The sequence below is a fragment of the Martes martes genome (genome assembly GCF_963455335.1).
Source record: "Martes martes genome assembly, chromosome: 4".
Taxonomy (NCBI): domain Eukaryota; kingdom Metazoa; phylum Chordata; class Mammalia; order Carnivora; family Mustelidae; genus Martes; species Martes martes.
The window spans coordinates 106,579,049-106,723,227 of record NC_137891.1 but is presented as its reverse complement, the minus strand read 5'-3'; the positions used below and the strand labels follow the sequence as shown (position 1 = coordinate 106,723,227).

General features: G+C 37.6%; 2 protein-coding genes and 1 pseudogene across 5 annotated transcripts; 2 read left to right on the top strand and 1 right to left on the bottom strand.

Annotated features, from left to right (window-relative positions):
• Nucleotides 1–27,939: 27,939 nt before the first annotated feature.
• Nucleotides 27,940–48,162, bottom strand: EXTL2 (exostosin like glycosyltransferase 2). Of its 2 annotated transcripts, XM_080803048.1 has the most exons (6): nt 47,889–48,091; nt 45,568–45,646; nt 39,654–39,792; nt 33,016–33,443; nt 32,313–32,383; nt 27,940–30,002 (listed from the first exon to the last, which is right to left on the bottom strand). In XM_080803048.1, exons 4-6 carry the CDS (start codon nt 33,407–33,409, stop codon nt 29,514–29,516), a joined length of 954 nt encoding a protein of 317 aa, XP_080659174.1. In that variant the 5' UTR covers nt 33,410–33,443; nt 39,654–39,792; nt 45,568–45,646; nt 47,889–48,091; the 3' UTR covers nt 27,940–29,513. The 2 variants fall into 2 exon arrangements, with proteins under 2 accessions (XP_080659174.1, XP_080659173.1); XM_080803047.1 differs by lacking the exon at nt 39,654–39,792 and having other exon boundaries at nt 47,889–48,162.
• Nucleotides 48,163–49,169: 1,007 nt separating this feature from the next.
• Nucleotides 49,170–134,063, top strand: SLC30A7 (solute carrier family 30 member 7). Of its 2 annotated transcripts, XM_080800312.1 has the most exons (12): nt 49,175–49,431; nt 49,650–49,751; nt 65,208–65,321; nt 69,436–69,523; nt 70,225–70,351; nt 78,477–78,620; nt 82,488–82,538; nt 86,180–86,315; nt 115,100–115,190; nt 121,205–121,354; nt 129,592–129,682; nt 132,869–134,063. In XM_080800312.1, exons 1-11 carry the CDS (start codon nt 49,352–49,354, stop codon nt 129,637–129,639), a joined length of 1,131 nt encoding a protein of 376 aa, XP_080656438.1. In that variant the 5' UTR covers nt 49,175–49,351; the 3' UTR covers nt 129,640–129,682; nt 132,869–134,063. The 2 variants fall into 2 exon arrangements, with proteins under 2 accessions (XP_080656437.1, XP_080656438.1); XM_080800311.1 differs by lacking the exon at nt 132,869–134,063 and having other exon boundaries at nt 49,170–49,431; nt 129,592–131,075.
• Nucleotides 96,272–97,341, top strand: LOC308340713 (small ribosomal subunit protein RACK1-like; annotated as a pseudogene). Its single transcript has 2 exons — nt 96,272–96,292; nt 96,545–97,341. The product of its transcript is annotated as a small ribosomal subunit protein RACK1-like (transcript).
• Nucleotides 134,064–144,179: the final 10,116 nt, after the last annotated feature.

Here is a 144,179-nt window from a genome sequence, read left to right as displayed (position 1 = left end):
GATCGAGCCCCGCATCGGGCTCTCTGCTCAGCGGGGAGCCTGCTTCCTTTCCTCTCTCTCTGCCTGCCTCTCTGCCTACTTGTGATCTCTGTCTGTCAAATAAATAAATAAAATCTTTGAAAAAAAAAAAAGGAAAGCTAGAGAAAAGAGAGAAAAGAATGGAGAAACGAAAATTATAAGGAAGAGAAAATACATTTACAGTACTGTATTGTTAAAAAATTCATGTACAAGTGGACCCATGCAGTTCAAACGCATGTTATTCAAGGGTCAACTGTATATAGCGGTTCCCCAAGAACAAAAACTAGTACTGTTCTCTCTTACCATTTTTAGAAGTAATCTGGAAAAGAGAACACAGAGAATTTTTCTGGGTTTTGGAATATTTGGAACACATGTAGCTCTTCCTAAGAAATTGAGAACCAATGGAAATAAATAGTATGAAAATTTTAATACTGCATATGTAAGAAAATCAACACTATTTTTGCATATGGATAAATGCCAGATAGTACAATAGAGAAAAACAGTGCAAACATAAAGGATCACTGGCCCTTAAAGAGGGAACGAACGTTGGTATAGACTCACCAAACAAGACATCATTCTAGTGTATTGTCCCAGAAATGCAAACTAAATGCTAAACTTGGTTAGGAAGGAAGTGGGAAACCATAATGGTGGTGGTGGGCTACTTGAATTTTCTTGCTTTCTCTTCAGAACTAAAGCTTAGTCACAGAGTAGTGGGCTGCTTGGCATTATTCTCCAGACTTTGTGGTATGTCCAGCAGAGAAGTATGCTTGACCAGAGGATATGTCTTCAGATATGGACAGACTTGATTATTCCAGTCTCCCATGTGAATGCTGGCTCACCCTCTCTCGATGATGGTGCATATACGGTACCTCATTTATAATGTATTCAAAGCAACTTTTCATTGAATTATGGTTACCTGGGAATAGCCTTACAGTTTTCTGTGTCAGATGTGAGTTTGGTGTTTGGGCATAGGCATGGCCACTGCTTAGAATTTCCTAGGTGATGAAGGAGAAGGAAGAGAAAGGAGGAGGATGAGGAGGAAGATAAGGAAGAAGTTGAGGAGGAGGAGAGGTGGAGGAGGAGAAATTTTACATTTACTGTGCTCTTTCTAGGCATCAGGGACTATGCTTAAAATGTAACACTTATTATTTTGTAATGTTCTCTATAAGGCATGTATGCAATTATATCCAGTTTACAGATGAGTAGGCAGAGCTTAGAGAGCTAAAGAAACCTGCTGAAGGTGACACACGAATAATTACGGAACAGACTCAAACACAAGTAGCCGGATTCCAAAACCTGTTCTCTTGGACATTAATCTTTTCAATATTGAGAGTTAAAAAGTTAAGTAAAAATGTAGGTTGATATAACAAATATCTATATGCCAGCCACCTAAAATGAACATGCATTACTTAATTGCTTTTGGAAAATCTTAGACCACTCCTTCCTCAAACATGTTTGTGTGTCCCCTTGGCTTTGTCCTTCCCTCTCTGGGTCTCCAGTTGCATGTATGTTATACCACAATTCCTTAGGCTTTGTTCATTTCCTAAAATCATTTTTGTCTGTCTTCCTTGGTTTAGATAATATTTCTACCAACTTATTCTCGCACAAAGTTATTTCACATCCAGTTGCATCCTAACTGCAAGTGAAGATCTCCTCAGAAAGTTTCCTCACACCACACTCTTCAACAGCCACTCCCGATTCTCTTGGTTGGAATTTGAGATTAAATCCATTTGTCATCTCAGACACTTGTCTGCTAATTGTGACTACAGCTCAGAACATTTCCGAGATGCTGACGTCAATAGGTACCGAAAACTTCTCAAATTATGTGATATCAGAGAACCTGATTGTTTATTTGCATATGCCCGATCTTGTTGAAAGAATGTAAGCTATTAATAGAGTAGTAGCAAAAGCTCCTATTTATCAAAATTATGGATCAGGCACTATACAAGCTTCTTTACTTATCTTAAAATTTATATAATCCTTATAATAATCTTGTTTTAGCATCATTACAACCACTTTTTACAGATATCAGCTAACTTTTTTAAAGTCACCCAGACCTCAAATTTTAACTCAGTCCATTTTAACTATCATGATGTTCTAGCTTCTGAAAACTTAGGATACGTGGTGGTGATTTTCTAAATTATTTCTTTAGGGCTTACACACTCTTCTTCCAGCTGCCAGAACAATCAGCCACTGATGGCTCCTAACTGTCTCTTTCTCTGGTACTGTCTTGCTCAGGGTTCTGCCCTTCAGGGAGTGGCCAAAGGCCAATGACTACCCCCTCGCCTTAATTTACTACATTTCTGGAGGGTTATCCCAGCTGCATAGCTCCTCATAAGTTTGGCTGAGGCCTCTGTTCAACTGCATTCCTGGTCAGTTTTTTCCTTCTGAGTCCTGACTCTTCTCTGCCTTGTCAGTGTATCTCCTGCGGGCACTCCCCAGAAGACCCTCTGCACATGTCTGTTATGGACTGAATGTTTGTGTACCTCCAAAATTCATGTGTTAAGGTCTAACCCCCAATATGATGGTATCTGAAGATGGGACCTGGGAGAGAATTAGAATTAGATGAGGTCATAACGGGCAGGACCCTCATGATGGGATTAGTGCCCTTATAAAGTGAGACCCAAAAAGCGTGCGTGTTCTCTCTCTCTCTCTCCTTCTCTTTCACTTTCTTTTACTCTCTTTCCCCATGGGAGGACATAGTGGGAAGGCAGCCATCTGAAAGCCAGGGTGAAAGCTCCCACCAGAACCCAATTATGCTGTCACCCTGATCTCAAACTTCCAGCCTCCAGAACTGTGAGAAAATTAATTTATGTTGCTTAAACCACCAAGTCCATGGTATTTTGGTATGGCAGCCCAAGATGACTAATAAAGGGTCTGTTTCCAGACAGTGCTGTCTAGGATATAGCCACTTGGTATTATAAGTCTTGCTTTTCTAAATAGAATAAACTATTAAAAATAGTAACAAAAATAATTATACCTTATACAAAGTAAAATAGCAATTTAAAGGAACAATAAAAGTCTTTCTTAGCCATTTTATAATTACATGGGTTAACTTTCTTGTCCCACACCCTGCCCTCTTGCTCTTTTTTTAAATATATATATATATATTTAAGTGTATATGTATAGATACACACATATATACATACACACACATATACATATACATATATATGTGTGTGTGTGTGTGTGTGTGTGTGTATATATATATATTTGAAATTCATTAAAGTGGCATATCACACTGTACAAGTCATTATCACCAGAATGTAGCTCCACGAGAGCAAGGACATTGGTCCGTTTTGCTCACTGGTATATCACAAGTAGCCACAACAGGGCCTGGCACAAGGTAGAAGCTCAACAAGTATTTATTGACTGAACAAACAAACAACTGACTCTTCTGAATCATGTCTGTCCTTCTCTTCCTATCTGAAGCTTGACAGTTTAGTTGTTGAACGGATTGGGTGCTGCTTGTCAGATGCCAAGTTTAGTAGCTTACTGTCCTCCCTCATATAGATATTTCAGTGGCCGGTGCATGACGTTAGCTGTTGTAAAGAAACCCATTTCAATAAATGTGATTTTCTTCCTGCTTATCTCTCCCGTTTCATTATAATTAGCCTGAGCCAGAAATAATTCTTCAGTGCAATGAATTTTGCCCTAGTCACTGAAGTTTTCAGGATAAGACAAAAATACAGGTTTCCTTCCTTCTGCTGCTAAATCTCAGATTCTCCTATGCAGGAAGACCTTTTTAACCCAATAGCTCCGTGCTTCAGAAAGGTGACCAAATTTTAAAATTAAAAGCATCTTGTAATATATATGCTGTATTTTGATGTGCCATCATTGGCATACTTTGTGCATCTTTTATGTAATTTACACTGCATAATTTCCTTGAGTCTCATTTTTACTTACACAGATATCTCTTTTTTGTTGTTGTTTATATGTATTTCCTATGTTTACTTTTCTTTATTTGTTTATTATATATTTAACTTTTCTTCCCTTTTACTGGCATGAAGCCTTTCCTGGAAGTTCTGTGTGATGAAACTTTCCACATAAGGAATGTTACCAACATTTGCTACAGCATTTAACTCTAAAGACATTTGGATACCATGGAAAGTTGTTTCCTGAGAGAATTGTGCAGTGGAAGAGAAAGGCTGTTTTGTGATTATAGCAGGGTTTTTAGTTTTGTTGTTGTTTTGTTTTTTTTTTAACTGAAATAAGGGAAAGACTCTCTGGTGTTTTTGTAGTGTTGTCATGGACTTCTATTCACTGGTAAGGTATTTTAGTACACTGTGCTTTGCAAAACTGGAAATTCCCTGAGGAATCTCCAGGAAAGCTAAATGCCATCGAAAGGGGGGGCGGGGGGAAGCCCCTAAAACCAGGGGGCATAATACATCAGAAAGGAACTTAGCAGAATAGAACTGTGCCATTTTCTAAAGGTCACATGAATTTGAAATGTATAACAATGTTAGTTCTTGGACATAAACATACATATTGTTTGTTCTCAGTGTTGCTTTTTCTTAGTCTATAATCAATGAGCCAGTATCTGTTGAATACTCATATTCTCTTAACACTGCTTGAGACACTGGGGTGTTATTCTAAAGAATAGTCAGTATAGGCACTGCCCTTCGAGAGCCTACAACTGAGTAGGAGGAATAAAATCAATACACTGAAGCCATAAAGGAAAGCAAGAGAGTACTTAATTACTGTAAGTGCTAAATTATGAGGTACTGACTATTAGTACTGTCAAATTGGGTGGGCAGAGACACATGGGAGCAAGGGGCAGGCTCTCAGTATATTCCAGTATTTTCCAGTAGTAGTCTCTTTCCCATCTGAGTGGTGATCTCCTGGGTGTTCTCTTTACAACCATTTGCTAAACTGTACACATAAGTTTTATTTACTTTTGCTAGCCATTCACGGTAAAAATGATAAAGGAGAGAAAGGGAAGGAGATGAATAATGCCTGGAATCACTGGAACAAAAATTTGTGAAAGAAATAGGACTTAGGGGGCGCCTGGGTGGCTCAGTGGGTTAAGCCGCTGCCTTCGGCTCAGGTCATGATCTCAGGGTCCTGGGATCGAGTCCCGCATCGGGGTCTCTGCTCAGCGGGGAGCCTGCTTCCCCCTCTCTCTCTCTGCCTGCCTCTCTGTCTACTTGTGATCTCTCTCTGTCAAATAAATAAATAAAATCTTTAAAAAAAAAAAAAAAAAAAAAAAAAAAAGAAATAGGACTTAGGGTGGGCTTAAGAACAGAGGCCCACAAGAGAGAGAAGATCATACAAATGCAAATGTAGCATGGTCGTGGGTGGGTGGGTGCAGGTACATGGCAGGAAGGGAGGGTGCCCACTGGAGAGGACCTGGAGTCTGGGGTGGGGAGTGGTTGGGAGACGCAGTGGCTAAAATAAAGCTGCGCAGTGTGAGAGTCGGGGGGGTAGAGGGTTAGAGAAAAGGAGGAGGCAAAGGAGGCTAGCCTCTGGGGCAGCAGGACATCCATATGTTGTGGGTTTTAAATTAGGTGACAGACCGATGACAGAAGAATTTAAGACACACCTAGTATGGCTGTGGCCTGCCTTTTGGATGAAAATGGGCTGGAAGCTAGAGTGAGGAAGGGAAGCAGAAGTTGAATCACACCAATGGTGAGGGCCACCGGTCAGTCTCACTGGAGAGGCGGAAGTGGATGTGAGAAGCACAGTGGGGGAGGCATGGCCACGATTGGGCAGCTGACAGGATGAGGGGACGGACAGGATAAGCGGACTTCATATTTTACAAAGCCAGGGAAATGACGGTGCCAATGATAGGGTAGTTGGTAGAAGTAGCTGGTTAAGAAGAGAAGGTCAGGGGCGCCTGGGTGGCTCAGTGGGTTAAGCCTCTGCCTTTGGCTCAGGTCATGATTTCAGGGTCCCGGGATCGAGCCCCGCATCGGGCTCTCTGCTGGGCAGGGAATCTGCTTCCCCCTCTCTCTCTGCCTGCCTCTCTGCCTACTTGTGATCTCTGTCTGTCAAATAAAAAATCTTAAAAAAAAAAAAAGAAGGTCATTTTAGACTTTCATCAAACATGGAATCTGAGGTGAGAATGACAGCTAGGCAGTACGGATCTGGGGAGTATCTAGAGAAATTCTGGTGAGCGTTTTCTAGTATAAGATACCACAACAACCAGGAATGAATCCACATCTTGTGTTATATAATCTATCACAAAGCACCTAAGCAATGCTTCTCTCGCATCGAAGCTGATTTCCCCTCCTTGACTATGATAGCCATGCCCACCAGTATTTCTGTCCTTTTCCATTTCTGACATTTCTATGACTAGTCCAAAAGCAAGACTTGCATATTTTATTGGAGGAAAAAAAGTAGCTATTCCAGCTGATGGTTATTTCTGTTATCAAAGAGGAACTGTCGTTACCACCTTCTGAATGTTTTTGATTATGTGTGTTTTGAACAAATTTGGAGAATTATACTATAGAAGTTCAAATCTACAAAACTCCAAAGGGCAGCTAGAAACAGAGGCAGATTTTGATTCAATTAAAAAAAAGCACTTTCTAAAAATGTGAACTACCCATAAAAGGAAAAAGCTAATTATATTCCCTCTTCTGGAAATATTTTAGTAAAAGCCTGACTCTCTGTAGAGATTCTATATATAGGATTCTTACTTTGAGTAAGATGATTGGACTAAAAGACCTCTACAACACTTCTTATACTTATTCCTTTCCTCTCATATATTGAGGATAGATGAGAAAAGGTTTAAATAATACCAATGAATTTGTTCATTTATTCATCTAAGCAGTTTCTGTACTCTTCATATGAGCCAGGCACTAGGCTAGGCCCTAGGTATGCAACAGTGAAATAGACACTGATCAGGGCTTCAGTGAGTCGTCTATTAAGGGATATGGCAAACAGAGTGTTAAATGCTACCATAGAAGTAATACTTGAAACTCTGGAAGTATAAAGTTTCCTCTTGATGGGTCAAAGAAGACTTTAGGAGTAAATAACTAAAAAATTGAAAATATCAAATATTACACTGAACCAGATTGTTGAAGATGGAAGAGTCTTAAGTTACTTTCCATGAGTATACTTGTTCAGTATGCACTATCTGGACACAAAAATTCTGCAGCTAAGTCTATTGTCAGAAATCAAAGCCTACTAGAAGATCTTTTCATATGAAAATGTAAACTGCAGTCTCACACGTGTGTTTTGGGTTCGCAGAAAACCTAAATCCAATTGAGACTGAAATACTTAAAAATCTAGATAGAATCCTTATTTGGGGGATGATATTGTGTAGTATTAATTGTTTTTCCTCCATGTTACCTTTACCCTTCATCTCTTCTATCCAGGCTGCTAGACCAGATTGTTCTACTGCCCCCAAAGAGAGGGGCAAGGAAGAAGGAAGGGGGAGGGAGTTGTGGCACAACCACAAAATAAGGACATCAAATTCTTGGCAGGCTAAGTAGCAGAGGTGGTTGTATAAATGGAGAAGAGCAGTTACAGCCTGAGATCGTCCTCCTAAGGGAATTTTTGCAACAGAAACTAAGTTGCTACAGGAAAATAAAATTATTTTCTTAAAATTTCAGATTTGTAATCTGAGAACTTCACACTTAGCACTCAATATGTATGAGAAATTTGATGGTTAATGCCCCAAATAATAATTTAAGTGAAAATTACAACCACCAATAAATTGCAGGTTTATTTTATTATAAAGTTCTGTATTTCATATAGGCCCTCACCCACTCCTTAAAAGAGGTTGGAGGATTCAAAACTACTTCAGTTCTTGTGGAAAATGAAAATTTGAAATCCTGTGAAAAAGATGTGGGATAACATCAATTAAGAATTTTATCTCCATCCCTTAGAGAAATAAATTACTGCAGAAAAATACGAAATGAGGGAAATCAGTTTATGGAGGGAAAGAACTAATAGATTTTGATCACCCACTATGTGCCAAGCATCCTAATAGGAACACAACATATAATCACCCTAACCCTCTCAACAACCCTGTAAAATAGATTGAATTATCCTCTTGTTGCCAATGAGCAAAAAAAGACTGAGATTCAGTAGCAGAGCCAAGATTTAAATTCAGGCGTATCTGATGACAGAGCCAAGATTTTCTTGTAAATGAAGATGAAAGATCCAAAGAATAATAGACATCTTGAGATCAAAGTTGCAGGATTACCAATGCCAAAAAGTTATTCACAATACGATAATAGTAAGAGCGGCTGTCAGAAACAGACATGAAGCAAAGGACATGAAAGATGAGGGAGAAAAGAGAGAAAGCAAGCTGGTATTTATTGATGTCTACTATGTGTCAGGAACTGATCTAGAGCCATAATATTCATCTAGCCCTCACAGCAGGAAGAATCTCATTGACCAGTTGCTCTGTGCAGATCATTCTGGAGTAACAGTTTTAGAAAATATGTATATGCAAAGTATTAAAAGGGAAGTGCTCCGCTTTGGCATATCTATTCTGAGTGATAACAGCTAAGACTAACTGAAAGCTTATTATGTGTTGGGTACTATCTTGAATACTTACACGTATGAATTCATTTAAATGAATCACAAAAATCCACAGTGAGGGGGATCTAATTATTATGCACCGTGAATGACTGAGAATCTGGGGCTCAGAGAGTTTTATCATTTGCTCAAAGTCACACAGCTAAGAATGGAGTTAGGATGTGACCGCAAGCAACTGGTTTCAGAGTCATAGGAACATTACTGATACCCACAGCCCCTCTTACTATTCATCCAAGCATAATGTGACTACCGTGTTCATTTGTCTGCATTATGCCCTCTGAGGCCCAGAGAAAAGCACAAGATGTAGTCTCTACCCCAGCTTACAAATTAAACCATCTGGTTTAATCTGCCTTTGAAATGTGTGTGTGTGTGTGTGTGTGTGTGTGTGTGTGTGTGTGTGTAATTATTCTGATGCCTCAAAATACCATTACTGTGATTACCTAAGACCATCTTAGTGGTGTTCATGAAATAAGACCAGTGAAGTTTCCAGCACAAGACTGAATAGATCAGTTATAGCAATAGAGATCCATTAAATTTATTTTGGAGCTATTTAATATAAAAGAATTGTGTCAATCATAATAAATAGTTAAATTTATTTACCTATACTCAACCAAACATGTTAGCAAAAAAAAAGACACTTGAAAAATAATAAATATTTTCCAAATATTATAAAATAATAGTAAGTAAAATAATTGGAATGTAGCCAGATTCACCAGTCTAGCTGCTCTTAATTATAATATATTAAGGGACTTTGTGTACCTGTTTTCTAATCCATTTAAAATGGGTTTTGAAGATTCACCGAGAACTGGGGATTATCCAGATGACTAAAAACACTAGGATAGCTTCCTAAAAGAGAAAGAAACACCTTTAGTAACTACTTTTCTTCTATGGATGATACTGTATTGGGGATATGTCATTTGAAACAACAACAAATACATGCAACTAACTGGGAATGAAAACAAACAATGTAAGAAACATCTTTTTTTCTTTTTTTTTTTTAAGATTATTTATTTATTTATTTACGAGAGACAGAGAGAGGGGAGCAGAGGGAGAGGGAGAAATAGGACCCTCTGCCTCCCCAAGTAGGGAACCAGGCTCAGTGCAGGACTCTATCCCAGGACTCCAGCATCATGACCTGAGCTAAAGGCAGATGCCTAACAGACTGAGCCGCCCAGGTGCCCCAGAAGGGGCACAGCTCTAATGATGGTCTAATGGCTTCAGTATTTTCCACAAAGAAGAAAGAGAATTTCTTAACTGTTAGTGAGTGGAGAAGAAATAAACTAAAGGCTTGAGCAGAAAAAAATGAAGCTACTAAACAGTAGCTGAAGAAGAAAGAGAAATACAGCTAACCTTAGTTCCAAGAAGGAATAGTTTGGTAAGGAGTATGGAATGCCCAGCAAATTTTGAAAAACTAAAATTACAGAGGGATAATTGTATGATTGGGAAACTTTTTTTCTTTAGAATTTAGCTGACTGAATAGAATAGCAGCAAAAGTATTTTTTAGGGTTTCCAGCGTTGGGGCTTTCTCAGGTAGGGTGGGTCCCTGGCAAAGAGGCAGAAGAGTTGCATAAGTTATTAAGATAAGTTATAAATCATTAATGATAAAATCTAGGCTGAGTATGAAAGGTCAAGCGGTAATAGAATACAATGCAGGGAGTCTTAAAGACCTGGAAGATTCCATAAAGTCAAACACAAATTCTCTTCCCTTTCATCCTTCCCACAGTTCAATCATAGAGGTCATGGAAGTTCCCTCTTGTACAAAAACCCACCAATGACTTTTGATATAGAACCAAATTCCTACCACAAATTACTATAATTTGTAAAGGATGCTAAGTGAGCTTATCCAAATGAGAATTTATTTATATAAAATTATTTATTTATATATTTATTTATATAAAATTCAATGAAAAAACTTTGGTATATCGATAGAGTGTCCAGCAAAATTGAAAAAATCATCTGGCTAAGGTCCCAATACAAAAATATGTAACTGAGAAAAATGAAACTATACGTAAGAAAGGAAGTAACTATTTTGTACTATCTGTACTGAATTTCTGTAACTATCAAGAAAAATGTCTCAGTCTGCTACTTTTTCCAAATCTGGCAGAAAAAGGCTGATCTTTAAAGTCAGATATTTTGGGAACAGTGACCGTGGGCCAGTTTCTTTAATTCTCTAAGAGACAGGTTCATGCTTGTAAGGCACTTTGCCCAGTGCCTGCCCTATGTTAAGGCTCAATAAATATTTCACTAAATTCCTACATAAATCTGGCAAAAGAAACTTGATCATAGACTATTCTAATGATTTTTTAAAAAACACAGTCATGTTCCAGAAGTAACAATTTCTTTTTAAATTTTAAAATTATAAATTACAAAATAAAAGAATGGGGCAGATGTTGATTACCAAACTTAGTAATAAAATAATGCCTTTCAAAAGTTTCTTATAGGGGTGCCTGGGTGGCTCAGTGGGTTAAAAGCCTCTGCCTTCGGCTCAGGTCATGATCTCAGGGTCCTGGGTTCGAGCCCCACATTAGGCTCTCTGCTCAGAAGGGAGCCTGCTTCCCTTCCTCTCTCTCCGCCTGCCTCTCTGCCTACTTGTGATCTCTTTCTGTCAAATGAATAAATAAAATCTTAAAAAAAAAAAGGTTCTTATAAAGTTTGTGTGAATTTGGATAGAAATCTCACAATAAGAGAAAATAAAACTATATCCAAGGGCACACTTATGATATGAAACATGATGTTTTGAAGGACAAAACTCAGATGTGGGAGACTAATTTGCTTTCATTTTAACTCCCTCATTCTGCCAGGTGTTTTTAAAAAAACAAAAACAAAAAACAGTTTAGCCAGAGCCAGGCAAATTTAGGAACTTTGGGTTTAAATTCAAACAACTTATTTTTTTTCTTTCCCTAATGTTCCTTGGGATAACTTCAAATTTCCAAGAGAGAATTTACAGGATATACCTGCTTTAATTAATTCTTCTGATGAATAACATCTAGAATTTTTCTAAAGTTATATCAGCCTTGCATTTCTTGAGATACTCTAACTTGATCATGATGTATCACGATTCTTTACGTTGTATATTTCCAGTTTTAGTTTACTAATTTTGTGTAGGATTCTTCAATCTACATTAAGTAGAATTAGCCTGTAATTTTCTTTTCTCATGCAGTCCTTGTCTGGTTGTTATCAAGGTTATATGGAACTCACAGAATACAGTAGGGAATGTTCCTTCTTTTTTTATTTTCTCAAAGAGTTTGCAAAAGATAGAATAAATTTTGCCTTGAAAATCTGGTAGAACATTCCAGTAAAATCATCTGAGATTGCTGTTTCCTTTAGGGAGATGCACAATTATTTTGTTAATGTTTTTAATGGTTATTGAACTATTGATAAAGGGTTATATATTTTTCTAAATTTTCAGCTTATTAGCATAAATCAACTGAAGTATCATTATCTTTAAAAAATTTTCCTGGTATGAACTTACCTTCATTTTCTGTTGCAAACCTTATTATGTATTTGTGCCAACTTTAGTTTCCTTTATCAATCTTTCTAGAGGTTTGTCTATTTTAATAGTTTCTTTAAAGAACCAACATTGACTTTGTAGATCCTAGTTACTATATCTTATGTTTTCTAAACCGTAAATTTTTTCCCTAGCTTTATTATATTCTTTCTTCAAATGTTTGTTTTTCTTCTGTTCTTCTTCTTTTTAGGTTGTATGTACAGCTTGTTTATTCTTTCTTAATGGGAGCATTTAAAGTTGTATCTTTTTTTCTAAAAATTACTTTTCCTGGCCTCTTATGTTTTGATATGGAATATTTTTATTATTTTTAGTTATGAATACTTATAATACACATCTTAATTTCTCCTTTCCAAGTATATAAGAATTTTTTTGCTTGTCTTTTATGATTGACTTTTTTTCCCATTTTATTTTATTTTATTTTCAGAGTTCCAAAATTCATTGTTATGGCTGACTTTTAATTTAGTTAAGTTGTATCCAGTAAACATGTTTTGAAAATAATTTGAAATATGTCAACTTTTGCTTCAAGGCCTAGATAATAGTCAATTTTTGAAACTGATCATTGATAGATATTTAAATAGATATGTCTAGCAAATCAAAATTACAGAAGTTACCTTACCTTCTATAGAGTGAAGGAAGACAAGAGCTAGATAAAGAGATAGGTAAAACAGAGGGTATATCACATAACAGTGTCCTAAGAAGAACCATGAAGCAGAATAAGGGGATAGCAGGAAGAGGATGGCCTCACTGGAAAGGAAACATGTTAGCAGAGCCCTGAGCAGCTGGAAGATGCCCGCCACACCAGTACCTGAGGGAAGAAGAGCCTTCCTGGGAGAAGCAACAGCCTAAGTGGGAGATGGCAGTCGGCTTTGTGTGTTCAAGGAACAGCCCAGAACCCATGTGGCTGAGGCAGGGTTAGTGGGACATAGAATGGTAGGTTATGAGGTGAGGCAGGGAGGGCAGGACCAGATCATTGAGGGACTTATAAGACACCCAGAGGATTTTGCCTTTAATTCTTGAGTGAGTCAGAAAAACTTCTGGAAACTGTAAGAAGAATTGTGATATAACTGATTTTAACATTTTAAAAAAGATTTTATTTATTGGAGAAAGAGAGAGCAAGAGAGTGTGGGCATACATAGAGGTAGAGGGAGAAGCAGGCACCTCGCTGAGCAGGGAGCCCAGTGCAGGACTCCCACCCTGGGATCATGACCTGAGCTGAAGGCAGACATTTAACCGACTGAACTACCCAGGCATCCCCATCTGACTTAACATTTTAAACTCCCTCTGTTGGGGCACCTGGGAGGCTCAGTCAGTTAAGTGTCAGACTCTTAATTTTGGCTCAGATCATGGTCTGAGGGTCATAAGGCCATGTCGGGCTCCATGTGCTAGTCATGGAACCTGCTTAAATTTCTCTCTCTCCAGTAAGGAGGGCATGTGAAATGATGAACACTGGGGTATTATATAAGACTGATGAATCACAGGCCTGTACCTCTGAAACCAAAATACATATATGTTAATTAAAAAAAAAAAAATACTCTCCCTCTACCCCTGCCCCTACCTCTGCTTGTGCTCTCTTTCTAAAAAATAAGTAAATAAAGAAATAAAAATAAAATAGAAGCTCCCTCTGTTGAGATCATGGCTAGAGGCTTGATGAGAGAAAGGTGAGAATGCGGCATTTTGTTCAATTAGTTTTATTTATCTCATTTAGTACATAATTAGTGGGTGTTAGGAACTATGCTAGTTACTTTGCTTTCATTATTTCATTTAATTTTCAATTACAATTGAAGGAGATAATAATAATAATAACCCTAATAGTAATAGCTAACATTTATTGACCAGTTATAATATGCCTGCCACTGTTCTAGGCACTTTAATCATTTAGTCCACCGCAGAACCAATGACATAGGTAAAATTATTGTCCCCTACCACGCATTTGGAGAGCTGAGGAGTGGAGAGATGAAATCACTCGCCTGGGGTCAGCTGGCTGTGAGTCCAGGCAGGCTAGCAGCAGAGCTTTACCTCGCAGACACTACACAATATTGCCTCCCTTGTGATAAGATTTACTTTGAAAATACAGGAATTTGGGCTCACTGAGGTTAACAAACTTGCCACCTTCACATCCTGCTGAGTAATGGATACGTAACTTTAACCTGGGTCTATCTGACTCCTGAACCCAGGTTCCCTGATGGTAAATGGTACCAGCCCATTGCCTCTCTGCAAAGCCCTGTTGGTCGTGAAGCATCAGAGTGAGAAATGGTCAGTGGCATCACCTTAGGACAGAAAGGTTAGAACATTATGTAGGTTGTGTGTTTTTTCTTTTTGTTTCCTTCTATCCCTCCGGTAAAGCTCCCTGTACTCTGTCACACTTGATATTGTTGTCTTTTCCCATTCCTTAAGAACAGTGTACATTTCTTCTCCTCTTTTGTATCTCAAACATCTGACACAGTGCTAGGCAGAAGGGGGTTAACAAATTTTGTGGAATGCTACATGATTTCTTAAACTCTTTCCTGGAGAAGAAGAACCAAATACACAGGGGCTTAACCTGCTGTGTGTAAAAGAGAGATGTTCTCTCACCAGTTTCAAGTACAGTGCCTGTCCTAGTCAACATATTTCATAATCACTGTGGTGAAAATAGACAAATTACTCAAAACGAGGCTCAAAGAAAAAAACAAGTAAGTAGCTCTAAAATGCTGAGAATTACTGAACTTCATAATTGTTTTTTAAAGATTTACTTATTTATTTGAGAGAGAGAGAAAGAGTGTGGACCCACACAAGTGTGGGAGGGGCAGAGGGAGAGAATCTTCAAGCAGACCCCCCCCCCCCACTGGGTGTGAAGTCCCACACGGGGAGACCATGACCTAGGCTGAAATCAAGAGTCAGATGTTTAACCAACTGAGCCATCCAGGAGCCTCGATCTTTCGTAAGTATTTATACAAAGGTGTCAGGAAAGTTGGAAGGTGTTTTTTTTTTAAATAGCTTTTTAATAGTAGAGCAGCATTAGGGTGGTTAATGGCAAGTGGTAGGTAAATATTACTGAAGATCCAGAACAAACACAACTTTCCACGTGATAGACAATTGTATCAGCAATGTTGTATGGAAATTAATCAGATCTGGAGGTTGTCCAGTCCTTGTTCTCTTCTACCCAGTATCCTCACACAAAAAGAAGGAGAAGAAGAAAATCAACAGACCCTAAATTTTTTTTAATTGTTGGAGGGAGGACAGTCAAGAATATGGCTGACAGCTCTTTTACATGACGGACACTCAATGGAACGTTTTGCTGCAGTGGGTCTGACTCGAAGGAACTGTCATATTTGCATGTAGTCTGTAACTGCAGTCCTGTTGTGAACCGCACTGCTGCCAGGAATGGTAGTGAGCGGCATGTGCGGTCAGGGTCAAATTACAAAGGGAAATCTGCATTCTTTTCAGATAATCTCTTGAGGTCTTCAATAAACTCTCAACCCTCACATCTCCATTGCGACCAGAGTGGGAGGTGGGGGAAGTAGAATGTTTCCTTGTTAAAAGTAATTTCGTCCCTTTTCAGAACTCCAGACTGTCCCACTGGGGGTTGGAGGCTGAGGCCAAATCACATGCTATACCCCGTTCCCTTTCCAGTATGTTTATCCCTCTGCATGCCCTCCCTCGACCATTTGGATGAACAGGTAAAACTGGATTTAAGTAAGCCTCAAGGAGGATCTTGAAAGAGAAAAATCACAAACGAACAAATTATACCAGTCAATCTTACGCATTTTTAATGAACCTCAGGTGATTTTTTTTCCCCCTAACATTATCTCCATTTATCCCACAACTCTTCCGGGAATTGCTGACATCTTCGGCCTACTGAAAAGAATAGGGAAATTACAGAGCCCTGCACAGGACAGTGTTTTTCTGAGTAGGATAGAAAACACTCGTTAAGAATATGAGCTTTGGGGGAAAAAAAAAAAAAAAAAGAACATGAGCTTTGGAGTCATTATTATTAAGGATAATAATGCCTATCATGTAAGGTTGTTTGAGAATAATAAAATATATAGAGAGTGTTCTGTAAAAGATGATGCATGCTCTATTGTAAGTGGTCAGGAAATGGTAGTTGTTAATATTATTGTTACTGTGACATTCATTCAAGAGAGGTTATTAATTTTTAATCTAGAAGTTGTACCGACTGTACTCACTTTAAATTTGTTACTGTGAATCTCAAGTGGTTCAAAACACTATTAGGCCATTCTAACTCATTTCCATGCTGACTTCTTAACCCCCTCCAAGTTAGCTGTTTCATAATATCCTCTCTTCTCACATCTCTAGTATGTATCTCTCTCTCTCTCTCTCTCTCACACACACACACACACACACGCACAAACTCACACTCACACCCAACTGGTACTCATACTCTGACCTCAGTTCATAGAGATAACAGAGCAATCAGGTGGGAACTGCTCTCCTTTCCACTACGAAATCCACTTGCTTGCCTACATCTCTGTTCATGGACTTTGCCTTCTCTCCTTTTTCAGTAGAAGAAATGCTCCTGCTCCTCAGGAACCCCTCCCCTGAACTTGGCACACAACCTCTCCGGCCTTCCTAAGGACCTCATACTTCCCTGTGTGTTGGCTCTGTCTCCTCTCACAGGATTCTAATCCCACTGTGACCCATGGTTCCACCAGGCCCTTCTCCCTTCTCTGTTTACATTATCCCCCTGGGTGATATCACCCAGCCTCATAGCTTTAAATATCACCTATGCTTTAATGACTCATCCCCAGTGTTCCTCATCACACTTCCTCGTCACTCCCAAACCTGGGAGTTCACAAGTCCTGTACAGCTTACAGCAATCTCCAGATGCATCTTAAGGCTAACTAACTTCTCACAACCTCAATTGCTGTCACCCAATCAAACCACCATCATTTCTCTCTTTACCAGGGTTTCTTAACCTTGACACTATCAGCACGTTGACCAGATAATTCTTTGTCATGAGGGGATGTCCTGTGCGTGGTAGGATGTTTAATAGCATCCCCGACCTCTAGCCACTATATGCCCACTCCAAAGTTGTAACAACCAAAAATCTCTATTGACTGTGCCAGATGTCCTCCAGGGGCCCAGGGGTGCAAAAGCACTCTTGATTGAGAACCACTGATCTAGATCATTGCCAGCAATTTCTCCACTGGTCTCCCTTCTAAAACTTGCACCCCAGAGCAATATTATTAAGGATATAGATCATAACGTCTCCAGCCCCAGCCTGAATTTTCAGTGGCTTCCTCTGCTCTTAGAACACAGTTCAAGCTTCTGACCTTCTGTCCTTCTACTCTCACCATCTGTCACTGCCCTCTACTCGCTCTGGCATTCTTCTTGTCTCTCAGACTTGCCAGGCTCATTCCCATTTCACAGCCTGTGCCTCTGATGTTTCCCTCTGCTTGAAATTCTTCTCTTCCCACAGATCACACATAGTTACATTTCCTCATTTAAGTAGCATCTCAAATGTCTCCTTCCAGCTTTCCCTGGACCCCCAGTCAAAGAAGTCCCCTAAAGCTGCTCTCCATCACTTACCTATTTTATTTTCTTCATCAGTACTAAATTTCTACTGTTATATTTTTGTTTGTTTGTTTGTTTTTACCTACTTATTATTTGTCTGCTAAAATGCCAACTCCATGAGAGGAGAGGAATTACCTCTTCTTGTTCACCACCATATCCTTCATTTGTTGAAAAGTCCCTGACCAGAATAAGCTTTTGGAAATTATTAACTAACAAATTGTGAACTGACTAATTGGCTGGTTAAACGCTTATGTGATCCTCCTACCGGGTTTTGGGCTGCAGCTAGAAAAATGAATACTGAGGTGTGTTCTGCCCTCAAGGTGCTTGGTGGGGGTTGGGGGGGCTTCAAGAAGTGAAAAAGTAATCACAATACAGAATGGTAAATGCTATAATAGAGAAGCCTAGGGGCAGTAACAGGATTAATGGCAGAGGCCCTTAAATCAGACTTGGGGTAGCCAGAGAAGACTTCCCAGAGTGGGTGGTACAAACGAATGAGTCAAGAGACGTAAGTTGGAGTTAGCTGGGTGAGTGGGTGTTAGGGGCCGAATTGTGTCTTCTCCTTAGTTTATGGGGTGAAGCCCTAACCTCCAGGACCTCAGAATGTGACTCTATTTGGAATTAGGGCCTTTCAAGAGGTGTTTAAGTTAGAATGAAGCCTTTAGGGTGGCCCTAATCCATTCTGTCTGGTGTTATAAGAAAGAAGTTTGGACACACAGAGAGATAGCCGGGATGCATTGCGCACAGAGAGACCGTGTGAGGACTCACAGAGGAGGCGGCCATCTGCAAGACAAGGAGAGAAGCCTCAGAAGAAACAACCCTGCTACACCTTGAATTTCAGACTTCTGGCCTCCAGAAGTGTGAGAAAATCAGTTTATGTTGTTTAAGACACCTAGTGTGTGGTACTTGGTTGAGGCAGCCTGAGCAGACCGGTAGAGTTGGGTAGAAGAAGGAAGTGTGCTGAAGGAATGAAAAGCAGCCAGGTGTGGAGTGCAAGCTGGGTGGTGGCAAGAGAGGAAGCTGGAGAGGTAAGCAGGGGTGAATTCATGAAGCCCAGCGGAGGAGTCTCAGGAACACTGCAAAAGTACAGGCAGTCAGATTTGCCCGTGATTGAAAGAACTTTAGTGGTACCATAATGAATGGATTTCAGGAAGGCAACCCCAGAGACCGCGAGGGCAACAAGGAGGCTTACAGCTTTTGGAGTCTGATGGACCAACACTCTGATCCTCACTCTGCTATTTAAAAGCCCTATAACCTTGGGCAATTCTTTCCCTCCCTTTGCTTCTATCTCCCCATTTGTTATTTTAGGCATAGTAGCTTTTACCCCAGGGGGTGATTTGAGGATTAAATAAAACAGTGTATGTAAAACACTTGGCATAGTATTTGACACATCATAAGCAACCATTGGTAGCTATTAAAATGTCTAAGGATGTTATGGTAGACCTAGAAAAAAAATGAACTAGCTTGAGAGATCTTAAAGTAGATTATCTGGAAAATTTGGCAGTTAATTTTGTATCTGGGAGTAAGGGAAAAGATGAAATCAAAAAGTTTCCAGACTTTTGACCAGCTTTGCATTACAGTGTCAATTCACCCAAACAGGGAACATAGGGAAGAAGCAGGGAGGAGATGAGGGTGAGTTTAATTTTGAATATATAGTGTTTGAGGGGTTTCCTGGTACATTTAAGAAGAGTTGTGTCATAGATAGATAGATATAGCGTCAGGTTCAAGAACGAGGTTTGTCCTAAAGATGTAGTCTAGATCGATGAGACTATCCAGAGGGAGTATGCAGAGTAAGAAGAGGAGCAGAAGGTAGATAGAACCCCCAGGACATAGCCACAGGCCAGAGAGGAGATGGGTAGGAGGGTTGAAAAAAAAACCAAAGAGGTACAAGAAAAACAAGAGTCAAGACAAAAGAGGAAAGAAGTTTTATAAGACATTAGTCAACAGTACAAAAGCCAAAGAGAAATCAAACAAGGTGAGGATCAAGACGTACCCGTGGGACTGTGTTATGTCTAGACATCAGGCAAGAAGCGGGAAAGGTTGGTTTCATGAAAAGACAGAGATATAACCCTGCTGCGATGGGACAAAGAGTAAATGAGAGGTGAGGAAGTGAGTACTGTGAACTTCATGAAAGAAAAGAGAGAGAGAAGACTACTAGTAGAAGGAAAATCCTTTTGCTCCTTCAGATTTCACAACTCTGAAATGTCTGCCATTTTAACTTCCTTTGATCCAGGGGTTCTTAACTTTTGGTTCATAGGCCCCCTCAAGTGGTTCATGAATAGAATTTAAGGGGCCTGTGCATTTAGAAGGGAGGAAGAAGTACAACTTTAATTTTGCTAGCCTGAAATTTAGCATTTTTATCAATCATGAGTGTAGGCAAAACTACAAAGGATTAGCAGTACCTGTGACTGTCAAAAACATATTTTCATATCATATTACAGTTGTCACAGATTTCTCAAAATATCATTTACACTCATCACTTTTATGAAATTATGGTAGTTATCAAACCTACTGCTAGATCTCATTAACAAATCATTTAAAACATATTTTGAAAACTGTATTTAAATGTAATTAGTTTTCTTTGTAATCTTAGGTATTTTACTTTGTCTTTTAAAAGCATGTCTTCTAAAAAACATCAAGAAGGGTGCCTGGGTGGCTCAGTGGATTAAAGCCTCTGCCTTCGGCTCAGGTCATGATCCCAGGGTCCTGGGATCGAGCCTCACATCAGGCTCTCTGCTCAGCAGGGAGCCTGCGTCCTCCTCTCTCTCTCTCTCTCTCTCTCTCTGCCTACTTGTGATCTCTATCTGTCAAATAAATAAATAAAATCTTAAAAAAAAAAAATCAAGAAGGTATCCTTAGGCTTCCCCAGATGTTAAAAGGGTCTTTGGCACAAAAAGGTTAAGACTTCCTGCTGGTCCATTACATAGCCATGTACCAACTTCATTATCCCAAATTTTTCGTTTCTATATGGCACTGCTCTTATTTTGTTTGATAAGCTACAATTGTCCCAAATACTTCTCCAGGGAAAACAGCCATGTGTCTCTCAACACATTTCTGTTGATCTGACCACCTGTTGGTCCTCTCTTTTTTCACCTGGTCATCAAAAAACCACTCGTTTGGGAGAAGGTAGAATTGGTTCAAGTGTTGGTTCACGTCTTCACTTACATTGACAAACATTACTGAGCACAAGCTACTATGCTACGTACAGCACAGGAACCTCCTAGGAATTTATAGTTTGGGGAGTGGCCAACAAAGAAGAGACAGACCTATGCATAAAGAGTTACTAGACAATGTAGCAGTTGCTTTATTTGGATATACAGAGGTTGATGGTATGTGAGTTGCCAGGGGAAGGCTTCATGCTGGAGATGACACTGAAAGTAAAGGAAATACCATTAAAGGACTGAGTGTGCCAAGACTGGATAAGCAATGTTCAAGAGCCATTACTCTGTTTCCTAAAAATCTTGGAACGTTAAACATAATGGAGTAAGAGATTTCCATCTTGGTATATAGATTCAATTGCCATATTTTATTAGAACAGAGAAAAAGATTGAATCTTTAGGACATTTTCCTTCCTCTACGCATTTGTACAGAGAAACAACATTCATAATCACCCCAGAAAAAAATATTAGGGAAACATTAATCTGAAAAGCATCTTGATATGAAGACTTGTCAGTTTTTCCTAGATGAGTGCATGACACCTGCTGGCCAAATTATAAAATTTCCCTCTCCAAAGGAATGGTGAGTAATAAAACTAATTTTATTAATTCTGTTTCTCTACCAAAGGAATTACATAATAGACCTGGGTTTTCCTTTAATGACCAGCAAGGGAGAGATTTTTTTTCCAAATGGCAAATATGATCCTTGTTTTATTTTTCTAGCTTGAGAAGTTCAAGAAGGTCAAAGAGTTCAGATATTTATTGCAATTTCTTTACCAGTGAGTTACCTAAAATTTGGAGAGAAGTCATGCTTCACTCAAGGTCACAAGCGAGTGGGCTGGCCATTTGATATGAGAATCCTGGTTTCTGTTCTCCTGTGTTCCCAGATTAGGCAAGATCTTCCAGGACAAATGTTTAAGTTGTTAACTTCTCTTCTGTCTCTTGTTATTGGACTCAGTTTTTCATAAGTTTTCCTGCTAATGACATTGCTAATGTTTTATATGAGTCTTTTATTTCTTCTTCTTGACTGGTTGCTGTGGTTAGGACTTCCAATATTATGTTGAATAAAAGTGGGGAGAGTGGGCATCCTTTTCTTATTTCTCATCTTAGAGGAAAAGCTTTAAACTTTTCACCACTGAGTATGATGTTAGCTGTGGCCTTGTCATCCATGGCCTTTATTATGCTGAGGTACATTTCCTCTATGTACACTTTGTTGAATTTTTATCATAAATGGTTGTTCAATTTTGTCAAATGTCGTTTACTTAAAAAAAAAAGCTTCGTTTATTGAGGCAAAATTTACATGAAGTAAAATTCACCAATTTTAAGGATATAGTTTTATGAGGGTTTTTTTCATAAAGAGTTTTATCCATTTATTTGACACAGAGAGAGAAAGCACAAACAGGGGGAGCAGCAGCCAGAGGGAGAGGGAGAAGCAGGCTCTCAGCAAAGCAGGGAGCCAGATGCGGGGCTTGATCCTAGGACCCTGGGACCATGACCTGAACCAGAGGCTTAACCATCTGAGCCACCCAGGCGCCCCAAGGTTTTATGAGTTTTGATAAATATATTTAGTAACACCACCACCACCACAAAAATATCTAAAATGTTCCTATCAGCCCCCGGATTTTCTTTATGCCCTTTGTACAGTCAATTCCCCCCTCCAAAGCCCTGGCCCTGGCAACCACTGATCTATTTCCTGCTTCTATAGTTTTGCCTTTTCCAGAAGATCGTATACACGGAATCTTCTGTGTCTGTCTTCTTTCAGTTGGCTTAACTGATTTGAGATTCAGTCCTATTGCTGCGTGTATCAGTAGTCTGTTCCTTTTCATTGCTGAAAAGCATTCTAATGTATGGATAAACCAAATTATGTTTATTCTTTAACTAGTTATTGGAAATTTGAGTTCTTTTCTGCTTTTGATGGCAATGAATAAAGTTTCAGTAGACATTTGTCTACAGGCCTTTGTGTGGATATAAATTTTCATATCTCTCGGGTAAATACCCAGGCATGGGATTGCTAGGTTATATGGAAAATACATATTTAACTTTACAAGAAACTGGCTCTTCCTTTTTAATAGTAATTTTACACATACTTCTTTATTCTATCCATATTTTAGACTAATTCTAATTGTGTCCCATATCATTGTTGTAGAAGTCTTTTGGGCAAAATAAAGCTTTAACTCCAAGTGTGATGAGAAAGCAACAATAAAAGGCTATTTCACGAGCCTCTTTAAAATAGGCCCAATACTCCTACCTTCTGAGAGGTAAGAGTATTGCATTAAGAGAAGAGGATAGCCTTGGAATCAACTGCAGTCTGTCATTTTGACTTGCTGTGCCACCTTATTTATTAGGCAAATTACCTAACTTCCCTGAATGTCAGTTACTAAATCCTCAAATGTGGGTGATCCTGGTATCTGCACTGCAGGCTTGTTACAAAAATCCCATGGGATCATGTCAGTGCGTGTTCCTCACATAATAGGTACTGCTGGTCCTGCATTAGATTAACAACTTTTGCTAAAAGCTAAAGTCTACATTCTCCAAAACAAATGCTATCACACTAGAGATATTTCAGGATTCATTAGGAATTAATGTGTTTCTTCAAGGGATGTAAATACGCCTCATAGAGACAAATGAGTTTTGTTTGGCGCTAGTGTCTATGATGTATGGGTTTTAAAAATACTGTTATTCTTACACTTTATCACAGATTAGCTTTTGTACTTAATTAAGATCATGTTTTTTATAGGTCACGGAGAAATGCTGTTGTCACATAAATTATGATGATAATAATACCAATGTGTTACAATTTATGTAATACAATGTACCTAGACCAGGGCCCACTTAGCTAAGTAACTTCTGAAAGACCAGTATTATCCTATAGTTCCCCTGAAGAAGATATTCTTAATCAAAAACATTGACAGTCGGTTTTTTACTTTGCTATTTTAAGACTCTTTTTCACTCAGTTTACTGGCAGGTAGTTGAGCTGCTAAAAATGTTAATTAGGTTGCACTGACATCTGCTGGCAACACAGTAAATTCCATAAAAGTAGTGTTTTATAAATTTCTATAGAATCACACAGTTCAGTCTTTCAAAAAAAATTTTTTTTTTGTTTTCAAAACTTGCATTTGCATTCTGGTTTTATCAAATTAAGGGCTGTACCCGATTATTTCTGATTCAGAGTTCAATTTGATTCAAGTGGCTTGTTACCCTGTTGCTGTTGTATCCCTTTGGGATCTTCACAAAGGCCAGGGCAACAGAAGCTTGGTTGAGAAGTAACACGCCTTTTAAATAAATCATAATCTCTTCTAGTCGGCGTTTACCAATAACTGATGGCATCATCTTCTTCCTCGTCGTTGTCACGTCATAATCATTATGTCTTTTGGTTCAAAAACAGTACAACAGTAACGATGTGTATTAATTGAATTCATATTAATTGAATTATTACTGAATTTGTATTCACTTTGAGAAAGGATTCCTGGGGACATAGGCAGAGGGTGTAGGGAAGAAACTAAGCTCCAACAGAGCTTAACTCTAAGGGATTATTTTTTCTTGTCAGAAAGTGTAACGTGGTTCTTTTATTTATTTATTCATTAAAGATTTATTTATTTGAGAGAGAGAGAGAGTACATGAGCATGTGAGCTGGGGCAGGGGCAGAGGGAGAGAGTGGATCTCAAGCCGACTCCATGCTTAGCATGGAGGCCAGCTCAGAGCTTGATCCCACCACCCTGAGGCCATGACCCTGAGATGGTGACCTGAATGGAAACCAAGAGTTGGATGCTTAACTGACTGAGCCACTCAATGCCCCTAACCTCTTCCCTTTAAAACCCACCAATTCAACACTGATTTAGGGTCACGAAATTTTACAGCTGTTAAGAATTTTACTAATCATTTAGTTCATTACCCTCTTTTGTAGATGTGAAAACTGAGACCCAGCTAAATTTACATAACCTAAATCATTACCTAGCTGATAGGAGAAAAATGTTTCCTAATTCTCCCGTTGCAGTGTTCTTTCCTGTATAAATTGTCTTCCCCAGCTGTTTATTAAGTTTATTGCTTAAACCAAAAATACTTAACACTCAAATATGATAATTTGAGAATTTATATTTAGCTTACATTAAGTCAGTCATCCCGACTTTCTCTAAATAGAGATGTGTTATTAAAATATACACTGTATTATGTAATATTGCTCAGTAGTGATTCAGAAATAGGTATCTATCCTAGGTCTTTCCCAGAAACTGAAGCTCTATTTCTTCAGATGTGAAAATAAAGACATATAGACTTGGGGGTTGGGGAGAGAAAGAAAAAAAAAAGATAGGAATAAACCTTAACTAGAAACATTTCTGGCTCTTTGATCAGATTTGGGGTAACAGAATTATGTACCAGAATTCTTATCAGTAATATGTATACATTCCCTGCCCCTTTAGTTTTCTGTCCCATATAATAAGCGCTATTATATGGGATAAAACTTCAGCAGTGCAACTTGCATTGCGGTAAAGTATGTGCTATATAGATAAATTACCAATCATATATTCTATAATATAATGTCAAGCATGTTTTTCCTCAACTTCAGCGCTACTGACATTTTGGGATGCTTAATTCTTTGTGTTGGGGGGTTGCTCTATTCTAAGCCAGTAGCATGCCCCCAACTGTAATAACCAAAATGTCTCCAGACCTTGCCATGTGAACCCTGAGGGTAGAATCAGCCCATTTAAAAACCACTGCTGTAAATTAAAGCTCTTTCCTTCAGGTTTATTTTTGTAAACTACTTAAAATATTCTGACCGAGAATTTTATTCTTTTTCTTTTTAAATAAAATATTGACATATAAAAAGAGAAGCCTTGAGTCATCTCTAGTTTAGATAAACACTTAATTTGAATATTCCATTCTGAGCCAGAGTTAATAAGGTGGGTTTCTTAAATTGTTTTTAGTACTTGCATATTCATTCTTGCTTCTTTATGCTCCAAGGTATAATTTTGGCACAGCTCCTAACTCACGACCAAGTTTCTTTAACTCTTGGCCAAGCTGCTCTTTCTTTATCTGTAATGGCTTTGAAAAAAATTGTGTGCTTTCCTGATGCTACAAAGTTCTCTCTACACATTATGCTCTTTGAAACGAAAAGCAACCAGGGAAGTTTTCAGGCAGGTATTTTCATCCCCATTCTCCAGAGAAAGAAATTAAGTGGAGCCAGGACTCAGTGCATGTCTCCAATGTATGAAATGTTCTTTTTATTTCATCTACAGTAAGTGTATTTTGGGGTCTTATATTGAGAGAACCTTCATGAAAGAAGGAGGAATGGGAAGTGAGGAGGAAGGGAGTAGAGAGAGAGAGAGAGAGAGCACGCGTGCAAAGTTGGGAGATCCCTAGCAGGATACTCAACACTGGTTTATGACAGCATGGGGTGAGGGATGATCACATCTCACCACTGAAGCCCTAGCAGCCAGTGTGACTTGGCACCTCCCCAACCCTCCTCCATCATAGCATAGCCCTCCACTCCAACTCCTCCTCCTGACTTCTTCTACCTCCTGCCCTCCCCTGCATCCCATAGAGCATGTAAGCGCACAAAAAGAAGCAGGCACACCCATCTTTGAGTCAAGGTCTTGGGTCTTTCCAAGAGGAATGAATATGAGCATTTTTTCCTCAGATCTATTTATTTATTGGGGGGCGGGGGTGCAGGGCAGAGGGAGAGAAGAAAGAATCCCAAGCAGGCTCCATGCTGAGCATGGAGCCCCACAGGGGACTCAGTCCCACGACCCATGAGATCATGACCTGAGTGGAAACCAGGAGTTGAACGCTTAACCGACTGAGCTAGCCAGGCGCCCCCTGCCCCCCAATTTTGTTATTGCTGGGACAAGCAAAGGGTCAGCAGTTCATTGCCTATATTTCAAGCCTGGGAACAAAGAGTTTCTAGAAGCACTTCAAAAGCTTCCTGAAGCTTACACTGCCTTTGAATCTTTTGACAGTTGGGCTTCCTGTTTTTCAGCCTTCTTAACAGAGTTCTCGACACAACCAAAGTCCTTCCAGATCCTGCCACCTTTGCGAATTTTATACATGGAAGAAGGAAAGAAAACTTTAAATATACAATGTTGGGAAGTCCAATGGGAAACAGGTGCCCTCAGATGTGATACTAACAGTGCAGCTAAGGAATGCTTCTGGAGGCATATAGCAATATGTATCAAAAACTCTAAAAACACACATACTACTACACAGGTCCAGTTATTGAAGTTCTTGGTCTTACTATAAAGGAATCATTATAGATGTGCTCAAAGGCACGGAAGGGCACTTACCCAAATGTTGTCCTGATAGTAAGAAATCAAATAAAATGGTAGTAGGATTGATTATATAAATCAGAGTTTATCTATCCAATGAAATACCAAATAAATCATTCTATTAAAATAATATGCCTTGGAAAGTCAGGAGGAATAGATACAGATGTGCTTAGCTATTATTAGTGTGGTGGGGCGCTTCTCATTTCTTCTTTATGCTGTTCTGAATAAGCCAAAATTGCTAGTTTTAAGAATAAGAAGAGGAGCATTTGAAATAAAGAAAATGACCTGAAAATTGCCGTGGTTCTCTGCCCATTGTTATACAGGAATAATTTCTTGAATATCTCACCTGGTGGGCCTACGGGCTTTCTAATACCTAGGTGCTGAGTTGTAGAATTAACTGCACTTATTAGCAAAACTTACCCCAAAGGCTTTCATTTATTGGCCATTAAAATGGGCAAGGCATTGTGCTTCGTTGAAATAAGTTATCCCCTTTACTTCTTAAAGCAAACCCCTACATAGATAGGACTCGCATTTTTGCAGATGAGAAAACCAGTGCTCCAAGAAGTTAAGTAAATGTGAGATCTAGGAAGGATTTGAGTCCAGATACCCCCGTGGCACACCTAGCCTCTAAGCTACATTGCTTTCCTCGTGCAGTTTTAAACCTGAGCATCATCTCTTCTCCCGATCACTTGGAGCAAGAATAAGAGGCATGCAGAGGAAGAGTTTCAGTAGAATCAAAGCCACAATGCAAAGTCCTCTGTATCAGACTGAACTTCACTTTGTGATCATATTTGCTCTATGTCTGAAAACATGATACGACTAACTTATGTGGTGCTTAAGACAAGTTTGAGAATACAAAATGGGAAATAAAATCTGGGAATATTTTCCCACTGGAGAATTTCCCCCTGGGGAATGTAGCCAATGCCTCTGCTTTACCCTGAGCAATATATTAGAGTATTTAGAAATTTGTAAAAATACGGACCACAAAAATGTGAGTCTGCTTAATCAAGAGAACATCTGCATGGTAGAAGTTTATTTTATTTATCTCCCAGGTGAATTCCAAGAGGCAAAAAATCACTACCAAGGTTGGCCAAAGCAGATAGTGAACATTATAGGTTTTTAGTGAGGTTCTGGGTTCTACTGGCTTTATCTGACTGCATTAAGACACATACACATGCCAACGTAAAGAAACAACATATGCTACACTAACTGCACAGAGACCTCGAGACCTCATTGTTGGAACATTAACCATGATTATTATAATATTTTCACAGCTTTGCAAATGTGAGAATATAATGACATTATAGGAGGAGGAGAGGGAAAAGGAAGAGAAGGTAGAAGATGGGCTTAATTAAGTATTCCTTGCTACTGGTGTGAACAAGGACGAAACACAGACACCATGTGGAACACAAATACTAATTCACAGAGTGAGCGAGTTAATTTACTGACGCAGACTCCCTATAAAATTCCTCTGTTACGATTCAGTTATTTTTTTCCTGTATGTAATCAAAATATCATCATGATGAATGCCTTGAGTCTTTTTTGGGGGGGAAAAAAAAGCAGCAGTAGCTCTGAATACGAGAGATTACCTTTGTGTATAATACACATAACTCTTTAGTATCCATGAGGTAACCTATGCCTAACAATAAAGATCTTTTGATACTATGGGTTGTAACTTTCGCCAGTTCCTAATAACCATTCTTTGGGAAGATTTTAAGTTTCTTAAACAACACACGGTTTATGTGAAATATAAGAATTAACGTACACTCTCATGGTCAAATTCAGGGACAAAATGCACTACCTGAATCTAGTAACACATTTGCTCCTTGCTGCATAGAAGTTGCACATAAGAAACACAGGCTGCACTTTTTTGTGATCCATGCGGTAAATATTCACAAATATCAAGCAAACAGCTAGACATCCTTCAGCTACTAAAATGAACTCTCCCAGTCACAATGGACTTATCAACGAAATCAAAGCCCTGATGGTTGCATCAAAACCATGCCGGCAGAGTTAGTGCTGAAAAGGGCTGCTTGCAAAGACCACAATGAAAGCACTGGGAGTCATGAGTTTTCCACTTGTTTTTATAAGGGATTGAGACTATTCTCCCTTCACATGGCTTTTCTCTACACCGATGCATCTCAGGCTTCAAATGAAAACAATCATCGTTCAGGGGAAAGTGGAGAAATGCTTTTCTGGAGTTTCTGATCCTGGAGACAACTTGCTATGGGTCCTTAAGGCAAATGCCAGGAGTCAAAGAAATTGGAGAACAGTCTCAGAATGTAAACAATAAAATTGCTGACCAAGGAGTTCTATCCAGGGATGAAAATTCCTTGCAAAAAGATCTATCTTGAGAGTACCAGCTTCTGGTTTTTTGAAGTTCCTGGGAATTTTATGTCCTAGAAGCACAGTACATTTTTTTCCTTTGCAGAGACTTTCTGTAGTGGATAAAATTTCATGATGTTGCTTAAAAAAAAAAAAAAAAACCAAAACCCCCCAAACGAAACAAAACACCAATCCAGCAGAGAGAAGCTACTCAAACACTAAGCAGTTTGGAGGTTTGTTTTTGTTTGAGTTTCATATTTTACTTTTGTGGTTGGCATAGGGAAAACCAAACTGAGAAATCATGATGTTGGAGTATTTTAAGGGCATGCTATCATAGATACTAACAAGCTTATTTATACAGTAAGACCTCTGCAGAAAGTGCTCAGCTCGATGCCACATTCCAGGATAGCCACCGTTAGACTCTTTTTCTAAATTGCCCATGTTTACAGGTTTCACAAATACCCCTGAAGTCTTCCCGGTGTTCTTGGCAATGATAAAATTCATGGCAATATCATCACAGTTCTGGATTTCATCTATCAAGGCATGGACAGCAGCTGGTTGCCTCTGAAACAGGTCAAGGTATTTGCTATTGAAGAAGGAGGCTCCAATCAGCACCATAGAGTACTGGTCACCATTTCCAAACCCTGGTGTTTGCAGTTCAAACCCTCCATAACTGTAGACACCTGATGATGTAGAGACATGCTTTCTAGGAACAAATCCTACAATTTGATCAGGAAATTGCTGAAAAGGTGGAAAAAGAACAATTAAGGGAGGCATTTCTTGAGAGCAGACATGGTGAGAAAGGCAATGATTTATTACAGAGAGAATTAAACTGATATACCAACTTTATTTTAATCTTGACTTCTACATCTCAATTTCATCTAATTCTGGGCAACTTCATAAACCTATGCCCTGATACATTTGCAGGTCAAAATTCCATCACAACCCAAATTGCTACCAAAATTTCTAACCTTACAAATGTTCTCTGAATTCAAACGTTCTCTGATATTAATAAAATCTAGTCACCAAAGAGTCTGGTTCTTCTAAGTTTGCTTCAAAAGAAGCTGACTGTATGAATGCTATTTATTATGGGAGATAAGAAGATAAATTATTTTGAAAACCTGTTTCAATCTCTTAGGAGCATATAAAATTGTGAATCTACAGGTAGGATTCTACTGTTTTTCCATGTTGATTTCAATATTCCTGAAAGTCACTGTTGATCTTAAACAATGTTATATTTTTCTCCCTTCTCAGCTTGGGTGTTTCCTTTTTAAAGATACCAGTAAAAAAAATTATGAGACGTTGTCAGAATCTTTGAAGAAAGGATAGCAGTAAAACCATAAAATTAAGATGAGAGTAACTAAAACTGAAACAAAAACCAGCAAAAAAGAGAAAACCAGTGAATCACAGAAAAGAAGAATTTATAGAGTTAAAAGGTTTAGTTCAATCTCATAAGTAATTTGTGTTTCACTCATTTACTGAACAGACATTAAACTAGGGCCACACACACACACACACACACACACACATCAGGCTGGGTTAAATCCCTTTCCAAAAAAGTCATCATCTGGGGAGGGTATGCTCCAGCTGTGTGGATAAGGAATTCCCATAGGGTGAGATGGTTGTATGCACAGTTGAGTGAGCGTACTGGAAGCACTGAGGACAGGGTGACAGCTGTGTTGCTGGGAGGCAAAGGGAATGGGCAGGGAGTGAAGGATAAAGCCTGGAGGGCTTCAGAGAGGAAGTGCCATTGACATCATCTAGGAGGGTGAACCTTGTTCCACAGGTTCACAGGTTCAAAGGAGGAAAAGTCATAGCATGAATTAGTGGTAATCGGTGAGCGCAAAGGCACGCTAGATGTCCACTCCAGCCTTGCCCGCCTCTATTCCCCGAATCATTCCACTATGCCGGGTACTGATGGGACTGAACTTTAGGAATCAGGTTACCTTGGGCAATGGATTGAAACTGTTCTTGTTTATTCTTCTATGAATAAAACCCAAAATCATATTTATCCATATTACTTGGATTTTCTAATTAAACACAGTTCTTTTATTCCCCCACCCCGCCCAGCCCTTACATTTAAGGTAAATTGATTTTTTTACCTGAAATAGAAATTTCACAGCTGGAATGTTACATGAGAATTTTTTTGCCTAAGAAGCTTTATTTAGAGGGCTGGAAAAACTGCTGTCGGGGGAAAAAACTTTTTGATCTTGGCATAAAGTTAGAAACTGAAGTTTTGAGAGTGCTGATACCTGCTGAGTACTATGACCACTTACCATTAATATCTAATGTTCTTATATCGCATGTAACTAATTAAGGAGGGTTACTGTAGCGCAAATTAGACCATTTATTGGGTAGCACAGTGTTTAATTATTTGACATATCTTCAGAAAACTGGTGTGTAGTCCTGGTTTCTGCAACTTGTAAAAGCCAACTACTATTAATTAACACATACTCAGTAGCAAAGAATTGTATTCATAGAATAGCAAACAATTTATGCCTGTTTATTCCAGCTAGGATTTAGTGGGGAAAAAACAAAATAACTAACTAAATAAATAAACAAAACTACCACCACAATGATGCATGTGGAATTATTACTATTACTAATTCCTAAAAAGCTGTCCCAGCATTAGGATTAAATTTTGTGGGTGTAATAAATGCTTTCTTTTAAAGGAAATTATATACAATATTAATACTTCTGTATAGAAATATACTTCTCATTTGAGACACAGATCTGTAGCCTTAAAGAAAAATATCTCTAGACTCTAGTCTTTGCTATACCAGATCATTTCCTCATTGTTCTCTGGAAGGTAGCTCTAGCTCTTCTCCCCCATATCAAATATAAATCGAATATAGATAAAAGATACCATAACTTGCAGGCTGGCTTGAAGGAACACGAGACATGTTGATTACCATGCAACAAATGTATCTGTCTCTAAGGTAAATCCTGTCTACACTGTTTGAGATGACTCCCACAATAAACCACGCTGCCCAACTAAACCCTAGGGAAAACTTTATACTGCTAAAGTCATAAAGGACAGAGCAACATTACCTGCCAAACTGAGAAAGCAAAGACAAGGTCTTGGGCGCTAATTAGCGTGTCATCGTCTACCATTAACACCGCTGCAACGAAAGGAAAAAAATTTTATATCCAACAGTTTGGAACTGAAAACAAAACTAGTAATGAACAATGGTGCCTAGATAGATCATTCAAATGAATAATTTCCTGAACAAAATTAGTAAACAAGAAATGTATTCCTGGAGAGATTTGTCTAGCAGAAAAAGTGCTTATTTGAATTGTAATTGATATTTATAATTGCCTGAGGAGAAAACTATCATGCATTACCCTAGAAACAAATGAACCTATAAACAAATAAAACTGAGCGTCTTTTAAGCAAATTACCATGCTCCTGAAACTGCTCTGGATGGAAGGAAAAGGGAGGTCGCAAAAAAAATAACATTAAGTGTAAGCTGAATGGCATTTTACTACTTTCTGTGAAACAGTAATATGTAATTAGATCTCATTCACGTTAACCTCTTTGTCACCCTTGCAAGACGTCTGATTTCTTCCCTATGAAACTGCTGCTTGGCACCTTGAAAACTGTCCCTTAAGTTTTCCAGAGTGCTTTCTTTTGATTCCCTCTCTCTTCTTTCTCCACATGGTCAGGACAAGCAGAAGGCTGGAAAGCCACACACCCGCACCCCTGCTCTGGGGAGCGCAGCCCAGGCCAGCTAGGACCCCAGCAGCAACTCACCATTGGTTTCCAGTTCAGGAAAGACCTGGAGTCGATTTCTCATCCTGTTTGTTGTCTGCAGTTTGAAGATCACAGGGACAGGGTGAGGCCCTAGAGAGTTCCATAACTCATCTGGTCCCTTCTCCCCAACGTTGTTCCACACCACAATCACTTTATGCAGATACGGCACAGCCTGATAGTGATTTAAGAGTCTCAGCAAGAGATCTGTTCTGTTGTACGTCTGCATTATTAGAGTAAAGGAATCCGGGGCGGACTTGCCCTGGGATTTCATTTCCCTGCGCAATGTGAGCATCTTGTCTTCCTTGATATTTGGAAGTAAACTGGTCAAAGCCCCAGCTACAAGCAGCAGCACGAGGATGACGACCAAAGAGAAGCGAAGCACGCGAATGCCCATCACTCGCCCGGGAAGTTTGCAGATGTGGCAACACCTGGAATAGGAACGGCAATAAAATGCAGTATTAGCACTCTTCCTAGTTACCACATTTTTGGTTTTGCTTTTTCAAGGAGCACGGAGGCAAATCTTATTTGAGTTGATTTGAATTCGGTTCTCCTTGCCTCTTTGGTAGGGCGACTTGGCCTAAAGAACAATGAAAAGTGGCAGTGACTCGACCTGCCCTTCTGGGCCAGCTTGCTTTCGCAGTTGTGGACTGAAGCTCATCTACACACATGCCAGAACAATTAGCAGTGTATTTCTAAAATCTACCCTCATTTTAACATGAAGAATTTGGACTGAGGACAATCTTTTCAAATGGGGTTACCTTTCTCTTAGTACTGCACTAATCCTTTAAACAGCTTTACTATCAGTGACGTAAGAATGGTGTCTATTTAAAGTGTACAACCTGATGTTCTGATACATGTATACAGCAGGACTTTGAACAGCACAGGTTTGAACTGCATGGGCCCACTTAATATGTGGATTTTTTTCAGTAAATCAAGCCCAGGACCGTCAGTGAATTTTTCTCTGATGATTTTCTTAACAACATTTCCACTTTTCTGACTTACTTTATTTTAAGAATACAGTATATAATACACATACAAAATAAGTGTTTGTCGACTATGTTATAGGTAAGGGTTCTGGTCAATAGTAGGCTAATAGTTGTTAAGTTTTGGGAGAGTCAAAAGTTATATGTGGATTTTCGACTCTGTGGGGCATTGGCCTCACATTGTTCAAAGGTCAGTTACACTCTGATGTGCAAAATTTAAAAGTACTTTTTGGTAGCAAACTTTTTTCCAAATGAAATCATAGGCAGAAACCTAATAAAAGAAACAGATAATAATGGTAGCAGCAGCGGCAACAAACAATTGTTGTGGGTTTACTACTTATCAGGCCGTGTACTATGTGCTTCGCATATCATGGTATGTACTTATTCACTCAGTATAAGAAACAAATAGTTATGAGTGCTTACTGTACCAAGCACTGTTCTAGGACCTGTGCATACAGCAATGAATAAGATAATGTCTCTGCTATTAGACGCAGAGGAAATAGTAGAGAGAGGCAGATGAAAAGTAAGCTCAAAGATAAGTTAGTGTAGTGGTAACAGAGAACACAGCAGAGCAAGGGCCAGATGACCAGGGATCTTGTCAGCCAAATAAGGAGTATCAATGTTATTCTAATTGAGATGGGAAGCCATTAGAAGGTTTTAATCAGGGCAGGGACAGGATCTAGTTTATCTTTTACTATAGTCTGGATACTTAGGTTAACTATCTTTCTCAAGATTATGAAGCCACTAAGAAATGGATCTGGACTCTATATACCCAAGAAAATCTGCTGCCAGAGCCAGGCTGTTCCTCATTATGGGCTAAGGAATGTACTGCCGGATGTAAATTCAGGCTGAATGGAGGGAGGACTCTGGAGCTTCCGAATCATCCTCAAAGTCCAGGAGGCTCAGAAGGTACTGTAAGCAGCTACATACTCTCCTATTCCTCACTAGACCTAAAAGATCCGCCTGCGAAGGTCACAGAACAGTAGGTGAACACCTGATGAATGTAGTCTGGACATTCACTGGTCACACGTTCCTGGCTGATCAGACCTCTCAGACACGTATGTAAGAAAAGACAGAATCGAATAGGCAGTTTTACAGAGACCCAGAGCTCTGATTTCCTAGCCTCCGACACAGTTCACTATCATCCTTGCTGCCTTCTTCTGAGCACTGTCAACTTTCCATTGTTGCTCGGGTTTACACTATCATTACTATTCTGCTAGTTCTGCTTCTGATTCGACTTTACTTGCTCCTCCACAGGCCTCCATAAGCCTTCTAGGTAAGTCCTTATTTTGTATTTTGGCAGCTGAGACTTTATACACATCTCAGCATATATATCCTAGAGCTATTCAAGTGTTCTGTTCAAGTACAAAAGCCAGAAATGAGGAACAAGAATATTCAAAGATATTTACCCATAAAAAGACAGAAAACAAAAATCATTTGGAAAACACCTTTAAGGGCACCTGGGTGGCTCAGTGGGTTAAAGCCTCTGCCTTCGGTTCAGGTCTTGATCCCAGGGTCCTGGAATCGAGCCTGGCATCGGGCTCTCTGCTCAGCAGGGAGCCTACTTCCTCCTCTCTCTCTCTGCCTGCTGCTCTGCTTACTTGTGATCTCTGTCAAATAAATAAAATCTTAAAAAAAAAAAAAAACCTTTAAGAAAAAAATAGATCTTAGAAGTGGAAAGAATGAGATATTATTCTTGATGACTTTAATGGATCCATCATCTACCCTCTCTTATTATTTTTAATACAATTTCTCTTCTTAGGGAGGCCTGGGTTAAGCAATTTAAGTCGGTTAAGCAACTGCCTTAGGCTCAGATCAGGATCCCAGGGTCCTGGGATCAAGCCCCCCTTTGGGCTTCCTGCTCAGTGGGGTGTCTGCCTGTCCCTCTCCCTCTGCCTCTTCCCCAGCTTGTGCTCTCTCTCAAATAAATAAATTCTAAAAATCTTCTTAAAAATTTCTCTTCTTGGGGAGCCTGGGTGGCTCAGTGGGTTAAAGCCTCTGCCTTCGCCTCAGGTCGTGATCCCAGGGTCCTGGGATCTAGCCCCGCATAGGGCTCTCTGCTCCGCAGGGAGCCTGCTTCCTCCTCTCTCTCTGCCTGCCTCTCTGCCTACTTATGATCTCTGTCTGTCAAATAAATAAATAAAATCTTAAAAAAAAATTTCTCTTCTTAGATGATACAATAAAAGAATACTCTCATTTATTCCACAATATAGACAAATGTGATAAAGCTGAGGAAACTACTTACTGCTCCCTCCCAGCAGTGGTATGCCAACGGCACCGAGCCACCCTCGCTGTTCTGTGTACCACTGCCTCTGTACAGTTTAGTTTTGGTTGTCGCCATCTCCTTAGAAAAGTTCACTGTGTGTAGATGCCTATGCTCTTGACTCCACACTCTGTCGTTTAACTGGGCGTGTGCAGCCAGACCACTGTACCGCAGCCAACCCTAAGACTGTAATCTAAATCTTCCCATCTCCAGATTAGATTCCCAGTGAAATCTCACTTTAATTTCCAAATGATGTTCAGTCAACCTTTTGTTTTTCATGGAGGAGATTTAGCAGTGGTGGAATTCAAGTGACAATCCCACTCCCGTGATCTTGTTCATGTGGTAAGGAGTGTTTTGCGATTGTAGAAACGGTTTCTCCATATACAGTTCAGCAAGGACATAAAGAGACCATATGGACCATGCCTTTAACATCTCCCTTTGAAGTGTATGAGAATGGGGAATGGAGAATTCTGTCTGACAGGGCTAGGGGCATCGGCTCCATGATTGGAGAGTGCATTGAGGCCTGTGCATGCAAAGAAAAGCTTATGTATAAGATCAAGGGGATGGTCATTGTCATTCAGCAGCTCTCACTTTGCAATAGTCCAGATTTGGAAAGCAATGTTACCTTGTAGTAACCTTTTCAGAGAGTTTTCAAAGAATATTCTCTCCTGGACTTTCTCTGCAGCATGTTCTGTTAAGAAAAGCAATTTTGTGTTTCTCCTTTTATCACGGCCTCACTCAAGATATGAATAAAATGAATTATATTTGAAGTAACCTCAGCTTACTATGATTATTTTTCAAGGACAGTAATTTAACGCTGTAGAATACTGTATTTTTCATTGCATACACCCTCTTACTAAAACAACACATACTGTTAATGTAATCAACCAAGGAAAAACCATTATGAATTAATAATCTTGGTTCAAAGGCCTTGAAAATTCTTCTAATATATTGAATCAAAAGCAGGTCTCAAAAAACATATTTTCAGTTCTGCATAAAAATGGCTAGCTATAGGGGCACCTAGGTGGCTCAGTGGGTTAAAGCCTCTGCCTTCGGCTCGGGTCGTGATCCCGGGGTCCTAAGATCGAGCCCCGCATCGGGTCTGCTCAGCAGAGAGCCTGCTTCCTCCTCTCTCTCTGCCTGCCTCTCTGCCTACTTGAGATCTGTCTGTCAAATAAATAAATAAAATCTTAAAAAAAAAAAAAGGCTAGCTATAAACAGTCAGAGCAAAGAATCATCCAAAAACTGCATTAAAGTATACCCTGATTAAGATCTTTGTGTTCATTTTCTACAGCCAAGTAGGAATAGCATATTGCAAAACTTACACAAAGGTGTTTCTAGTTTCTAAAGCAGACATGGGTAACTATCTGGCAATATTAGTGCAGAAAAAGTAATGAAATTAATTACTATAGCCTACTATCAATATAATTATGTAATTCTATTTATATACAATTATGTAATTATATACCCTACTATAAATATTGTCAAAGACACACACAAGTATTTTACTTTAACCTATACTTTTAAGTAGGATTTAGCCCCATGACCATCACAGAAATTTCCTCTTTCAGATAACTCCTAATCCCTGTTTTACCTATGTCAAAAAATGTGTTGGGAGATGTGAGTAATTTATCTTTAGAAACACAGCATATGGGGCGTTGTGTGGCTCAGTGGGTTAAAGCCTCTGCCTTCGGCTCAGGTCATGATCTCAGGGTCCTGGGATCGAGCCCCGCATCAGGCTCTCCGCTATGCAGGGAGCCTGCTTCCTCCTCTCTCTCCCTGCCTGCCTCTCTGCCTACTTGCCAAATAAATAAAATCTTAAAAAAAAAAAAAAAAAGAAAGAAACACAGCATAAATATTTCATATGGTATTTACTAAATAATGCAACCCAATACGATCATGTAAAATTTTTAGTCTGTACAGAAAAGCAAGAAGAGCAAGAACTCCAGAGATCGCAGGGCAAGCAGCAAGTCTACACTTTGAGAACAGGTGAAGTTCGGGACTCCACGGTTGGCCCACTAGAAACAGTTTCAGATCAGTCTGGAGAATAACGATGACTTCACTGGGTGTCTGGATTTCAGTTTCTAGCTTTCTTCTATCCTTTCTCCAGAGAAAGAACTTACCACCAAATTCACAGCTTTGAGCTTTGAACAGGAGATATGAGGAAGAACACATCTAGGATAGTCTACATCTTATGTGGAAAGAACCAAGAAGTAAATGGAGGCTCCTCCCAGTTCTCTTGCCCTCAACTCCTACACCCTCTTCTTAGACTTTTTTTCTTATTTTCTTGAGATTTTATTTATTTATTCATGAGAGACAGAGAGAGAGGGAGAAGCAGGCTCTCCACTGAGCAGGAAGCCCGATGCGGGACTCAATCCAGGACCCTGGGATCATGACCTGAGCAGAAGGCAGACGCTTAACCATCTAAGCCACCCAGGCATTCTTCTTGGTTTTGTTTTTTTTTTTAAATGTCTGTATATATTTACTGACACCCTGTCTCAGTCTAAAAAGGATCTGACAGCTTAACTAATACTTCTCTGCCTTTCTCCAATCCATGACTACCATAGATTAAATGTGACTTTAATAAACACAGTAAATGTCAGCAAAACAAAACAAAAGGTCTTCCTTTCTCTTCTCCTGATCATCTGAAAAATCAAAGACCTCCCCAAATGATATTTTTCACATATACATTAACTTACTAGTTCTTCATAGGTAGAGAGCATATCCTTTTATTTTCATATTGTTATTCTAGCATCTTCTTTTTTTTTTTTTTTAAGATTTTTATTTAACAGAGAGAGAGATCACAAGTATGCAGAGAGGCAGGCAAAGAGAGAGGGGGAAACAGGCTCCCTGCTGAGCAGAGAGTCCGATGTGGGGCTTGATCCCAGGACCCTGAGATCATGACCTGAGCTGAAGGCAGAGGCTTAACCCGCTGAGCCACCCAGGCACCCCTTATTCTAGCATCTTCTACACCAGGAGTTTTCAATGGGGGGATGACTCTATCCTCTGGGTGACACGTAGCAAAAACTGGAGCCAATTTCGATTGTCAGGACTGAGGAAGAGATGCTACTGAGTGGGGAGATGTCAGAGTTGCTGCTAAAATCCTGCAATTGACAGGACACCCCTCCAAAGGGAAGAATTATCCAGCTTCACATGCCAATAACGTTGAGGTTGAAAACCCTGCTCTACATCTACTTTACGTAACACGATGTACCTGAACATGATCAGGGAAGGACTGCTAGCCAGGTTGCCTCTGAACACCTTATCACCCTGGTTCTACTCGAACAGTAAGGGGTAAAGCCACGGATCCAAAACTGCCCCAGTATTTATACGCTTTACTGTACAAATACATAAGCCAAAAGACAGCTCAGAGCTCTAAGTCACTTCCTTACTTCAGAAAGAACTCAAGGTCCGGGCGTGAGGAACTAGCCTTGGCTCATGCACCCAGCACACCAGCGGCAGATCCAGCACAAGAATCCAGATCTCCTGATGGCATCATCCAGAACTCTTCCCCCTGTGTTAAGGTAAATTCTGCAAGGGTATAGCAAAGTATCACCACACAAGACTGTCACTATCTGTACAATAATATAAATATTTATGCTTGGTATGCTGGGGTGTTTTTTACAACTCTATTAAGATTTATTTAATATACCCTAAATTTCACCCACTTAAAGTACAGTTGACTCTTCAATAACATAGGTATTAGGGACACCAGCTACTCCACTCTGCACAATCAAACCCCATGTATAACTTTTAACTCCCCCAAGACTTAACTACTAGTAGCCTACTGTTGACCAGAAGCCTTAGTGTAACACGAACATTGGATTAACACAATTTGTACGTTATACGTATTATAGACTGCATTCTTACAATAAAGTAAGCGAGAGAAAAGGCAATGTTATTAAGAAAATCATAAGGAAAAGAAAATCCATTGATAGCACTGTACTGTATTTATTTAAAAATACCTGCATGTAAGGGACATGCGCAGTTCAAACCCATGTTGTTTGAGGGTCAACTAAACACTTCGGTGGCTTTCATTGTATTCACCGGCAACCAGCACCACACTCTAATTTTAACACATTTTCTATATCCCCCAAAGAAGCCCCAGACCCATTCATTAGCAGTCATCCCCTCTGCCCGCACCCTGTTCTCATCTCCCCGACTTCGCCCTCCCCCACACCAGGCAATCACTAGTCTACTTTCTGTCTCCATAGATATGCCTATTCTGAACATTGCATTTAATGGAATCATACGTGTGGTTGTTGTGATCAGCTTTCTTCCCTTAGCAGAATGTCTTCAAGGTTCATCCATGTCCATATATATATATATATATATATATATATATATATATATATCAGTACCTCGCTCATGTTTTTTTATTGCCACATAGCCTTCAATTTCCACATAGATATAACACATTTTGTTTATCTATCATTTGCTGGACATTTGGGTTATTTCCCCATTTTGCTATTATGAGTAATGCTGCTTATGAACATATATGGACAAGTTTTTTATGTGACCATATGTTTTCATTTCTCTTAGGTATGTACTTAGTAGTGGAACTGTGGGGTCACTATGTCAGAAATTTTTTAACATCTGAGAGTTGAATAGCTTTTGGAAGAGCATTATTTGAAATGCTAAAAAATTTTTCTTAAATGTGGGTATAAAAGTAAGAAAGTAAATAATGTATAATCTATAAAGTGACAGTTGCAAATTCTCTAATGGGTGTCACTAAATGGACCAAGCAATCTGAATTTTCAAAGACCCACTAGTCACTTATTTACTTACATCATCTATCCAAACTCCCTAGAAGGAAAGCTGTTGAATGAATAATCCTTTCCTCGGGGCTAGTACCTTCAGACTGAAAAAGCAACAATTATCCAGACGAAGCTGAAAACAAATATGCCAGAGCATAGTATGAACAAAGATTAGTTATGTCCTCTGACTCATGAAGTAGAAAAGCAGCGAGCAGTCTGACGTCGTACATTGAGAAGCTGTCATTTTCATTTTGATGCCACAGATGGCGGAGGAACGATAACTATTCTGCCATTTCACTACTAGATTTGTCTCATGTCGTACAGATTGTTTTCTCCTCTGGTTCCTCCCGCAAAATATGTACTTGTCGAAAAACTGATGATTATAGAATAGAGATGCTCAGAAAAGGGCCTTCAGCTGCCAAGACGTAAAATCATCTCCGCAGTGGAATGCAGAGGCCAATTCAGAACCTGGGCTTTCCTTCCGTGAACGTGCACGAGCTGTAAGAGACAGCTATGCAACTGACGAGAAGTTTCTGCCCAGGTTTATGGCATGCAGATGACACACACCGCTCAATCCACAGCAAAGGGACAGATGGTGCCAAATTCCGGGACTTGGCTCTTACGACACCAACAGCCAGTGTGCCGGCCTAGGACTCCCATGTGCTGGTACATGTTATTTTCTCCACCTACAAAGCCCTTTCTTGTCCCCACCTGATAAACTCACACTCCCGGGCCCCTCCCAAGTCTCTTTCAAACATCCCCTCCCCTGCAAACACTGCTCAAGCTCTCCAACCTCAGTGCTCCTGGGAACTCAGAACATGGTGCCACTAGGCTTTGTTCCCAGGTATCACAACCATTGACTATGCTCCTTTTTGAATCTGACTGTACCTGGAAGGCAGTTTCCATTAGTCTTTGTCATCCAGGACAGCGCCAGGCCGTTTTTTGAGTAAGTGCTGTCAACTCTTTGTGGTTAAATGGGGTGAGGGACTCTCTGTTTAAACCTTCTTCAACTCCACAATGGATAAGAAATGCTTGAAACTAACAGAACAGACTTAAATTAAATGTGAATGAAGGCCCAGTTAAGACTAGGTAGTAACCAAGAAACCAATCCCTATGTAAAAGACCTGAGTTATCCCCCATTTGGTGACTAGAACAGCCAGTCAGAAATGTCGTCTCAAGCACGAGGCATGTTTCTACTTTCAGTTTTGTGGCCAAGCTACTTGATAAATAAAAACATCCCAGAATGCTCATTTTTCAAAAATCTTTTCAAAGATATTCTGCATTAAAATGCCTTTGCACATCCTTGTTTCTATGGAAGCTCTTGGGAGAATGAGCTGATTTGCCTTGGGGGGAAATCATCACTTCCTAGGTAATATTGTCCTCGTGAATTTCCCCAAACTTCAAGGAGCTAACAAAAATGAGAAGCTAGATGACTTAATCTGGCAGGCAGCATACAGGATTTAAACCAACAGAAAATAAAATCTTACCTAGTTGAGAAATGAAATTTTAGACTGGGTCCAGACACTGACCAAAAAAACTCCTTAGACTTCAAGACAATTGGCAGAAAAAGAAAACTGAGAACACTGCTGCCAAGTGTCATTCACTATTGCCCATAGTAAGCCTCTTCCATTAAAATTTCAAGCCACACACATTAAGAATTTACTTCCCGGCAAAACACAGAATGCCAGAAATAGCACACAAAAGGTCACTTTTCTTTACAAGTTTTTTCCAGGTGCTATCCAGCATTCTGAGAAGAGTTTTGCCTTTAGTATTTTCTACATATTCAAGAAATTCATTCTTTTCACTGTTATTTTAGTAGTGCCATGCCACTTTTCTCATCCTTTACCAACTGCTATCTTCTGCTTCCTAAATGATTTTCCCTCACTCTTCCTCCTGGGGAACCCATCTGTTCTTACAAGGCTCTTCCTAACTCCCATCACTTTCTTCACAAGTCTAAACACATCAAAATAAGTTAAATGATTTTGTGTTACCAATAAATATTCTTTATTATTCATATATAGAAATAGGAAATTATTTAGGAATAGGAAAACCAAGAGTAGGGATAGACTTACAGTAATAATAAAAGTGTCTGTAATGTGGGATTCATCTTGTGATCCTGCTGTACTTAGGATCGATTATATAGTGTTCAGAATGGATCATTTAGGTGACCACAATCTGGACCAAATGAGTCATGGACTAGCTGTTCGGATAAATACAATTAGTCTTTTCTGGTCACAGTAAAACTGGCTACATATATAAGATCACTGACAGCCAGTTTAAAGCCTGTCCTTTAGAAGGCTTAGTTCTGGCCCTCACTGCATTTTGAAATTGTAGTTCTGCAACAGTATTGCTAAAGCAGATGGATAAATAGCTACATTTACTGCAATATCGCATTTGACTAGATAGATGCTGTGACAGGTCATTTCTCACTGCAGGCTGTAAGGAAAGAATTTCTGTACTGGGCACATGAAAGATCACGTTCTCCTGTTGGCAGCCAGGCAGAGTGAGCCATTCCTTTATAGGTAAATCAGGTCTGAATGAACACCAAGGGTAGCATTTAAAGAAAGGATAACGGACAGTAAGTACCTGTGTTTCCACTTCTCTCCCCATTCCCACCCTTTTATTCATAGCAAAAGCTGCCCAACAGTCCTGGCTTTTTTTTTTTTTTTTTAAGCTCCTAAGCCTGTAAAAAGCATCAGATTCCTTTTCTATACTTCCTCAGACAGCTACTATCAATTAATTGGATTTGCTTCATTATCACTGATTTAAGAGGAAATAACACCTTAAGTATTATATGGAACTTTTTTAAAAAAGTACCTCCTCCTTGAATCCAGCCATTTGTTACCGAGAGAGACAGCAAGTTCCTCTCTACCCTCAAAGCGCCCAGGTTATGTTACATAAAACTATGCAAGATGAAAGTTCACTTTCGCCTTGCATCTTTCTCCGGGAATTGCCAATTAATTGCAGCAATGATGAAGATAATGATGATGATGATGTTTGGAGATAACCAATTCCAGGGACATGTATTAGGGCAGGAGTAGGAATGGCCTTATTTCTAAGAGGAATATCCATGACTTGTAAGGATCCAAGGAGTCAATGCATCCTTAGAAGAAAGCCTAGAAATAGAAAAGCATTTTTAGCTCAGTACAGTGCCATGCAAAATTAGTTCCAGAAATGGGTCAAAAGAAACCAAGTACATCTGCAAATATATTACTTTTACCATTCTAGCATAATAGAGTTTTTCATTTGAACTTCTGTTTCAATCACAGGAAAACGGAGAGAAGGTAAGATTGTTAGGCAACGGATCTCTGGAATATTCTATGGAAACTTCTCTTTTAGAAAACAGTGGTGTTCAGCAATAAACTCACATTCCAAAATCGCTAAGAGAAACAGATTTCATACATATGAATTATAATTTATAAATAGTTTCAGATATCAAACTGACATCAAAGCAATCCTGGCTCATACAAGCTTTCTAACTTTATTAAAGGAAAGTCCGAATCCCCATGGCAAATATCCACCAGTCAACAAACATTTACAGGTACTTACCCTGTGCCCAGCACTGTCAGGCACTAGGGATGGTAACGCAAAGAGAACCCAGTTCCTGCCCTCACAGAGCTCAGCAATAGTAATGAAAACTGTCAGACCTCTGCCACCTGTGTGTTATATAATATCTCAAATCAGTAAGGTTCAAATCTTAAGAGACAAGGAAATTAAAATATATCCACCCCCATTTTAGAGATGGGATGGCGGAGATTGAGACTATGAAGTGATTCTCCCTGAGCCACAGAAAGAGTGGTTGGTCACACCAAACTCCACACTTTTGCCATTTTGTATTTTCAGTGTCTTGTGTAGTCTCTTATCTTCACCTTTGTTCTAGTCTACAAGAATATTTTAACTTTATGGGTATTGGCTTTATTCCATACTATTTCGATGGGTAAGACTAAAGGTGGCCTTAAAGAATTTTCTAACGGACCCTGGCTCAAGTTTTCCAAGGAAACAAGAGTATTTCTAGAGGAAATAATTTCTCTTAGAGAAAAATATTGGTAGTACACTCATGTGCACAGCAGCATTGTTCACAAGAGCCAAAAGATGGAAGCAATCCAATATCCATTAACAGAAGAATGGCTAAGCAAATTGTGGTATATACATACGATGAAATAGTCTTTAGCCTTTAAAAGGAAGAAAATTCTACCACATGCTACACCGTGGATGAACCTTGAGGCTATTATGCTAAGTGAAATAAACCAGTCACAAAAAGACAAACTGATATGAGGCATCTAGAGATTCACAGAGACAAAAATTAGAATGGTGGTTGCCAGGGGCTGGGAGAAGGGGGAAATGGGGAGTTGGTTGATGAGTGTAGCATTTCAGTTCTGCCAAATGAAAAAGTTCTGGAGCATGGTTGCTCAGCAATGTAAATATTCTGAATATTATGGAACTACACACTTAAAAATGGTTAAGATAGCAAATACTGTGTTATGTGTATTTTACCCCAATTTTTAAAAAACAAAAAAAAAAACAAACAAAACCCCATACTGGTACTTACCTCATTATGATAAAGTTTTAACTTTTTAAAAAATTTTCTTAATGGCTTCTGTAATTGATAGGAACAGGATCTCTTGGTGCTATTAGGGGAAATCAAAGATTTTTCTGTGATGTTTTTGTCAACCATCAGGAAATTTTTAAAAATGCTTTCAATGCCATGGCCTATAAGCTTCAGATTATTTTTAGAAATTAAAATGAGTTACTCTGTGTTCTAAAAATTACAGTTAGGCAGTGAGATAGATAAAGTCTTCCTGTGAGCCTGGAGCTAACCTTGCTATGTTTTGTGTTCACCTTTGGGAAGTATGCAGAAGCAGACTAAACTCATATTATCCCGCCTGTCTGATGTGCTTTTACATTTGAAACCTATATGCCATATATATGTGCCATGGAGCAAAACCTTGGAATGCGTTAGCAATTTACCCTGACATTCGATTTCTAGATTTTTAAGAATCTGTAGTTTTATCCACCATCACACCTTCTTTATTCAGTCAAGGTTCATGGGGCATTCAATTTGAAGCACCAAACAAGCATGGGGTCTAAAATAGGGCTGCATTAAATGCCAGGGTTGATTACTAAGGAATGACAGATGGCACCCTTCCTATTCCTTACTGACGACTGCCTGAAAGGAGCTGGAACCCTGACTGGAGATAAGCATCTGCCCCTTCATCCGCTCTGCATTCAATCCTCACAGTCCTCAATCACATGTTTGAGAAGCTGGGTTTTTTTCCATCGTATAGTCTGCCTAGTTAGTGTAATGCAGTTAACTAGTAGAAAATGATCTAAACAAATATTTCAAAGTTCAGGGTAGAAATCCATTTATTAATTTTAAAATGTTTTTACAATATCTATTTTTATGACCTAAGAAACCCCTTTTAATCTTTTAAGACAAGAAAGAATGAAGAATTATGATTGGAATCTTTCAAAATCCTGCATCTGTAATGACCACCTGAATTGAGCTGAAGAATCATTTTCAATTTTCCAAAATAATGTTCTTTCACGAAACAAGTTATCTGAAGGGGCAACAGGATGGCTGGGACAAAAGGCTTGGTATATTATCAAAAGACTCACTGAGTGACAGTTGCCTCCCTTTGATACACCAAGGGCTTACCTTGTGCACATCTGAAACATCACACAATTCTAAAATCCTAGACTGATTTGCCTGTCACCCCTTCTCCTCACATCAGCTGCTGCTTCCCATAAAATTCTTCCAGGGAAAGAATTTGGACTTAACTGGCTTTATAATTATTTTCCTCCTCCCACCCTGTACCCAGCACAGAGCCTAGCAGATAGTAGAAACTCATTAAATGACTCCTGAATGAAAGAAACTAACTTTAACTTTGATATGACAATATATATTGGTCAACATATATGGAAGAAATATTATTTCAGAATGAAAAAAGAAGTGAAATGCAAACATTTCTCACTTGTAGAACTTTTCCTCATTTAACTAGTGTTCAATTTCTATTTCCAATAAAATGCCTTTAGTATCAAAGTTACTAATTATGTCATCTAAGACTGAAAGATGTGAAGTGCCATTGTCACTTTTTGAAAGGAGAAGGCCGTCACGGGAATACTATATCTTTGAGGGTGGGGAGTGGGGCAATTTGGGAGTCCCAGGAAACCAATATAACTGAAATTAAACTTCAATTTCTCCAACTTATTTCAAAAGTATTTGAAAGGAGTAATGGGGTAATGCAGATTTCTTCATAAACCAGCTGAGCAATTTCTCATTCATAGCAATAGAGGATAAAATGCAGAATTCATTTTCGGAGGTGGAATGCAAAAATACAGGCTCAAACTGCAGCTGACCTTGATGAATTAAGAGAATACGGAAAATCAGTTACTGAAATTTGGCTATTTCTATACATCTCCCACCCCTCCCCAATTACATCACATTGAAATAAAGCCGTTTTGGACAAAAACCCAATTACCATGGAAATATATATCTTTAACCTAGTTTGCACCCACTTAATATTTCCCCAGCAGTGCAGGAGAGTAAAATTCAAAGTCTATGGCTCATATAAAAGCCTCCAAAAAAAAAAAAGTAAATCCTACTAATTGAAAATACTTCTATGTTTAAAATAATGAAACCTAGGCCAAGAAAGGCAAAAATACTCTTCACAGAACTTAATTTCTGGAATCTAGCTGTTTTACACAGCAGTTTTCATTAACATGAACACTGAAAAAAAATTACATTTTCAAAAATAAAGACAACGAATCACTACCCCATTCACGCACAAAGTTCCAAGAACGAGAGCAAAACATGTATATATCCTCACTGCAAAACATTTTTTAGCACGAGAGCATTTGCTATTTCCTTACCTCGAGTGCAGAAGATTGCAGCGGGGCCAGCCGATTTATTTGCTTGCAGCCTGGTTCTCATAGAACGGAAGGGGCGTCTCGCTTGCTCATTTTTTGTTTGTTTTTGTTGTTTGTTTGTTTGTTTGTTTATTTTCTAAACCCAGCAACGTGCATCCACCCTGCCTCATTCGCTGAGCGATTAACCTGAAAACCACACCGCCCGCAAAGTGAGCGCCTGAAGCGGGGGACAGTCCCCGGGTGGCCGCCCCTCCCTCCCGGTGACGCTCCACTTCCTGTTAGACTAAAAGGCAGTTCCCAAGAAGCTCGGTTTTGTAGTTTCCAGCCCACTTCCAAAAAAGCCAGTCCTTCTTTTCCCCCATTTCTTCCCCAAGGTAACAACTTTTAATCATTCACGTGATGGGCCACCTGACCTAATCCCAACAATTTTCCGGAAAGGCGCCCGCAGGAACGTTCCAACGACTGTGGGTGCCCGGGACAAGCCCGAGAGCTCGCCTCTCTGCGCCCCGCGCGTCCTCGCGCCCCACCGGCGGGTCAGCGCCTACAGCACCTCCCTCAAAGGCGCAGGGAGGGTCTGACAAGAATTACAGCCGCGGCTGCGGCCCCCGGGATGACCTGGAAGTGAAGGGGACCTGCAAGAACTCGAGAGTTTTGAGGGGCTCGCGGATGGAGACTGTCCGGGAGGCGATGCCTTACCCAAACCTCAATTCCAACACGGTCTCTCTGAGGGGTTTCCTTTAAAGGGCTTCTTCTGGATTCATTTAACATTCTTTCGAAAGGCATGTATTGATTGCCTCACACTTGGCCGTACGGAAGGCCAGGCTCTGTTTTCGGGGACCGGCGGACTAGGACTTGGGTGGCCCCCGAGTTCCCCCAGCAAAACCATCACTTGCGCTTCCTGCAGGCTGGCGGCTGCAGTACAGGTTGCCGCCTGGGTTCTAAAGCATTGCCATCTCAGACCCCGGGATTTAATGCCAATAGGGGGAAATGGCGAAAGGGCAGGCGCTGGACGCCCGCGCATCCGGGAATATCAGTGGTAGGCGGTCGGGGTGGGCGAGAGCGGGCCTTCAGCCTCCCAGGCATCCCAGTCTGTGGGCCGCCACCTTGGGATTTTATTCGTGCCTACATCTCAGGGGGGCTCACTACCCAACAGTTGCCACCTTTTTCTGCCCCCTGTTACCTCTTAGCAGCTCCCACCCCGCCCCCGCCGTAAGCCCCGCCCCCGCCGCGCTGGCTCCGCCCCAGGCCCCGCCTCCCCCTTTCGCGTCCCAGGACGCGTTGCGCGGCCCGGGCCGGAAGTCGGCGAGTTCCCGGGTGTGTGTCTGTGTCTGTCTGTGTCTCCAAGCGGCGCGCGGCCCGGGACAAACGCTGGGGAATCCCGTCTGAGGCGTCACCACTGTCATTGCCATCACCCACGGATCCACTTCTAGAGGGGAGTAGACCCGGCCTTTCGCCGGGCAGAGAAGATGTTGCCCCTGTCCATCAAGGACGATGAATACAAACCACCCAAGTTCAATCTGTTCGGCAAGATTTCGGGCTGGTTTAGGTGCGGGGTGCTATTTTTGCGGGAAGGGGGTACCCTGTCGAAGGGGAGAAGGCCCAGACCTAAGGATGGCCCGAGGTCCAGGGCGGGAGCGTCAGGGACAGCTTCCTTCGCTGTGAGGAAAGGAGCGTTTGGACTGGGAGGGTCTTGAAAGGGCACCCAACCTCCGGGTCCTGGCACCCCTTTGACTCCCGCCTCTTCTCCACTTTTATCACTCCCAGGTCTATCCTGTCGGACAAGACGTCCCGGAACCTGTTTTTCTTCCTGTGCCTGAACCTCTCTTTCGCTTTTGTTGAACTACTCTACGGCATCTGGAGCAACTGGTAACCAAAAGGGAAAAGCAGGGCGGAAGCAGGGGGTGGGGGAGACGAAGCACTGTTTGCTTAGTGCCACGTAGCTCCTCACCAGGAGGTTCAGGTCTTGCCTTTGCCATTCAGCTCTGCTGCTGAGTTGCTTTCTCAATTTCACACCAATCTGGCAAGGCTACGTTGAAGATCGGGGCCCATCGTGTGCAGTAGCATTAAGATTTGGGTTCCGCCCTCCCACCCCTCCCGTCAAACAAGAGTGACAAGTCTCCTTCATTTTGGCTGATAGTCATCCTTGACTACAGACCTTAGCTTTGCTCACTTTCTTGAAATTGGGAGAAACCTTTTTCCTGCCTCTTTGGGGGTGGGAGTGTTCCTTGCTTCCCTTGTGGGGGAGTGGCATTTGGTTTTCACCCTTAAGATTCCGAGAGGGAATATCTGAGATGTTCAGCTTAATTTATTAGGTCTTGGAATGGGAAAGGGCTTTATAAAGGGGATACCCGGAGAAATATGTTACAGCTGTCTCATGATTTTCCTCTGATTTTGACTGCAGTAGAAAATCCCATATAGTTTTCTACAAACTTACATCTCTTGAATTGATGGGTTTGTGTGTGCCATCTTGGGGTTTGTTTGATTTTGAAACTTCTTCAGGAAGACCAAAATTCAGGGATTCTGTAAATGAAGCACTGTTATCTGGGTATTTGCTGTTAAATAACGTAAAGGCTTGTAAAATTCTTCAGCTAACAATAAGATCATTACACTTCTAAGTGTGCTGAATGCTCTTTAAATCTCACACTCATATGCGAATCTGATAAAAACCAACACTTAAAATTTTATATAAAACTTCAGGGTGATACTGTGTTCCTTGAAATACATCTTGAACCGCAGCTTAAGAACCCATGCCATTTATACTTTATTTTCTATTAATTAGAGTTAGTCTTTTTCCTTAGTCCATTTTCAGAGAGACTTTCTGTCCTTGATCTTAATCTCTATTAAGAATGAACAATGACATTAAATAAGATCACCATTTTTTGTGACATTTACATTTTTGTATGAAAAAGTGAACTTCTTTTCAGTTCAGATGTGAACTCAATTTTATAAAAAATAGTACATTATGAAGGTTATTGATTTAGTCACCTCTTTAAAAGGCATATTGAAACATAATAAAATCTTAGTATACATAATAACCACTTTAAATCCTTTGGGAAGCTGATATAGGTATCCCATAATAGGACTATCCTTCGATGTATTGTGTGTATTAAAAGCACTATGATGTAATAGTCAAGCTTTATTATAAATATACGGTATTTATAATTTATTTTGCTCTTCTTAAATTATGCCATATCGTGGTATATGTACTAACTGTATCAAGACTATAACTTGGTTTGCATATGTATACTTTAGCTACAGTTACTTTATATTATAATACACTGTCTTTCAATATGGCCTTCCATGTATAAATTACTGTGTGAAATGTCTTGATCAAGGAAATTATATTTGAATTGCCTAAACCACTTCTTTCATAGAAAGTTAAGTGTAAAGTAAATTTTTGATCTGTAGAGGTCTATTGAGGAAATTACAGTTGACCTTTGAACAACATGGGGATTGGAGCATGAAACTTGTGCAGTCAGAAATCTGTGTATAACTTTTGACTCCCCCCAAAACTTAACTTCAAATAGCCTGCTGTCGGCCATGAGCCTTAGCGATAACATGAACAGTTGATTAGTATGTATTTTGTATGTTATATGTATTATGCACTGTATTCTTACAATAAAGTAAGCTAAAGAAATCTTATTAAGAAAATCGTAAGGAAGAGAAAATACATTTATGGTACTATAATGTATGGAAAAATATCTGCGTATAAGTGGACTCCAGCAGTTCAAGCCTGTGTTGTGCATAGATCAACTGTACTAAAACCATTGTTTTCCAAGCCATTTGTCTACATGCATCAGTACATAAGAAAAACATCAGTGGTACATGACTTTTTCTTCTGCCCTTTAGTGGCTTGTTCTCCTGACCTTAGGATCTCTTTTCCTCCAGTTTACTCTCTGATTATGTTATTATATCTTCCACATTTGAAATTTAGCTCTGAACTAGTATTTGTCATACCTAAATCATTTAGTAGGTATTCATCATTATGTTAACCTCCATATCCATAACCACTTATTCCCTAATACTAATTTTTTTTAAGGATTTTATTTATTTGACAGACAGAAATCACAGGTATGCAGAGAGGCAGGCAGAGAGAGAGGAAGGGAAGCAGGCTGCCTGCTGAGCAGGGAGCCCGATGTGGGGCTCGATCCCAGGACCCTGGGATCACGACCTGAGCCCAAGGCAGAGGCTTTAACCCACTGAGCCACCCAGGCGCCCCCTAATACTAATTTTTATCAGAGGATTGAGAGTCCAGTACATAGCTGTTGAAGCCTTGGTATATTTAAAAATTGCTTGGGCCTTTTCATAATCTGGATTTCTTTTTTTTTTTTTTTTAAAGATTTTATTTATTTATTTGACACAGAGAGAGAGATCACAAGTAGGCAGAGAGGCAGTCACAGAGGGAGGGGAAGCAGGCTCCCTGCTGAGCAGAGATCCCGATGTGGGGCTCGATCCCAGGACCCTGGGATCATGACCCGAGCCAAAGGCAGAGGCTTAACACACTGAGCCACCCAGGTGCCCCCATAATCTGGATTTCTATGTCTTATTCAGGTAGTACAGTTTTTAATCCCTTCTGTTGACTGATCAATAGTTTCTTTATTTGACTAGATTATCTCTGTTCCTGAAGTTTCAATTACATTTTAAGTTACTTGAAAAAAAAAAACTCACCAAAATTTATTTTATCATAGTCATTTTTGTGTTCATTTTCATTCTATAAAAATTAAGCTTCAAGATGTTGTGAACATGAAATGTCAATTTTTTTCTATTATGGAATTAAAAGATGGATAAAACATACTCTCTCTTCACAAATAAAGGTTTATGGAACAGTTGAACTAGTTGCAAAAAATGTCAAATAGTTCTGTTTTTTATTTAGAGACTTTTTTTTTTTTAATTTTTTTTTCAGTGTTCCAAAATTCATTGTTTATGCACCACACCCAGTGCTCCATGTAATACGTACCCTCCATAATACCCACCACCAGTCTCACCCCACTCTCCACCCTACCCCCTCCAAAACCCTCAGTTTGTTTCTGAGTCCACAGTCTCTCCTGGAGACTTTATTTATTTATTTATTTTTCCCTTTCCTTTCCTTTTTTTTTTTAAACTTAATTTTTTTATTTTAATAAACATATAATGTATTTTTAATCCCCAGGGGTACAGGTCTGTGAATCGCCAGGTTTACACATTTCACAGCACTCATCATAGCACATACCCTCCCCAATGTCCATTTCCCCATGGAGACTTTATTATTTAAAGGAAGAACTTAGGCCATTCGGTTAGGTGTCTCATTCAGTTAGGCGTCTGCCTTTGGCTCAGGTCCCCTGATCTCAGGGTCCTAGCATCAGGCTCCCTGTTCAGTGGGAAGTCTGCTTTTCTTTCTCCCTCTGTGTGCATGCGTTTTCTCTCTCTCTCTCTCAAATAAATAAATTAATCTTAAAAAAAAAGAAGAAGAAGAAGAACTTAGTTATAGTTGGTTTATATTTTTGATGGTGGGAATGTGTCATCAGTGGAAGAATAGCTAAGCTCTTTGTGTATTTTTCCACCATTAAATATCCACTGCTTTTTATTTTTCCACTAGATTGTAAATTTCATTAAAGTATGGATCTTTTCTGTCTTATTCAGGCACCTCAGTACATGGCACATAGTGTGCTTAATACATATTTGCTGAATGAAGAGGGAATAATGAATATATGGAATTAATCTACCTACACTAAACATACTAACTAGCCCTAGTAGAGGGGAGAAATCATTAAACTCCTCTTTTCTCTTATTCTTTGAAGTTGGTAGGAAAATAGTAGGAATACCATATGTGATTTTTCATTCTATAGAGTCTTTTTCCTTCTAGCATTTTCATTGCTATTTATTGTTGAGTAACTACTAAATCTCAAATTAATATAGTATAAGTATGGTTTCTTTTTTTTAAGATTTTATTTATTTGTTTTATAGAGAGAGTGAAATAGGGAGAGAGGGAATACAAGCAGGGGAAGTGGGAGAGGGAGAGTCAGGCTTCCTGCTGAGCAGGGAGCCCGAGGACCCTGGGATCATGACCTGAGCCAAAGGCAGATGCTTAACGACTGAGCCATCCAGGCACCCCAAGTATGTGGTTTTGTACAAAGATTAAGTTCTTTCTGAAATTACAGAAAAATCTCCAAATGATTTCTTAAATAAGACAAAACTTTATTTCCGGGATGGTTATTAGAGTTCCAGCCATCCCTAGCAGCAGATTGTTCAGAATGGAGAGAAAAACTGGTAAAAAGTGTATATAGTGTCTTTTAAGCAGATTTATCTGGACAGACGTAGAGCACTTTGACTTATATTTCAGTGGCTAAACCTTTATCATTTTGGTCATGCCTGGTTGCAAATGTCTTTGTTCCAGTCAAACAGGTATTCTGCTGAAAGTCAAAGATTCTTTGCTAGGAAAGATACTGTAGGCTCAGGAAGTGGGACTAGAAAGAGATAAGCTAGTTTGACTTCTTTTATAGATAGAAAACTGAGGCCCAGAGTTTTTTTCCCCTAGAGTAACAAGAGAGCCTAGAAGCACCTCTCATCCAAGGCTTTTTGTTTTTGTTTTTGTTTTTGTTTTTTTTCCACTACACCACGATTTTTTTTTCTAGTATCTCAGTATAGTTTCCTTTGTTCTTACTCTGTTTTATTTTATGTGTACTTCACTGTCTGTTAGAAAATTTAATTTCAGTAATATTTTTTACCAAGACTATTACAATCATTTTCCCTTTAGACATAAAGGGAAGTCATACAACTCTGAAGATAAATGTCTTTGTATTACCAAAGTAAATATTTGTTCAGGAAATGTTTTAGGCCATACCGGACGTTGATTTGTTCCTATTTCTGTATAATATGTCGTAGCATATGCTTGTAAAGTAACTCCTCGGTAAAGAAAATGCCATTAATTGAATTTTTCTATAGAATTAAAACACGTATATCTTAATCTTCTATCAGCTTTTCCTCTCTCAAAAGACAACATTACTTCCCAGTCCATGGTGATGACTTTTACTTTCCTGCAGTTGTGCTTTTCATCTTAAAAATGCAGATAAATATTCCATTTTGCTGAGAATTTTTTTAAGTAAGGGATTATATAATGGAATGTAGTGGAGTTGAGGGTTTTTCATTGTAACTCTCATTAGTTTAACAATTTATACAGATGTCAGGATTCTGATTTCTTGGTAGTAAATTGAGAATTAATTGTTTTTCTCCATTCTATCTAAGGAAAATCTATCTTGATTATTCCCTATATTCAATTTTTAATTAATCTTTAACAACCACCATAAATATACTGTTAGCTTGGTTACCAGTAGACCTTTTTAAAATTTTTTAGTATGGAAAATTTTAAACATAAGTAAAAGTAGAGAGTTTAATGAACCTCATGTCCCTTCCCATCACCCAGATTTAACATTTGTCGACATGTAACCTACTCCATTTCCTCTTGCCTTTACCTTCCTTATGCTTTTACGTGTCCTACCACTGGATTATTTTAACACAGGAACCAACTGTAATTTCTTTCAAAAGAAATACTAATGCTTCAGAATGAGTCTCTGAAAAATAAGAACCCACCCCCTTTTAAAAAAATATTAGTGTCATTCTCATCTTTAAAAATTGGCAATTCATTAAAAAATTAGTAATTTATTAATATCAGTTGTCTAATTAGTAAGTGTTCAGATGACCCTTATTATCTCATAATTTCTTTTTATAGTTGTTTTAATAAATCAGAATCCAAACATGATCTAATCCCAACAAGATCTATAGTATTTGGTGGATATGTCTCTTAAGTCTCAGTTTATGGGCTCTTTTCTTCCTTCCTTTGTTTTTGCCTCTATTAGACCATAAAATCTTTTCCGAAAGTTTCTTTTGCTAAATGTTCTATTTACATTTATTATATTTTGCTTCAATGATCAGGTTTCTCTTTTGTATCCTAAGAAGTTTTTCATTATTAAAATAATCTTTAGAAACTAGTCACTTTAAAAAAGTTAAAAAATCATAGAGAAACTGACAATTTTTAAAGATGGGAGCCTAAAACAAGAGTGCTGCTTTTAGCAACTAATTTTTCTTCATCAGGTTACATTTGGTATATAAATCAGATACCGTGAAATACTCTCTGTGCTCTCTTCATTTATAAGGAAATTTATGCCATGTAGTTTAAATGATAATTCAAAATAAGAAACATTTGCTAATACTGAAGATGAACAATAAAATTGACCTTCCGAATGAGTAGTATTTTGATACATGATAGGTGAATAGAGAACTAGAAATATACTCTTTTTCATATGAGTTTGCCTACATAGTTGCCGCTGAGTATTTTCAAATCATGATACCAGGTTTAAATAAAAAGACCATTTGCAATGCTTTAAGAACATGATGTTCTTCCACTTTAGAAGAGAGAATGGTTTTTCAGGTAGACTCATATTTTACAATATATTGAAAATGAAATAACATTTTAATGAAAATTAAAGTTACTTAAAATTAAATAAAATTAAAATCTCATTTTTATGAGTATTAAAATTCCCAAGCTATATTTATAACTCTTGAAAAGGGAACCTAATTGGTGTAGTATACAGAAGACATTTACCATCTTTCCCCCCCTTAGGGCAATTTGTGATGTCCACTAAATATATTTAAAATAAATTTGTCATAAAAAAAGATAGTGTGTATTAATTTGCTAGGACCGCTGTAACAAAGTACCACAGTAGAAAGTTACTATCTTGTGGTTCTGAAGACTCCAATTCTAAGATCAAGGAATTGGCCATGCTAGTTCCTTCTGAGGTCGGCCAGGAAGAATCTGTTTATGCTTTCCTTTAGCTTCAGTTGCTTTGCTGGCAATCTTTCACATTCCTTGGCTTGTAGAAGTCTCATCTGATACCTTATCTTGACTCAGTGGTCTTTGTGGGTGCTGTCTGTCTCCAGGTTTCCCCTTATTATAAGGACAATAGTCATTGGATCTGGGCCAACCTTACTGACCTAATCTTAATGAATTATGTCTTCAGTGACCCTGTTTCCAAACTGGCTCACATTCTTAGGTACTGGAGATGTAGGACTTAAAATTAAGAATTTGGAAGAGGACACAATTCAACCCATACCAGGTTTTACTAAATATATGTATACATCTGTATATCAGTAAATATTTTTTTATTTATATTTATTTAGAATGAATACCCTGAACCTTCTTCTACAACTAATTTATGGCCATTTAAAATAGAAATCACTTATATAATAAAATCCTTAAATTAAGAAATAAAACTGTTAAGAACCATGTATAGAGTGAAAAAAATAAGCCTACTAAATATGTAAATTAAGGTAGTTACAGAAATTGACTTTTAAATCTAGTTGTAAAATTCCATAAAGTTAAGGGAGGTTGGGTAAAAATTCTCATTGTCTGGTTTTACTACAACACGACTACATTGTTTTATCAGTATAGATCATTTTCTGAAACCAAATTTTGAAAGTAACTTACCGTATAAGTCCTTTGTCACAGCATGGAAAAAAAAAATCATAAACAATGTCTTTGGGGCACCTGGGTGGCTCAGTGGGTTAAAGCCTCTGCCTTCGGCTCAGGTCATGATCCCAGGGTCCTGGGATCGAGCCCCGCATCGGGCTCTCTGCACAGCAGGGCGCCTGCTTCCTCCTCTCTCTGCCTGCCTCTCTGCCTACTTGTGATCTCTGCCTGTCAAATAAATAAATAAAATCTTTAAAAAACAAACAAATAAACACAATGTCTTTACTAGTGGTTTTATAATACAGTACAGAGATTTTCATCAAATGGGTCTTTTATATTTGAAAATATAATAAAGTTATTATTTTCAGTGTTACATGACTATTTAGGTTCAAGTATGTAGTACTGTAGAGATAGAATTATTCAAGGAAAGTTTTTTAAAATAACAGATCTGAGGGGCTCCTGGATGGCTCAGTGGGTTAAAGCCTCTGCCTTTAGCTCAGGTCATGATCCCAGGGTCTTGAAATCAAGCCCCTCATTGGGCTCTCTGCTCCACAGGGAGCCTGCTTCCCTTCCTCTCTCTCTGCCTGCCTCTCTACCTACTTGTGATCTCTATCTGCCAAATAAATAAATAAATAATCTTTAAAAAAAAATAAAATAACAGATCTGAGAGAATTGAACCTTTACTGTGTCCTCCTCAGGCATCAGTTTTCTTATTTAGTCTTTATTTATTCCTTTATTCTCATTCTGCTTTGAGTTGGGTATTAAATGAGTACAGACAGTGCTTAAACTGTATTATGCATCTGTATTTGAATAAGGTATACAAAGTTTAAGATAAAATTTAAGACATTTTCCAAAATACTTTGTGATGACTTGAAAGAGATTTACAAATTATTGTATTTTGAGGGGGCATCTGGGTGGCCCAGTCAGTTAAGCCCCTGACTCTTGGTTTTTGACTGAGGTCATGATGTCAGGACCTAAGATTGAGCCTTGAGGTGGGGCTCCACACTCAGTGTGGAGTCTACTTCTCTCTGCCCCTCTGTTCCTCCCTGCTGCCTGCCCTCGCTCGCTCGCTCTCTCTGTGTCTCTCTAGAATAAATAAATCTTTTTTTAAAAATTATTGTATTTTTTAATGTATTGTATTGTTTTACTTCAGTTTCTAATTTTATAATTATTCCAGATTATGAGAACATTTTAAAATTGCTTTTTCTACTTAGGTGAGGAATGGTTTTCACTTTAGTTTGTAGCACTTATAATTGAAGGCTCTGGCATCTAGCCAAATTGTCAAGAGCTATAGGTCATGGTGGGAACACTAGGTATTATGAGATATTAATAATTAATATAGGGATTTAATAATAATGGTAATAATAGGAATATTAATATAGCTTTAATGTGGCAAGCACTGTGATAAGTGTTTCACATATACTAATTCAATCATTATAACATTTATGACATTTTTTTATTATTCTCCTGTTTAAGTGAGGGCTAAACTGAGGTGCAAAGTAGTTAAGCAATTTGAGATTGTTAGAACTAGTAAGTCGTGGAACTGGGATTTGAACCCAGGTACTCTGACTTCAGAAGTAGTGCTCTTAACCACTCTGATACGCCTTAGTTTTAAATATTGAGCTGTTGATATGCTTGCTTTCAGAACATTTCTATTGAGCTATCTTCAAGTTCACTGAATTATTTCCTTAGCTGTGTCCAGTCTTCTCATAAACCAGTTGGAAGAATTCTTCAGCACTGATACCTTGTTTTTTATTTCTCCCATTTCCATTTAATTTTCATTTTTTATTTTTTAAAATTTTTTCTTATAAGGATTTTATTTATTTGAGAGAGAATGTGTGCATGCATGCATGTGGAAGCAGGGGAAGGGGCAGAGGGAAAGGGAGAGAGAGAATCCCCAGCAGACGCCTCACTGAGCACAGAGCCCCTCATGGTGGCTGGATCCATGACTATGAGATCATGACCTGAGCTGAAATGAGGAGTTGGATACTCAAACTACTGGTGCCCTTCCATTTACTATTTTAAAAAATATTTCAGGGTCGGGGTACCTGGGTGGCTCAGTGGGTTAAGGCCTCTGCCTTTGGCTCAGGACATGATCCCAGGGTCCTGGGATCAAGCTCCAAATCGGGCTCTCTGCTCAGCAGGGAGCCTGCTTCCTCCTCTCTCTCTCTCTGCCTGCCTCTCTGCCTACTTGAGATCTCTCTGTCAAATAAATAAATAAAATCTAAAAAAAAAAATTTTTTTTCAGGATCTCCCGGATGACACAGTTGTTGAGCATGAGACTCTTGGTTTTTGCTCAGGTCATGATCTCAAGGTTGTGAGATGGAGCCCCATGTCAGGCTCCCTGCTCAGCTCAGTGTCTGCTTGGAATTCTCTCCCACTCCCTCTGCCCATCCCATTCAGGTTCTCTCTCGCGCGCACGCGTTAATAAATCTTTTTTAAAAAATCTCTTATTTTTCTGCTGGAATTCCCCAGTAATTCATACATTTTGTTCACCTTTTCCCATAGATCCTTTAACATATTAATTATAGTGATGATAGTGCCAGTATCTGAGCCAGTATCTTGGTCTGGTTCTGTTGACTGCTTTATCTATTCACAGTGAGTTCTTTCTCTTACTCTTTATTCTTGCTCTTGAAATTTTTGATCAAAGGCTGGACATAGTGAATAAAAAGCTGTGGTTATTAAGATAATAGTATTTATAAACTAGAAATAGATATGCCTCTTCTGTCAAGCCATTATTGGATTAGGTTTTTGCATGTGTCACAGAAGCTTTCTCTTCATATTCATGGCATTCCCACCCTCCCTACTAGTACTCCCCCCAAGCTGTCGACTGCTGTTTCTTATTACTCAGTGCTAGGTTTTTAGTGACAGCAGAGGGGCATTTATTAACTTAACCCTGCCTCAGTCTTAGGCAGGCCCTGTGAACCTGGCCTTGGGAGTATGTTTTGTGTTGTTTTCAACATTTTTACCCCTCTTGTGAAAGCGAAACTCTGCTGTGTACATGTGGATAGTCTTGGGTGAGAGTGAGTTTCCTGCTCTTTTTCCAGTGGTAGCAGAACATCTGCTTTGTGTTGGTGCAGAATTCTATGTCCCTCCTTTAGTGACTTTTTTTTAGTGGTTGCTTTAGTATGCATAATATGGATTTTTAACTTACCACAAGTATGTTTATCTTTTAAAAAAAACTTCTATTTTCTACTGTCTTATGCGCTTATTGCCATTCATTTCACTTTTATGTGTTGAAACTCCACAATACAGTGCACCTGTGTTTGCTTTATACCAGGGGTTAGCAAACTTTCCCTAAACAGCAGATGGTGAATATTTTAGGCTTCAAGGGCCATAAGGTCTCTCACAACTTCTCTATTCTACTGTTATAGCACAGAAGCAACGGTAGACAGTATATAAATGGATGAGTGTAACTGTGTTCCAGTAAAACTTTATTTACAAAAATAGATGGTGATCTGGGCCATAGCTTGCTGATCTCTGCCTAGATAGTTATCATCTTAAAAAAGGGCTTTATTGGGGCGCCTGGGTGGCTCAGTGGGTTAAAGCCTCTGCCTTCGGCTCCGGTCATGATCCCAGGGTCCTGGGATCGAGCCCCACATCGGGCTCTCTGCTCAACGGGGAGCCTGCTTCCTCCTCTCTCTCTCTGCCTGCCTCTCTGCCTACTTGTGATCTCTATCTGTCAAATAAATAAATAAAATATTTTTAAAAAAGGGGGGGCTTTATTGAGATAATTCATATACCATACAATTCACTGATTTAAGGTATATAATTAAATGGCTTTTTTACTTACTTTTTTTTTTTTAAGATTTTATTTATTTATTTGACAGACAGATCACAAGTAGGCAGAGAGGCAGGCAGAGAGAGGAGGAAGCAGGCTCCCTGCTGAGCAGAGAGCCCGATGCGGGGCTCGATCCCAGGACCCTGGGATCATGACCCGAGCCGAAGGCAGAGGCTTTAACCCACTGAGCCACCCAGGCGCCCCAATTAAATGGCTTTTAATATACTCACAGAGTTGTAAAACCATCACAACAATAAATTTTAGAATAGTTTTATTCCCTGAAAGAAGCCTTGCACCTGTAGCCATTGCCCTCTAATTCCCTTATCCCCTAATTTGCCCTAATTCTAGGCAACCACTAATCTACTTTCTGTCTGTGTATATTAGCCTACTCTGGCCTTTCATATAAGTGGAATCATAATGTATGATCCTTTGTGACAGGTTTGTTGTACTTAGCATGATGTTTTCAAGGCTCATCCATATTCTACATGTGTTAGCATTCATTTATTTTTATTGCCAAATAATATTCCAGCAGTGTGTGAGAATTCTGGTTTCTCTACATACTCACCAACACTTCTTACTGATTTTTTTTATTTAGTTATCAAAGTGTGGGTATGAAGGTGTTTCTCATTGTTTTGATTTGCATTTCCCTGAAAGGTAGTTAATGATGTTTTGTATCTCTTATGTGTTTATTGGCCATTTGTTTTGGAGAAATGTTTATTCAGGTTCTTTGTTCATTTAAAAAATTAGATTATTTATCTTGGGGCTTCTGGATGACATAGTTGGTTAAGTGATACCTTGGTTTTGGCTCGGGTTGTGATCTCAGGGTCATGACATCTGGCACTGCATCAGGCTCCACACTCAGTGCAGAGAGTGCTTAAGAGTCTCTCTCCCGGGGCACCTGGGTGGCTCAGTGGGTTAAAGCCTCTGCCTTCGGCTCAGGTCATGATCCCAGGGTCCTGGGATCGAGCCCCGCGTCGGGCTGTCTCCTCCACGAGGAGCCTGCTTCCCTTCCTCTCTCTCTCTGCCTGCCTCTGCCTACTTGTGATCTGTCTGTCAAATAAATAAATAAAATCTTTAAAAAAAAAAAAAAAGTGTCTCTCTCCCTCTGCCCCTCCCTCCGGTGCTCACTAGCTCTCTTTCAAATGAATAAATGAATCTTTAAAAAAAGAAAGAAAGAAAGTGGATTATTTATTTTTTTGAAGTGTTTTAAGAGTTTTTCATATAGTGGTACCTGGCTAGCTCAGACGGTGGAGCCCGCAACTGTTTATCTTGGGGTTGTGAGTTTGAGGCCCATGTTGGGTATAGAGATTACTTAAAAAAATATTTTAAGGGGTACCTGGGTGGCTCAGCGGGTTAAAGCCTCTGCATTCGGCTCAGGTCATGATCTCAGGGTCCTGGTATCGAGCCCCACATCAGGCTCTCTGCTCAGCAGGGAGACTGCTTCCTCCTCTCTCTCTCTGCCTGCTTGTGGTCTCTGTCAAATAAATAAATAAAATCTTTAAAAACATTTTTTTTTCAAAAAACAGAAGAAGAGTTCTTCCTATACTCTGGATACAAGCCCCTTGTTAAATATATGATTGGCAGATACTTCCTCACACACGTGCATTATCTTTTAACATTGTCATTATTGTCCTTGGAGGAACATAAATTTTAAAATTCCAGTGATGTCCAGTCTGTGGTTTCTGTTTTTGCTTTTGTTACTTGTGCTTTTGATGTCTTATTTATATGAGAAACTGTTGCCCAGTCCAAGGTGGTGAATATTTTAGTTTTTATGCTTAGGTCTTTGATCTGTTTTGGGTTAATTTTTGTGTATGGTATGAAATAAGGGCAAAAACCATTTTTTGCATGTGGGGTATCCAGGTGTAACAGTGCATTTGTTGAAAACACTGTTCTTTCATCTTGGCATCCTTGTCAGAAGTCAGTTGACCATAAACGTGAGGATTTATTTCTAGATTCTAAATTCTGTTCCATTGCTCTATAGGTTTACTTTTGTGCCGGCACCACACTGTTTTGATTACTGTAACTTTGTAGTAAACTTTGAAATTGGGAAGTTTGAGTACTCCACCTTTGCTTTTCTGTATGAATCTTAAGAACAGCTTATCACTTTTTTCAAAGAAGTCAGCTGGGATTTTGATAGGAGTGAGTTGAATCTGTAGATCAATTGGGGAAGTATTAGCATCATAACAGTATTGTCTTCTGATCCATAAATATGGATGTCTTCCCATTTATTTAGGTCTTTTTAATTTTTTCATCAGTATTCTATAGTTTTAGAGTATAAATTTTATACTTTTTTGTTAAATGTGTTTGTATTTTTTTGATGCTATTGAGAATGGAAATTTTATTTTATTTTATTTTTTATATCATTCCTATATAGGAATACTGTTCATTTTTGTATGTTGATAACTGTGTCCTGCAACCTTGCCAAACTTATTTTAATAGGTTTTTAGTAGAGTCCTTAAGATTTTATATATATAAGATCCTGTCATCTGCAAATAGTGATAGTTTTATTCCTTCACTTCCAGTCTGGGTGTCTTTTATTTCCTGCCTAACTTCCCTTGTTAGATTCTCCAGTATAATGTTAAATAGAAGTAGTGAGAGGGGGAGAAACATTCAGTCATTAGCCATTAATTGTGCTGTGGGGTTTTTGTAGATGCCATTTAAGAATTGAGGATGTTCTTTCTATTCCAAGTGTGTTGAGTGTTTTTGTTATGAAGGGGAATGTTAAATTTTGTCCAACTCTTTTCACACCTGTTGAGATGATCTTGTGGTTTTTGTCTTTTATCCTATTGATATGATGTGTTTGATTGATTGATTTTCATATATTGAGCCAACCTTCCATTGTTGGGATTAATTCCACTTGGTCATGGTGTATGCTTTTTAAAATATATATTCTTAGATTCCATTTGCTAGTATTGAAGATTTTTGTATGTATATTTGTGAAAAGTTAGTCTCTTTCATTTCTTGTGGTGTCTTTTGTCTCATTTTGGTATGCATTTTTGTATGTATATTTGTGAAAAGTTAGTCTCTTTCATTTCTTGTGGTGTCTTTTGTCTCATTTTGGTATGCATTTTGGTATAATACTACTCTTATACAGTGAATTGGGAAGCATTTCTTCATCATCTATTTTTTTGGAAGAGTTTGTAAGGGATTGATATTTATTGTTCTTTAAATGTTTGGTAGAATTTATGTTTAAAAAAATAGTAGGGACCAAGGTTAATATTATTGATGCCGAGAAATGTGCACACCGGTTACTTTGTCAGGCCATTAGTGTGGGGGTTTTGAGTCTCTGATCAATAGTTGACTAGCAACAAGCCACTGACTTCAGATTTTTTGAGTGGCTTTTATCACCTTCTGTTTAGTGTAGGGCTTGGGGTCCTGGAGGATTTTTTCAGTGTTCTTGCTCCACTCTCAGTTTTCAGCAAGCCCTACACACCTTGCCCCAGTGGAGTCTCTGCTCTTGCTCAGCTCTCGCGGATAGATTGCTATTGTTTTGTACTCTAGTCAAGGCTTTGGTTGCAAGGGAGAGAAAATTTGGTTCTCCTGCTGGAGCCTTATTTTTAGGCAGTCCCTTCATACCTAGAGCCAGAGTGGGTATTATTAATGTTCCTGCCCCTTCTCCCACCTCTCCCCACAGCCTTTTATCAAAAGAAGGAACAATTGTCTTACCCTCTTCCAACAGCAGCAGACCTTTGCTTTGTATCAATGTAAGATCTTGGGCCCAACGTGGCTTCAGACTTGCCCCCAGCAGTAGATGGCTGGGTTTTTCTCTCTCTCTCTTTCAGTGGCAGCTGACCTTTGCCAGTGACCAGAGGGTGGACAGATTCCTGCCCCTTCTCCAGTAGCAGCTAGCTTTGTTTTTACCCCTCTTTCAGTAGAAGCTGTTTTTTTTTTTTTTTTTTTCCCCTTGGGCAAGGGTTGTTAGGGTTTCCTTCTTAGGTGTTTAAAACTTATCCTTAATATTTTTCTATGTATTATATTTCAAGGTTGTCTTTTTAGAAGATGAGGTCCTGATAAGCAGAAGGACATTGAGAGAATTTAGAGAAGGATGCTTACTATTTGGTTACTATTATAATATGCCAATATGTTTGTTCTTTTACAGCTTAGGCTTGATTTCCGACTCTTTTCACATGTTTTTCGATAGCACTGCCATTTTGGCTGGATTGGCAGCATCTGTTATTTCAAAATGGAGAGATAATGATGCTTTCTCTTATGGGTAAGACTTTTTAAAAACCTTTTTATTAAAGCATAAGAAATACAGAAAAATACAAATCTTAAGCACATGAATTTTCACAAATTGAACACGTGTGTAACTTGAGCCCTTAACCCACCTGCCCCCCCACCATGCCTCCTTCTGGTTCCTTCCCACGCAGTACTCCCTAACTTGGTGGATTCGTTTTGCCTGTTTTGGAACGGTGTTTAATTGGTATCTACAGCATGTACTTTTTTTTTGCATCGAAGTTCTTTTGTTTAGAGGTAGGACATCTTGGTTTTACCAAAAGTTTTTAAGTGAAATTTTTTGCTAGATAGGAGACTTTCTTAACTCTTAACCTTTTTTTTTTTTTTTTTTTTTGGTGGGGGGAGGAGGAAGAAGAAAGTTTCAGTATATAAAAATGGTGATGTTTCTTTCTTAGAGGGATATTTTGTTACTGACTTATTTAAAGTTATCATTTCCTAATACGATTTTATATTATTTACCCTCTTCAAGCTCTGCTTTTATGAAAAATGCTTGTTTTCATACTCTTGCTCAATTTGGATAATTAGTCAAATATTGGAGAGTTTTTGTGCTGGAGAGACTATATTGGGACATCTGGTCTCACTTCTAAGCCTAGTACTATTTAGAGGCAGAGTTTACCTTTTCCCATCTCTGATTGAGAGAAGCAGTGGAGTGTCCAGTGTTTGATTGACTCTGCCTGAATGTTTTCTTTTTCAAGTTCATAGAGTATTTTGCAGTGTAATTATATTTATGTGTAAGCAGCACTCAGGGGTAATACCTTCCTTCTCTGTCTCTCCACCTTCTTTCTCTTTCCTGTTCCCCTCTTACCTCTTACTTTTTGACTCTTTCCCTTCTGTCCCCCTTCCTTGTGAGTGCTTTCTCACATTATCTCCTTTCTTCACTCTTTCCTGTTTTCTCTTTCACTCTCATCTCCATCCTCATCTTCTCTGCCATCTCTCCTGAACTCCCGTCTCCCTTCTCTTGTTCTTTTTTTCCAGTTCCTTGTGCCTGTGCTCATGATCTCTCCCTATTCCTTGGCCTTTCACACCCCTTCCTCTATTTCTCTCTCCCACACATCTTTTATCTTTCTTTTCTCCTGTTATCTCTCTCTCTCTACCCTCGGCCACTGTCTCTCTCAGGCTCTTTCTTATTCCTCCTCCCTCTCTCTCAACTTCTTAGCCCTAGTTCTTTCTTCTCTCCCTTCTCTCATTCCTTTTCTCACTGATCCTCCTTCCGGAAGGTTCCCTTTCCTTTATAGTGTCTCTCCTTCTGTCCTGCCTGCTCACGTCCACTGTCTTATGCACACTGCTTCCTCTTCTCTCTTTTACTCTTGTTCCCTCACTGCTGCTTCTGTTCTCAAGCCAGAACGCGTGCACTTTCTCTTGTATGTGCTCTTGTTCTCTTCAGATATTTATCGAGGTCCCACTATGAGTCTGGCTTTTTGCTGCTTGTAAAGATGAATAAAAGATGGCTTCTGCCTTGGAGGAACTTGTGCTCTAATGAGGAAACAGTGCTGTAAAAACACCATAAAAACTGTACATTGTGACAAGTGCCAAAAGAAAGATAGATGAAATTCTGTGACAGAACTTGCTGATTTGGAGTATAACCAAAGTGATGTGGCTATTTGTAAGATTATAAAAAGTGAGACAAAAAACACTAATTATACTGTTTCTATTGCCTACAGTGAGGGATCTCTATATCTATAAATCCAAATAGCTCAGAAGAGAACATTTTCCATGGCATTATGCAATCAAAAGATTCCTAAGTGTGTTTTGGATCATTAAAGAAAGATTGCATGTAAAGTTCTAATCTTATGTTGGAAAATTAGTAATTCATATGTACTATAAATAAAAAATCTGATTAGGATATCTTAACAATTTTTCAGAAAAAAAATTTAAACATATTCAGGATAAACAGTAGGTGACAATAAAAATGATCAGTTCCTTAAATCTTAGGGTACCTATTGTTTTCTATTTATAAAGCACAGTCTCCCATTCTAAGATGGTTTTTAGGAACAGCTTTGAATACCTCAGTATCATAGCAGCTTTTAACTATTCAACTCTAACTAGTTAATATAAGGGAGTGATATTCTTGCCACCTTTTTATTTCTTGTTTTGTCTTTTTTATTTTTTTCTTTTGAGAAGGGAAAAATTAGGGAGTAAAATCTAATGCAACATTTGAAACTATTAATAGTTGCTATAGTAGTAAGTAGCAGCAGTAGTAAAATGTAGGTTCCAGTACATCAAAGTGACACCGAATAGGCTAAGCCTGGGGATGAATCCCTAACCCCCCAGTTCAGTATGATCATGGCAGCAGACTGACTGGTAGAAGAGTAACAGGAGGAATATGAGAAACAGAAGAGTTCTCAGTATTTCTTTATAGAAAAGTTATCTTTGTGTCTGGTCACACTCCTGTTTTTGAAATAGCAATGCCAGCATAAAAGTAATATATGTCTGAAAGGTAGATAAATGCACATGTACATGCCTTTGTATGTATGTATGTATCATTGTATCTTTTTTTGCCTTGGCTAAAGAATTCAGATACCATCATACTTCATTAGGCAATAGCACTTTCATGAATGTGCTGTTTTCATTCCAAGACTCACTGTATCCAAGTAAATGTAGTCATTTGTAAAGGCAAGTATGTCTGGTTTTCACGTTTTTCACTTCAATCCTGCAACCAAGTTTAGCAAATATATTAAGCTTAATTAAGTCACTTTAGCCCAGCAGTTTATCAGAATTTACAGAGCACCTATTAAGCTAGGCATTAGAGACAAAAAAGACACCTGGATAACATTCCTACCTTTGATCTTGAAATTTAATGGAACTCAAGGACAAAAGGCTTTCTATCAGGCTTTAGCTATGGGAGTAGAAGAGTGGGCTAAAAGAAAGTGCTTTTCATTTTGAGGTTAGTAACCCTGCTGATATATTAGATCAATTCCTAAGTGTTTACTATGAAAAGCCAGCTGAATTTAATGAACATTCTCTCCTGAAAAATAAAAAGGCATATGCTTTGACAAATATTATGTAAATTTAATTTATTCGTATGTGTTAGAAGGTAGAAGTATGCATTATTTCTGAGTGGAGAAATATGTACTATGTTGGAATGTGCTGACAGAGCAAACTCCCAACAGGACTGAATAGAGTGCTTTTAAAGAGTTTGTTCTCTTTAAACATAGTTCTTATAGTAAAAATTGTATTGCCTAGAAATTGACATAGAAAGCTAGAAGAAGCAGTGTTTCTGATTCTCCTATTATATTGTTTAAGGACCAGAGTGATTAACTGCTGTTAGCACCCTTTGAATAATGTTTGGACATGTAAAACTGCCAAGTTAAAGTTGTTTCTGATGACTTTAACTAAGCCAAATAGTACCTTATGGAAAAAATAAAATCTTTCCCCGATGCTTCACGCAGGAAGGAAGCAGAAAGCTTCAGAAGTCCATGGAGAAAAAGACAGGTATTTTTAACATAGTTTAATTAGTATTATGTGGAGCTAGAATTGATTCTAAAAATAGGTAATTGAAACATTTTTGTTTAATTTATTTATCTTAGAAAAGAGTGATAGAAATATAAATCTCAAGTTATCTCTGGGGTAATTCAGAAATAATTTTATTTTCCTCCAGATCAAAGCTCCATTTTCCAAATATTTGAAAGCAGAAAGTTACAAAACAAAAAAATGTAAGGAATTCTTAGAAAAAAAGCAACCAGTAAGTTAGAAAAGCCCCTCTTTTCAAGTCCTTTTCTTCTGCTTTTTATCTTTAGATCCTTCCTTTGCCAACTTGTCTAGTCTAGTTTTTCCTTCTCCAGGGGCAACTTGAGATTTACATTTCTGTGAAAGGTCTTTCTAAGTCTGCTTATTCTAAGAAGGTCTTTATTGGCTTGTAGAAATGGATGTATTTTTGCAGTATTGTGCTATTATACATAATTCATTATAATTAAATTCATTTCCTCATTTCTACAATATATGTAGAATAAAACACATTCTACTATAAATACTAGGACTTTGCTGGCTGCTTATAACCATATAAATATGGTTTAGAACCTCTGAATATGTATAAATTTATTATTTAATTTTTAAGAAATAATAATTCAGTTGTTTGCTTTGCTCTTCTTTAGGTATGTTAGAGCGGAAGTTCTGGCTGGCTTTGTCAATGGCCTATTTTTGATCTTCACTGCTTTTTTTATTTTCTCAGAAGGAGTTGAGGTATTGTAAATAATGATTAGACTCACTAAATTACATTTCTATAATGAAAATGTTTATGAACTAAAGATATGTGTTTACAGAGCTCTTTCACGCTATTAAATATTGAGGACAGTCTGGGGTTAGGTAAAATATTATGTAAAAGGAGCATATAAAATAGTTGAAAAACTTAAGTATATATGAAACTACTTGAAATTGAAAACAACTAAATGATAGTGCTTTATAGGCTATGAATGAAGTGTTGACTCTATGAAAACTAAAAGCACAATCTGGATAGTGAGGTCTGTGGAAAGAGTTCTTAAAAAGAACCTGAGAGTTTTGCTGGTGAATCTTTAATATTTGGTACAATAAAAAAAAAAGGAAAGAGAAAATTGAAAGACCAGTGAACTTAAAATGAATGGCAATATTATTTAAGATACCAAAGAGAGATAGGTTTTAGACGAAATAGTCATGCTTTTAAGTATCTGGTTTTTTATTTGTTTAAATATTTTAAATATTTAAAAATAGTAATTATTACCTTGTCTACAGTAAGTGAGCACTGTTTTTTTTGTTTTTGTTTTTTCCCTATAAACTGTCTTGGCATATATTTTTAGAATGCTTTTAATTTTGAAAATAATAAATTTTTAAAGATTGCTTTTTGTTTTTACCAGTTGATCAATCAGAAATTATATCAATGCTCTTTGTTTGTATTATGTGTTTTCTAGAGAGCATTAGCCCCTCCTGATGTACACCATGAGAGACTGCTTCTTGTTTCAGTTCTTGGGTTTGTGGTAAACCTAGTAGGAATATTTGTTTTCAAGCATGGAGGTCATGGACATTCTCATGGCTCTGGTATGATGGTTAGAACCCTGTGTTTCTTTCTTTTTCTCTTTTCCCTCATAATTGTCATTTTTGAAAATTGATAAATTTTAAAGTTAAAGCCTATGTTGATTTTTAATGAAAAAAATAATATGTTAATAGACTTTTATTAATGTCTTCCTGAACCATCACTCCCCCTTCTCCATGTTCTTCCCTCTGAGTGCCATCTCAAGATTACACATGTTCTCAGCTTGGTGTGGATTCTTCTAGAACCCTGCAGCTGATCTGTTTAGTATGACACCATTTATATGAAACCAACAAATAAACATAAAAACCACAAAACAAATCTAGTTCCTAAAAATTAGAGTGTATGTGGGTATGATTCATTATACCCTCTGTCTTTGAGATCCTTCTATTTGGTATACATTAGTCTACCTTCTCTTGTTAACATAAAACTTCATGGTGGGGGATACAATGGCTTTTTTAAACTGGTCTTCTGTATATAGATTTTTAAGTTTTTTCCACATGAAGCATATCCTTGTGAACATGTGCAAGTGTTTTTCGAAAGCTGTATTGACCCATTTAGTAGCCGTTAGTCACATGTGGCTATTTAAATTTAAATTATGGTTAATTAAATTGAATAAAATTAAAAATTCATTTCTTCAATTACACTAGTAATGTTTCAAGTGCTCTGAAGCCACATAGGGCTATCATATTGGATAGCAGATGTAGAACATGTCTATCACCACACAAAGTTCTTTGAATTGCAATGTACTGGAATATACGTAGAGTTGCTGGACCACAGGAAACACAGTTTTTTAGTTTCAATAGACAATGGCAAATTGCCCTCCAAAATGACTCATCCACATTTACCCCAGCAATGAATGCCAGTACTGATTTCATCCCATTCACATCAAAACTTATTATTATGGCTTTAACACTGTTTTGTTAACACTTTGATAAAAATGTTCTCTCATTTTATTTATTATTTCTCTGATTAGTAGTGAGGTTGAAAATCTTTCTGTGTTTTTAGGCCACTCAAGTTTTTCCTCTCCTGGAATTGTCTATTTATTTTTGCTTGTTTTTCTATGGTCTTCCTGTTAATCCATTTATAATAATTTTTATATATTTTGTATACTAGTCATTTGTTTTTTGTGTTGCAAACATCTTTTCCCAAGCTATGACTTATCTTTAAACTTTTATATAGGGGTTCTTAATTTGGATGTAGTCTTAGTGTTTCTGTCTTACATTTTTTCTGGTATGTTTTCTACTTTGTTTGAGAAGTTTCCTATTCCCAAGTCATAAACATATACTCATATTTTAATACTGTTAAAATATCAGGGTTTTTTTCTTCATCCATTTTGTTCCTTCATCTGTATGTAATTTGTTTTCATATGGGGTGAGTTACGACTTAACTTTGTTTTTTTTTCAGTGTGAATAAGCAGTTTTCCAAGCACCAATTATTAACCTGCCTTTTACCCCATTGAGGTAAAAGAACACTTTTAGCCTATATTAAATTGCCTTTCAAAGTTGTTTGGGCTTATCTTGCTCAACTGGTTTTTTCATCAGCTTGTCAAGTTGTATGAAAAATCTTTTTGGGATTTTGACCGGGAATGCATAAAAAATATTTTATGTCTTTTACTAAATTGTCTTAGCTATTTCAATAAAGATCTTTGTATTTTTTGGTCAGTTCATTTTTAGGTAATTGAATGTTTTTATTACTATTAGGAATAAAAACTATTATTCCTGCTTGTCTTATTGCATAACCAGGACCTCTAGCACAATGTTGATTAGATATACTTCGTTTGTATCCTTGTGTCCCTGAATGATCACCCGAGTAACTTAAAAAATGCTGATGCCCAGGTTTATCCCAGAATATTTTTGTTAGAATCTCTGGAGGAAGCCCCAAACATCAGCATGTTTTAATGCTCTCCAGATGACTTTAATGTGCATTCTTCTTAAGTCAATGAAGAATGCTACTGAAATTTTACCATTTGGTCTGATGTTTATTATGGTCTGTTTCTAATGAAACTATTTTATCAAGTTAAGGATATTACTTTTTCTTTCTGCATCTGAAGTAATCATTTTTTCTCTTTAGTTAATTTAAAATTTGTAATTACATTGATAGATTTCTTTTAAGAAACTATCCTTAAATTTTATGGTTAAAATGTATCCATTTAGGTCTGCATTTAAATGTGTGATGCATTTTCAGTCAATTTTTATATATGGTGTGAGGTATGGGACCAATATCATTTTCTTATATATAAATTTCTGGTTGTCTCAGCACCATTTATTAAAAAGATTATCCCTCCCCACCCCACTGAATTGTCTTGGCACTCTTGTCAACAATCAGTTGACCATGAATGTGAGAGTTTATTCTGCACTCTCAAGTCTATTTCATTGATCTATATGTTTATCCTTATGCTAGTACTCTACTGTCTTGTTTAATGTATCTTTGAGATAGGTTTCACATTGGAACATAGGAGTTATACAACTTTATTCTTCTTTTTTAAGATAATTTTACCTATTACTTACTAATTTAAGATTATTTTACTTATATATATTTCCATATAGGGGCTTTTGGATGGTGCATCTGGCTAAGCATCCAACTCTTGGTTTAGGCTCAGGTGATGACCTCAGTTGGGGTCATGAGATCAAGCCCCACGCTCTGCTCAGTGCAGAGTCTGCTTAAATTTCTCTCTTCCTCTTCCTCTGCTCACTCCCATGTGTGCATGTGTACTCTCTCTCTAAAGTAAATCTTTAAAAAATTTTTTTAAGATCAGCTTATCAATTTCTGCAAAAAAGGGCAGTTGGGATTTTGATAGAAATTGTATTGAATCTGTAGATCAATTTGGTAAGTACTGTCATGTTAGCAATTTTAAGTCTTTTTTTTTTTTTTTTTTTTATTTATTTGACAGAGAGGGAGAGATCACAAGTAGGCAGAGAGGCAGGCAGAGAGAGAGGGGGAAGCAGGCTCCCCGCTGAGCAGAGAGCCCGATGTAGGGCTTGATCCCAGGACCCTGAGATCATGACCTGAGCCGAAGACAGAGGCTTAACCCACTGGAGCCACCCAGGCGCCCTACAATTATAAGTCTTCTGATCCATAAACATGGGATGCCTTCCCATTTACTATAGCTTCTTTATTTTCTTTCAACATGTTTTATTATTATTACTGTACATGTTTCACACTTCTTAACTTTACAATTAGGCTTTTTTTGTTGTTGCTAATTGTAAATGTGATTGTTTTCTTAATTTCATTTTTTTATTGTTCTTTACTAATGTACAGGGATACAGTTCATTTTTGGATATTGAGCTTGCATCTTGCCACATTGCTGAAGTTGTTCAATATTCTAATACATTTTTAGTGGATTCTTTAGAATTTTTTGGTATCATGTCATCTGCAAATAGAGATAATTTTACTTCTTCCTTTTGCATCTGAATTTTTTTTCCTAGCTTAATTGCCCCGATGAGATGTTTCAGTACAATATTAAAGGTTTTTTTATTTATTTGATAAGAGAGAATGCACTCATGCAAGTGGGGGGAGGAGCAGAGGGAGAGGGAGAAAGAGAATCTCCAGCAGACTCCCCGCTGAACATGGAGCCCAAGGCAGGGCTCCATCTCATGACCCTGAGATCATGACCTGAGCCGAAACCAAGTGTCCTGCACTTAACCAACTAAGCCACCCAGGTGCCCTGCTTCAGTACATACATTCAGTACCATACATTTCAGTAAATAGAAAGTGGTGAGAAAGGATATCCTTATTTTTTTTCCTGACTTTAGGATAAAGCATTCAGTCTTTCTTCATTAAATATGATGTTAGCTATGTCAGCCCTGTATTTTTCAGAATTGCCCTTTATCAGATTGAGGGAGTTCATTTCTATTCCTAGTCTACTAGGTTTTTTGTTTTTTTTTTTAAATCACGAAAGGGTACTGGGTTTTGTCACAACTTTCTCCTTCATTTTTTGAAATGATCAGTTTGTTTTTATCCTTTATTCTATTAAGATGACGTATTACAATTGCTTGGTTTTGGGGTATTAAACCACCTTTTCACTCTTAGGATAAATTCCATTTGGCCATGGTTTATCTTTTTTATATATTGCTTCATTTGGTTTGCTAGTATTTTGTTGAAAACTTTCGTGTCTATATTCTTAAGGAATTTGGGCCTGTAGTTTTCTTTTGATGTCTTTGGTTGGTATTGGTATCAGGATAATACTTGTCTTATGTAATGAGTTGGGAAGTGTTCCCTTCTCTTCGGTTTATTTTTTTAAGGGGGTGGTCAGGGAAGACTGTGCAGTATTGGTATTTTTTAAATCTTTGGCAGAGATCCAAATGAAGTCTTCTGGGCCTGGGCTTTCCTTTTTTGAAGTTTTTAAATTATTCTTTTTTTCTTTTTTCTTTTTTTGCTTGTTATAATTCAGATTTGATATATATTTGATATATTCAGATTTGATTTCTAGGAATGTTTGTTTGTCCATTCCATCTAAATTATCTTATTTGTTTACTTTAGTATGTCTTTCTTAAAAATTCATTTTATTTCCATAAGGTCAGTAGTGAAGTCCTCTTGTTCCAGTTTTAGTAATTTGTACCTTCTGCCATTTTTTTATTGGCTAATTTAGTTAAAGGTTTATCTTTTTTTTTTTTTTTTTTAAGAATGCCCCTTTGGTCATAGGGAAATATTTTTCTAAGCACTGCTGAAATATAATTTGTAAGTTTGGTATGTCATGTTTTTTCATTTCATTTTTATTCATCTCAAAGTATTTTTCAATTTTCCTTGTAATTTCTTTTTTTTTTTCTACTTGTAATTTCTTATTTAAGAGTTTGTCTTTCATTTTTCTTCTGTCGCTGATATCTAATTTAATTCCATTGTGATCAGATGATACACTTTTTAGGATTTCAGGTTCTTTTCAGTTTACTGAGTTTTATTTTATGACCTAGCGTTTGGTCTGTATGGACAAATATACACTGGAGAAGGGTATGTATTCTGCTGTGTTCTGTAGGTGTCTGTTAGGTCTAATTTGTCCATAGTTGTTCAATCTTCTAGTTTTTTTGTTGCTCTTCTGCCTAGTTATCTATTTATTATTAAAAGTAGGTATTGAAGTCTCCAGCTATTATTGTTGAATTGTATATTTTTTTAGTTATTTTAGGTTTTGATTCATGCATTTTGGAGCTGTGTTGTTCAGTGCAATATGTTTATAATCATCATATCTTCCAGATAGATTGAACATGTTATTATGTATGTCCTTTTTTTCTTAAAGTAATTTTTGGCTTACAGTTTATTTTGGGTGATATTATGATAACCATTCCAGCTCTTTTTTTTTTTTTTTAACTGCTTGCATGGTGTGTTTCTCTTTCTGTCTTTTTACTTTCAACCTGTTTATTATGTCTTTGACTCTAAAGTATGTCTCCTATAAGACAAAATGTAACTGGATCATATTTTTTTAATCCATTCTGACAGTCTCTGTCTTTTGATTGGGAAATTTAAACAATTTACATCTCATGTAATTACTACTAAGGTAGGATTTACATCTTCCATTATAATATTTGTCTTCTTTATCTTCTGTCCTTTTTGTTACTCTATTCCCTGATTCCTGTTTTTAAGTAGATATTTTCTAGTATACCTTTTAATTCTCTTGTTTCTTTTACTATATATTTTTTAATATTTTCCTAATTGTTGTCCTGGGGATTACAAGTACCATCTTAATTTAAACCAATTTAGTTCAGATTAATAGTAATTTAGTAATATGCAAAATCTTTGCTCCAATATACTTCTCTGTTCACCTCCCTTCTTTGTACTATTATTGTCATACAAATTGCGTGTTTTTATGATGTCCATCAGTACAGTTTTATAATTATTACTTAATGCAGTTGTCTCTCAAAATATACAGGAGAAGAAACAAGTCACAAATTTAAAAATACATTTATCCTCTGTCACAATTACCTTTACCAGTGCTCTTTATTTCTCTGTGTGGATTTTGGTTACTATTTAGTGTTCTTTCATTTCATTTGCAGGTAGTGTTTTTGTTTATGTGGTAATATCTTATTTCTCCTTTATTTTTAATGGAGAGAGTTGAATTTAGAATTCTTGGTTGAGTCTTTTTCTAACATTTTGATTTTGTCATCCCACTGGCTTTTGACCTCCATCGTTTTTATGGAGAAGTCACCAGTTAATCTTAGTCAAGTTCTGTTATATATGGTAAGTTATTTTTATCTTGGTGTACAGTTTTCAGTGTCTCTTTGACATTCATCAATTTGACTATGATGTTTCTAGATATGGCTCTGTTTGAGTTTATTCTTCTTGGATTTTCCTAAGTTCCTTGAATGTGTAGATTAGTATTTTTTTTTTATCAAAGTTCGGGAGTTTCTAGCCATTGTTTCTTCAAATACTTTTTTCTGTCTCTTACTTCCTTTTGGTTTTGGGGGACTCCTTAATGCTTAATTTGGTATACTTGATTTTCCACAGGTCTCTAAGGCTATGTTTATTTTTCTTAATTTTCTTCTTTTCTGGTCCTCAGAGTGGACAGTCTCTATTGATCCATCTTTAGGTTTGCCTAACTGTAGCTCAGATCTGTTGTTGAGCACTTCTAATAAATATTTTATTTCAGTTATTATATTTCTTTAACTTCAGAATTTTTTGTTTGGTTCTTTTTTTATAATTTCTCTTTATTGATATGCTCTATTTGGTGAGTTATTGTTGTTACACTTTCATTCTTTAGACATGGGTTTCTTTATTTCTTTGAACGTATTTATAATGGCTGATTTAAGTAAAGTCTTTGTCTAAAATCGGGGTCTCCTTTGGGAACATTTTCTGTTGGTTGCTTTTCTTTTTCTGTGTATGTGGCATGCTTTCATTTTTCTTTGCGTGTCTTGTAATTTTTGTTGTTGTTGAAAACTGGACATTTTATATTATAATGACTCTGCTGTCATTACCCTCTCCCTTCAAAGTTTGTTGTTGCTAATATTGCTGTTTTTCTTGTTGCATGACTGTCTTGGATTAATTGCTTTCCTGCAGTGTATGGCCACTGAATTTTTAGAGCTGACTCTAATATTCGCCACACTGAGAATAGAGATTTTCCTAGGGAACTGCAAGTTTGAACAAAACACTTAACTGTGCTCTGAAGATGCTGCTTTTAACAGCTTCCAAAGAAGTCAGATCTCTCCATTGTCTGCACTGCTGCTGGCTTTTAGCTACTGTCAGCTGAGCTGGTACAGGAGGTGAAACAGGAATAGCCCCAAGTAAAAACAGCAAAAACCGTCTAGTCTTATGGAAGTTTGATAGTTTCTTCTTGGATGGGTGCTTTTTAGTTTGTTTTCTGGTTTTGGTTAATTACCAGAGTTCTGAACTGGTTAATTTTTAGATGTGTCCCTTATATTTGTGTTGTTTTAGAGAGAGAGCTAATTTGCCGGTATCACCTCTCTACCATTTTGGAGTTATCTCCCCCTTATTCATGATTTTTCATATAATGCAATACTGGATTTGGTTTACCGGTATTTAGGATTTTTGTGAATATTAGTGATGTTTTTGAGTTGGGTAACATCTGATCTTTTTCTGTGCTTTGAAATATCTTATATAAGATGTTTCTTTGGTGGTTTAATACTTTTTAGGTCTGCTATGGACAGAGTATTCAGCATTATTTTGTTTTTGTTTTTTTCTAAAGATTCTACCTGCTATAATGTAATTCTGCTGATCTTTTATCAAATACAGTGGCTTCCTTGCCTCTTCCTCAAAGTGACCGTATGCATACATTTTGTTTCATCTTTGATTGTATATATAATAGTACTTCACAAAGTTTTAGCTAAGATTTTCGTCTCTGGTCTTCACTGCTTTATCCCCAGCGCCTGGAACAGTGCCTATAACATAGTATCTTCCAAATAAGTATTTTCTGAATGAATGAGTAACATTATCTAATCTCTAAATATTTCTGTGTACTTCTCGCTTATTTTCATCTCTAATAAAGTCTACCACTTCCCTCCATATTTCATTTCCTTCCCATATTTCATGGTAGGAACTCAGTCAGTTTTAATGAATCTGTAACACTTTTTACAAGTAAATATTTAATTGAATCTCTTTTTAAAGCTAATTCTTTTCACTAATGTCAGTATTATTGTAACCATTTTCATAATGTGTTTTTACATACTTTTTGTTCTAACTACTCTTTAGGCCATGGACACAGTCATTCCCTTTTTAATGGTGTTCTGGATCAGGCACATGGCCATGGAGATCATTGCCATAGTCATGAATTGAAACACGGTGCTGCACATAGTCATGATCATGCTCATGGGCATGGACACTTTCATTCTCATGGTGAGTACAGCCAAAATATTTTCAAATGGACAGCCTTCCAAATACACAGAAATTTTGTATAGATTACTTTCTTAGTTGAAAAAATCTCTTGAAAAGGTTTTGTAATCAACTGCCTTTCTAATGAATCAGACTAAATGGTTCCCAGGGCTAGTTCATTTTTAGTATATAATGAAATTAACTCAGTATAATGCCATGGATATAGCTTTTTTTCAGTGACTACATTATATTGTGTGCCACTATTTTAAATGAGTGTCAGTGAATGAGAAACAATTACATTTTAGCAAATGAAAATTACAATTTTTTGAAGTACGATAAGGCCTTTTGTACTACATATAGGCTTATAAAAATACAATAGGGGTTTTCAGTTTTGCACATTTTCATTGTAATTTTTGGTAAATATTGCCTGATACTTCCCTTCCACATCTTCTTTATCCATCTATGGATGGACACTTGGGTTGCTTCCATAATTTGGCTACCATAAATAATGATGCAATAAATAATGGTACATGTATCCCTTCATATTAGTGCTTTTGTATTTTTTGGGTAAATACCCAGTAGTGTGATTACTGGATTATATGGTAGTTCCATTTTTAACTTTTTGAGAAACTGTAAGAAACATACTATAAAAAACCAAGAGTCAAATGCTTAAGCAACTGAGCTACCCAGGTGCCCCTAGAATGGAACTTCTCTATTACTCTGGAATATACTCAGTGGACTCCAAATAACTTAGTGATTTGAGAACTACTGTCAATTCAAAAACTTGTAAATAGTTATAAATTTAACAACATCCTGTTTATCTTTGAATTTTTATTTTCATTCCAGCATTTTATAATAATGGATTATATTAGGTTAAGTTATTAATTGATCATGTGTTCTACTTCTTGGCAATAAAATGCATATATAAATTTAAATTTTTTATTTCCTAGAAACATAAGATTTGCCATTTAAACATTTCTTTTGGATGGAGTTATAGTTATTAAAAGTCAATTAAAGTAATTCTATTTGAAAAATGTTGATACATGTATAATCATAAAAGGCAACATTTTACTTAAAATACATATTTTAGTGAGATAATTTGAGCTCTTTTTTTCCTCAGTTAGTGTATGGATAAATGACACTTACCAATATAAAAAGGATTTGGCAATAATTCTGTTCCTATTTTCTAGCTTTATAATGTAAGTAATAAGAAACCTTAAATAAAAGAAAATGTGTTTATAGCAGTTCCAGTCAATTCTTTGAACACCTTCAGAATTATATTCCAAAAATTATATAGTGATCTGTTATCAAAAATTATTTTTGATGATCTATAGATTGACAGTTTCATTAGCATTCTATTAAAAACAATTGGAAACTGTATTGCTTACAGATGGATTTTGCTGGTTAGTCAATAGAGTCATTACTTTTGTAGCATTACCACCAATATTTGCAATTGACCCCTTGTTTGTTGCCCTAGAATTTTTTTTATACCTTGAGTAATACACTGCAGTAAGAATCTAAATAGGTGAAAGGTAGCTTTTTTTTAGCCAAGGGGGAGAAGGGTAAGTGGCAAAGAAGAATTTACATGACATCAGGGCACATGGAGATCATAGTGACTAGTAAAAGGAAATGCTAGGCTTCAAACACAAGGAAATTTGACTCCAGTGCTGCCTGGGTGCCTCAGTCGGTTAAGCATCTGCCTCCTAGTTTGTTTTGTTTTGTTTTGTTTTGTTTAAAGATTTTATTTATTTATTTGACAGATCACAAGTAGGCAGAGAGGCAGGCAGAGAGGGAGGGAAGCAGGCTCCCCCCTGAGCAGAGAGCCCGATGCGGGGCTCAATCCCAGGACGCTGAGATCAGGACCTGAGCCAAAGGCAGAGGCTTAACCCACTGAGTCACCCAGGCGCCCCACCTCCTAGTTTTTTATGTTGGTTGAGTGTCCCACTCTTGATTTTGACTCTGGTCATGATCTCGGGGTCATAGGATTGAGCCCTGAACAGGGTTCCTTGCTCAGCAGGGTGTCTGCTGGAGATTCTTCCTCACTCCCTTCCCCTCACCCCTCCCTGCCTGCACACTCTGTAAAATAAATAAATAAATCTTTTTAAAAAAAAAGGAAATCTGACTCCAGAATCTTTTCTTTACTGTTATTTCTGCCTTCACCTTTTATTAGCCAGTCTGAGGATACACAAGTAGTAAGGCCATGATTCCATTTTGGGAGACATCATAGTCTCACTGGGAAATACTGTGAGCTTTATATTTATTGAAATGCTATACTGTCAGTTAAACTAGCTGGTTTTTTGCTTGGTTTCACTGCTCCTATCTCAGTGACCCAAACAGTAAAATATATATTGCTCTTGGGTTAACAGGGTAAAGGATGGTGGGTGCTGTTTTTCATTCAATTCAGGGATCTAGGTTCCTTTCATCCCTGGGATTCTTGACCCTTGGAATCCTTCACTGGGTTCCCTGCATCTCTCCGGAGATAGAGTACATAGAATATCATGTGGGGCATTTTTATGAGCCTAGAAGTGGTTTACCTGTCATATTTCTTTCTTTTTTTTTTTTAATTTTATTTATTTATTGGACAGAGAGAGAGAGAGCACAAGCAGGGGGAGTGCCAGGCAGAGGGAGAGGGAGAAGCAGTCTCCCTGCAAACCAGATCCCAGGATCTGGGATCATGACCTGAGCCAAAGGTAGACATTTAACCGACAGAGACACCCAGGCACCCTACCTGTCGTATTTCTTTGCTTAACACTGTTAGATATATAACTTAAGAGAGCATGGGAAATGTAGTTTATTTGTTTACCAAAGAAGAAGAAGAAATGGGTGATAAACTAGTAGCCAGTCTCTACCACAGATAACAGATTTTTTGTCCAGAAGGACTTTTCAGATTTTACATAGGTAGGTGGGAGTTATGTTGTTTTATACAACCATTATATTAGTATAGCAGAATATACCTTTCCACATAATTATGTCAAAAATTACTGGCTTTATCTGGACCTACTACCTCTAGACAAATCTCTTGCCTTGATCAGGAGCTGGATTTTTAGGACAGTTAACCCTTTTGACAATCAGCATGATTTTTTAAGGTGACTGCATCTTTCTCCCCACCATATGCAGTGCCATATCACTGGGCAGCCTCTTCTGGCATTGTTACCGTGTCTTATCAAAGCTGTAGTAAGGCTATGTCAGCTCTTTGGTACTGTGGGCCAAGAACCATGCCCCAGGCAGGCTTTCTGTTAGACATGTTCAGAAAGCTTGTCAGACCTCCTGATGATCTCAATATTGCTGATCTTTTACATCATTTACCTGTTTTCTGCTTTGATGTTAAAGCTCATAGTATCTTCAGAGTCAGTATAGAAATTACAGTATTTTTAAAGTTTTTCATCATAAAGGTAAAATGGAAAGTATCTTTATCTCCTTTCTTTGAAAAGCTTGCCACATCCATCTAGAAGCTGTTAGAAAACTCTTGTTTGCCACAGTTCAGTTACCCTGGGTGCTGACCTGGCTTCATTTCTTGGACTTCATGTAACTTTCAGCAGTGGTTTTGTTTTGTTTCAGTTTTCCAGTTGTAAAATTAATGTAACAAACTGTAGTGTAAGATATGTTACGAATAGCAGGAGACTTTTCACTATGTTCTTAATTTACCATTTTTTACCAGATTGCCTGATATAATAATTTCCTAAATACTATGTACCATTGATGCATTTTGAAGTTGCCCATGTCTGTCTCCATTAAATTATTATATTAAATTTAAAAAATAATTTTGTAAGTCTGTTGTGGCTATGTATAGTCATGCATTCTTCATGATATATTTGAATGAAATGTTCTCTGAATTGGAAAAATTGAATTGGTAATTGAAGATATATTTTAAAATAACTTAACTCTCTACAGATGGTCCCTCCTTAAAAGAAACAGCAGGACCCAGCAGACAGATTTTACAAGGTATGACAAGCAATTTGTATTTTTCTCGGTTTTATGAAACAGGTTTCATTGTGTTGAGCTATCTGAAATTTTCCTGTAAGAAAAATACGTAATAGTATTTGTGTCTAAAGTATTATCTTTCCTTGTAACTTTTTAAATATATACTATTACTCATATTAGCCTACATTCTTTGAACTATCACTTGGCTATTTTCATAGATTTAATAAGATTACAGAGGTTAGAAATTATACTGCTTAACTATAAATAATAGTCATGCCCATGACTATAGTAATATCATAGTATAAAATATTTGCCTCCATAGAATTACTAAATATTTTTTTCCAAGTTCAGTATTTAGTATGTATTTACACTGTGGAAAGATTTAGAGGAAAAAATGAAATGCATTCAAACCTTCAGAATGTATAAGACCAAGAGTGAACCCTAATGTAGTTGGATTTGGGGTGATAATGACACCAGTGCAGTTTTATCCCTTGTAACAAATGTACTACTCTGCTAGGAGATTTTGACAATTTGGAATGTTATGCCCAGGACAGGGGTATATGGGAAATCTCTCTACCTTGTGTTCAGTTTTGCTATGAATGTAAACTTGCTCTAAAAAATTAACTCTGTTATATTAATATTAACATATATAAAATGCAAAGTGAAACCTTTGTCATATCCATTGGCATCAAATGATGATGGCTAAGCAGGAGCTTACATGCCATGTAAAACAGTACATTACAAAATTTTATAAAGCAGAGAAAACCAGTTTTGTCTGTGAATTATGACAGTTTTTCTTTTTGCAGTAGGAGCCAATCTTTGGCTCTGAATTTCTGTTTAGACTTCATCATCAAAGTTTCCTAATTCCCAGCTCCCCACCTTCCTGCTTTTAACTTTTGACTTCACTCTGACTCTCTCAATAGCTTGTGATCCAATCCCTAGTGCGCCTATTTTTCTCCACTATTTCTTGATATAGCTCTAGCTTTTCTTTTTTTCCCCCACTATGAATGTGCTCCTCCATACTGAGGAGTTTATTTCAGGAGGCTTAAATGTGTCTTCCAGTCACTAGTTTTCCATTTGCAAAATATATAGAATTGATTTAGAACAGCATTTGCTGAAATAGCTTGTAATCATGCATATGTAATGCATCTATATCCAATGCTATAAATTAGCCTTGATAATATGAGTTTATTTTTAGTTTTGGAAATCATCACAAGTTGAGAAAAGGGAGGTTAGATTTGCCTTCCTAATTATCTTTTATATAAGCTGTTATGAAAATTACTTTATGTTTTCTGAGTATCCATCAATTTATGGTGGCTGCAGTAGCCCAGTAGATATCTCAAGGATAGGGAAAAGTGTCTGGCATTCAAACTTTCCATGCGGATACTCATACATGAAAACTGAGGTAAATGAGTTTTTCAGTTATTTGCAGCATCTTCAATACGACCTCTGGCTAGAGGAAAGGATCAACAACAACAAAGCAACGATTTAGAACCCCAGTGACTCACATATTAAAATTACCAGATACGAAGTACAAAAAATTAAGAAAATATATATATGACCTCTGGCTAGAGTGTTTTTGGGCAGTGAAAATATCCATATGCTACCAAGTCCAGCTCTCAACTTTCGTATCAGTTAAACATATTGGTTTAAACTTTTTTCTTTAGTGATTTTTCTTCTTGAAACGGTTACTAGAAAGTAAGTAGGGTTTAGGTAATTAATAACACTTGCTAATAAAGCCAATTTTCAGGTTGGGGACTTTTCAGTCAAAGAAAAATCAAGAACAAATGATTCTTTTCTCTTCCCTTTCGGTATTTAGAGCTGTTTTCATGTCTGATCCTACTAAAACACTGATTAAAGAATATAAAGACTTGGAATCACATGTCACTTAAGAGTTTTGAAGCTTAGATACCTTCAATCTAGTTTAATGGGTATTTTTCTTCAGTTTTATTTTTTAAACTTATTAGTCTGTTTAATTCTTTGCTATTTGAAATACCCTAGAAGAAGAGTTTTTTTTTTTTCTCTAAGTATGCTTCAGCATATTTTTGTTATAGGAAATAGAGCCATTTAGCTTTTTGAAGAATAGTTACAAAGGTCAATACTCCATACAAATGAAGAAGTATATTAAGTACGGTGGGATGAATTATATTTGGTATAATACTTGATATAAAATTACACAGTAGTCATCGAAGCAAAGATAATTTCCTAGAGCACATTAAGATTTGATTCAGTAATAGTCTGTTTTTAAATTATTAGAGAGTGTTTTCAAGTTTTAGCAAATCTGTTTTATACCTAAAAAATAAATGGTTTGCCTTTAATTGTCCAGTGAATAAAGAAGTAGAATAAATACTTCTAAAGTAGACACATGCTTTTTATATATTATTTCTTTTCAGATAGAATAAATGCTATTTTAAAATGTTCCATTTTTAGTAATATGATTAAAGTTTGTTTCAAAGACAGTGTTTTATTATACAGTAAATTTTACCTATTAAAGATCTAAATGTTGAATAATTTATTGTCTTAGTTAAGTCTGTTTAAGAAATAATGTATTTTAAACTTCTTGATTTTTTTAATGGTTTTCCATTCGATTTTTAACTGTTAATATTTAATGGGTTCTGGTTCTGATCCCACTTCTGACCACGAACTAATTTTGTGCCCAATTCCAATGGGGGAGTGAAGAATGTACTCTCATACCAGCAAGTAGTTCTCTGATAACTGGAGGTCAGAGGAGCCTGGGACTGAAAGTTCCAACCCTCTAATCATATGACTGATTCTCCTGACTGCCAGCTCCCATTCTTAGGTGGGGTCCAAAAGTATATTACACTAATGAGAGACACCTTTGTCTCTGTCACTCAGGAAGTTCTAAGGGTTTTCCAGAAACCAGAATGAAGACCAAATATGTATTTCTTATTATAATCACAATATCACAATATTATATAGGTTTCAAGACAGAATATCAGTATCCTACCAATTTAATATTTAAATACAAGTATTTAAATATTAAATATTTAAATAATAGCAAGTGTTAATTTAATTAATTTTTATTAAAAGTCTTTAAAATATTTTATATTTGCTTTTAAATATTCATATCTCTACTTTCTTTCTTATCAGGTTTGAGATTAATGTATAATTTTAGGTAACAAAACCTTCAGGATAATTAATAAGTATATCAGAATTTACAGTCACAGTCCATGGGAAATTTAGTCTCAAGTAGTAATAATTTTAGTTACCAGCAGAGGGCTCTGTGTTTACACGTATTTGTAATCATAAACACTTTCTTGAACAATTCTTTCAGCCTAATATTCTTCTAACAAATTATTAATTAACTTGTGGAATCTTTTAACCAGAGCTGAATGTGCTTAAAATAAACTTGTTTCTGTTATCCCTCATGTATGTTATACCAAATATTAAGGAACATTAAGAACAAGTATAATTTATGAATCAGATATTTTAACCCCTGCTGATATAAAAAAGGAACGATTATTTCAATTTCCGGAAGTACTATTACTTCATTACTGAGCAGTGAATCTAAATTCTCCCTGATTTTCAGATTGGTATTTAGTTTTTTAATATATAAAATCAAGAATACAGTTTTAAGAAATATTTGTATTTTTCATTGATCAGAAGATACTATTTTAATTCTGATTATGCTTTGTTCCCAGGTGTATTTTTACATATTCTGGCAGATACACTCGGGAGTATTGGTGTAATTGCCTCTGCCATCATGATGCAAAATTTTGGTCTAATGATAGCAGATCCTATTTGTTCAATCCTGATAGCCATGCTTATAGTTGTAAGGTAAGTGTTGTATGTTACTTTCAGGTATTAAAATGAGAGGTGAGAAATGTGGTACTTAAATTACAGATCTACAGTGCAAATTATGATTGTGTTGGCTTTCTTTTGTCCTTTAACAAATTCCTATGTAGATTATTTCTCTTTGCATCTTCCTATTTTTTTCTTTTGCCATTTATTTCTTGTTTAGATTTTAATGTTTCTTTTTGGTATTTAGCAATTAGTCTTTTGGATTTGCAATCCAAATTAGTAGGATATTTTTGAATCCAACATTCTATCTGTAGAGTAGAACACTGATAATATAAAATATATTAACTATAGTTAGAATCTAGTCTGTATCTTACAAATGCAAAAGAATGTTATAGTCTCTTCTACAGCGATTTAATTTATAAAGTTACATTATCATTGCAGAAGTCTTATAAAAATGCTTATTGAGGTATATAAGTGTCTGTCTCCCTATCTAGTTTTATAAAACTTTTGAGGAAGGGCCTGTCTCTTAGCATAGTTTATCTCTGTTGTGCTAATGTGTATGCGAAGTATGTGTGTTTGTGTGTGTGTATAAATTCCCGGTAAATATTTGCTGAATTAGATTAAATAGTATTTCAAATTCATCACACTCTGAAATATATTTTATTATTTATTTAATTTTTGTCAGAATAATGAAATAATAAGTGCCTTTCGGTCTTGAATTATTTTATGTTAATTACATATATATATGTCTTGATTTTACTGTTTTTATTTATCCATAATGATTTTACTGTCAGCAAAACTTGCTTTCTGATGATAACTAGAGGGCATATGATGATTTTTACAGCTTATAGTTGAATAGAACGCGTTTATTTAATTATGAGGAATTATAATCTTATCAGTTACTCATAAATACAGAGTTTGAAGTTCTTGCTTTAAAAAAATTTACGCATTTTAAACTTGCAGATTATTTTTTAAGTTTCTTCAAATTATTTATACTAGAAAGCAATGCTACTATGTAAAAGTCTTATAAAGTTTGAAAGTTTGGAAATCTTTGCTTTGTTTTGAGAGAGAGCATATGAGTGGTGGGGAGAGGAAGAAAGAGAATCTTTTATAAGATTTTATTTATTTATTTGAGAGAGTGTGTGTGTGTGCCCATGACGGGGGCAAAGGGAAAGGGGAGAACCAGACTCCCCACTGAGCGGGGAGACGGCCATGGTTGGACCCTGGGATCATGATCTGAGCCAAAGGCAGACACTTGACTGAGCCCACTGAGAGAGAGAATCTTAATCAGGCTCCATCCTCAGTTTGGAGCCTAACACGGGGCTCAAACTCATGACCCTGAGATCATGACCTGAGCTGAAATCAAGAGTCAGATGCTTAACCACATGAGCCATTCAGGCACCCTCATCTTTGGAAATCTTAACTATACTTTCTTGAAAGTTCAGCTAACATGTCAGAGAATTCTATAAAACTTAACTCCTGATGGATTTGGTAACTTTTATACCTCTCTATTTACATGTCCCATGTTTATTTTGTTTTGTATTAGAAGTTTTAGTTGCTTCTAATACTTACAGTGGGATCTTAATAATTGCTTTTTTTTTTTTTTTTACTTTGGCTCTGCTCTTACTATCCTAATTCTTCTATCTGTTGTTGCTTTGAAGAGATAAGCTTCTCTGTCTCTCTCTAAACTCTTCTTTACCATGTGGCCACAGTGATCTTTCTTAAATGAAGATTATGGTAAATGGAGAAACATTGCCTTGCTTTAAGTTCTTCAGTGACACTTTCTTACCCTCGGGAGAAGTCTAAACGGCTCAGTGGGGCATTATGATGTTACCCGTTTACTTCTCAGTCTTTCTTTCACGCCCTCTCAATTTATATCTTCTCCAGCCACATTAAATTACTTTAAGTTTCCTGAAAATATGTTATGAGCTCTTGGATTCTGGGCTTTGACCATATTTCCTTTGCCCAAGATACTCTTACACCCTGAGTGCCTGTCTCCCTCCTCCCACAAGTATGTCCATCATAACTGCTTATCCTTCAGATCAGATTGCAGTTTAAACGGCCCTTTCTTCAGGAAGCATTTCCTGATTGTCCACCTCTCAGGCTATATATATAAAGCTATAGCACTTTTTACTATTCCTTTAGTGGCATTTACTTACCAAATTGAAATAGCTTGTTTCTTCTCTTTTAAGCTCCATGAGGGCAGGTTGTTTTTTCATTGTTGTAAAGTCAGCACTGGAATCTGCCAGGCAAAAGGTTTGTATATTTTGGATTTGAATCAAAATAAATTAATGTTTTTTTAGCCTTGGAGAATTACTTTCTCTTTTCCCAAATAAGGAATTCTTATTTAGTTCTGTTCCCATTCAGTTAAAAAATAAATACATACTCACAACTTTTTTGCTGGAATATGACACATTTAAAAATTGCGCAAATCATTTTCAGCAAATATTTATTAAATAGACCCTCTCACCAGAGTGGTGATATGATACTGTTTTAATCTTACATTACAGTAGGAGAGAGAGAGACAACAAACAATAAATAAACTATGCAAATATCAAATAGTTATTCGTAGCATGTAGAGAGTTAACATAGGATGTAGGATTGGGTTGCTACTTTAGATTGAGTGATAAAGGAAGTCTTCTAAAGAGGGGACATTTAAACTGATACCAGAATGTCACCAGAGAGCCTGTCAGAGGAAGAACATTCTGTAAGAAACAGATCTTATTAAAACCCTATGGTGAAAACAGCGTTGGCCAATATGGCAGGAGTGTAGGGAGGAAGAGGAGAGTGGTTTGTGATAAAATTGGAGAGACAGACCTGGGAAAATTAGCCAGGATTAGGGAAACACTGCAGTTTCCCAACTGCAGTGGGAAACCATAGGGAAGTGACATTATTTGGTTTGTATTTTTAAAAATTACTTTGGCTGGTATGTAGGTAATGGATTATAGGGGGCAAGAGTGCAAAAAAGGCAGAGCAGCTAGAAACCTATTAGAGTCGATGAAATGAAAGGCCATGGTAGCTCATGTTACCCATTTACTTCTCAGTCTCATCTAGGAGCTGGAAAGATACAGATAAAGTTAGAAAATGCTTCAGGCTTAGAGCTAATAAGATTTGCTTATGGATTATGAATGTTTAGTACAGGGTTGAATGAAAGAGGAATCAAGGATAATTCTAGAGCTTTTACATGAGCAGCCTAGTGCATGAAGGTGTCCTTATGCAAGAGGAAAGACTAGAGGAAGAATAACGTTTCTTTCTTTTTGAAAAGCACTGCAGATCAAAAGGTCTGTTTTGGTTGTGACCAAGTTTGAGGTCTCTCATTAGATGTTTGTCTAGAGATCTCTCGTAGGCAGGGATGTACAAATGTGGAATTCTTGGGAGAACTCCGCTGAATACAAAGGATTGGAAATGGTACACATACAGATAGAAAGTCATTGAGTGGCATTTATTTGGCATAAATCACAATTCACACCCCTTCCATTTTCCTGAAAAGCATCCTTCTATTCTGGAGAACCCAATTTAGCTTCAGGATTCCTTTCAGTATAGTGTTTCATGCAGCCACAATCAGTCAACTACAGTTAGCTTTCAAGATAAAATCTGTGTATCATCCTTATGTAAGTCTTTCGAGTCTATTTGTAAAACATTTTCTCACTAGTTTACATAAATATATAGTCTCAAATATATATAATTTGATTCTTTCTCATTACTGTTAAACTTTGATATTTTTATGTGTTCTTTTCCATTGTTCTGATGACAAAAGTAATACGTTTAATTATAAAAAAAAACTCAAACATTAATGAAATGTATAACTTATCTATTGAAGTGTTCTCATAATCTCACCTCTTGGAGATAAACCAGGAAACTTTAACATCTCTTAAAAATCATGGGGCACCTGGGTGGCTCAGTCAGTTAAGCATCTGTCTTTGGCTTAGGTCATGATCCCAGGGTCCTGGGTTCAAGCCCCACGTGGGCTGTCTGCTCAGTGGGGAGCCTGCTTCTCCTTCTGCCTCTCCCTCTGCCTGCTGCTCTGCCTGCTTGTGCTCTCTCTGTGTGTGTGTCAAATAAATAAATAAGTAAAATCTTTTAAAAAAATAATTCAATAAATGTTTTAGTGCATACTCTGTGCTAGACAGTAAATAACACAGGCAAATACCCAACCCCTACAGAGCTTATATTCTAATAGGGATTACAGTGAGTAAAACAGATGAACATACAGATAGATAACGTAATGTCTTAGGGTGGTGAATGCTATGAAGCAGGGTAAGGGGGTGTTATTTTAGAAGGGCTTGGAAAGTACTCTGCATAAGGTGACAGAGCCCTTAATAGTGAAGGAGAAAGGCAGGCGACTGTTCAAAGAAAGATTATTCCTGGGAGAGGGAACTTCAGGTAAACATACTCAGGTGGGAAGCTGCCTGACCTGTGTAAGGTGCAGTGAGAAGGACAGTACAGCTGAAGTGCAATATACAGGACAGAGTGTAGAGCGTCTAGAGTTCAGGGAGAAGGTTGGGGTGGAAGAAAAACTCTGGTGTCATCTGCTTGTGTATGGTACTTAAAGCCATGAGATTGGATGAGTTTTCCCAGAGAGTGAGAGCTGGTAGAGAGGAGAAGAGGTCTGAGGACTGAACCCTGAAAGGCAGGGCACAGGCAGCAGCTCGAGCTAAGGAGAGTGGCCAGTGAGATGGGAGGAGAGTCACAAACGCACATTGTCTTAGGAGCCGTGTGAAGAAAGTGTTTCAAACGGAAGGAGTGATCCACTCTGTTCAATGCTGCTATGACGGATAATTGGTAACTTAGCCAAGACACTTGGAAGGGTAATGAGAAGGAAAGCCTCTTCAGAGGAGCTTCAGGAGAGAATGGGAAGGAGCGAAATGGGGTTAGCAACTGTAGTCAACTCCTCTTTCAGGACTTTTGCTGTAAAGGGGAGCAGCAGGATTGCCTGCCAGTGCTGAGGGCCCACTCTGAGGTCTGTGGTCACGAATTTAAAGTGAAAAACACCAGCACTGTTGTATGTTTTTCTCTAGTCTCTCAGCTACTTGATGAAAAGTATGGATTAGATTCAGTCCATTTGGGGTTGTCAGAGGAGTGCTGACAGAGTGAGAACGGAGCATAGCAGGGATTATAACGGTGGGAAATAAAGATTTAAAGGTGGTAATAGATGCTGAAAAAGAGGAGAAAAGCAAGAGAGAGGGTTAGCAGGTCAGAACTCTGGCAGGAGGGTGAGCGCGGTTGAGTAGGGGAGGTTCAGGTTGTAAGAGGCTTGAACTTGGCATCTGCAGGTCTCTGGTGTGGCTGTAGGGGTGGGTCCAGGATAATCTCATCAGATCAAGGCCACTGTGCTGGATGGGCTGCCCACATGGGTATTTAAACTAAGAGTCAAGGGATGCCTGGGTGGCTCAGTGGGTTAAAGCCTCTGCCTTCGGCTCCGGTCGTGATCCCAGGGTTCTGGGATCGAGCCCCGCATCTGGCTCTCTGCTCAGCGGGGGTCCTGCTTCTCCCTCTCTCTCTGCTTGTCATCTCTGTCTGTAAAAAAAAAAAAACAAAACAAAAAAAAAAAACAGACAAACTAAGAGTCAAGAGAAAGGTAGAGGGGGAAAGAGAATAAGCCCATGGCTACACTCTTTAGTGACGGAGGGGAGCTATCCAGAATCTTAGCACTGGGAGTCAAGATGGGTAGAGGGTGGAATAATCTGATGGCCTGGGCCTTAAAGGAACTGTTTTTTGGGGGGGGTAAGTAGGTGGAGGAGAGATCTGGAAATAGTAGTGAGAACGTTTACCTCGTCACTAACCCCAGCAGTACTGGCGTGTGGGAGAAAAAACAGTGCTGTAGGGACAACAGTGTCCTCAGGCAATAGCCAGGGTTGTTTTTTTGTTTTTGTTTTTTGTTTTTTGCTCCTGCTATTGAGAGAAGAGGCTGGGGATTTAATGAAAATTACACGTTTTGTTTTGTTTTGTTTTGTTTTTTTTGATTATGGAAATAAGTTTATTGACAGAGAAACTTGGTATAGAAGAGGATAAGGAAAAAAATTTCTCAAACTTCCACCAGCCAAAAGGACCATGTTAACGTTTTTGTGGGTTTTATTTTGGCTTTTTTCTTTTATTCTGAACCCCTTTTTTAAAAGAGTATTTCTGATTATAGTATGTATTTAAAATTACATTGTTAAGAAAAAGTCAGTAGAGTTTCATAATGACTTATTAGGTAGCAAGTCTTTCATTCAATGATAATAAGTAAAACGAGGTACAGGGCAACACATAGAATGATTCATTATTAAATAAGAGTCTATATCTGAAGTATATATGTATCAGGAAAATATCAGAGTGCATATGTATACATACATACATTATTTGGGTCTCTCTGGGGGGTGCTATTGTATTTTATTTTACATTTATTTTGGGTGGGGTGATGCATTTCTAAAATTGTGCTTCTTTCCTAACGTCTCTAAGCCAAATTAACATTTCTGACTTTACCTCAAAAACATATTTTTAAAAATAGAGGGTAATTTAAAAAGTAATAGCTCTAGAGTACAAAAATAAAGACATTCCAGTTGTCTATTTTTATGTTAAGGGAGCAAACTTAATTTGCTTGAATATTCATATGATAATGAAATACTTGTAAGCAGATCACTCTGAGATGTTTTTCAAATTAAGTAATAGTTTGCCTAGTTAGCCAAAACTGATTTTAGGAAATACATGAAAACTCTTAGCAACTCAACAAAATGAGTATAAAGAAGTAATTTTCCTTACCCTTAATTTTTATATATGTATTTGCAGTTCACCAAGAGCAAAATAAATAATAGGGCTCTATATGTTTTCTGGACCTAAATGTTTCTCGATTGAGAGCATGCTATGAAAATATGCGTTTCTTCTTGTAGGCTGCCCAGTGTTCCATTTTCACTTTCACAGTGAAAGTGATTTCTTAGAGAAAGTTTTTCTCTCAACATTTTCTAACAAAGGCAAAGGATGCTTTAAATTGCTCAGTAAAACTGAATTGTGCTTGTGATGCATTTTGTTTCTCAGTGAAAAGCAGCGATCCAGTTCATCAGTGAGTGTCGTTTTTTGTCTTCTGAAAATACATTTCTTTTAAGAGATTTCAGAGTCATTTTGCTCCTTTTCCCTTAAGTAGTTGAGTTGGAATGGCAAGTACATTCATAACTTAGCATGCAGAAATCTGAACAATTAGTTGTAGCTTTGAATCACACTGTGATTTATTTAAAAGTGATGCCTTTTACATAGATCTATAGCTTGATTTTTGATTCACTTAAATAAAAGAGGTACGTATGTATGATGGGAAAAAAATACATAAACAGGATGCAGAAATGAGCTTTGTTTCTGGTGTGGTATCTTTGAAGCTGTGCTGCAATTTTTTTTCTTAATTGGTTTTCTACAACTCACCAGTTCCCACTTGTGGAAACTGGTTTGTTTTTAATTGGTTAATTTTATGGATTATTTTTACCATAATCATTTGTAAATACAAAGAAAAACTTTTGAACAAAAGAAATTGTCTTTTGTTAGGTGTAAAAGTTTTTCAAGTAATTTAGTTCTCATCATTTTGAAGAATAAAAATAGCCCAACTTGCAGAGGCAAACTGAAGTACAGACTTCAGAAATGACAGTTATCATCATAAATAGAGATATGAAATAGAAAGAATATACACTAATGAAAACAAAATTATATACTTGAAATTCTAAGTCCTGGATGATGATCATTGTTAATGAATACAGAATTTGGACCAGATACTGATTTTGATAAATCTTGTTGATTCTGTAGTTAAATAGATAATTATTTGTGATAATAGATAATCACTATTATTATTTTTAAAAGATTGTTACTTATTTATTTGACAGAGAGAGACAGAGAGAGAGGGAACACAAGCAAGGGGAGTGTGAAGGGAGAAGCAGGCTCCCTGCTGGGCAGGGAGCCCGATGTAGGGCTCAATCCCAGGACCCTGGGATCAGACCTGAGCCGAAAGCAGACACTTAACAACTGAGCCACCCAGGTGCCCCGATAATAGATAATTATTAACTTAATAGATAAATAGATAATTATTAACTAAAAAGTAGCATTTTTTAAAACACGTAAGAAGCTGCCATATCTTCAAATAGTCATATACATAAGAAATTATGGCTTTTTTTTCAAAAGTGGTTTTGCCTAATAATTTCCTTTGTGCCTCATCCTTCCAGTGGTTATAATTTATGAACTATACTTGTAAGGTAAGCAGTTTCTTAATTTTTTTACTTATTTGTATATGTGTCTAAATTATAAAACTGAATAAATGGGAACATCATTGTATAATAACTATTTTTAAATCATACATAAAACCATCATAGTGAGAGCATTTATAAACACTAATTAGTCTAACAGCCTTTCTCAGCCAGCATTCTGGGAGAGAATCCCTAAGGAATTCATTTGTTTATAAGTATTAACCTATGCATCTAGAAAAGTACTGGTTATGTTACTATCCTTGGGGAAATTTGGAAATAGTCACTCAAATTATTTTGTGTGTTTGGTAGTTCAGAGCATGAATCCTAGTTAAGAGGGTGGTGGACAGTCTTAGAAATATTGGAAAGAGTGCAACCTGGTTGGCTCAGTATGTTAAGCATCTACTTCAGCTCTACTTCATGATCCTGCGTCAGGCTCCCTGCTCAGTATAAAGTCTGCTTCTCCCTCTCCCTCTGCCCTCCCCCACACTCCTCCTCCCTGGTTTGCTTGCATGCTCTCTCTCTCTCAAATAAATAAAATCTTAAAAAATATATATATATTGGAAAAAGCAGAGCAAATATGGTAATGTATTAGTGATCATTAGCCTATTGGACAAGAGAGTGTTTGAGACTACTTTAGACAAGAGAGTGTTTGAGACTTAAAAAATTTGAAAGAAGAGATTATTTTATGTAAAATCTATCATTTTATTTCTGTAAAACTCATGAAAGTAATGGAAAAATTGACAAGCATAATTTAGTACAGTTAAAGATATAAAATTGATGTACAAAATTAATACCCTTTATATGTAAGCAGAATCCAGTCTATAGATTAAATGTGCAAAACTTGTGTGAGGAACAGTTTTTAAATACTTCTAAAAAAATACAAATGGACTTGAACAGAGCCTTTTTTGTTTTTGAAGAATCAATATCATAAATATGTTAACTCTTAAATTTATTTATAAACTTAAAACTATTCTAATAAAAATACCAACAGGTTGGGACGCCTGGGTGGCTCAGTTGGTTAAGCAGCTGCCTTCAGCTCAGGTCATGATCCCAGCGTCCTGGGATCGAGTCCCACATCAGGCTCCTTGCTCGGCAGGGAACCTGCTTCTCCCTCTGCCTCTGCCTACCACTCTGCCTGTGCTCGCTCGCTCTCTCTCTCTAACAAATAAATAAATTTTAAAAAAAAATTAAAAAAAAATACCAACAGGTTTTTTTTTTTTCCTGGAGGGTGGTAGTAAAAGTTGATTTTAAAGCTTATAAGGAAAAACAAACAAGCAGGAGGGAATGCTCAAAAAAAACGTGGAAAATAAAATATAAAACGTAAAATAGGGAGGTGCCTGAAGAAGCAAATCTATCAGAGCAGATCAGAAAGTCCAGAAATAAATTTTTTTTTAAAGATTTTATTTATTTATTTGACAGAGAGCACAAGCAGGGGGAGCAGGAGAGGGAGAAGCAGGCTCCCTGCTGAGCACGGAGCCCAGCTCGGGGCTTGATCACAGGACACTGTGAAGGCAGACACTTAACTGACTGAGCCACCCAGACGCCCCCAGAAATAGATTTATGTGCAAATACAAACTTAGTAAGGATAAAGGTGGCATTTCAACTCAGTGGGGAAAAGATGGGCTTTCTAATAACTGGACAGCTATTTGGAGAAAGATAAATTTGGAACTGTAGTTAATACTATGTATACTTGGACGAGTTCCAAACTGATGAGAAAGTAAAACATTAGACCATGCTAATACTAGGAGAAAGCATGTCTGAATTATTTTATAGTAAGAGAGTATTAGGGGAATAACTATGGCTCAAAACCTAGAATCAGTAAGAAAAAAGATTGGTGAATTAAGTTACATGAAAAAACTTTGGCATAGAAAAGAAAGCATCGAAAGGGAAGTCGAGCTCTTTTCCTCAGCAGAGCCACAACTGTGGTGCTAGTCTCTCTGAGCTATCCAACTCCATTCTTTTTTTTTTTTTTAAAGAATTTAAATACTTCCATAGGTACAACAAAATTAACAAGTAAAGCACTCCTACAGTAAATATTATCGAACTCCATTCTTGTCACCATGGCGATAGTTGCACTTTGCTGCCACCATAACTGAGCAGATGATACTTGGTGGCATCCTCAAGGGCCACAACAGCTGGGTGACCCAGATCACCACCACTCCCCAGTTCCTGGTCATGATACTCTCCATCTCTTGAGATAAGACCATGATCATGTGGAAGCTGACCAGGGATAAGACTGATGATGGCATCCCGCAGCATGCCCTTTAGGGTCATTCCCACTTTGTTAGTGATGTGGTCATTTCCTCAGGTGGCCAGTTTGCCCTCTCAGACTCCTGGGATGGACTCCTTCATCTCAGGGATCTCACAAGAGGTACCACGGTACCACCACACACAGATTTGTAGGCCACACCAAGGATGTGCTGAGTATGGCCTTCAACAACCAACAAGTTGTCAGTAGCTCCTGAGATAAAACCATCAAGCTATGGATTGTATGCAAATATACTGTCCAAGATGAGAGCCATGCGGAGTGGATGTCTTGTGTCTGCTTTCCATCCGGTAGCAGCAATCTCACTGCTGTGGCTGGGACAAGCTGGTCAAGGTATGGAAACTGCCACACTGCAAGCTGAAGACTAATCACATTGGCCACATCAGCTATCTGAACACTTTGACTGTCCCTCTGTGCTTCTGGAGACAAGAATGGCCAAGCCATGCTATGGAATCTCAATGAAGGCAAGCACCTTTATATGCTTGATGGTGGGAACATCATCAATGCCCTGTGCTTCAGTCCTAACCGATACTGTCTCTGCGCTGCCACGGGCCCCAGCATCAAGATCTGGGACTTGGGAGGCAAGAAAATTATCTTGTAGTAGGAAGTGAAGTAGGAAGTTATTGGTACCAGCTGCAAGGCAGAGCCCCCTTGTATACCTCTCTGGCCTAGTCTGCTGATGGTCAGCCTCTGCTTGCCAGCCACATAGAAAACCTGGTGCCAAAGGTAGCAGGTGACCATGGGCACCGCCTAGAAATATATGGCAGAATTTTAGAAATGAAACTTTGGTTTTCTGACTTTAAAAACAAGCAAAGGCCGCCTTGGTGGCTTAGTTGGTTGGGCAACTGCCTTCGGCTCAGGTCATGATCCTGGAGTCCTGGGATCCAGTCCTGTGTCGGGCTCCCTGCTCCATGGTGAGTCTGCTTCTCCCTCTGACCTCCCCTCATGCTCTCTCTCACTGTCTCTCTCTGTCTCTTAGATGAATAAATAAAATCTTTCTAAAAAATAAAAAACAAAAGGGAAGTAAAAGACATAATAAACTGATAAATATTTGCTACTTAGAACATGAAAGGCTAACCTCCCTAATATAGAGAGAGCTCCAAAAAGAAAAATTAAAAGACTTAACAGCCTGATAAACAAATGGACAAAAATAAAAGTTCATTTAGTTTACAGGAAAAGAAATACTACATTTAAACATATAAAAGTAGTTCAGCCTCACTTATAAAAAAGAGAAGCAAATTAAAATTACATTGAGACACCACCTCTCATCTATCAGGTGAATAAATATCCAAAAGTTTGCATAATTTTTTGTCAAGGCTCTAGGTAAAATAAGCAGAACATTGCTGACAGAAATGAGAATGATACTATTTCTGCAGAACGAATGTTGACAGTATCTAGTGTAATTAACTGTGCATTTATCTTTGATTAAGGAGTCCTAGTTCTAGAAATATTTGTATCCTGAAGGTGAACTGCCAAAAATGTAAAAGAATATATCTATAAGGTCGTTCTTTATGGCTTTATTTGTTACAGCCAAAAATTGGAAAGAACATAAATGTCCATCAGAAAGGGAGTTCTGTGCAGTCCTAAAAAGAAGAAGTTGGGGGAAGAAAGGTGACATCAGCAAGATGGCAGAACAGGAAGCCCTAAATTTTCTTTCCTTCACTAAGGACAAAACTTTAACACAACAAACTGACAAAATAGATTTGCATTTGAAACTAGTTCAAAGTTTCCTGCATCCCAGGCTAGTGGGAAGCCAACTATGTGGAGGCTTGGTAGGAAATGTTTGACACTTCATAACTCTATCATTAGAGCTACTCCCACCCCCACCCCTGCACAGGGTGGAATGTTTGGGAGGAAAACCCCAACTCCCACATTATCCTTAAAGAGGGAAAGGAGTTGAACATACCACCAACAGACTTTTGGAAGGTACTGCCTGAGAGATAGTGTCTTGCTTGCTTGTATCCAAGTACTGACAAACAGGATGCCTGGTTGGGCATCCCTGAGAACATCCTACATTAGAGTCTGCAGTACCCCCAACAGACACTAGATGGAACCCCAGGACTGGATTTACTACAGCCTAGCTTGCTGTAATATTACAGACACATAAAAGCTCCTGAGTAGAAGCCAGGAAACCTCTCCAAACAGGACAGATTACTTGCAAAAAAGCACATAGAGGACACATACCAAGAAAAGACTTTTGAGGCCCCCAGAATCTCTAGCCAGGCTGACTAGAGAAAGTCATCCTTGTATGAAACCAGACCATAAAGTCCTGAGAGTTGGTTGATTCTTCGGATGCCAAAATCCCAAAAACAAAAAATAAGACATGTGAAGAAACAGCCAACTGCAATACATTTAAAGAAGTAACTTAGATCTCTAGAAACCGAATCCTAAAAAGAAGGAGATTTGAATTGCCAGGTAAAGAATTAAAAATTACCATCATAAGGATACTTAATTAACTAAAAAAAAGCATAGATAGACAAATAAGCAAAATTAGGAATATGATGCATGAACAAAATGAGAATATGAACGAAGAGGTAGAAACTAGGAAGAAGAGCCAAGAAGAAATTCTGAAACTGAAGAATAACAGTACTAAATTGAAAAATTTACTGGTAGGACTTAGTGAATTTGACCAGACTGAAGATAGTCAGTGAACTTGAACACAGGACTTAACAAAAATTACTAAAGCAGATAAACCAAAAATAAAAAGTGAAGAGAGCCGAAGGGATTTATGGACAAGAACAACAACCTACGAATATGGGAATCTAGAAAGTGAAGAAAGAAAGGAGCAGAGAAACTGTTGAAGAAATAATGGCCAAAACGTTCTCAACTTTGAGAAAAGAAATGGACATACAAATTCAGGAAACTTAATTAGGATAAATCTAGAGAGGCATACACTGAGACACATCATAATTAAACTGTCACATGTCACATATGAAGTGAGAATCTTGAAAGTAAGAGGAAAGTAACTTGTCACATGCCATGATAACCACAAAGAAAATGTCTGTAGAATATACACAAAGGGAAATGAGAAGTGAATCAAAACATGTCACTACAGAAAAATCAATGAAACACAAAGCAAGAGAGGAAAAGAGGAACAAAAAGCTATAAGACTGAAAACAATGAATAGGAATAGCAGTCCTTCATACCAGTAATTACTTTAAATGTAAACAGATTAAACATACCTATTAAAAGACATAGGCTGGCTGAGTGGATTAAAAAAATAGCATGGGGTAGCTGGGTGACTCAGTTGGTCAAATGTCTGACTCTTGATTGAGGCTCAGGTCATGATCTCAGAGTTGTGAGTTTGAGGCCCACATCCAGCTCTGTGCTGAGTGTGGAGCCTGTTTAAGATTCTCTCCCTCTGCCTCTGCTCTTTGCCCCATTAAAAAAAACAAAAACAAAAACAAAGAGAACATGATCCAGTTTTGTTCTGCCTATAAGAGATGGACTTTAGATCCAAATATACACAAACTAAAAGTGAAAAGGTGAGAAAAGATATTCTATATAAACAGGAATCTAAAGAGATTGAAGTGGCCATACTTACATCAGACAAAATAGGTATATCAAACAAAATAGACTTTAAGACAAAAACTGCCACAAGAGACAAAGAAGAATATTGTACCTTGTTTTCAGTTACGGATAGAACAACCAAGTAGAGGATCCATAAGAAAAGAATAGTCTTGAACAATACTGTAAACCAACTGGGCTTTACAGAAATATGTATACCACCCCATCCAATAACAGCAGAATACATATTCTTCTCTAGCAAACATGGAACAATATGCCAGATAGACTACATGTTAGGTAACAACGAAAGTTCTAACAAATTTTAGAAGATTTAAATTATATAAAATATTTTCTCTGATCAAAATGGAATGAAATTGGAAATAACTAGAAAAACATGAAAATCTAAAATTATGTGGAACTTAAATAACATATTCTTTAACAACCAGTGGGTCAAAGAAGAAATTACAAAGGAATTTAGAAAATATCTGGAGACAAATGAAAACAAAACACAACATATCAAAACTTAGAGGATACAGTGAAAGCAGTACTAAGAGGGAAGTTCATAGTGATAAATAACCTGCATTTTAAAAATCTCAGGATAGTCACATGACTTTATTTTATCTCATTTTAATTTTGTGAAGAAAAAAAAAAACAAAAAACAAAAAAACCTCAAATTAACGACCTGACTTTATACATTAAGGAACTAGAAAAAGAAAACTAAAAAACTAGAAAGTTAGCAGAAAGAAGGAAATAGTAAAGATTGGAGCAGAGATAAATGACACAGAAAATAGAAAAATAATAGAAAACAACACAACCTAGACTTGGTTTTTTTGAGAAGATCAACAACACTGACAAATCCTTAGCTAGACAAACTCATAGGAAAAAAAGACTCAAATATCTGAAGTTAACAGTGAGAGAGGAGACATTACAACTGATATTGCAAAAATAAAAAATATAAGGAACTACAGTGAACAGTTATTTGCCAACAATTGGAAAATTTAGAAGAAATAGATGTATTTCTAGAAACGTCCAACCTACTAAGACTGAATCATGAAGAAGCAAAAAACTCTGAAAAAACCTATAGTGAGGAGCCAGTAATTAAAGAATTAAGGCACTAATCAAATACTTTTCAACAGCAACAACAACAAAAAAGCACAGAACCAGATGAATTTACTGGTGAGTTCTACCAAGCATTTAGAGAAGAATTGACACCAATTCTTTTTTCAAACTCTTCCAAAGAATTAAAGAGGAGACAAGACTCCCAGTCATTCTGTGAGGCAGGAGTGACCCAGGTACTGAAACCAGACAAAAACATAACAGGAAAAGAAAACCATAGACCAAAAGATACCTGGGTGGCTCAATCAGTTAAGCGGCTGCCTTCGGCTCAAGTCATGATCCCAGGGACCTGGGATCCTGCAATGGGCTCCTTGCTCAGCAGGGACCCTGCTTCTCTCTCTCTGCCTGCTGCTCCCCCTACTTGTGCTTTCTCTCTGTCTCTAACAAGTAAATAAATAAAATCTTTAAGAAAAAAAAACACTATAGACCAATATTCCTCATGAATATTGACTAATATTAAAGGCCTGAACAAAATATTAGGCAAAATGAATTCAACAACACATTGAAATGATCTTGCATAATGACCAAGTGGAATTTACACTTGGAATGCAAGGATGGTTCAACATACAAAAATCAATTGATGTTATATGCCAAATGGAAAGTGAGCGAAAAAAGACATGATCATCTCAATCAACTCAGAAAAATCACGTGACAAAATTCAACAGCAATGAAATGGTAAAACACTTAACAAACTAAGAAGGAAACTACCTCAATGTAGTAAAAGCCATATATGAAAACCCACAGTTAACATCATACTCAGTGGGAAAAAACTGAGAAGTTTTCCTCCAAGATCAAGAACAAAGCAGGCATGCCCAATTTCACCACTACTGTTAACCATAGTACTGAAAATCCTAACCAGAGCCATCAGACAAGAAAAAGAAAGGCATACAAATTGAAAAAGGAATTAAAATTTCCTGTTCACACATGACATGTTCTTATATGTAGAAAACTCTAAAGATTCCATTAAAAAGCTGTTAGGACTAATAAAAGAATTTAACAAAGTTGCAGAATACAAAATCTACACTCAAAACGCAGTTGTGTTTCTATATACTAACAATGACTGATCTAAAATAAATTTAGAAAATAATCCCATTTACTACAGCACCAAAAAATGATAAAATACTTAGTAATAAACTTCACCAAGGAAGTGAAAGACTTGTATACCAAAAACTATAAAACATTGCTAAAGGAAATCAAAGAAGGTATAAAGAATAAAGGGAAAGATTTCTCTTGTTTATGGATCTCAGAACTTAATATTGTTTAAATGTATATACTACCCAAAGTGATCTACAGGTCCAATGCAATCTCTATCAAAATCCCAATAACATTTTTTTGCATAAAAAAATTCCTAAAATTTGTATGGAATCTCAAAAGATGATGAATGGCCAATACGATCTTGAGAAAGAAGGAAGCCTCACACTTCCTGATTTCAAAACATACTACAAAGGAACAGTAATTCAGATGGTGTGGTTCTGGCATAAAGATAGGCCAATGGAACAAATAGCCTGGGAATAAACCTTTATGTATATAGCCAAATGATTTTTGACAAGAGTGCCAAGACTATACAATGGGGAAAATGCAGTCTGTCTTCAACAAATGGTTTTAAGAAAACTGGATACCTGTATGCAAAAGAATAAAGTTGGACCCTTACCTTAAAACCACAAGCAAACTCAAAATGGATTAAACTCAAAATGGATTAAAGACCTAAATATATGATCTAAAACTCTTAAACTTCTAGATGAAAACTTAGGGGGAAAGCTTCAGGACATTGGATTTAGCAGTGATTTCTTGGCTATGAACCCAAAGGACAGGCCACAAAATAAAAAATGGACAAATGAGACTTAAAAACTATTGGTGCCTCATAAGAAATAATCAGCAGAGTAAAATGGCATCCTATGGAATGGGAGCAAATAATTATGAATTATATATCTGATGGGGGTTAATATGCAGAATATATAAGGAAAATGTACAACTCAAGCAACAGTAACAACAAACAAATAATCTGATGAAAAAGCAGGCAAAAGATTTGAATAGACATTTCTCCAAAGAATATATACAACTGGCCAATAAGCATAAGAGGAGATGCTCAAACAGCACTAATCATTAGGGAAATCCAAATTACTCATTCTCATTCATCAGGATGGCCATTATCAAAAGAACAGGTAATACATATTCATGAGGATGTGGAGCATTTGGAACTTTTGTACAGTATTGGTAGGCATGGCATGGTACAACCATTATGGAAAATATGGATGTTCTTCAGAAAGTAAAAAATAGATTTACCAGCAATCCCACTTCCGGATATACATCTCAAAGAACTCAGAGCAGGATCTCAAAGAGATGTGCACATACCTGTGTTCATTGTAGCATTATTTGCAAGAGATAAGAGGTGGAAGTAACCCAGATAAATGTCCATCAACATGGATTAACGGAAATGTATATACATACAGTGGAATATTAGGCAGTCTTTAAAAGGAAGGAAGTGCTGTCACATGATAAAACATAGGTGAATCTTAACATTTTGCTAAGCAAAATGAGCCAGTCCAAAAGGGACAAGTACTATATGATATGTCCATTCAGATGAAATAGATAAAGTAGTCAGAATTACAGAAACAGAAAGTAGAAAGGTAGTTGACAAGGGCCAGAGCAGAGAGGAGGAGAAATTAGTGTTTAATGGGTATGGAATTCCAGTGTTACAGCACGAAAAAGTTCTAGAGATCTTTTGCACAACAGTGTTATAACACTGCTGTTACTGAGAAACGGTCAAGACAGTAAACTTAATGTTTTTTATCATAATAATAAAAAAAAAGAATAGGGAAGACCTCTATATGGTAATATGTGATTGTCAAGATATATTATTTAAAAAACACTTGAGGGATGCCAGGGTGGCTGAGTCAGTTGAGTATCTGACTCCTGGTCTCAGCTCGTGTCTTGATCTTGGGGTCCTGAGTTCAAGTCCTGCTTTGGGCTTCACACTAGGCATGGAGCCTACTTAGAAAAGAAAAGGAAAAAAAAAAAGCAACGCCTTGATAATGCACCACATGCTACCTTTTATAGAAGCAGGAGAAGAGATACATATATAACATGCATGTTTTCTTATAAATTTCCAAAAGAAGCTCTAAAAGAATGAACCAAAAGCAAGTATGTTTACCTCTTGGCAAAGGGAAGGGATTAGAAGTGAGACTTCAAATATATACATATATATATGTATACATATATATATATTTTTAAATATAATATAAATATAAATATAATATAAATATAAAATATAACTATTTGGCTTTAGAATCATTGACATTTTTAGCCTTTAAAAAAAAATAAAAGTAGGGTGGGGGATGGGTGAAAGAGGTAAAGGGGATTAAGAGTACACTTATCACCAGCACTGAATAATACATGGAATTTTTGAATCACCATATTGTATACTTGAAACTACTATAACACAGTATATTAATTAACTGGAATTAAAATACTTTTTTAAATACAATTAAAAGTGGGGACAGCTGGGTGGCTCAGTTTAAGCAGCTGCCTTTGGCTCAGGTCATGATCTCAGGGTCCTGGGATTGAGCCCCACTGAGCAGGAAGCCAGCTTCTCCCTCTCCCTCTGGCTGCTGCTTGCCCTGCTTGTGTGCGCGCTCTCTCTCTCTCTCTCTCTCTGACAGATAAATAAAAATCGTTTTAAAAAATACAATAAAAAGTAAACATAAATCTTTAAAGGTGGAAATCATATTGTTTTTTCAACTCTGAGTCACTTATTCATTCTTACTTCCTTTTTTTTCCACTTCTTTTCACTTGGCTGCCAAAAGGAAAAAACAAAAAACAAAAAACAAAAAACATAGTCCCTCTTGGTTCTTCAGTTTTAATATTAATTGTTAAGTTGTGTGTAATTAATTTCAAACTCTCTTCCCACTAGCTATAGCCAGCACTTAAGTTACTCTGTTCTCTTGCTTAATTAATCCTTGGAAAACATGATCTCTCCCTGTATCTCAGCAACTAAGTATTTTCATGTAGTTAGCATCCAGTGTTAATGTAGCAATTAGAAATCTACCTTGAGATACTCAGTAAAAGGTCTGTTCTCAGAGTGGTATTTTAAAAGCTTGATTTGTATAAACAATTTAATAAGGGTCCTTTTGCCTTTGTTTTGTATTTCCCATGTTTGGTTTACTTCTCACAAACAGTGACTTGGAAGTTATCATTGAAGATGGGCCCATAATGGTAACTAGGTGTAGGAATTTGCTTCTGTTCAAGTTTTGACAATACCAATCAGCTCTCAGATGTTGGAAAACATTTACATTTTTATTACTGCTCCTCTTTTCCTGAGCTTTTAAATTTCTTTTTGTGGTCCAGGCTTCCTATTCACCCTGAGGGTCAGCTTTTCCTAAAAGTCAGACCTCTCCTGTAGGCAGAGGTGCTTTGTGAGAGCTAGCAAAGCCATGTTGATGACTTCATTGGAGGAAATACTGCAGTGTGGCTAAGAGCATTTGCTGTGGAGCCCAAATGCCTGGGTTCAAGTTCTGGTTTCACCAGTTAGCTCTATGGTGCCTTAGCCTCTCTATGCCTCAATTTTTCAGCTTTAGAGTGGGGTTAACAGTAATGCTAACCTCATAATTTGTTATGTATGGATTAAGTGGGTTAAAATATATAAAGTCTAACACAAATTGGCAAAAAATTGGGAAGCATTGTGTGTTAATTGCTTGCCTCCCTTCTGTCCCAAAAGGAATGCTTTTGGAAAGCAGGCACCATTCACTTAAAAGTTTTCTCACATGCCCCTTTTTCTTCCCCCATAGTTAACTGCCTCATTCATTCATTATCAAGTGAGGGAAAAGAGGCAGAGAGAAAGGAGGGAAAGAATAAAAGAAATATAAAAGAATAAAAAAAATATAGTATGTTGGTGACTGCTTCCATCATTTAAGAGGTCAGATGAGTTGCTGCATATTAACAATGCCCATTGCCACTTGTCTCTGCCCTCCTTCCTGGATACCAGGTTCTTCACAGGAACACACACATCTAGAGGCAAAGCTCTGTTACTGTAGGGTGAGGAAATGTTATGGTTTCAATACCGCACGGATTGAATCAGTTACAGGTATACCATTTTTTAACTTTCACCAGACAGACAGTTTAGCCCAGATTCCTAATAACCTTGTTGAACCTAGAGATTAACAGCACTTTGGTTCCAGTCCTCTTGCATTTTTCTTGCTGACCTCAAGTCCTTTTTGTTCTGAGTTGAAATTTGTGATCACTGAACCTATGTAAATGATAATTAATTTGATTTTGATAGTGGTGATAAATATTTCCTGCCGTCTTATCTGGTTTTTCTAAACAAGATTCTGTGTCTTCACTTCTAAACTGTTTGCAAAATGCAGATTTCCTTAAAGAACTTTATCTCCTGCTTTTGTCTATCCTCCAGCTGCTGCTTTCAAATGGGTTACTGAAGTAGTGGGGAGGTTCTTCCAGGTCTCATTATCTTTTCAATACAAATGTCACCATATGTAATACAAATAATGTGAATTTATTCCTGCCCCATCTTCTGAAAACTGTGTATTTTGTGGAGCTTTTTGCCCTTTTCCTTCATTGATCCCATTGTCTCTTTCCAGTTCCCTGCCTCTTGACAGGATATCAGTGTGAATTTGCATTCATTTTTTTTATCTACATCCTTGTTCTTTATGGATATATAATAAATGATTTAATAATTTTTTTCTTATATAGCTGGTCTGATTTTAGTTTCTATTCATGGGAATAAAGAAAGGAGCTTTTATTAAGATAATAAATTGCAAATCAAGAATTGGGAACAATGATTGCTCCTGCCTGGGTTTAATTCTTTCTCATCTGTACTTGAATAGAGGATAAGATACTTTTGCTTCTTTTTATTAGAAATTCTTTTGGGAGGAGCATGTGGGTGGCTCAGTCAGTTAAGCATCTGCCTCTGGCTCAGGTCATGATCCCAGTGTCCTGGAATCAAGCCTTGCATCTGGCTCCTGACTTGGCAGGAGCCTGCTTCTTCCCTCTCCCTTTGCCTGCTGCTCCCCCTGCTCTGCTCTCTCTGTCTCTTGCTATCTCACACTCTCTCTCTCTGTCAAATAAATAAATCTTCAACAAAAAATTCTTTGGGGGAGTAACTAAATTGAGGGGACCCCTGTTTTTCTATTTAGCTATTACTTTGAAGGGTTGAAAGTCACATCAAACAAGGGCTATTTTATAATCTTAAAATCTTCTAGAGTGTTTGAAATTCTTAAATAGATTATATATTCAGCAGACATGTGCCAAGTGCTTATATATTCCAAGTACTGTGCTGGGCACTGGGACTAAAAAGAACATGACACGATCTCTGACTCTAGAGGACTTAATCATGATAAGACTCTGTAGTGGAGTCCAGAGAAGTTTAGCATTGGAATCAGCACATCCAACTCTGCCTCTTCCTAGTATGTAACAAAGAGCAAGTTGACTTGATCTCCCTGAGATGGTTTTCTCTTATGCAAAATGAGGGAGCTGGCCTAAATATCTCAAAATCTTGCCTATATCTGACATTCTGTCATTTCAGAATGGAATGTTTTTCTTAAGGTTACTTAAGTCTGATATGAGGATCAAATAAGAAAAAAATTATGAAAGCACTTTCAACACTATTAAGTGTTGTCTAAACAAAGGCATTACTAATTACTTACTAATATGACATTACTTACTAATGCTTTTGGTCCAAAGACAAGATTTATTAGGTGTTATAACTAAGTTCCAGAAGTTTGAGGAAAGGGTGACCTTTTCATGACTTTGGCTCTGAGTTAGGGGTATTTTAGGGTATCCAGTTATCACCATTATTGACTAAAGTAGGTACTGTGTGCACTGATTTTAAACCGTAGGTTTTGAAACCTAGCATAATTATAAGGTAAACCACAGTTCCTGTGGTATGGAGTTATCTCTTCTGTATTACCCCACTTGGGGCTTGATCTCACAACTCTGAGATTATGACCTGAGCCAAAATCAAGAGTCAGAGGCTTAACCGAATGAACCACCCAGGCACCCCTGCATTATGATTCTTGAAATTCTGTGTTAATAGGTAATTGTTCATCACTATGAAATAATCCTATTTATGCAAATATGATTGCTTATTTACAGCTTGCCCTAGGACTACTGTGTCTAAATGTAAAGTATATTTCAACTTTGGGTCAGTTTTCTTTGGCTTTTTGTCCACTAAACATTTTCAAGTGTATGACATATACCAGACCTTCAAAGTTTATGGGTTCTTTAAAAAGTACACCTATCTTTTTCTAGGTTCATAGATTGTAAGAACCCTTGATAATATGCAGAAGGACTGGGCCCATAAGCCAATTCAAAAAGTTGAATCAATGATTATGTTTTAATTATTATTATAGATATTTATTCTCAGATCTAAGTAATAGTTTCAGCTCTGAAATTTTTTATTGCCTAGCATTACGATTATCACTAGTCTGTTCTTCAGAAGTTTTCATAATGTATCCCCTTTTCTTTTGTTTGGCTTGTTTATCATTACTGCTAGATAATTTACAGTTGAAATGGTGAGACTCTTTCACTAAACCTGCTTCTCAAGTGAAATTTGAATATATTTTCATTTGCAAAGTTACTGGCAATAAAGAGTAATAACTATTGCTTATTTAATCTGTTAGCATTTAAGCCTACATTAAGTTTATGTTTATGACTATATGATTATACATTTAATTTACCTTCAGCTTTTGAAGAATTAAACCATTACCCTGTTTTACTGGTAAACTCGTATACCAAATGACTCATGCCTTTTATATATGCTAGGAAAATAGTGTTTCAATGTTAAAGTTAGAATTGAGTTAGTCAACCAGAAGTGAACCTCTAATTGTTTCCAAATGCTTCCTTTTTGGGTTTGGATGCAGCTCTGAGTGTTAGCTAAGTCAGGAATTTGCTAAGCTTGTCTTTTCCCCCATATCCTTTCATTATGGGTAGATAGATGCATGCTAAAATCTGTTTTATGATTTCCCATTACGATAGTTAATCAGAAAAATATGGACACAAACTCCTGAGCTAAACACAATTTTAAAAGGCAAAAATAAAATTTCTGCAGGTTCTCTTTTACATTTTATGATCTTTGAAATTGTTATAGAAATTGACCTTCGTTCTAAATTGCTATATCACCATGTGACTTAGCAAGCACCTTTCTTTTTCCACCACAGTTTCATGACCTACTACAGATACAGCTGAAATCCTTAAATAATTTCAGAATTACTGTTGGACAAAATTAGTGTGGCACATCAGTGTGCTTTGGTGAAATGCTGTTTAAACATTTTATTAAAATTCCACTGAAGCTGGCAATCATTTTGAATTTTATAATAACAGCAAAATCAGTAAATACCTCATTGACACTTACCTAAAAAATATGGTGTTATTATTAATTCCTTATATCAATTATGATTATTTTATTTAGTTATTTTAAAATTAATTTTATTAAAATGTTCATTTGCATTTTTTTTTTTTTTTTTTGAGAGAGAGAGAGCACATGTGCTTGCTCACACTAGGGGTGGGGGTAGGGGTGGAGGGAAAGAATCTTAAGCAGACTCCCTGTACTTGCTGAGCGTGGAGCCATAGACGAACTTGATCTCACCACCTTGAGATCCTGACCTGAGCGAAAATCAAGAGTCAGAGGCTTAACCGACTAAGCCTATCAGGATTATGCATTATAGTTCTTGAACTGAATGTTAAAATGAGTGATCTCTAAATTCCCTGTTACTTTTAATAGTTTGTTATCTGTGATCATGGAAATTCTTCATCACTTCTACAATCTTCAAACTAAGGGCCACATGTGAAAACAAATTTTATGGAAAAAGGGAAAATATTAGGGTTTTTCTTTCTTTCTTTCTTTTTAACTGATGTGGTAGTTAGGAGCAGCTGGCTTTGAGGGGCAAATACATGAAATATAGACATAAAAATTTGAACAAAGATTTGGATAAATTTGTAGATGGTTCTGGGTGACTTTTTTTTTTGTTGTTTTTTTTCTGGGTGACTTATTAAAGACTGTATTAGAGGGGTGCCTGGGTGGCTCAGGTCATGGTCTCAGGGTCCTGGGATCGAGTCCCGCATGGGACTCTCTGCTTAGCAGGGAGCCTACTTCTCCCTCTCCCTCTGCCTGCCTCTCTGCCTACTTGTGATCTCTCTCTCTCTCTCTGCCAAATAAATAAATCTTTAAAAAGATAGAGAGAGAGAGAGTATTAGAGGAATGTCCTTAAGTTTTGAAGGCCAATCTTTTCAAGGATTATTATAGCTTGGACTCAGTCGTCTCTTTATTGTGTTTTAAATCACACATAAATTCGAAAAATAAGACTATATGCCTAAGGTATTCTAAAACATCAAGTATTTTAAAGTTGTTTGCAAAAAGATGTTTCACACCTGTTGCTTAATAGTATCATTGTTCATATTGTATGACTTCTGCTATAGTAGAGTTGGGTTCTTTTCCAGTTTTCCCAACTCTTCTTTATTTTTAAAAGTAGATTTAAAAGTAAGTTTACAACATAGTAATAAAGAAAACTGTTGCCAGAAGTTCATGGGAAATGAAAATGGGTATAGGCATCATGTCTAGTTGTTTTGCATTCATATGTGCCTTCTTCCAAATGGTAGGCCCTGAATAAGTGTGTGTTGCCTGATTTCCAGTCACCTGTCTATAGGCTTTTTCAAAACTTGTGAATCCTTTTGAAGTAGCTGTTGTATATTATTTATTTTTTTATTTTCAGTGCCTAGCACATGCTCAGCAAATGGTAGGTATATAATAAATTTTTGTTGACTTTAACTTTTCAAAATTGAAGTTAGATTCAAAAGACTCGGTCTTATAATTCTGGCTCTCTTCACTAGCTGTGTCCTTAGGCAAGTTCCTTTGGGGTTCTAGACCTTCATTTGCAACTCAAGAGTTGGATTCCATCTGGTTCTAGAAAATCTGATGCCAAGCAGAGTATACAGTAGTACTTAATAATTGCTTATTCTTAGCAGTTGCTTAATAAAAATTCATTTGCAGGATTACCTAATTAATGATGGAGTAAATCAATTTGCCAAGTATATCTCAAGTATCTCAAGTGGTTTCTATTCGAGTGCATTTTGCACCTCAGATATCTTTAGGCATTATTAGCAGTTCCTTGGGATAAAGATTGAAGAAAAAATGCTCAAAAGAGCGAAATTTTTCTATGTGCCTCCTGGAGGAGGCATTTAAAAAAAACTTTTTTTATTCTCAAACTTTTTTCTTGTTCTAGGAGGACCATTTTGGTGCCTTACGTTCTGAATAGTAGTAAGGAAAGTGGGAAAACATAAAAATTATAAGGTATATAAAAATACTCCTTACTTTTTCCCTAAAAATGAAGGAGGAAGGAAAGAAAAATGTCATAATGGTTGAATTGTACCTTATCAGTCTACCATCTTGTTTTTCTTTGCCTTTTTTTATAAACCCAGGGCATCCTCACCTGTATAATAACAGCACAGTAGGTAGAAACAGACACTGCTCTTCAGGTTAGTTGAAGGAATAACCAATATTCTTTTACCGTCAAAATTCTTAACTCCCTTTCAGTTGCTCTCCCTCTAACATTACCATAGGTATTAGATTTTTTTTTTTTTTAATAGGAGCACAGAGAGGACATTTCATACAGTTTGGAAAACAGTTTGGGATCAGGAAATAACCCTAGAAGGGGTGACACTTGAGATTTTAAAGAAGGAATAGAAGCCAGACTACAGGGCAGTTTAGAGACATTCTAGGCAGAGGTAACTGTATGAGCAAAGCATGAAAGGAGGAACAGCCAAAAGTAAAGTCCAGGTATGTTTATTTAGAGGGCTGAAAATGTGAAGCAAGGATTGATAGACGGTGAAGCTAGGTGGGGCAGATCCAAAAATAAACCATGTTAAAGAGCTTACATTTAATCCCCAAGTCATGGAGGAGCTTTCAAGGTATTTTTTTAATGGGGAAGGAACAGGATCAGATAACTGATTTTAGATAAATTAGTCTAATAGTAAGAATGGTTGTATTAGTTATCTAAGGATGCATAACAAATTATACAAAAACCTGGTAGCTAAAATAACAGGCATTATCTTATAGTCTACTTTGCTTCAGGAACCTGGTCATATTCAGTGGGGCTCTCTGGCTCAGGTTCATTTACAAGGTGGCAGTAAAGGTGTCGGCCAGGGCTACAGTTATTCCAAGGTTCATTTGGGGTAGAATCTATTTCTAAGCTCACTGAAGTGGTTGTTGAAAGTATTCAATTCGTTCTATACTATTGGACTGAGGGTCTCAGTTCCTCTCCAGAGGCATCCCTCAGTGCCCTGTCACGTGGGCCTCTCCATAGAACAGCTCACAGCATGACAGCCATGAGTGAAGAAGTGAGAGAGCAAGAGAGCAGGGGAACAAGACGGAAGGCAGAGTCTTTTAATCTAATTTTAGAAGTCCCATCTTGTCACTTCTGCTGTACATTATTCATTAGCAGCAAGTCACTAGGTCCAGCCCACACTTAAGAGAAGAGTAGGGGATTACACAAGAACATGAATACTAGGGAGACATGGACTATTGGGATCCGTCTTCGAAGCCGACTATCACAGTGGACTTGAAATAAGACTAGAGATAAAAATGACCCACTTAGTGCTTGCTTCGGCAGCACATATACTAAAAAATGGCCCACTGTTATAATAATCCAAGTGAAGATATGGAGATTATTGTAGACATGTGTAATAGAATGAAGGGGAAGGCATGGAGTCAGGAAATATGTAGGGTGTTAAATCATGAGAATTTGGTGATTTAGAGCATGGGGGTTTTAAGGGAGAAGAAGGAATTAAGGGTGGTATCTAATTATTTTAGCTCTTAATCTGACTAAAGAATATTTTCGCTTGAATATGACTTAACCTCCTCTCTACATTGATAATTTCATTTTCACTGTTGCCATCCCCTCCATACATTTTGCCTTTTGGGCTTGTCCTTGATGTTACTTTACTATTTCTTTACTATGTCCAATTAGACACTGGTTATTTCTCTCAGTATCTGTTTAATTTTCCTAGTTGTCTCTGTTCCTGTCTTACTCTCATTATCCAGGTACTTCTCACTGTGCACATAAAGTGTGGGAATGGACTTGTCATTGCTTCCCTGTGGCTATTTCCTATCTTTAATCTAGATTCTAAAACATCTAATATTTATAAATCTGTCATTGATTTAACCAACAGGTTTTTACTCTGGGCCCACTTTATGACTGGCATTTTACTAGGCATCCTTGGGAATATAATTGTGAACAAGACAAGCATTGTCTCTGTTCTCATTGTCTTTGTTCTTTTAATGTCTTCTCTTCCTTTCCACCTGTCAGAAATATCACTAATTTGGGGCATACCTGGCTGCCTCAGTTAGAGGAGCATGTGACTCTTGATCTTGGGGTCCTGAGTTCAAGCCCCATGTTGGGTGTGTGTTTGCTTAAATAAAAATAAAACTTAAAAAAGAAATATCGCTTATTTTTAAGGTACGTCTCAACTTCTGCCTTTCTTGAAATGTATATATGTTCCTTTTATCTCTATCTCCTACAGCTATAATTAGGAGGGTTTTTACTTCGGGAAGTTTGAGATTCTCCACATTTGAAAGAGAGCACTGGTTTAAGCTATTAAGTGTAATGAAGCTGTCTGACCTCTTTCTTAGTCTGCTTCAAGCAGTAGAGCAGGGCATTGCCACCCTGATTCAGTGGAATCGTGTGGAGAGCTGTTTAAAAACAGATGCCTTGGCCTTCCCTCAGATATTTTATGTCAGAAATGAAAACAAATAAGACTGTACTAAGGTGAACCCAATGTCTAGATAAGAGAACTATTGCACTGTCACCCTTATAATTATGCTGTTACTTGTTTCTGTACACTTAATCATCCAAATAGCTTAAAATAGTAATTTCCAAATACTGGTGGAGGACTAGCTACTTCAGTACAGATGGATGTTTGGGCCCCATCACTAAAGGTGTTGATACACTAGATCTGTGGTTATATCCAGGCTTCTGTATTTTTTGAATAATGAAAGAAGACTGATACATAATTGGGCTGTAAAAATATTGGATGAATGGACTAATGTACCATATTTTTTTGTATATTCCTTTACAATATATATTTTGTATATATCCTGTTCAGATACATACATGTAAATATTTGATAAACATGAAGGACCGTCAGCCATGATGTGCCTTATAGATTACTTTGGAAGCTTCTGGCCAATTGAAATTGTATTTTATTTTTTTGTTTTTTTTTTTTTTGAAATTGTATTTTAAATAGTAGTTGAATGACTGCTGTGTTCAGATTTTTAGATGCTCCAATACTATTCAGTAGTATAGTTTAGTGTTTCATACATTGGTGTATTTTGGTCTAGCTTTTTTATTTTATTTGAGATTTTATTTATTTATTTGACAGAGAGAGACACAGCAAGAGAGGGAACACAAGCAGAGGGAGTGGGAGGGGTAGAAGCAGCCTTCCCGCTCGCTGAGCAGGGAGCCTGATGCTGGGCCTGATCCCAGGACCCTGGGATCATGACCTGAGCAGAAGGCAGATGCTTAATGACTGAGCCACCCAGGCACCCCTAACTCTTTTATTTTAGATAATAACTTACTCATCATACGAAAAATTTAGAGCGACTAGATTCTTTTTCCTCGTATTATTCTGATAAATCTTGTTATGTTCTAGTATAGAAGCATTATATGACTACTTTCTTGCAGAATGGGACTATCAGAATGTGGCTTTAATAAATTTTTTTTACTTTTGTTTAGTGTTATTCCTCTTTTAAGAGAGTCTGTTGGAATATTAATGCAGAGAACTCCTCCAGTGTTGGAAAATACTCTGCCTCAGTGCTATCAGAGGGTAAGTTTCAAAGCTTCCAAACCATTAGATTTTATGTTGTTTTCAAGCTGTTAGAGTTTTTAACTTTTACAAATATGGGTAGCATATGTGTATAATTTAGTGTTTCTTCCAAGATTGAATGCTAACCATGAATGCCATTTGTACAAACCAGAATAAAATCATTGGAAAATATTGAACTTCACTAAAGAAAATGTGGCAGAGATTGTTCTCATTTAGAATTTGAGCAGTTCTTCTAAAATACGGATATGAATAGCAGATAATGTAAGCATTTATTCAACATATTTTTTGAGCTCCTACTTTGTGCCAGGTATTCTAATAAGGTACTAAGTATATAAGGGTAAGCAAGACAGAGAGTGTCTGTGTTCAAAGAGGTTGCGGTTTAGTGGGGAAAAACAGGCACTAAACAATAAATTGGTAAATAAGACAATGTCCATGATAGTTACTATAAGAGAAATAAACAAAGTGATGTGGTAGGGATGATCACGTTAGATTGACTAAGGAAGTTATATTCAAGGAAATTGAAACCCTGATGACGAGAAGGAGCCAGCCTTGTGAAAATCCTGGAAAAGAGTGTTTCAGGCCACGGAACACTTTATGCTAATGCGGGAGTTCTACGGCTGGAACTAATTTAGAGTTGTGAAGACCAGAAGAAAAGGCCACTGTGGCAAAAGCATAATCAATAAAGGGATGAGTGGCTGGAAAGGCTGGAGAGAATGGTAGGGCCCAGATCATACAGAGATTTGGGTCTTTTTAGAGGTTTAGTTTTAATTTTAATCCAGGGGGAAGTATGACAAAGTTTTTAGGTGGGAAGAGTGTCATAAAACTTATGTTTTTAAAAGATTATTCTGCTTGCTATTTGGAGAACAAATTCCAGAGAGAATGATAGCAAAGAAAACCAGTTATGAGTTCTTGTCATCTAAGTGGGGAGAAATGGTGGTTAGGACTACCAAGGGAACAGTGAAGATGGAGGTAAGGATGCATTTGGGATATATTTTTGGAGATGGATTATGTTAGTGAAGGGGAGAAAAAGTGCTGACTCTCAACTAGGTAGATGCTGGTACCATTTGTTAAGATTCAGGCTGTGTTGATGCAGGTTTGAAGATGGAAGCTCCCTCCAGATCAAGAGTTCTATTCTGGATACATTAAAATTGAAATGCCTTCTATACTCTTAGGGGAAATGTCAGTGAAGTAGTTGAATATGCAAATCTGATGTTTTAGGGAAAGATTGGGACTAGGGAGAGTTTTGAGTCATCGATATATGAATAATATTTAAAATATTGGGGTTATGTGAGATTTCCTTGGGAGAATTCAGCTCTTTTTAGCTTTACTTTTAGCTCCAGGTTTACAGCACAGGTGGTGGAAAGCCAGGAAAGGGAGTGGTTAGGAAGGGAGCTGGAAGACCAGAGGAGGTGGTCTCTCAGAACTGAAGAAGGAAGCAGTGATGCACTTTCTGTGGGGCAAGCAAGGTAGGAAGAGAAGTGATCATTGATCAGCATCAAGAACAGCACTAATACCTGGATGAGACCAGTTTCAGAGGCGTTTGGAAAGGAGACCTTGATTTGAGTCGATTAGGAGAAAATGAGTTGGGGAAGTAGAGATAGTAGCTACAGACAACTCTTTTAGGAAGTATGGCTGTTAAAGGGAGCAAAGAAATGAGTTGACAGCCTGAGTACGGATATAGTATCAGGGCAGGGGCTGTTTGTTTGTTTTTAAAATAGGATATGCTGGAATAGTGCTGTCCCATGGAACTTTCCCCAGTAATGGAAATATTATATAATCTGCAATGCCCAGTATGGAAATCACAAGCAAAATGTGGCTACATACACCAGGTGTATGGGTAGCACAATTGATTTTTAATGTAGTTTCATTCTCCAGTATTTAAATAGCCACGAGTGTCTGGTGATTTCCGTATTACACAGTGCAGTTCTGAGCATGTTTGTTGATAGGAACGGGCCATCCTAGAGAAAGAAATCAATGATATGGTAGTGAAGGTGGCCACTGCAGGAATGAAGTTCTTGAGAAGATGAAAAGTATTGAACCGCGGGCACCTGTGTGGCTCAGAGCCCTGCATTCCCTCTTTGCCCCTCCCTCCCCCCTTCCCTCCCTGCCTGCTCACGTGCGCTCTCTCTCTTTCTCTCTCTCTCTAAAGAAGAAAAAAATGGTAGAACCAGAAGCGCTATGGAGGAATTCAGTGTAAGGAGAGCCAGGGCTACCGTATCCCTAGAGGGGAGGCAGAAAGTGCTGACATAGATGAGGGTCAACTGGTGGATTTGGTGGTACAAGATAAGGGATTTTTATGTACTTCTATTTTTATCATTTATAAGGCAGTGTCATCAAACAGGTTGGAATGCCAGAGGAGGGGCGCCTGCGTGGCTCAGTTGGTTAAGTGTCCACCTTCAGCCCAGGGCGTGATCCCAGGGTCCCGGGATTAAACCATATGTTAGGCTCTCAGCTTAGTGGGGAGCTTGCCTCTCCCTCTCCCTCTGCCTCTTCCCCTGCTTGTGCTCTCTCAGTCAAATAAATAAAATCTTAAAAAAAAAAAAAAAAAGGTGGGGTGTGCCTGGGTGGCTCAGTCTTAAGTGTCTGCCTTTGGCTCAGGTCATGATCCTAGGGTCCTGTGATCAAGCCCTGCATAGGACTCCTTGCTTAGCAAGAAGCCTGTTTTTCCTTCTTCCTCTCCCTCTGCCTGCTGCTCTGCCTGCTTGTGTTCTGCCAAATAAAGGAAAGGAAATGAAGGGAAAAGGAAAGGGGGAGGGAAAGAGAGAAAGAAAGAGGAAGAAGGAAAAAGAAGGTATAAAAGGGGTTTTTTTAGATAGGGAAAATGAAATGTTACTCATTTGACATTTGTGGTTATCATTTTAAGGTAGGGTAGGCATCACAACTGTGGAAGAGAAAGGGTCAGTTTATTGAATAATGCCTACTATAAGCTGATCCCTGTACTAACTGTTTTACATATATGGTTTCTGGTCTTCACCGTATTTATATAGGCTAAGTTTTATCTTCCTTTCCATAGATAAAATCGAGGTTCAGAGAGTTTAAGTAACTTATCCAAGGTCACAAATGCTAGTGGCTTATCCAGAATTCTAGTTCATATCTGTCTGATTCCCAAGCTCATGCCCTTTCTATTATACCACACTGTCCAGGTAGGAAAAGTATCTGTGACTACGCTTTCCCCGTATTATTTAACTTGAGCAGAGTTGAAGCCAGTTTGTATAGGAGCATTCCTCAGTCTTAGCTACAAGAGTACTTGCACTCTTAGAGGTAGAGGAGATCTATTCAGTCGGTTGTTTTATTCACACTAGACCATCCCGTGAGGATGCCGTTCAGAAACATGTAGAGTGATATCAGGTTCAAGCCACTGTGTCATCAGAGTCCTGAAAGAGGAAGAAAAAGTCCACCTTGACCACTTTTCCCAGTAAAAGCAGTTTTTAAAAAGGCCATTGTTAGTATTTTCTCAAATTTCCTACCAACTGTTTTGGAGTTTATAGAAAATAATGCCTACATTGATCAAATTCTGAAAAAAAATGAACATTTTTGATAGCTCTAAGGTCAACTTGTTCTTAATTAACATCCCAAATAGGTTACTTAAAAATCAGAGAATCTCAGAATTGAAAAAGATCTTGTCTTTTTGGTAATAGGCATCCTAACAGGTGTGAGGTGGTATTTCATTGTGGTTTTTGATTTGCATTTCCCTGATGATTAGTGAGTTGAGCATGTTTAACTCTTGGCCATCTGTATGTCTTCTCTGGAAAATGTCTTTTTCCATCTTCTGTCCATTTTTTAATCAGATTGTTTTTTTGCTATTGAGTTATATGAGTTATTTTTATATTTTGGATATTAACCTCTACCTTTTCAATTTTTTTTTTTTTACCTCTTCAATTTTTAATGGCCCTTTCCCATTTTCTGTTTTTCTTATATTATGGCATTTTCTTTTTTTTTTAATTATAGCATTTTCTATATTTCCAGAAACTTATCCATTTTGTCTAGATTTTCAAAATTGTGTGTTGTGTGTGTGTGTGTGTGTGTATGTTATACACATATACTGTCTCCTTAAAATTACTCTTCTTAAAAGTACTCTAAGGAGTGAGTTTCTAAGTCTTTATACACACACAATCTACTAAGCACTTACTTGGGCCAGGCACTGTTTTAGATGGTAAGGATACAAAACATTAAAAAATACATATATCCCTGCCCTTTTGAGCTTAAGTTCTGCTGGAGAGACAGACAATAAAAAAAATACAAATAATGTAAATGAATAATGCAGTGTGTGATATTATGCTCCAAAAAGTAAAATATAGCAAAGAAACATAAAACATGTATTATTTTACATAGAGTAATATGTAAAGAGAAAGAAACATAAAACATGTATTATTTTGCATAGAGTAATAGAAGACCAAGAGTACAGGAGCTACAGTAGCTTACTGAGAAGATGACATCTGAGTAAAAACCCAGACAAAATGAACCAAGTAGAAATGTGGAAGGAAGGTACACTTCAAGCAAAGGGCATAGCAAGTACCTTGCACCAGGAGTGTGCCAAACTTTCCAGCCAATGGTGAGGAGGCTGATGTAGCTGAGAAAGAGAGAGCATGGGGATGCCTAGTAGGAGAGGAGGTGATTAGGTAACAAGCGGGCCATGTGACATGGGCCCATATAAGTCATTGTGAAAGCTTTGATTTTTATTCGGAGTAAGGTGGGAAGCTATTGGAGGATCTTGAACAGAGGCAGGATCTGACCTAAAGTAATAGGATCGCACGTGGGATACAGTGATGAGAATAGGTGGAAAAGGTGCAAGAAATAGACCAGTTATTATAATACTATATTCTTACACTTCTACTATCATAATAATTCACACTAGAGATAATGTCTGCTATGCTGATAACAGTAGAGACAGTGAGAAGTGTTTGGATTCCACTTAGTTGCAGTACTCTGTATATTCACAAGCTACACATTCATCTAGTATTCCCTTTTATGGTTTTTAAAAGTGGTTGTAGTTTTATTTTTTCATTCTGCTTTTTCTGTTTTGGTTTTATTTTATTTTATTTTATTTCTTTAAGATTTTATTTATTTATTTGTCAGAGAGATAGAGAGAGTACAGGCAGGCAGAGTGGCAGGCAGAGGCAGAGGGAGAAGCAGGCTCCCCACAGAGCAAGGAGCCCGATAGGGGACTTGATCCCAGGACGCTGGGATCATGACCTGAGCCGAAGGCAGCCGCTTAACCTACTGGGCCACCCAGGCATCCCTCTGTTTTGTTTTTAAACCTCCATCAAAGTTTGTCTTGCCAGTGGTTGTCAGCCTTAGGCTGTGGAAACCTTAGGGAGCCATTGGAAAAACTGAGAGACGTCCTTCTCCTTTTTGTTGTAACACGATTCAAAGAAAAGTATATGTTGGCATTTAGCTCCTTGGGGGCTTGGAGATACAAAGGCTCCTATAGTTTCTGACACAGGGAAGAACCGTCCTGTCCTAAATCTGCCTCTTTTGAGAAACACTGTCTTCTCTATTTTCAGTAATCTTTCAAAGAACTAGTTTTTTAATATTGTGATTTCTAATAGTTCCTAAGTCTCTGGACCATTAATTTCTGTCCTTTATTTCCTTCCTTACTATTTCCTTGAGTTTACTTTGTTGTTGTTCTTCTAGTTTCTAAATGCAAATGAGTTTATACTTGTTTTCTGATCAATGTACTTGAAAGTGTAAATTTCTGTCTAGGTGCTCTCTCAGCTGTGCCCTGCAAATTTTGGCATGTGATCATTCACATTTCCCAAACACATGCCATGGCACATAAAGAGTACTCAATAAGTATTTGTTAACTAATTCAATTAATCTCTGACTCCTCCTTTGAGCTAGAGAATAGAATCCATGTTTACTGATATGTCGTATAATAACAGTATTACAGTTAATAATCTAGATAGCAGTTTACTGAACTGTTGACTAATAAAAATAATAAAACAGCATACCTAATAAAACAAGGGGGCCCTTATGTTTGATTACAGTGTTAATATCTGCCCTTTCTGTTCCAGGTGCAGCAGTTGCAAGGAGTTTACAGTTTACAAGAACAGCATTTCTGGACCTTATGTTCTGATGTTTATGTTGGGACCTTGAAATTAGTAGTAGCCCCTGATGCTGATGCCAGGTGGATTTTAAGCCAAACACATAATATTTTTACTCAGGTATGACTTTTTCACTAACTCTTAAAACTCTTTGAATTTATCTTATCTACTAGTTCAAGAAATATTTACTACTTAACATGTTAAATATGTATGTATATAAATACACATACACACTCACACACACAATACTATGAGGAAACATAACAGTACTTTCTTTCAACCATACAGTCAAAATTGGGAGTTCTTATTTTAGCTAATACTCTTAAGGAAGATAGTCTCGTTCTGTCATTATACTCATTGGAATTCCTTTAAGAAAAAGTAGGTTCTCCTTTACTGTATACTCCTTATAAGACATGTTAAATGCTGTTTAAAGCCAAGAACTAAAATAACATTTGGAATAAGAATAATGCTTTGTCAGTGGCTTTAGCTAAAAGTAGGCTATGTTAACATTTTTGTGTGATAGCAAAGCCATAGTTCTGTGTGATTTAAAAGCTTAATATGCTATTGTATTTGGAATCATAAATTAGTGCATAGCTTGCAGCCAAATCACTTTACTTGATGCTTATGCTGTCTGAAGTTGACATAGTCATGTGACTGATAATCAACTAGGTATCTGTTGGGAGAATAAGAACATCATGTCAAGAACATCTAAGGAGAGAGTGAGAAAATACAAATTCTTTTTTCATTCTATTTTGCTGGAAATATTTGGTGAAAAATCTGGGTGTTGACACTGCTGCCAAAATTATCTAACATGTAGATCTAATGAGGAACTGTTTCCATGCCTTAAAAATGTATACTTAAAAACTGGCCTGTGCCTCCTGGTGTGATGCAGTGAGAGTGTGTGGTACTTCTGCCGGAAATGGTTAATGTGAATCTAATCAGTAGCAAACCACCAGAGAAACCCAGCTTGTAGAAACTTGTACGAGACTGTTAACCTATAAAGGGGGGAAGAATAGTGGGAGGTTATGCTAGATTAGAGGAGACTTCACAGTTAAATGCAGTGTCTTATCCTTAACTGAATCTTAGATTGGGGGGAAAAAAACAGGCACAGAGGAGATTATTGGGTAATTGGGAAATTTGAATATGGACTGCATAATAGTTCATAATAATTGTGTAGGTGTTAGATTTCTTGGGTGTGATAATGGATTGTAGTTATCGAAGAATGTCCCCATTCTTACCAGATCCATGAAGGAGTTAGTGGCAAAGGATCAGGATGTCTAATTTCAAATGTTTCAATAGAAGTACAAAGATTATAAATAAATACAGAGAAATAAAGCAAATGTGGCAAAATATTAAAGATAGTTGACTTTATTTTTTCAAAATAAGTTAAAAAAACAAAAACTGGAGGTTCCTCATTGTCACCAGGATAAAACCCAAACTTTCTAGCATGGCCCCATTAACTTTTCAAGCCTCCCACTATTCATTCCTATATACCTCATACCCCTGTAGACTGTTTACTTTTCTGTGTGAAACAAAGATCCTCCTCTAACGTAAAGGCCCAATTTAGTTGTTACTTTCTCTCTGAAGCCTAAAGACCCCTCTAAGCTGCATAACTTCATCTTGTGATACACATATCTATCTGCAGGTTTCTTCCAAACGTCATGATTTTCCATTCTCAATGCTTAAGAAAGATGTATGTGTATAAAAAATTTGTTGAATAAACAAATTCTTCAAAATGTATTTGACCAACACCATCTTTACATGTGCTAAGTATGAAAAAATATGGTTGGGTTCCCATTGGTCTGTTTAACCACAGCATGAAAGGTGGTAATGATATATAGAAATAGAAAGATATAGACACACACACACACACACACACACAGAGGGAAAGAAGGCGGGAAAAAGGATGAGAGGAAGAGAAACAGACACATGGTATCTTCAGACATGGAAAACAGAACATAATATGCAATTTAAATTCAGGATTTTAGCATAAATTAAATGATCTCTCGTCTCTAATAATGAGAAATGTATGGTTATGTTCCTTTGGGGATAAATAATGAAATAATTTTGTGTAGGCAACAGCAAGACTTACTCTACTGGGAAGCGGTATGCTGTACCGCTTACTCCAGAATTTTAAGAACTAGGTCTCTTTAACAGACACTCCGAAGTCTGTATGACTGTCATGTCATAATGAGGCATGCAAGACCTGCACAGTATGTCTGAATCCTTCTCACATCTCAAAACAGGAGGAGTTTTAGAGGCAAAAGGAGAATGTGGCTGCAATAACCTTGCTTTTTCACTGTCATTTCTAGATCATCGCTCTCTCCTTTCCCCATCTCCTAGTCCTTCCGCCATCCTTAGTGTGAGCTTCTGTTGACCTCCAGGACATGCCGCAGTACTCTCCCAAGACTTGGACACTTAGTCACGGTTTTCCCTCTGAAAAGGAATGCTGTTTCTGGGTTTAGAAATGCGCAAGCAGCTGTGTCCGGGCTTAGGAACTGCTGAAGTCGCAACTGCAGTAGGTGGAGGAGGCTTCTTCTGGAAACCTTAGACATCTTGGCTTTTAAAATGGCTGAAGCTGAAAGTTTATTCAGCTGCTTCTTTGGTTTTGGAAACTGTATTGGGGTTTTGAAATTTTTAAGCTCTGAAAAATATTTTCAGCCCTTTCATCAACCAAGGTCAAGCCCACTCTATTTCATTCCTTGCAGAGCAGGACCTTGCAGTGAAGATGTTTCAACACATTTTTTCCAGAGGGGAGGAGGAATCACCCTACTAATGACTTATATTCCATACCTTTCATTATTTTCAAATTGCTTAGTGATCATTGTTTTAGTTCCAATATACGCAGAACTGAAGTTCCGAAAGACTAAAAGAAGGATTTCCTCAGTAATAAGTTAATACTTTTGGGTTGTTGTTGTTGTTGTTGCTGTTTTTTAAGATTTTACCTATCCATTTGACAGAGAGAGGGATCACAAGTAGGCAGAGAAGCAGGCAGAGACAGAGGGGGAAGCAGGCTCCCTGCTGAGCAGAGAGCCTGATGCGGGGCTCGATTCCAGGACCCTGAGATCATGACCTGAGCTGAAGGCAGAGGCTTTAACCCACTGAGCCACCCAGGCGCCCCTACTTTTTGATTTTATGACATTTTCAGATGTCTTTCTTTCTTTCTTTTTTTAATTTATTTATTTGTCAGAGAAGAGAGAGAGAGAGCGAGCACAGGCAGACAGAGTGGCTGGCAGAGACAGAGAAGCAGGCTCCCTGCCGAGCAAGGAGCCCGATGTGGGACTCGATCCCAGGACGCTGGGATCATGACGTGAGCCGCAGGCAGCCGCTTAACCTACTGAGCCACCCAGGCGTCCCTTTCAGGTGTCTTTCTTATAACTGATCTTCTTTTTTTTTTTTTTTTTTAAGATTTTATTTATTTGACACAAAGAGAGACCATAAGCAGGGGGAACAGCAGGCAGAGGGAGAAGCAGGCTCCCCACTGAGCAAGGAGCCCGATGCAGGACTCGATCCCAGGACCGTGGGATCCTGACATGAGCTGAAGGCAGATGATTAACCAACTGAGCCACCCAGACACCCTTATAACTGATCTTAAATCAAAATTTAAATGATAGTTTTGGTTTAAAAAGTTGTTCTTGTTAAAATATCTGTGAAGACAACTTTAAACTGAAAAAACCAACATCAGTTTGAGAATTACATCTTTCTTTTCTGTTGATAGAAGTCTAAGCTGCATGACTATTTTAGAACTATGTATTAGGCATGGTTTTATTCTCATTTTTCCTGGTTTAAGTCTTTAATGGCCAGCTAAAGCTGTGCATTACTAGAGAGTAAAATAAGTGACTTGGTGAACTTAGATTCTTTAAGGAGTATTAGGTAAGGGATAATCCAATCTTGAAACTACAGGGTTTTCTGTTGACATAGAAAAAGTTCTCTCTTCCATTCTCCCCTGCACTAACTCTTTAAAAAGGGGTTATCCTTTGGGAATTGATGAAATGGATATTTTTTGTATTTAGTATATGAACAAGAAGATTAAGATGGCAGTTTAACATTTTATGTGTCTTTTAAACTTGCTGATACCATCTGTTAATTTTTTAATATACTATTTTGTTAGAAATAATGTTGGAAGAAAAATCTAGAATATGCTTGTGCCCTCTTCAGTTCCACAAAGCACAGAAGACAAACCTAAAACATGCTATCTACTTTGCTCCCTGATAGAACTTTTTTTTAAAAGATCTTATTTATTTATTTGACACAAAGAGAGAGTACAAGCAAGGGAAGCAGTAGAAGGAGAAGCAGGCTCCCCACCAAACAGGGAGCCTGATGCAGACTTTGATCCCAGGACTCTGGGATCATGACCTGAGCGGAAGGCAGATTGCTTAACCATCTGAGCCATCCAGGCGCCCCCCTGTTAGAACTTCTATTGTATTTCCTCATCTTTTCTCCTCTTCTGCCTATTTCTGTTGTGCATATTAAGTCCTGAACCCCCTGATTCCTGCTTCAGCTTTTGGTGCTCTAGCCTCTAGCCTCAAAATAGAAGTTCACACTGATACCCAGGAAGGAACCAGAAAGCCTCCTCCCATGCCCAATGGGAGTTTCCCGAGTTTCAGGAACCTCACCAGCCTCCATGCTCTTGATCCCTTCCTGCCTGACTACTGACCCCGCCCAGCCTCCTGTCTGCTGGGGAAGGGCAGCGAGTGGGAGAAGCTACTTACCCCTCTCCTGGGGGCTAGCTAGTCTAGCTAGTCTTCCACCCTTTGTTTGTTTTCCTGTCTGTAGAAGGTTTTCATCTGTCCTAAGTGTCAGTTCTGCTTGCCAACTCTGCAACTTCTCCTTAGCCAGTTTTCCATTTTCTTCATCCTGTGTGCTTAATGCCCACCAGAACCTAACCTCCTGAGGAGGTTGGAGTAAACGGCCATGGGATGGGAGGCCAACAGGCCCCTAGGTTCGTTGTTTCTAATTAATCCACAAGGTTTAAGCCCTCACTGGTTGGTTGGTAGAGAGCAGAAACAGCAGCGGCAACAGCAGCCGGGCCTTCAGTGAGAGCCCACCACGCGCCAGGCACTGCGACAGCTGCTTAACGGCTCGCCCCAGCCTCCTGCAGAACAGGTGCTGCTATTTGTAGTTTATAGAAAAAGGAACCCAGGCCCAAGTTACTGCTCATGACTTACTGTTTCACCATATTCACTCACTGTTTCACTAATTCTGAGACGATCTAGGTTTCACATGGAGGATGAAGGCAGTTTTCAAGACTTCATTTTAAGGGATAAAGATTAATGTTATATGTTCAGTCGAAAACTAAAGTATTAAGTTTCTGTGGAATTGGTAGAGAATACAGACAAACCAATAATTTTCTATAGCCATATTCCTGCGTGTTTTTTTTCCTTTCTTTCTTTTTTTTTTTTTCTCCTGATTTGTTTCCTTTCCGCAACAATGAATATTGATAATGAGGATTTCTAAGTCTATGGCACCAGGTTCACATTTATTTTCTTAGGAGCGCATTGTGTTGAAAATGTTTTAATGATTCAAAAAAGTATTGACTGAATCATGGTTTACATGACTCTCGTGAAATAAGACACAATATTATATGGTTTTCACTTATTAAAGACAAGGCTTTTAAAGACCAAGCTCCAGCTCCTAGTGCCATCCCAGTGGTAGCATGTTTGATGCAATGGAGCCCTGTTTTGATCTGCTAGAGTATTTGTCTTGTGTTTATGGTGTGGATAAACTGTATAGAAAACCTAGTTTGCATTCAGGGAGTAGGTGACTCGCTATAGGGTTCTTTGGAAATTCTGCTTTTCTTTCTACTTTGAAGGAACTTGAGAAAGGAATATGGGAGGGTGGAAAACTTGAAGCCATCCCCCTCAGGACAGCTGGATGAAGCAAAATGACTTTTTCTGTTAGACTGAGTTTTTATGTAAAGCTGTAGCCCCTCAGGGGAAAGATACAAGCTTGAGTAATTAACTCATGATTATGCAAAGATCAATTTACCTAGCCTCTTTGTTTTTCCTCTTTTTTTTTATTGCCTTGGGCTAACCTCATTTCTTATTACCGTCTTCACTGTGTTAGGCTGGGGCTGAGGGAAGTGGCACGGATAGTAATAGGAAACCAACTTATTTTGCCCATTTTACTTTCATTAACAATTTTGTTAAAAGAGAAAAGGAGAAAAGGAATTAAGCCAATTTACTTGGGCAGTAGTTTTTTTCTTAAGGTTAGATATAGAAGAATTTTGCAGAAGAGTTCCTTATTTCAGAAACCGTCTCGGTTGAGTAAATCAGATATACCTACAACGAATCTTAATAGTTTATTTAAATAGCCTTTTACAGCATATGAAATCCTTTCTCATATATTCATATACAATCCTGGGATGTAACAAGGGTTTATTAAATACATGTCAAATATTAGATGAACATAGAACAATTTTATGAGATAGGTAAACTTGGTATGTATCAGTGCTTTTAAAATGAGAAAAACTGAGATTTGATTTTAAATCTTAGCTCAAAATCATGCAGATACTAAGTTCTGTCTTTATTCTACCATAAGCCTCTTTAAGGAAAGGCTGCTCTTAAATGTAGTTTCCATAAATCTGAATAACAAATAAGCAGTTTTGCAGAGCTTTAACTTGACCACAGCAAGGATTTTTTAATGTTATTTCATTATTATTATTATTATTACTATCTTTTTTTTTCATTTTTATTACTCTTTTATTACTCTTTTTTAATGAGGCAAGAAAGCTAAAACCTCTTCTGTGCTGGTAGGGTCTACTCAGCTTTTTATCCCATTTGAGTAGTTCCTGCTCCTCCCACACATTGATTCATGTTGTGCAGAGTCCACCTATTTGAACGCTAGGAAAAAAAGCCATGCTAGAAATTACTGTAGTGTTAATCCCTGACTCTGATTTTTTCCCTTTCCATTAATATTCTAATTTACCTTTCATTCTTTGGTACTGGCAAGAAAATGCTTATTGTAACTACTGTATGCTTTAATTTTTTAAAGCTATTTTTGTTTGAAAGGAATTCAGTAGAATTTCTGTTCATCCAGTAAACATTTATTGATCGATAACTATGGGCCAGGCACTATTTGAGGTACTAGGAATCAGCAATGGAAAAAAAAAAAAGACGAAATCCTTATTATGTAGAGATTACGTTATAAGAGGTGAGTGACAGTAAACATAGCAATGGAGGTGATGTAAAATGGTCAGGTTCTCGGATTGGGCTACTTTGAAAGTAAGGCAAACAGGTTTTCCTAATGGGTGTGAGAGAAAGAAAGGTCTTTAGGTTGTAACATCGAGGATGGCATTGAGCCATAGAATATACAAGATCACCAGGCTTTCAGGGAGGAAGTCAGACATCTAGGTAGAACTGTGAAGTAGATGGCAGGTAGGTCCCAGTGGGGGAATACAAGTGTGGGAGGTGTGAGCATGCAGATAGTACTAAAAGTCTGGATGGATACTAGATGAGATCAGCTAGGGAACAAATGGAGAAAAAGAAGGAATCTGAGGACTGAGCCTTTGAGTATTTCAGTGCTAAGTGCTCAAAGGTAGGAGGAAGAACCAGCAAAGGCGACTGAGGAAGACTGATAACTGAGGTAAAATGTCACCAGTGAGTCTTCTCTGAAAGCCAAGCGAGAGGGAAGTGTTTCAGTAGGAAAAAGTATGTGCCTGTGTCCTTGCCTTTAGAGTAAATGTTTAGAGGATGGACAGGTGAGCACTGGTCCAAGCAACTTGGAGGTGACCTTGACCAACAGCTCTGCAAAGTGCTGGGTGGCAAAAGTTCAGTTGAAATGCGTTCAAGAGAGAATAGAGAAAAGAAATTGTAGGCAGCAAATGTACAACAATTGATAATATAGGAGAGCTGGGAGCAATTTTGAGATAGTCCTTGAATAGCAGGTTCATATCCAAAATTGAAGAGAGGCGTTAGAATGTAATTAAATAACCGACAGATGTGAAGTGTTTGCTCATCGTCTGTCACAAGAAGATTGAGACTGAATCAGTTTATGATTTTAGTAGCCAGTTAGGCAAGCACAGTGTTGTTTGCTAGCAGAGTACCAGTAGATGGGTAACCTTACTGTCCCAGATTTCACTTGGACACCATTTATAATCAAGAGCATAGCTTCTGTAGAGGTAAATGGAGGATCTTTTTGCAATTATGAATATAATTATTTCTAAGATAAAATGACTGGCCCTTTCTGGTGAAGAATGGAGAATTATTTTCCAGAGACAGAAAAGAAAAATAATGCTTTCCTTTTTCAAAAAAATGAGATTTTTTTTTTGTTTTCTGTTACTTTTCTAAGATGTATAGGCTGCTATTGATTGGTTCGTTCGATTTTCTGATTTTTTTTTTTTTTTTTTTACTTTTCAGGCTGGAGTGAGACAGCTTTATGTACAGATTGATTTTGCGGCCATGTAACAAATGAAAGAAATTATCCTTCTTGGGGGACCTAATATTTCCGGTACTGTACAATTTAAAATGTTGTAGCTAGCTTTTTAAAACAGAAAACTCGTCACTACAATTCCCCAGCGCCAAGCAGACCAGGTAGTGTCCGCAGTTGTGCTCGGCCAGGAGCACACAGCTAAGGGAGCAAAATTAAGAGGATCTCTCTTGGACTTTTGGTCTTGTCTTTTGTGCTCTTCCCTCCAAACCATTTTGATTTCTGACGTTTGTAGTTTTGTCCCAGAATGTTATTTTTTGTTTACTGGTTTTTTTTTCCATTTCAAAAATGCCCTCACTCCCAGTCATCATCCTAGCCAGTACAAATCCAGATGCTGGGCATCCAGTCATCTGGAAAGTCTTCACTGAAGCTGCTGGAAACCACTGCTTTCATTTACAGAAAACTAGTGTTATTTAAAAAAAAAAATGGAAATCATTTTATATGTAATGTCACAATGGTTGACATTCTTCAGTATAATCATATGTTTGTAAAATTGTTTGTACCTTGCAAACTTATGAACCAAACCATATTGGGTTTTCAAAGTGCCTTTGTATCAGAAAATGTATTTGCCAGCATAAAAATGTACCATCAAAGGTCATGTGTATGGTTTTTTCCAATGGATAATTCTATAATCTGTACAAAGTAAGACTCTTCTAAGTGATGTATACAGATTGTCTTTGTGTGTACTTCCAACCTAGGTTTAAATACATGAAAAGTTTTCTCTTACTACTCTGTCTCATCAAAAAATAGGTGTTATTTTGCTTTTTAAATCAAATTCAGTTATCACATTATTCTGTGGACTGTGTTTTCAAAACTTTGCAAACACATGTTATATAGACGATTGTTTTGACTTACTTAAAACATTTGCTAAATCCCAAATTTCTTTGAAAGCTACTGTGTCTGTGAAAACTTCCCTGTGTGTCATCTTGCTATTTTTATGGGTTTTTTTTTATTTTTATTTTTATTTTTTATTTTTTTCTAGTGAGGGGGCAGAGGGAGAGGGAAAGAATCTTAAGCAGGCTCCACACCCAGCATGGAGCCTGACACCAGGCTCTATCATACAACCCTGAGACAGTGACCTGAGCCAAAATCAAGAGTCAGACGCTTAACCCACTGAGCCACCCAGGAGCCCCTATGGATTTTATTAATGGAAGGCAATGTAGAGGGAAGGCAGAAATGGTTATGACATTGTTACTTTGTTTTTTCATTCTTCAAATGCCAGGTCATACAATTTGTTTTCCTGTGCAAGCATTGCACAAATACAGTTGCTTTCAAAAATCCTAAAAGCAACATTTTATTGAGTTTGAACTATTGAAGATACAGATCAATTGTGATAAAACAGGTATCTTAGAAGTTAATAAGTTGATTTCTAGGTTTTTGTGTATTTGAAAAATAAAATTGTGATTTGAGATGCAAGTGCTTGAACACTCAAATATTCTCTGTGTTTTTGAAGAAATATTGATCTGGAGAGATATTTACCCATTGTTCTTCATTTTATCACAATGTATGTTCCCTCTTAACTTTAAAAAAAACTGAGAATTCTTGGGGGGGGGAACTCTGCAGGATGGAAATGTGATTGTTTAGCATGTAGTCCAATAATAAGCACTTTTTCACTGATGGGGCAGAAATCGCTGTTGATTTTGTGTAAGTTTTAGAGTATCTTTCTCCTTATTTCGGATCTACAATTTATGAACTAAAGTGTATTAGGAAAACTGGACTACTTTCTTTATGCTTTCCCAAACTGCTGCAGATTGCTATGAGCTGTTGACAGTCCCCTTTTTGCAGATTAAGCAGTATTTTCAAAACATGTTTACTTACTGTCAGGCAGTTCTAAAGCTAAGAATTCCTGCAGTAGAATGTGTTTAACTAAAACAGTTCTTAAGAGTTTGGGGAGGGAAAGTATAAAAGGAAATGTTCTGATAATGTACTGCTTTTTCATTATATGTGTAAATGGCTGTTTGGAAGTTTGTATCCGCTACCAAGCCTGGGATATTCTGTGTGTTTTGGCATATTGTGGAAAATGTCAGATCTAGATGAAGGTGGGAATTTTGGAAGTGTGCCTTTAAAAGCTAGTATTATATGTAATTGTACTGATTGTTCACATATGGAGACAGTATTTGCACTGGCCTGTATACCTGACCAGTGCATTTTGAAGGTCGAATTCTGCCTTTCATCAGGCCCTCCATTCCATGTGAAAGTATGCATCATTTTAACTATACTCTGAATACACAAGTGCATGCATATGTGTTTTTTCTTTGATAAGGCATCGAGCATACAGATTATTAGACTGAGACAGAACTCTAATTTTGCACCTTATTTAAGAGATTTCCAGTTCGTATCATTTGGCAAGTTGGCATTAACATTTATGCTTTAATTAAATGTCCTTAAACCTGTGTGTGCAGCAGTGACAAATCAGTGTGAGAAAAAGCAATTTTGTTCTCATTCTAACAAATATTCTGTCTCACCTGTGTTTTTGGCACAGGTCTATTGCTAAAGTAGGTAATTTCACTGAGAAACTACCTGATTGTTGTAATAGATGGGAGATGTTTCTAAGGTTAACTCTTGGGGTGGGTGAGAAGGCAGGCAGTGAGTCTCTGAGTATAACATTGCTCGTATTTTAAAAATCAGAATATTCCCTGGAGAACAAATTTGTTTTGTTCTGGGAAAGTTTACCTTGCTTAGTAAACATCCCCAAACAGAAATACACCTATATTAGTTTTGTGTTTTAAAATCTAGATTATATTACTCAAAGGGCTTACCATATGTGTGGCTTTATTTTGCTGACTCCCTGTGCACTTTTGTGAAGGACAGTGTGTAGTTCAACTGTATCTCTGTATTCCTATCATCACCAAGCGGTTTTCTGCGGAGGCATAAGCAAGTAGCAGCAGACGTTTAGTGACGTTGGAATGTCCCTTGTCTCCAGATGCTTCAGCATTCTTCAAAGCCTCCGTGTAGACACCAGTAACCAAAATACTGTGACTTGTGCACCTTTGTAAAGCAGCCCAATTGGTGACTCCAAATGCAGTTGATCAGAGTTCTATAATGTTTTTACCTATGGAATTATCAATTTTATAAAGATTACTAATATGGTGGCATCCTCATATAATGCTGGGATTTAAGAACAAAAATACGTCATTGCTGAACACAGAATTTTACATCTAAGGGACTGTCCTTAAAAGCAGTCTCGTTCTACCTCTCATTTTACAGATGAGAACATTGAAGCCCAGAAATGCTGTCATTTACTCACGGTCACAGAGATAATTAGTGGCAAAGCCAAGACTAGAATCCAGGTCTCCTGACTCCAAGTCAAGTTCTTTCTATTCTACTGTGCTGCCTCTCCAGTGTAATATTTGCCTTTCTGTAAATGTGATGAAAAAGCATTTGTAAATAAAGGAAAGCTGACCTCCATTTTTGGTACATTAAGGCACTTTATAATGGAGTTTTATTGTCTTATTTTTCATAAATATGAGGTTCAGAATATTATTTCCATACTTCCATTATGAGGTTTAGAATATTCTTTATGGAAAATAATAATTTTTGTACTCTTTTACTTTTTTACTCTTATGAAACCAGTTCCTGATTTTTAAAATATGATGACATCTGTACTTTGGATACTTTTAACTTGTGAGTGAATTTTTCTGTTAATTGCCCAAGGCTAAATCCAGTTTAAGGATTGCTTAGTTTCTTTATTTTGTTTATAGTCTGTGAGCTGGTACTTTCTAGAAACCGGGCTAATTCTCACAGGTCATATCATTTTGTTCTTGATACTTCAGTTTTCACTTCCTGGGGAGGTTTTTGGATTTTTAACATTTATCCTCAGAACCACACAAAATTGGGCATTAAATGAAATAGAGAACAAAACAAGTCTTTTAATTCAATAGGGTGAAATTTTGAAGTCTTACCAGAACCCCAAATGTTAAATTGCTTACTCTCAACGTAAAAGCATTATCTTGATAAAGTTGAACTTTTTTCTTTCTGTTATCATCTTCAAAACAGAAATCATTTTCCAGTTCACAAGAACTTTGGCAAAAAAAAAAGGAGAAATTTTATTTTTTGAGAACAGTCATTAAAAGTTTTATTAATAGAAGAAGATTGTCTCAAGACATGACCCACTAGCAACCTTAGTGATCCAGATCTCTACCATGGAGATAGACTTACTTACAGTGAAAAATTATGTATCAAAAAAGGTATCTGCTGAGAAGTATCATTATATTTAAAGGCCAAATGGATGTGAGTCTTTTTGATGAGGGCATCTTTGGTTTGTATTTAACCATTTCCCAACTACAAATTATATGGAAAGGGTGGGATTCAACCTTTATTAAGTATTTCTGTGTCTTTGGCCTTTTCCATGTTGTCACATTTGAAAGCCTCACATTTCAATAAAGAAAGAAATTTTGCATGCTTTTATGATTGACGGAGGATTTTCAAATTCCCTCCCTGGGGAAGGAATTCGTAACCATCACTGCATTTTACAGATGAGGAAGCTGTTGTGGGAGAATTTAAATGACTTGCCTGAGGGATAGCCAGTGGTAACGCACTGACTTTAAATCCAGAGCTTTTTTTGATGATGGCTCCGTTTTATGTATATCATTCTATAGTGGTAAAAAGATACAAGAGGTTGTAGCAGATTTGAACAGACTCTCCAATAAAATCAGTGAACAATTACCATGACAAAACTGATTATGGGGTAGCAGTTGTTACATATACATTGCTTAAACTCATTCCTTCATTCAGTGTTCTCATGCTTATTTCCTACCTTTGCCATTGAATTTAAACTGTGCAGACTAAAAAGAATAATCAGAACTCCTTTAAGAATTTTTAAAACCTTTACAAAAGAAAGTTTTATTGATGCTCAAAGTTGCTTAAAAAAGGGACTGACTCAGAAGAGGGTCCTTGCCAGTCTGTAAGTAAAGAGAAACAATCCATCCTGGCTAAGAGAGGTTAACATAATAGTTGAGGGAATTATCTTCCAAGAATAATTTGTGCTGCTTGAGAGGGATCTGAGGATGTACAACATTACATTTTATAGACACCTTTCCAAGGAAGAAATCTATTTCATAATTAGTAGTAGTCTATGCTTAGTAATAGTATTGAATTTTGAACTCTTCCTGTGGCTTTGAAAATTTAGTACTTGGCAATTCTGATGATGTTGGAAAGTTTGTAGAAAAGAATGTCTTTGTCTCATTATCTATCTCATTATCCCCAAACTTAGTATGAACTTCCACTTACATGCTCAGTAAATGATTAACTAGTGAGTAAATATTGTAGGTAGTAGTGGATACAAAAGTAATGGTTGGGGACAGATAGAACCAGTGATTTATTATTACAGAAGACACCTCAGCTTTTCTTTGGCATTTTTGCACAAATAAGTGACTTTGTATCCACTTTGGCCATTATTTTTCAAGGAGCCCTGTGAGCTGCTTCGCTATTTTAATCCAGGAACAGTAGACATGTTATCCATGTTTTTGGATAGAAATTTGGCAGAACTGAGACTGGAAGCTGGGTCACTTGAATTTTTACATTATGTATTGCCAAATGAGAAACCACACTGCCTCCTTGGTTTCTATGGAAAATTGCCATATTCATATTACTTTAAGGATCTGTGTATGACATACCTTGTTTCATTTATCTCCAGATATATTATTATCCAAAACTCTTTCAGGGGTATATCCTGAGGGTGCTTCTAAAAAAAACAAAAACAAAACAACACTACATATATTCATTTAGTGATTTAAATATTCCTAGAACAGTTTTTTTTTCTCTTTTTCCCCTCCAAATACCAGATTTTAGTAGAGCTTCTCTATATTTCTTATTTTTCATCTTTTAATTGCTGCTGCCATGGTAAAATTTCCCCTTTTTACTAGTGAAAAAGAAAAAAGCTTTATTTTGAATTTTAATATTGGAATTTTGTTTAGGTACCACATATCATGTATCAGTTAGCCTCAGTGAAGATTCTGTTTTGAACTAGATGTATCCTGTCAGGAGTTTGCCAAGTAATCCCATTGCTTCCTCTAATAGCAAAAATTCTGTGATATTTCTTCCTAAGTGATATTTTGCCCCAACACTTGTGAGTTTGATCAATAAACAGAATCGATCTTTAATATCGGAAATACTGTGAATTAAAAATTGCCAAATCCCTTCTCAATATATTCCAAACACCCCTACAACACTTTACCTCCCTGTCTTTAATTGTTTCTAATCACATGGCCAAGTTTGACTTTGGGTTTGATTCCTATATGAAGATTATGGCACCAAGACATTTCTAAGGAAACATTTGAATACAATGCTAGATTGGAATGTCAAATTTCAAGGACTGTGTTGTAATTTGGTTTGGATGTGCTAAAGTGAGCAATTATGATTTGCCTAAATATAATACAATGAATCCATCATGTATATTTCATTTTTTTTCTACTTGAAGATATTCATGTATATATTTTAACTTCAGGTGTATTTAAAAAGAATAAATAATTGTACCAAAATTCTTCCAATAAAATTTGTTTCAAAATCTTCACCTGATTTCTGTCTATCAGTTTGATAAATTGAAAGGAATATTGTGAACCTAACAATTACTGGATTCAAAGCTAGAGGACTTGAGGAATGAAAGGGAAAGAATAGTGTTCAGGACCAGAAAATGGGAAAACTCACCAGAGGGAGGAGATGCTAGGAGATTGGAAAGTTCTTAATATGTGAAGGTACTCCTTGTGGTTCTTACCATTATTTTACCTTATAAAGACATCTTGCAGTATTTATTTCCAGATATTTGCATTAACTCCAAATTTTTCTTTTACCTCATTCTCTATGCATGACCTCAATTTATAGGAAATAAAGACTAAAACCAACATGAGCCTCTGTTATCTTTCCAAAACTCTCCCCCTCTAATCAGAAGCAATAAAAAAAGCTTTTTTTAATTTATTTTTTTACTTCTCCACAAAACCCCAGATCCCATGTATCCCACCTTCTCAAACATACTCTTCTCTCAAAGCAGCCTCTTTACTATCAATCTTTGCCACACAATAACAGCTTTATATTCTGTGTGTGCTGTTGAATACCTTATATGTGGTCTGAATGTGCTTCTAATGTGTCCTTTCTAACTATTTCCATAGCTCCTACTAATACGGCTTCAGTCCTCTTTATTTTGTAGAAGTTAATCAAAGGCCCTTAGTGGCTTCTTGTCACATCCATGGCAGAACTACTAACATCTCAACATCAACAAAGAGAAAATAATTTATTTTCTCCACTCATGTAGCTTCGCAACTACCAATTTCTGTCAGAATCCCTTACTTCGTTCCTGGACATCTAAACATTGCCTTTGTCCCCTTCATTTCCTAGATTCCCTGTTGCAAAGTCTTTCCCTTCATTCCTTTGAAATCTTTTATATTCACCTTTTCCATTCCCAGTGCCTTATTCCAGGACGTCACTGATGACTCCATGCAGTCACTGTGGAATGATCTAGATTCCCATGCCTGGCTTGAGCCATGTCCATGACACCCCTTCCTCCAACTGTCAGCACAAACAATTCTGGCCTTAGGCAGGACGTACGAGGAATTTTTGCTGAATCAGACTCTTTTACCCAGGTACTCTGAAAACATTTCCTCTATCCTGGCTTCCTGATTACCTTCTGCTGGCCCTTCTGCATACTGGACTTTGACCTGCTAGATCTAGAGCACCTATGAGGGACTCCCTGTCTTTCCTATGTTCTCTAGAATTAGCCTCTCACCTAAGAGAACTCTGCAGTGGCCCATCACCACTCCCTCAGAGCAGCCTCTTCTGTTTACATGCTAGTATAAGCAAGTTATGTATTATAACACCTCACTACCCAACTTTATCTAGAGTTTTGTTTCCTTCCCCACAGAAGCCACCCTATGCTGTACTGACAGACTAGGTAAGCTTCTCAGTTTCTGCTTTCAGTCCTCCAGCTCAGGAATCGAGCACCTTCCTAATGCTTATCAAATACAAATCCTCTGAACAACTTTACAAACGGTAATGCTTTTCCTCTCCTCCTTATCCAATCTCATTACCTACAGTATGACAATAAACTTGTCATTAAACCACAGAAAGAGCAGACAGGCAGAGACCAACTGGTCCAATAGATGCAGATAGAAGGACAGCATTTTAGTATTTTTTGTTCTGTAAAAAGGAAGGAAGGAAAGAAATGAAAGAAAAAGAAAACAGCATATCAGTGGGATTCCAGTTCATTCAAACAATCTATTAGCTCAATCAGCCCTATTTCCAGGTTTAAAACAAAAACCAAAACAAAACAAAAAACTCTACCATTAAGTTCAGGCTTAGGACATGCTACTAACATTTAAATGTACTTTTCAACTTAATCTGCTAAATTCCTATAACCAAGAGAAGTAATAAAGTTAACAGATAATACTCAAATGCCTTGAGTCTGGCGCGCTTTAGGCAATCAAAATTTATTGGAAAAAATGATGAATTTAATATGAAGTTTAATTCCTCCTTGGAAAATGGTTCTGTATGCATTGTTAAAGAAAACTGCATTCTGTTTGTAAGACAGCAGCTGCTAAAACAAAAAATACAAAAACAAAAGCATTCAAAAGAGTATCTCCTGAATATATGCAGACAATAGTATCTTTAAAGGGTAACATTGTATAAAGAAACATGAAATTCAGATTCACATCCAATCATAGTAGTTTCACAACAATTAAAACCCTACCATTTGGCTTGGGCTTTTGAAAATATAGTACCACTTCCAAAATGATAAGTAAAATAGTAACTGTCTGATGAGCCATCACTGTTTTCCCACCATAGGCATTAAGTTAGATCAAACTGTTGTTCAGCTTTACAGGGGTTATCTGTCCTGTATGTGTCTCATACTACTTCCCCTTGAGAAATAATCTCTACACAGATCATAGATTTCTACAGAACTTCGAAACAAGACTAAGTTACTACATTTGTAGTTCTGTTAGTTGGAGCAAAGACTTCCTATTGGCGTCCAAAGACTTCCCCCCCAGGCAGTTCTGCAGTGGTGGCCAAAAACGATGAAATCCCATAAAAGCTATATACAAGAGGAGGGAATTTTTCTCTGTTTAGTGGACCTGTAGTTTCAAAAGTGTAGAACAAGTCCCTCTGCTTTTTTTCTTTCTGTCCCTCCACATGGGTTAGGTTGTAGGCTAAGGTATGAAGGTATGAGAGCAACAATGTAGATTAACAAGAAACCCAAGCTTATGGCCAGAGGTTTGAGAAGGAGACCCTAGGGAACCAGGAAGCAGCAGAGATCATGGCATGGGAAGGACACAGCAAAGCAACCTCATAAAGTTGTTTATGAACCCTCAAGTCACTAATGCTTGGATATGACCCTATTCAGCATACCAGAACGTCTTCAGAACTAAACTATCCAATCAGCTATGTCCCAAACTGTCTAGGTCCCTTACTGAGAGGCACAAACCTGAAATAAATCCAAAGAAAAAAGCAATCCTTGAAAACTGAACTGATATAGGAACCATAGCCCACAGAAATTAATTAGCAATTACCTTCTGAACCTAATTGGGTTGATTTCCTACTAGAACAAATTGCCATTCTCCATAGAATCTGAACAAGAGCCAGAATCTCATAATACTCACAATGTCCCACTACAATAAAAAATTACTCCACAGGGGGAGGAGTCAAGATGGCGGAGAAGAAGCAGGCTGAGACGACATCGGGTAGCAGGAGATCAGCTAGATAGCTTATCTAACCATTGTGAACACCTACAAATCCAATGGGAAATCGAAGAGAAGAAGAGCAACAATTCTAGAAACAGAAAATCGATCACCTTCTGAAAGGTAGGACCTGCGGAGGAGTGAATCCAAAGCAACGGGAAGACAGACCGCGGGGGGAGGGGCCGGCTCCCGGCAAGCCGCGGAGCAACGGAGCACAACATCAGGACTTTTAAATGTCTGCTCCACGGAGGGACATCACTCCAGAGGCTAAACCGGGGGGAAGCCCAGGCGAGGTCAGCGTAACCCCAGGCCCCGCGGGGTCACAGAAGGACCGGGGGTGTCTGAGTGCCGAAGAGCTCGCAGGTATTAGAGCAGGGAAGCCGGCTACAGCGACAAAGCCGAGGAGTGAGCTCTCAGCCCGGGGTTACCTTGTGCCGGTCGCAGGCTGGGTGGGCTCAGAGCGCAGCCAGAGGCCATGGAGACGGAAGCCACCGGGCGCTTTTCTCCAAGTGCCAGCAATTGACTGCTTTCCTCCAGGGGCAGCCGCGGGCCAGGGAGGCGGGGCGGTTGGACGCTTTTCTCTGAGGGCGCACTGAGGAGCGGGACCCCAAGCTCTCGGCTCCACCAGGCCGGAGATTGGGAGGCTGCCATCTTCATTCCCGTCCTCCAGAACTCTACGGAAAGCGCTCAGGGAACAAAAGCTCCAGAAAGCAAACCCGAGCAGATTACTTAGCCCGGCCCCTGGCAAGGGCGGTGCAATTCCGCCTGGGGCAAAGACACTTGAGAATCACTACAACAGGCCCCTCCCCCAGAAGATCAACAAAAAACCCAGCCAAGACCAACTTCAATCACCAAGAACAGCGGAATTCTAGAGGAGGAGAAAGCAAATCTTATCTGGACAGAATGACAAGGCAGAAAAACTCACCACAGAAAAAAGAACAAGAGGCAGTACCGAAGGCTGGGGACCTAATCAATATGGGCATTGGTAATATGACAGATCTAGAGTTCAGAATGATGATTCTCAAGGTTCTAGCCGGGCTCGAAAAAGGCATAGAAACCCTCTCTGGAGAGATAAAAGCCCTTTCTGGAGAAATAAAAGAACTAAAATCTAACCAAGTTGAAATCAAAAAAGCTATTAATGAGGTACAATAAAAAATGGAAGCTCTTACTGCTAGGATAAATGAGGCAGAAGAAAGAATTAGTGACATAGAAGACCAAATGACAGAGAATAAAGAAGCTGAGCAAAAGAGAGACAAACAAATACTGGACCACGAGGAGAGAATTCGAGAGATAAGCGACACCATAAGACGACACAACATTAGAATAATCGGGATTCCAGAAGAAGAAGAAAGAGAGAGGGGAGCAGAAGGTATATTGGAGACAATTATTGGAGAGAATTTCCCTAATATGGCAAAGGGAACAAACATCCAAATCCAGGAGATGCTAAGAATGCCCCTCAAAATCAATAAAAATAGGTCCACACCTCATCACCTGATAGTAAAATTTACAAGTCTGAGCGACAAAGAGAAAATCTGAAAGCAGCCCGGAAAAAGAAGTCTGTAACATACAAGGGTAAAAACATTAGATTGGCAGCGGACCTATCCACACAGACCTGGCAGGCCAGAAAGAACTGGCATGATATATTCAGAGCACTAAACGAGAAAAACATGCAGCCAAGAATATTATATCCAGCTAGGCTATCATTGAAAATAGAAGGAGAGATAAAGAGCTTCCAGGACAAACAAAAGCTGAAAGAATTTGCAAACACCAAGCCACCTCTACAGGAAATATTGAAAGGGGTCCTCTAAGCAAAGAGAGACCCTAAAAGTAGTAGATCAGAAAGAAACAGAGACAATATACAGTACCAGTCACCTTACAGGCAATACGATGGCACTAAATTCATATCTCTCAATAGTTACCCTGAATGTTAATGGGCTAAATGCCCCAATCAAAAGACACAGGGTATCAGAATGGATAAAAAAACAAAACCCATCAATATGCTGCCTACAAGAAACTCATTTTAGACCCGAAGACACCTCCAGATTTAAAGTGAGGGGGTGGAGGGGCGCCTGGGTGGCTCAGTGGGTTAAGCCTCTGCCTTCGACTCAGGTCATGATCCCAGAGTCCTGGGATCAAGCCCCACATCGGGTTCTCTGCTCCACAGGGAGCCTGCTTCCTCCTCTCTCTCTGCCTGCCTCTCTGCCTACTTGTGATCTCTGTCAAATAAATAAATAAAATCTTTTAAAAAAATAATAAAGTGAGGGGGTGGAAAACAATGTACCATGCTAATGGACATCAGAAGAAAGCTGGGGTGGCAATCCTTATATCAGATCAATTAGATTTTAAGCCAAAGACTATAATAAGAGATGAGGAAGGACACGATATCATACTCAAAGGGTCTGTCCAACAAGAAGACCTAACAATCTTAAATATCTATGCCCCTGACATGGGAGCAGCCAAATATATAAACCAATTAATAACAAAATCAAAGAAATACACCAACAGTAACACAATAATAGCAGGGGACTTTAACACTACCCTCACTGAAATGGACAGATCATCTAAGCAAAAGATCAACAAGGAAATAAAGGCCTTGAATGACACACTGGACCAGATGGACATCACAGATATAGTCAGAACATTCCATCCCAAAGCAACAGAATATATATTCTTCTCTAGTGCGCATGGAACATTCTCCGGAATAGACCACATCCTGGGTCATAAATCAGGTCTCAACTGGTATCAAAAGATTGGGATCATTCCCTGCATATTTACAGACCACAATGCTCTGAAGCTAGAACTCAATCACAAGAGGAAATTTGGAAAGAACGCAAATACATGGAGAGTAAACAGCATCCTTCTAAAAAATGAATGGGTCAACCAGGAAATTAAAGAAGAATTGAAAAAATTCATGGAAACAAATGATAATGAAAACACAACGGTTCAAAATCTGTGGGACACAACAAAGGCAGTCCTGAGAGGAAAATATATAGCGGTGCAAGCCTTTCTCAAGAAACAAGAAAGGTCTCAAATACACAACCTAACCCTACACCTCAAGGAGCTGGAGAGAGAACAACAAAGAAAGCCTAAACCCAGCACGAGAAGAGAAATCATAAAGATCAGAGCAGAAATCAATGAAATAGAAACTAAAAAAGCAATAGAACAAATCAACGAAACTAGGAGCTGGTTCTTTGAAAGAATTCATAAGATTGACAAACCCCTGGCCAGACTTATCAAAAAGAAAAGAGAAAGGATGCAAATAAATAAAATCATGAATGAAAGAGGAGAGATCACAACCAACACCAAAGAAATACAAACAATTATAAGAACATACTACGAGCAACTCTACGCCAACAAATTTGACAATCTGGAAGAAATGGATACATTTCTAGAGACATATAAACTACCACAACTGAACCAGGAAGAAATAGAAAACCTGAACAGACCCATAACCAGTAAGGAGATTGAAACAGTCATCAAAAATCTCCAAACAAACAAAAGTCCAGGACCAGACGGCTTCCCAGGGGAATTCTACCAAACATTTAAAGAAGAATTAATTCCTATTCTCCTGAAACTGTTCCAAAAAATAGAAATGGAAGGAAAACTTCCAAACTCATTTTATGAGGCCAGCATCACCTTGATCCCAAAATCAGACAAGGATACCATCAAAAAAGAGAATTACAGACCAATATCCTTGATGAACACAGATGCGAAAATACTGGCCAATAGGATCCAACAGTACATTAAAAGAATTATTCACCACGACCAAGTGGGATTTATTCCAGGGCTGCAAGGTTGGTTCAACATCCGCAAATCCATCAATGTGATACAATACATTAATAAAAGAAAGAATAAGAACCATATGATACTCTCAATAGATGCTGAAAAAGCATTTTACAAAGTGCAGCATCCCTTCCTGATTAAAACTCTTCAAAGTGTAGGGATAGAGGGCACATACCTCAATATTATCAAAGCCATCTATGAAAAACCCACCGCAAATATCATTCTTAATGGAGAAAAACTGAAAGCTTTTCTGCTAAGGTCAGGAACACGGCAAGGATGTCCGTTCTCACCACTGCTATTCAACATAGTACTAGAAGTCCTAGCCTCAGCAATCAGACAACAAAAAGAAATTAAAGGCATCCAAATTGGCAGAGAAGAAGTCAAACTATCACTCTTTGCAGATGATATGATACTATATGTGGAAAACCCAAAAGACTCCACTCCAAAACTGCTAGAACTTGTACAGGAATTCAGTAAAGTGTCAGGATATAAAGTCAATGCACAGAAATCAGTCGCATTTTTTTACACTAACAACAAGACAGAAGAAAGAGAAATTGAGGAGTCAGTCCCATTTATAATTGCACCCAAAACCATAAGATACCTAGGAATAAATCTAACCAAAGAGGCAAATAATCTGTACTCAAAAAACTATAAAGTCCTCATGAAAGAAATTGAGGAAGACACAAAGAAATGGAAAAATGTTCCAGGCTCATGGATTGGAAGAACAAATATTGTGAAAATGTCTATTCTACCTAAAGCAATCTACATATTTAATGCAATCCCTATCAAAATCCCATCCATTTTTTTCAAAGAAATAGAACAAATAATCCTAAAATTTATATGGAACCAGAAAAGACCTCGAATAGCCAAAGGAATATTGAAAAAGAAAGCCAAAGTCAGTGGCATCACAATTCCAGACTTCAAGCTCTATTACAAAGCTGTCATCATCAAGACAGTATTGTACTGGCACAAAAACAGACATATAGATCAATGGAACAGAATAGAGAGCCCAGAAATAGACCCTCAACTCTATGGTCAACTAATCTTCGACAAAGCAGGAAAGAATGTCCAAT

Excerpts from the sequence above, each read along its gene's own strand:
- EXTL2 (XM_080803047.1), bottom strand. Across the intron at positions 32,384-33,015 it reads TCCTGAACTGGAAACCAATG|CGGTGTTAATGGTAGACGAT; the intron begins GTGAGTTGCTGC and ends CTTTCGTTGCAG. Across the intron at positions 30,003-32,312 it reads TTGCTTTCTCAGTTTGGCAG|CAATTTCCTGATCAAATTGT; the intron begins GTAATGTTGCTC and ends CCACCTTTTCAG.
- SLC30A7 (XM_080800312.1), top strand. The coding sequence starts at position 49,352 with ATGTTGCCCCTGTCCATCAAGGACGATGAATACAAACCACCCAAGTTC. Across the intron at positions 49,752-65,207 it reads TACGGCATCTGGAGCAACTG|CTTAGGCTTGATTTCCGACT; the intron begins GTAACCAAAAGG and ends GTTCTTTTACAG. Across the intron at positions 86,316-115,099 it reads GCCATGCTTATAGTTGTAAG|TGTTATTCCTCTTTTAAGAG; the intron begins GTAAGTGTTGTA and ends ACTTTTGTTTAG.